This window comes from Macrotis lagotis, chromosome 2, assembly GCF_037893015.1.
Source record: "Macrotis lagotis isolate mMagLag1 chromosome 2, bilby.v1.9.chrom.fasta, whole genome shotgun sequence".
Lineage (NCBI taxonomy): Eukaryota > Metazoa > Chordata > Mammalia > Peramelemorphia > Peramelidae > Macrotis > Macrotis lagotis.
Window position 1 is genome coordinate 147,041,559 of NC_133659.1, and position 144,179 is coordinate 147,185,737.

A 144,179-nucleotide genomic window follows, 5' to 3' on the forward strand; every position below is an offset into this window, starting at 1 on the left:
ATTAAAGATTTTCAAAAAATGATGCAGAACAAAGAACTTGAACAACATTCACACTAACAACAATGATATTTTTGGGCAGGTAGGTGGTGTGGTGGATAGAGCACCAGCCCTGGAGTCAGCAGGACCTGAGTTCAAATTCGGCCTCAGACACTTAATAATTAACTAGCTGTGTGACCAGGGGCAAGTCACTTAACCCCATTGCCTTGCAAAAACAAAGCAAAACAAGACAACAATGATATTTTTTAAGGCAATAAAATCAATCAGCCAATAAGCATTTTTGTTAGGCACTTTCTATGTATCAGACATCTCTAGCTGTTAAGGATTCAGAGAGCTAAGAAAAGATTCATAATTCATAGAGCAGATAGTTGTAGCAAACTGCAAATTCTTTGGAGTTTGTGGTATTATATGAGATTTTATTCCTTTTGTTATTGACCTGTTCATTTTTGTTCAATAGTAAATTTATAACCAAAAAGACATTTAGAGGGGAAAAAAAGAAAAGAACTCCAATTTCATTCATCTTACTGTGGATGCAACAATTGGAGAACAAGCTGCTAAAAATCTTTCTTGTTTGGTAATTGCTAATTTCTTTAGTTCTGAAGTAATCTGGTAATAAATCCTCAGACCTTTTACCTTCATATTTGTTTCTTTCTACTAAACCCAGCTCTCTCAGATCAGTGGTCAGGGTATCTTAAATACAGGTTCCCCCTCACCCCTCCTCCTCCCAGATTTATGTGGAAGCGGAGAGAATTTGACTCATTAGTGACAGTACATCAGAGTTTTATAATATAAGAGGACTTATATAAAGTCCTCTTCAGCTTCAATAATTAAATTTCCTTGAATGTTATCTGAGTAGGACTCATCTCATTAATTATATCAAATGAGATACTGTATTTAAAATGCTTTGCAAACTATATGTATATATATATATGTACATATATATATATAACTATGCTATATAAATGTCAACTATTATTAGCAACAATAGAAATAGCAATTCAGTGTTAAGTACAAATGATATAGTGAATCCTCTGGAGTGGTTGTCATGAGAACTCATGAATTTTTTTAAAAAGAAGAATATCCTACTTATTTCAAATTACTTTTGGCTCTTTTGTACAGGTCACTACAAATGGTATCATTGCCATGAGTCGGCCTCCTCTTGAAGAAGCTAGCCCTGGTCGATTTCCACCTTCTTTTGGAGCTGTTGCACCCTTCCTGGCAGACCTTGACACGACAAATGGTGGGAAGGTTTATTATCGGGAAGATTCTTCCCCAGCTGTTCTTCAACTTGCTGCCGATTGTGTCCAAAAAGGTTTTCCTGAATTCCCTTTCCAACCCAAGAGTGTGGTGGTGGTCACCTGGGAATCCATGGCTCCTTACCAAGGGTCAGAAAGGGACCCTACCCAGGAAGGCAAGGTAAATATATATTCCTAATATACCAGTCGATTAGTCAACAAGTTTTTCTTAAGTGTTATGCTCCTGATATTGTACTAAATACAGAGAATACAAAGAAGTGTGAAAACATGGTTTCATTAGAATCTCATGTTCTAGTGGCAGATAATATGCGAAAGTCTAGGTAAATACATGTATAGTGCATATGAAGGTAATCTGAAAGGGGGAAAGCATTAGCTGCAGTTACCATAACTAAAGAGAATTTAGTGAGGGGAAATAGAAAGTTTTAGAGAAATATTCCTTTCTTTAGTGAAAAGTTTCTTTTCTTTGTATCATTAGCCTTAGCATAGTGTCAGATACAGAGCAAGTACTTAACAACTATCTGTTGATTGATTGATATCAGCTTGTACTTTAGTTATCAGTGGAAAGAGTGAATACATAAAATATATTTGAATATGATTGTCCATGGTATAGTATTATTTCATCTGTAAAATCATGTGTATTTCCATAAATTAACCTCCAAGAATGGAACCCAAGAACAGATCAACCAATTCTGAATTCAGTGATATTCTTCTTAAGAACTAGTGTCTCTGTCTATATTCACTGTTACTTAAAAAATATAACTACAAATTAGCACTGCTCCCAAATTTTAATTAAAAGTGATCTCAATGCATTGACAAAATGTTTAAACACATGTTGGATTGACTAGTGATCATATTTACTGGTCTGAGTTGTTTTTTGTTCGTTAGTTTTTATACATTATCTTCAAGGCTATACAAATTATATTACTTTTATGGTGACTGTATAGCTATAAACATAATTTATCTTTGATGAACGTTTTATTCAAATAGATTTGTGATCTCATTAACTCCTTCCATGAATGCAAATCACTATCCTCATTCATGTTGGATGTTGAACAGTAAAGATGTGAATGCATTAAAAGCCATCTCCAATCATCCTGATCTAGGATGGCTCTGGAGGAGAGGAGTGAGTCTGGCCACCTAGCATGGCACTCCCCTCACTCAAAGTCAGTTCCTGTGCTTGTCATGGCATCATCTCCATTGATGTCATGGTCTTCTGAGAGAATGAAGGACAAAAATTACACTGGATAGAGCACTGACCTTGGAGTAAGAAGACCTGAGTTCTAATGTGACCTCAGGCATATGACACTAACTAGCTGTGTGACCTTGAGCAAAGCACCTCACTCTGATTGCCTTGACTCTAGAACCATCTCTGATCATCTAGTTTCATATCTGGTTACTGGATCCAGATGGTTCTTAAGGAGAAAGTGAGGGGTGACTTACCACAGCACCCCCTCACTCAGATCCAATTCAGGTACTTGTTTCTTTCTTTCTTCTTTTTTTAGCTTTTTTTTGGTAAGGCAAATGGGGTTAAGTGCTTGCCCAAGGCCACACAGTTAGGTAATCACTAAATGTCTTAGGTCTGATTTGAACTCAGGTCCTCCTGACTCCAGGACCAATGCTCTGTCCACTGTGCCACCTAGCTGCCCCCTAATTCAGGTACTTGTCATGGCATCACCTCCATGATGTCAGTCTTCTTCGAAAACAAAGGACAATCATCATCATCATCATCATCAAAAGCTTAAGTAGTAAACTACCTGCTGAACTTGTGTGTGTATATATATATATATATATATATATATATATATATATATATATCATCTTTAGTGGATTTCTATTAGAACATTAGATCAGAAAATAAGGTTTAAAATAATAAAGATTTAAGTAAGGAAAGTCTTCAGTCCCAATCTATCCAATTGCTTACTTATAAAGAGAATAATAATTATTTTTGTTTAATTAGCATTAATAAAGTGCTTTTCTACAAAAAATGTGATTATATATAAATAATAGATCTTCAATTCAATTTAACAAACATTTATTATGTTCTTATTATGTGACAAACACTGTGCTAAGGGCTGGATAGACAAATAAGAAAAAAGAGGCAAACTTTGCCCTCATGCAGCTTGCAATCTAATGGGGAAAGATTATGTACAAAAGGAAGCTAAAAGTAGAGAATGGGAAGAGCTATGGGAAATTCTATGCTATTTCAAAGAGTAAAACCAAGCAGTTCTGCTGAAGGAAAAATGGAGTTTTACCTGGAAAGTTCTGAGCCCTCTATAAAGGAAGACTTCAAGAGTATTTATAACATATTTATATATGCAATAATATACTTATTTAACAGGAATTATTATCCCTGTTTCATAGATAAAGAAACTGATACCCAAGGCAGCTAGGTGGCACAGTGGATAGAGCACTCTCCCTGGGGTCAGGAGTACCTGAGTTCAAATCTGGCCTCAGACACTTAATAATTACCTAACTCTGTGATCTTGGGCAAACCACACCCCCATTGCCTTGAAAAAACAAAAAAGAAAAAGAAAAGAAGAGAAACTGACACCCAAAGAGGCTCATCTCAAATACTTAGTAGGGACCTATAGTATTCAGAGTTTAACAGCCAGGAAGTGTTGGAACCAGAATTTGAACCCAAGTCTCCTGATATCAAGTCCAGTATCCTTTCTGTTTTAGCCTATTAATCAGTCAACAAATATTCATTGATCTTTACTGTGGCCAGCACTGTTAGGTACTGAGGAGATACAAAGATGTATAAGACAAGGACCCAGTTTTCCAGAAGCTTATGGTATAATTATAAAAAACAACACATATACAATTTATATAATACAAAGTAGATAAGTGTTGATTGAAGTAAGTGATGCAGACAAATGCTAACAGTAAGAAGGGAGCAAGAAAAATGGAACTGAAGGGTTAGAGAAAGTTTCTTAGAGTAATTGGGATTTGAATTTTTACATTCAAAGATCTGGCTAATGTCAATACTAGGTCTGTATCCCAAAGAGTTGGAGGAAAAAGGAAAAGAACCTCTATGTAAAAAGTATTTATAGAAGCTCTTTTTGCAGTGGCAAAGAATTGAAAATTGAAAGGATGCCCAACAATTGGAGAATAGCTGAGCAAATTGTAGTATATGTTTGTGATATACTATTTTATTATAAGAAATATTGAGGGAGATAGTTTCAGAAAAACCTGGGGAAGACTTACATGAACTGATGCAAAGTGGAGTGAGCAGCACCATGAAAATACTTCATGTAGGGACATTTCTATTGTGACAAAGATCAACTATGAAAGACTTCGATATTCTGATTGATACAATGGTCCAAGAAAATTCCAAAGGATGTATGAAAAATGCTATCCACTTCCAGATAAAGAGAACTGATGAACTCTTAAGTGCAGACTGAAGCATGTTATTTTTTACTTTACTTTTCTTGATTTTCTTGCAACATGACTCATATTGAAATTTATTTTAGAAGCCTTCACATATAGATTAGGTGTCATATTGCTTGTCTTCTCAATGGGGAAGGGAAGGACTAGAGAAGGAAGAGAATTTGGAACTCAAAATTAAGATCTAGGTTTTATTTTGTTAAAGTGAGATCTGTGTTTTTGTTGATTCAAGTTCTTAGTAAAGAATTTCTCCACCAACACAAATTGGCATCTTCTCTACAACTGATGGTTTTAGAGGGTATCCCAGGGAGCTAAATGAAGAGGTTAAATGACTTGTTCAGTAGGTGTCAGGAAGGAGCTTGAACCCGGGTCATCCTGACTCTGAGGTCAGCTCTCTATCCTTTTGTAATATTTTCTTTCATGTTTATTATAAATAATAAAATAATTCTGGAGATACAGCTCAGTTATTATTTGAGGAAAAATAACAAAATACATTTCCTACTTGTTAATTTTGTTAGATCATAGATTTAAAAATAATCTCATGAAGGAATCTAGTCTGTCTAGGACTTCATTTATATTTAGAGTGACTGAACCCTTCATGTAAGATGAACCCAATATAGTCATGTTCAATTTTACAAACTTGTTAGTTTTTTGTTGTTACAATATGTTGATTGCTTGCTGCTGGAGAACTTAGAGCCAGACAGTCCTTGATAGTACAGTTTTGTGTCACATTTTAGAGATGCAATTATAGGCTAACTTTGTTATCATCAGCTCTGTGTAACTCTCTCTCTCTCTCCTCTTTGACTCTATCTCTCTCTCTCACACACACATGCACACACTCTCATTTAGTCAGAGGAAGCTTAGTGCTGACAGTATACTCTTAGACAAAACTTCAGTTTAGAATATAATAGAAGACTTGTAAATCACTGTCCCATCATTTGGCAAAGATGCTTATGCTGAAGTGAAGTCTCTAAAAAAAGATCTGTGTGCTGTCCTCTCACTGTCTACATGGGGTGTAGCCTGTTGAAGATTACAAGATTAGAGTTGGTCAGTTTAAATATTTTGGGCTATTTTTCCAGATTTTAAACTGAATTTTGAATTTTCTCCACAGAGAAACACATTCCAGGCTGTCTTAGCTTCCTCTGACTCCAGCTCATATGCCATTTTCCTTTACCCAGAAGATGGTTTGCAGTTCTACACCACATACTCCAAGAAGGATGAAAATCGAGTTTCTGCTGTGGTTGCATTTAGTCAAGGCCTAGTGGGTTTCTTATGGCAAAATGATGGTGCCTACAACATATTTGCTAATGACAGAGAATCCATTGAAAATTTGGTCAAGTATGTTTTATTTGTTTTTGAATAGACTTTCCTCTCCCTACTACCCTCTGTCTTCTAATTAATAAATCACCTTGGCTCTTCTTCCCATTTTTCAAAGTGGCAATGTTATATGCAAAAGTGTACCACCTGGACATGTCTGCGTCTACAAATTACTTTTTTTAATACTATGGTTTTAATTTTTTATTGAATTTGTTTATTTTTATATCAGTTTTGTTTCCAGATATATCCCTTTCCTTCCACTATTCAATGACTCATCCCTTGTAAAAAAAGAATAAAAGAAAGTAAAAAGAAGTAAAAAAGGGACAGTTTTAAAAAAAACTGACCAACATATAGGATCTTAGATGTATAGCTGGAAGAAACCACAGAGGCCATCTAATTCATTCCTCTCATTTTACATATAAGAAGCTTAAGTGACTCTAGGATCATACAATTAGAAAGTGTCATAGGCAAGAGTTGAACCTAGTTCCTCTTAACTCAAGGGTGAGTATCGTGCTCTTTGCACTGAACCTAATCAAATCTGCCATATCCCACAATCATAGGCTATGACGTTTTAGATTTTTATAGTATCTTTTGGGGGGAAGAGTTCATTCTGCTCTGAATCAAGTAACCATGTATCTATATTTTGCGGATTGTCCTGGTTACTACCAATTTGTATTTGCATCCCAAAAGGTAGAAGCACCAAAACTGTGCTTCTCTTACTGTGAGCTTAGGCTCTGAGGAAAAAAGTGCTCCAAAACTTTCAACCAGGAATGACTTTCAAGGTAGGAATGAACAGAGGCAGCATATTTCCTTGAAAAGAATACTTTATTTGGCATCAAAGGACCTGGATTCAAATTCTGACTCATAACTTTTGGGATCTGGCAAGTCTCTTAATCTCTTGGGGCCCCAGTTTCCTCATCTTTAAAATAAGGAGATTGGGTTAGATAACTTTATGGTCTCTACTACTCAAAAAAAAAATCTGAGGCGGCTAGGTGGCACAGTGGATAGAGCATCATCCCTGGAGTCAGGAGTACCTGAGTTCAAATCCGACCTCAGACACTTAATAATTACCTAGCTGTGTGGCCTTGGGCAAGCCACTTAACCCCATTGCCTTGCAAAAACCTAAAAAAAAAATCTATGGTCTTTTATTTTGTTGTGCAGAATAGGGCAAAAGGGGAAGATATTTAGACTGCAGTTTACTGAAACCCAAATTGTCTACCTTTGATTCCCTTCTTTATAATGGATTAGCAAGGGGAAACCACATCAACTTTCTTTCCTTTTTTGATTTTTGCAAGGCAATGGGGTTAAGCCCAAGGTCATACTATCATCTTTCTTGTAGCAAGTTCTGACTTATTCTTCACCTGTCCCAAGGTTACATTACTTGAGCCTAAGACATTTGGATTGATCATACATCTATTCAAAATTAAATTCAGTATTAGCTTTATTTTTCCAACTTTTCTCTCTGAGGCTCTAAACTTTCCATATGGCATGTCTCCTTTTTGAATCTATCTGCCTTATATAAAAATAAAAATTTGTGTTGAACATTTTAAAATATCTATGGTATACGTAAACTAGTAAATTTTGAGGTTGGAACAGAAGTTAAAAAGAAAAAGAAAGTAATAAAAAAGGTAAGTTTAAATGGGAGGAAAGATGGAGTATTTTTAGTAGCTTTGGCATTAGTCAATAAGAATCACATATGCTAAGGATTTTCACCTATATGATGGAAATCAATAGCATTTTAAGACAAAATGGCTTCTCTTAAATCTACCTTCTTAATATCTCAAAGATTTGTTTAAATGGGGAAAACCTCTAGTATTTGGAAGCAAAGAGTTTTCTGTGCTCATTAGCACATCACAGTGGCCCTGGAGAGTCTTATTCCTGTGGCAGGTCAGATAACCTTCCATTTGAACCTGTTCTTCCACTCCTTGCCACTTTTGATAAGAATGCTATTTTGGTACACTACAGAAGATTTCAGTAGGGTGAAGGAGGATCTGTTTTATATCCTCTGTTTCATATATATATATCCTCTATTTGCAATTTGTTTACTAATTTTGGATAGGAATGCTTTATGAGAAATGCTGTTCCATTTTGTCCCTAGGAGCAGCAATGCAGGACGTCAAGGTGTCTGGATTTTTGAGATTGGAAGCCCTTCCACTGCCAGTGGTGTGGTGCCAGCTGATGGCAGCCTTGGATCTGATGGTGCAGAATATGAAGATGAGGAAGATGATGACTATGACTTGGTGAACATATCTGAGAGGACTCTGGGCTTGGACGATGTGGGCACTACAATTGATCCCTATGATGTCCCTAGGAGGGGAGATGAAGACACATATGACTTGTTAAATCCCATCTCCCCACGTCATGCCAGTACGGAGAGACCACCTTTAGAAGAACCCATTGTGGTGGAACAGTACCCAGACCTTTCTACTAGGGGAACCAAGTCACTCCTATACCCAGCTGAGGGATTTCCCCAGCAGCATCCACAGGTTATAGATGTGGATGAAGTAGAGGAAACAGGGATTGGTAAGGTCATTTAATTTTCTATTGGTGTATTATTTGGGGATGTCAGTTTGAAAAGGGGAGAATTAGTGTCTGAATTGCCCAGTGGTATAATATGTATATAATTTTTCTAGTTTTGCAATATGGAGCCCATAGAATTTAGTATTTGGAGAGATATGAGAGATCAAAAATTTGTAATCTCATGTCCAAGGATTTCCCAAGGGATTTGTGGTTAGATTTCAAGGGGTCTATGAATGGGGATGTTTAAAGAAAAAGCACATCTTTATATTAATTAACCTCTAATTGAAATTTAGCATTTCCTTCAATTATTTAAAAGGCAATCTTTGAAAAGGGATCCACAGGCTTTACCAGAATACAAGAGTGGGATATAATAAAAAAAATTTAGAATCCATGCTCTAGTCCCTTCATTTGATTGAGAAGGAAATAGCGTTGGGTAGAGCATCAGTGTGCTAGTGAATGTTTACTGGCTCTCCAAAACAAACAAACAAAAAAACTCATGTATATACAACATGCTCTCAAGGTTAATCTGCACCATTAACATTTTCTCCATCACCTTTTTTTAATTTTTAATTAAAGTTTTTATTTATTTTGAGTTTTACAACTGTTCCCCCCAATCTCACTTCCTTCCTTCCACCCCCCCACAGAAAGCAATTTGTCAGTCTTTACATTGTTTCCATGTTGTACATTGATCCAAATTGAGTGATGAGAGAGAAATCATATCCTTAAGGAAGAAACAAAAAGCATAAGAGCTAACAAGATCAGACAATAAGATAGCAGTTTTTTTCCCCTAAATTAAAGGGAAATAGTCCTTGAACTTTGTTCAAACTCCATGGTTCTGTATCTGGATACAGATGGTATTCTCTCCTGCAGGACAGCCCAAAATTGTCCCTGATTGTTGCACTGATGAAATAAGCGTGTCCATCAAGGTTGAACATCACCCCCATGTTGCTGTTAGGGTGTACAGTGTTTTTCTGGTTCTGCTCATTTCACTCAGCATCAGTTCATGCAAATTCCTCCAGGCTTCCCTGAATTTCTGTCCCTGCTGGTTTCTAATAGAACAATAGTGTTCCATGACATACATATACCACAGTTTGCTAAGCCATTCCCCAATTGAAGGACATTTACTTGATTTCCAATTTTTTGCCACTACAAGCAGGGCTGCTATGAATATTTTTGTACAGGTGATGCTTTTACCCTTTTCCATCATCACTTCAGGGTATAGACCCAGTAGTGGTATTGCTGGATCAAAGGGTATGCATATTTTTGTTGCCCTTTGGGTGTAGTTCCAAATTTCTCTCCAGAAAGATTGGATGAGTTCACAGCTCCACCAACAATGTAATAGTGTCCCAGATTTCCCACAACCTTTCCATCCTTTCTTAGTCTAAAGAATTGATGAAACAATAAATCAAGCCCAAATTTGTAGCAATTTGATAAATAAGGTGTAATTGCTCAGACTAAAAATTTAACAATTGATTCTCTTTCATGAGACTATTTGAGGTGGTTCCAGCACACTTTTGTGATGGGACATGGACTTGGAGGAAATGCTGTGTTCTGACAGTTTGTAAAACCTACAGTTAGAGAGAGAGAGTTGTAATGTAGATATCAGGCTATCAGTCAGATTAGACTTTTGGAGTTGGTACTCCAAATAATGTCAAGGTGTTTTCTCATCTCTCCTAAAATCCCAACATACCCATTTAAAGGGATGCTGAGAAAATATGACCTTGAGAATCATATTTTCTTATTCCACTACGCTACCTAGCCGCCCCTTTATTTGTAACTCTTAATATATGAGATAGAACAAAGTCTTGAAAGGGACCTTTGAGTCAATGAAAAAGTTTCTTCCATCTAAGTATTTCTATAGGGGAATAAAAAAGATTGCACACAAAACAGCAAATGTATTGGGTACAACTTGCTATTTTTTTTTAGTTTTTTTTTTTTGCAAGGCAAATGGGGTTAAGTGGCTTGCCCAAGGCCACACAGCTAGGTAATTAGTAAGTGTCTAAGACCGGATTTGAACTCAGGTACTCCTGACTCCAGGGCTGGTGCTTTATCCACTGCACCACCTAGCCGCGCCGCAACTTGCAATTTTTTAAAAAACAAAATAAAGTTACGTAACTTTATTTTTTATTTCCCTCCTCCTTACCTTAGAGATGGCTGCCATTAGACACCAATCTGTCTATAAATAAGTAAAATCATTCAACATATACTTTTGCTTATCAGTTCTTTCTCTGGATTCAGATAATATCTTCCTTCATAGGTCCTTCATATCTAATTGGATTATTTATAATATTTAAAATGACTTAGCCATTCAATTGGTCTTCAAAACAATATTGCTGCTACTGTATACAATGTTCTCTTAGATCTGCTCATTTCTCTTTTCATTATTTCCTGCATTTTCAATCACCTCCAATTGTTAGAATTGTCTTCCTTATACTGATATGGACCCTGTCTGCTATTCCTAGTTCTTAAACATAAGTAATTTTTCTCCCATATTATAACCTTTTAAATATTCTAAGGTAGCTTGATTTCCCTTCTAAGACTTTTTCTTGTCTAACCATAGCATCCTCAGGCCTTATATTTGTCTATCTGTTAACCTGAAATCATTTCTTAAATTCTGTGTGAGGAATTTGGTTGTTTTCCTTTTATAAATTTCAACATCTATTGCTGATGTCATCTCTTTTTTTAATTTATTTTTTATTCTCATTTTGTACAAATGTTTTTTTTACATTAATAAAATATTCTTGTTTACAAGTAAACAAAATACCCCTCCCCCATGAATATAGATAGACTTGCTTGGGCAAAAAAAGTAAAGGGCAGAGAAAAAAATTAAAATAAAAAAATAATAGTAATAATTGTAGGTATGGCCAGATGGCGCAATGGATGAAGCACCAGCCCTGGAGCCATGAGCACCCGAGCCCACATCCAGCCCCATAGACCCAACAGTCACCCAGCAGTGTGACATGCAAGCCACCCGATCCCCACTGCCCTGCAAAAACCAAAAAGAAGAAAAAAAAAGACCCAAAATAAAATAAAATAGTAATAATAGTAGGGGTGGCTGGGTGGCAGACAGAGCATTGGCCCTTGAGCCAGGAGCACCTGGGTCCGAATCCGGCCCCAGACACCCAAAGATCACCCTGCTACATGGCCCCAGGCAGGCCACCCAGCCCCACTTGCCCTGCACCCTCCCCCAAATAATAATAACAAAAAATGTGCTTCAATCTTTGTTCCAACACCAACAACTCTGTCATGGGTGGATCACATTCTTTATGATAAGTCCATCACAAAAGTTACTTCCATATTTTTCCAATGTTGCCATTGCTGATCACAACTCCCTCCTTTCTTATTTCTCCCCTACCATGTACTATATTTTCTCTCTCTTTTCACTCTGACTCTGCTGTAGGGTCGCTGAGTGGTGCAGCAGACAGATCCCTGGTCCTGGGGCCAAGAAGCCCTGAGCCCCCATACCACCCCTTAGGCCCAGAATCCACCTGACCCTATGGTCCTGGGCAGGCCTTCCAATCCCAGCCCCTTGCAAAAAGTAAAAAAGAAAATGTGTTATATCTGACCACTCTCCCCCCATGGTCCATCCTCTCCTCCTTTATTCACATCCCCACCCCTTCCCCCTGCCCCCCCTTCTTACTCCAGATGTCTATACCCCATTGAGTATATTTGCTGTTTCCTCTCCTAGCCATCTCTAATGAGAGCAAAGGTTCCCTCATTCCCCCTTGCCTCCCCCCTTCCATATCATTGCAATAGCTCATTGTAATAAAAAAAATCTTATTATGTGAAATATCTTGGACTATTCCCCCTCTCCTTTTTCTTTCTTCCATTCCATTCCCCTTTTTTTTCCTATTGACTCCATTTTTACACCATATTTTATCTTCGAATTCAGCTTTCTCCTGTGCTTCAACTATAAAAGCTCCCTCTACCTGCTCTATTAATTGAGAAGGTTCATATGAGTATTATCAGTGTCATTTTTCTATGCAGTAATACATGCAGTTGATCCTCATTAAGTCCCTCATATTTCCCCTCTCTCCTCCAATCTCCATGCTTCACCTGAGTCCTGTATCTGAAGATCAAACCTTCTGTTCAGCTCTGGCCATTCCAAAAGGAACCTTTGAAATCCCCCTGGTTCATTGAAAGCCCATCTTTTTCCCTGGAAGAGGACATTCAGCCTTGCTGGGTAGTTCATTCTTGGCTGCATTCTAAGCTCTTTTGCCTTCTGGTATATTGTATTCCAAGCCCTATGAGCTTCCAGTGTAGTTGCTGCTAAGTCCTATGTGATCCTGACTGCAGCTCCATGATATTTGAACTGTGTCCTTCTGGCTGCTTGTAATATTTTCTTTTTGACTTGGGAGTTCTGGAACTTGGCTATAATATTCCTGGGGGTTGGTTTTTTGGGATCTCTTTCTCGGGGGGATCGGTGGATTCTCTCCATTTCTATTTTGCCCTCTGCTTCTAGAATATCAGGGCAATTTTCCTGTAGTAATTCTTTGAAAATGATGTCAAGGCTCTTTTCCTGATCATGACTTTCAGGTATTCCAATAATTTTTAAATTATCTTTCCTAAGTCTGTTTTCCATATCAGTTGTTTTTTCAATGAGATATTTCACATTTTCTTCTAATTTTTCATTTTTTTGGTTTTGAAGTATTGAGTCCTGATTTCTGGTAAATTCATCAATCTCCCTGAATTCTATTCTTTGTCTGAAGGATTTGTTCTCCTCAGAGAGTTTTCTTATCTCTTTTCCCATCTGGCCAATTTTCCTTTTTAAAGCATTCTTCTCCTCAATAACTTTTTGAACTGCTTTATCCGTTTGACCTAAGCTGGTTTTTAGCATGCTATTTTCTTCAGCATTTTTTTTGGATTTCCTTGACTAAGCTGCTGACTTCATTTTCATGTTTTTCCTGCATCTCTCTCCTTTCTTTTCCCAGTTTTTCTTCCAACTCACTCATTTGATTTTCAAAGTCTTTTTTGAGCTCTGTCATAGCCTGAACCCAATTTTTGTTTTTCTTGGAGTCTTCAGATGCAGGAGCTTGTGCTTTCTCATCTTCAGACTGAGTATTTTGATCCTTCTTGGGCTCATTTGCAAAATATTTCTCAATGGTCTTCCTTTTGTTTCTTTGCTTGCTCATTTTCCCAGCCTAAGCCTGTTTTTTGGGGTGCTTCCTGAGCTTTTGGGACACTCCCACAAGGGTCTCAGTGTGTGAGGCTCTGTCCTCCCTCCTGGTCTGTGAATGACCATAAGCGCCCCCCTCTGCCACTGGGCCAAGGTGGGGGGGGCTGTTGTTCTATGGGGGGGCCTAGACTGGGATCAGGATCTGAATGTGGTCAGAGCCCCAGAGTCCTGTTCCAGAGGCAGAGGACAGAGCTGGGCAGTCTCTCTCTCTCTTCACTCCCCCTCCCTCAGCTCAATGGGCTCATGCCCTGGGGGCTCCTGCTTACCAGCTCCGCCTGCTTCTGTTTCCAGGTCTGGGCTGCTGGCTGTGTGCCCAGAGGGCTGGGTTCCATGTGCTCACTCTGGCAGAGGTCCCCCGCTGTTCCCCCACTTTGTGCCCAGTGCTCCCTGGGGTGCAGCTCAGGAGACTCCCCAGCTGTGAGCCGCGGCTCCCGGCGCCCTGGGGCTGCCTCCAGGAGGCTGAAGTTCTTTCACTCTGGTGGCCACCCCTCTGGTAGGCCGCCCCTCTGACCCTGGGGAGCAGAGCCTTTCTGCTCTTTTCTAGGTTACCTTGAGTAGGAGAACTACCTCACTGGGCCCCTTTGTGGGTTCTGTCTCTCGAAAGTTTAGTTAGAGTCCTTAGCTTATGAGTTTTTATCAGAGAGCTCTTAAGACTGGATCCCTTCATGTCGCCATCTTGGCTCCCCCCCCCCATCTCTAAAAACCACAAACATAATATGACAAAATCCTGTCTTTAAGCTAGTCTTGGGGTATAAGATTTAACACCTGTCAGGATAATGACAGGATTTTTAAGAGGTGGAAAGGACCTTTGAGATCTTCCATTTTATGGATCAGGAAACTGAGGCTCTCAAATGTGAAAAGTTTTGCCCAAAATCACCCAGGCAGCAGTGGACAGAACTAGTATTTGAACTCGTTTCCATTAAACTGATCCCATGTACATTTCTGAGACACAAAATCTGACCTGCAGCAATCTGAATCTGTGTTATAACAAAACTCTAATATTTCTATTAAAAATACTGTTTATTAAAAACATTTTTAATGCTAACATGGTATAATTCAGCAAAATAGATTTAAATGGCATGGAGCAGTGTCTGTTTTGTATGATCTCTTTTATATGATGATAATAACTCATGCTTATAAAGTAGCTTAGTAGAGAGAACACTTGACACAGTATCAGAAAGACCTGGGTTCAAATTCTGATTTAGATAAGAGTAATATGACTCTGTACACATCTCTTAATTGCTCAATGCTCCAGTTTCTTCATCTGTGAAATTAGGAGGTTAGGTTTGATGGTCTTTAAGATCTCATTTAGCAAGAAGTCTAGGATCCTCTGATCTAAATGAATTAAAAATGCTTTATTCAAGACAGACTCATGGAAGGTTTTTAGAGATGAATGGCTCACCTGTGATTACAAAGTCAGTTAGTGTCAGGTCCCACTCCCAGACCAAGGCTCTTTCCACAGTTTTACCCTACCATGGACTTATTCCCCATCTATAAAGATAGTAGGTCAAGACTCTTTCCCCAGTCTCACCCTATAATGGTCAATTATTATTCCCCTTCTATAAAATTATTAGACCAAGACTCTCTACAGTCTCACTCTACCATGGTTTTATCTCCTTCTACATGGCTTTGGAGAAGTTTGATTGTTTCATTTTATGTCCTTATTGTGATTTACTAGATGGTCAATAAAGGCAGTCATAACCTCATTTGAAATTTCTGAAGAAAGTGACAGGCAAGATGTGGAGACCTGGTGATACTGTTTTCATGAAGGAGCTGACAACAGGAAAGTGGTGGTTTAATCCAGGTCACATAACAAATCGGTGGCAAGATGAGGAAAAGATTGCTTTATTTTGCCTCCTAACTGAAAGCTCAAGGCCCCAGTGCCCCTCCTTTAAACATTTCATCATTGGTGTCTTACATGATACTAAAAGTTCTTAGGAACATGGCAATCTGCCTCTTAAAACTATGTTTCCAATTAATCCTCCCCAGATGTTTTGGATGCATTTCCCTCAGATGTACTTATTCACTTGCAGATGTCTAACTTGACTTTCATTCTATTTCTGCCATATTTCCACCCTATCTAGGTATGTTTGAATTTCTTGTTTATGAAATGATTTCCACTTCTCCCAACCTATGTGGGATATTTTATGTTTGTTGAAAAAAGATTTTTGTTTGTGAAAGCCTTGAAAATCAAAATCTGGCTTAAAATCAGGTGTTATTCCCTCTCTTACTTCTTCCCAGCTCTTTCACTATTTTCATTAGTAAGTGAAAAATGACTTCACCCTAGCCTTCAATGTATTTGTGATATTATCCATGGAGGCCCCCACTGACATGCAGGCAACTGGGGAACTACTTGAAAGCTTGGGGCACAGTTGGAGATTGGGTAGTCAATAGCCTTACAAGTGTGTGTGTTCAGTTAAAGGCCCCAATTTCCTTTTTTCCCAGCTCCCTCTTTACACATCCCCTAAAAATGTCTGTTATGTGACTCCATTCCTGGAGGATTAATGGAAATTACATGTGATTAATTTTCTATTGCTTTTGACTTCATTCATGTGTTGACTTCTAATTATGTATGGGATTGTTATCACAGTCAGAAACTCCCTCCCTGTTGTGCTTAGATAGACCACATACAAAATTAATTCGCTTTGAATTGTTCAATTAAATGAACTAGTTTATAATTTTGGTAAGAAGGAATCTAAGAGATGAAATTTTTAAATAGGAAGGTCCCCCCCTTTTTTTTCTTTGATCAAAGGATTTTAAAGCCAGATGTGACTATGTATTGTTGTTTATGAAAAACATTGGGAGTAGCTTACCTAGGTGTATGAATGTTGACTTCTGATTACTGATTATAGTTGTTGATCAATGAGATGTTGTGAGTCTCCCCCACATCTGAATCAACTTCAGATTCAAGGATTTACTGTGGCAGACTGGTAAACCTCATGAAACTTTCTCAGAAAAATATTTTTTACTTACATTCATAGTTGAAAGAAAATGTTAAGTTTCAGTTAGAGATTTAGTGAAATTAAAGATGTAATTCTTTTCTCCTATCCAAGTTCAAAGACTCAAAATTCAATGCTTTTCAGAACCTTTGCTCTAATGAATACTATTGTGCTAAAAGAAATGACAAATAGGATGGTTTCAGAAAAACCTGAGAAGATCTACATGAACTGATGCAGAATGAAGTGAGCAGTGAGATCATTGTACACAGTAACAGCACTACCATAGTGAGATTCAGCTATGAAAGATTTACATGTGCTAATCAAGATAAAGAACTAAAATAATTCCAAAGGACTCATGAGGAAAAATGCTATCCACCTCCAGGAAGAAAAAATGATGAATTCTGAGTTCAGAAGGAAACATGTTATTTTTCACTTTCTTTGTCCTTTTTGTTTTTGGTGATATGGCCTAATAAGTAAATACATTATACATGATTTCACATGCATAATTGTTATTATTTTTCTTGCTTTCTTAATGGTCAGAGGAGGGAGAGCATTTGGAACTTAAAGGTTAAAAAAAGGAATGAAAAAACAAATAAATAATACATTTTTCAAAAAGAAGATCACTTCTATATTCTAGAAGTGATGTGAGGAAAGGTATCCCAAAATACAGTTACAGGTAACACTCACAGAGACCCTAACTAGAGTGTTTTTTTCCTTTTTTAAAACAGTTTTCAGATACAACACTGATTCTCGACAGACTTGTGTCCAGAACAGATACCAATGCTCTATTCATGCACAATGCAGAGATTACCCAACAGGTTTTTGTTGTCATTGTGTTGCTGGGTACACTGGGAATGGTAAACAATGTGTTGCAGAAGGTAAGTAACTCACTTCCTTACAATGGATTTGATAAGGTATTGGGGGGGGGGGGATGGTCAGGGCATCTGCCTTCACCCAAGTTCTGTAGACATTTAACACTTTTAGAAGTGAAATGAGGGAATTCTCAATACCAGAAAGACCAGTGGTCACCAAGTGATGGAACTTTTAGTTATGAGGCTTCATGAAGTATATCTCCTAAAGAGTGGAAGAGTTATCATATATACTAGTAGAATGAGTCTCAGGTCACTGAAATCACAAATCCTTAAAGTAAAAAAAAAGTAAAATATGTTAGATGATGAAAGTGATTTTGAATCTCTTATTCCCTGTACTTCCTTTGTACTTTGCTAATAATGATGGGATAGCTTTAAATCTGCTTGTTCTGGTTTGAGGAGTTCTATTCCTTTCCCATACTATTTTTTTTAATCTTAAATGTTTGAGCTTTAGTATAGGTTAGTGTAATGCAAGAATATAGGCAGAAATAGTGAAATTAGTTTGCTGGGGGTTGGAATAATTAATATCTGTTCATTTCCCCTGCTTTCTACTCTTCTTTACCATCCTGCATACTCTGCTAAATTCTATTTGTAGTTGCTAGGAAAACAATATGTTTCACAGATGTAGTTCTGTGAACCTAATAGACTGTTAGATACTGGGCTGTCCTTAATAACATTGTGTATTTAGCAGACTGTTAAAACACACCTCCTCCTCCAGTTCCTTTTGACAGGTGCTCTTGAATCAAATAAGACAAGCTCTAGTATTTTGGAATGCAAGGGGGCAATGGAAAGCATTAGGTCCTGGATCATCCCTGGTGGTCTATGTCCAGTGGCTGAGATCTGTTTTAGCTATATCTTGCCTCAGAAAGATGTGATTTGGTTCTTGATAGACCTGATCATCAGAAAGGTTTCCTATTGGTTGTATTGGTCTCAGTCTCCAGTGATGTCAGTTATCTGAGGTAGCCCTAGGGGGTCTTAGAACCAACTCAGCACACTATGGCAGCCAAAATAGCTTCTGTGAACTGTGAATATTCTGAATTCTGGCAGTAATAGAACCCATCTGTAGAATTTTATCAGTTTTGATAGCAACACTTTAGGAAGGATGTTGAAAAACAAGGACTTTTTCTGCTTGAGGAGGGTTGGAGATCATGCCATGTGAGGATCTGGAAATGTTTAACTGGAGGAGACTAAAGGGGACCAAGCTAGCTGCATTCAGTTATCTGAAGGGTTGTCAAAAAGAAGAGGGATGTAATCAATAATTTCTAAAAGTGGAATGAACTACCTTGGGATGAAATGGATGAAGACTGCATGACTTGTTGGGTTTCTTGTAGAATAGAGATATCTTATAGATTCAGGTTAAACTGGAGAACCTCTGTATGAGGTTCTCATATCATGGAATTCCATGATTTTGCAAGTTTGGCCTAAGGATATCTGAAGGCATTTACCAGGATAAAGAATAATTTTTTTTAAAATTTCTTACTTTTCTTACTTACATTTCTTTCTTTTTTTTTAAAAAAAGTTAATCTGATGCCTTTTGTTTTTATGTTACAGTCATTTCTAAATATAACCTCCCTTTTTAACCTTCCATGAGCTTTCTCTTGTAACAAAGAAAAAAATAGTTAAAACAGATCAATTAACACAACAAAGCTGTGAGAATTACTAATAAATCCTAAGGAAAAAAATTAGCCTTATCAATGTTAGAATGAAGAAGACTTTTTATTTTATAGCAAGGTCAGAAATTAAACCCTTCTGTTAAGGGTTTAAGTTGAGCGCACACACAACATACAAAACACACACACACACACACACACACACACACACACACAGACCAAAAACTGGTTTTGTGGTTTAAGTATTTGTTGGCTTTCATCTTATTTATAAAAAATTAATTTTTCAGTTGAAGATTTGACATTTCATTTCCTCACACTCCCTTTATTAGCTTAGTTTGGCTCAACTCTTTATTGTAATTGTTCCTTGGATACATTTTTTTGATATTAGTCTACAGAATTCATAACATTCTCCAGTGCCATGAAAAATTATGCCAAGTTCAAAAATGCTATACAGTAAATTGTCTAATACTTTAGATTAGCTACTTGTAGATATGTAAAACAGCTAGATATTAATGGAGATATGGGAAATCTACCCAGGTATGAGTTTAATTGTTTTGTGCTCATTCATTCAGTTGTTTCTCTAATAAATTTTCATGGAACACCTAACATATTTAAGAATCTCAAAGTTGGAAGAAAATTCTAAGGTCATTTAATCAATCTCAAGCCTTATAACAAGATGCCTATCAATCTTTCAATTGAAAATCTCTAGCTGTGGAAATCTACTCCCTCTTTGGAAAAAATTGTTATCTGTTGTATTATTTTTATTTCCAAATGTATCCCTCTTCCTCCTTTGGAACAAAGAGTAAAACAAGGAGATAAAACAACAATTCACCAAAACTAATTAACAAGGTATGTGAAAATATGTGATATTCTACTCTCATAGTCTCCAGCTTTTGTAAAGGAGAGAAATAGTGTTTTCTCAATTCTTTTCTGAGACTGACTTTGGTTAATTACACAGATTTCAATTTTATATTTTTTGATACTTTCTATTTACATAATTGTAGTTCCTGAGCATATTGGTTTCTTGGTTCTGGTAATTTCATCTTGTATCAGTTCATATAGATCTCCCCATGTTTCTCTGAATTCTTCACATTTGTCATTTCTCATAGCTTAGCCACCCATTACATTCATGCACTAAAATTTTTTTAACCATTCCTAAATCTGGGCATATGACCAGTATTTCCACAGTGGAAAAGCACTCTGCAAAGTAAATACTACTTAAGTTAAATTTAAATTTCTTTTGCTTGGAGACTTTATTTAAGTCAGGTCACCCCCTTCCCTAAGTGATTAGTTTTTAGTTCTTTTTATAAAATTAAAAATGTTAATAAATTTTTATTTTTGTTTTTTTTTGTTCTAATAGAAGTTCTAATCCATATAGAGTAAAATTCCAGTTTTAGCTGTCACATCTCTAGGAGGTTGGAACATTTATTGGGGAAAATGGAAAGCTTTGGAAGATAAGTCAAACTGTTTAAGGCCATTTAGATATCAGCTTCTTCAGATCTCTATATATATTTCAATCAGGTCTATGCTAGAAAAGTAAACTAGGCATATTCTATTGTATCAGACCACAGGAATTCTTTGAATCTAGGACCAAGCCAGAGCAGCAAATGGAATGGAATGAAGAGAAACACTTTTAAGGACTTACTGTGTTCCAAGAAATGCTTCATGTTAGGAATAGAAATAGAAAATTTATACAGTCCTGATCACAAAGACTTCACACTTTAATTGGGACAGTATTTCCTAGGGTGCAGTCACAGGATTGATGGCAAGGCCCAGAGATCTTTAGGATGTACTATCATAGGGAGAGAGAGGGCAGGATTTGGTCTTTCAAAGGGAAGAAGTCTTATAGTGGTTTCAGTGCCAGGGACCTAGGATTATCTCTGAAAGAGTTTAGACTTGATGCTTTGGATGGGCCATCTTAGAATGAACAGATCCTCTTACATTCTGAAATAATGATGGATTAGATAATATTCTTGTCATAGACTTCCCCTTAATTTTCTGGATGGCAGTGTTATATTTTGTTATTTAGAGGCCTATTTTAGATGTGTTCTAAACTACCCAATGTGATGTACACAGAGGAATTTACCTTCTCTAACAATTAAAGACCCAATTGCATAAAGATATTTCATACCATATTTTTCATTTCATTGTTGACCTTTTCTTAAATTGAGTTTTGAAAAAGGACAAATTTTTTAGCTTATCCTAATATAGTACATCCTGGTTCTGTTCTCATGGATTGGCTTCTCCATGAGCAGGATCCTATGATAAGAAGTGTGGTATAACTTGCTCTCATTCCCGCCTCCCTTTTTGGAAGACAGGCTTGAAATTAGAATCTCTGTGGGCTATGGGCTTGTTTTTTAATCTTCTGTTTTCCAAACAGGTTCTCCCCAACGAGTTAATGGTAAAGTTCGAGGAAGGATCTTTGTAGGGAATAGCCAAACTCCAATTGTCTTTGAGAACACTGACCTCCATTCTTATGTTGTGATGAACCATGGGAGATCCTACACAGCCATCAGCACCATTCCTGAGTCTTTGGGTTATTCTCTGGTACCTCTGGCTCCTGTGGGAGGCATCATTGGATGGATGTTTGCTGTGGAACAGGAAGGATTCAAGAATGGATTCAGTATCACTGGTAATTTCCTTATATCATAATCTATGGATCAATTAGTTTTTTCTTAGAATGCCTGTGGAGCCTGGAGCCATGTATTGGGCATCAGCAAGGAACACTATATCTGGGCATAGCTGGTGTAAACATTTTGAGGGTCATTTTGGTCTCTGAAGGCAGACCATACTATTACTTGCATTCTTTTTAGTAGTATGAAGGCAAAAGCTACTGCCAGTTTTCCATGAGGGATGCCAACTGATGATGCCCAGGGCTACATTTTGACCTTGCAGAGATTTTTTTAGTAATTTGAAATTTTTTGACAATGCAAGTGATTGCCATTACTGCAAATATAACAGCATAGTTCCTATAAACTGCTGTATTCTATAGGCTATTAGGTTTCGGGCTCAAAACTTAAGAAGCACTTGACATTTAGCCCTTTTTTTTGAGATGAAAAGAGGGAAAACAAATGTCTGTCCTTTCTGATTATTTTAAATATCTGGGCTCCAGTTTTCTTATCTTCAAAATGAAATTGGCCTAGATGACCTCTGAAGCTTCTTCTAGCTCTAGATGTTATGTTCAAAGAAGGTAACTTAGCAGTAGCTGATTACTTGGTTAATAATTCCTTGAGAATAAGTTTTTTATAACTGTCATTGTCTTTTAAAATCTCCACTAATTATTCAAAGCATAGAAAAAGCTTGTATATAGATTCTCAGATGAATGTAAATGGGTAAATCCTATTCTTTCTCTGAAATTTATCTTCCTCAAGTCTCCCCATTCAAGTTTCCAATGCCCCCCTGTTATTTTTCCCCTTTTCCTTTCTATCAAAATAATAAAGGATCAGAAATCAATCTTTATATGTATCAATTAGTTAATTGTTAAATAAATTATTTTCACTAGGTTACTTCAACCAGAATTTGCATGATAAATTTTCCAACTCTAATGTAGACTAAAAAGCTTTCCTTCTTGCTTCCTTCCCTGAAAAAAAATAATAAAGTCAGCCTCTTCCCCCTTCTCCCTGCTCCCACTAACTAAACCCCAATGATTATCTTTCCTTTCCCTCCCTTTTATTCTGTCCTCAGATTTGAAGTTGCATATATTATGTTTTCTACCAATTCTGGTATTATTTTATTTAATAATTCTTTCCTACTAGAACCTTCAGGTATGCAGCCTTACACTGCCTGGGTTACACTTCCCCCTAATAACAACCTTTCTTATAAAGAAATGTATCACTGAAACTCATTTTCTTTGTCAATGGAGCAATGCTTATGGGCAGAATTAAAAATTCTTTCTATCTCATCTGTTGGGTCTTCACCTCCCACAAACATTTGTTGATTAATTAGGACAATGTCTTGGATATAGTGTATCTTTCCTTAAATATTTTCCTTAGTTATTGTCATCACAGATGTTCATTTAATAAACATTTATTAAGTGCTTGCTGTGTACATAACACATTTCAGGATACAAATGAAACGGAAGTCAGAATTCTTCCCCATAGCTTGTTTATAGTTTAGGAAGAGAGACTTACCAGAAACAACCAAAGAGTATAAACAAATTAATGATAACATATTTCAATACTTCCCTAACTGTAAGGGGCCACCATGTATTTTTAAAAATACAATCTTTAGGATATTCTGGTTTCTAAATGTTAGCATTTTCTCTTCTTGTCTTAGTCATAGCCCAAAGCTATTTCATTTTCATATTAATAATATAACAATAGGAACTGATATTTTCATAGTTTAAGGTTTATGCAGATTTTTTTAATGTACATTATCTCAAAGGAGTTTCATAACAGCCATGTGAAATAATTACTTCAAATTCTATTATCCCCATTTTTCAGATAAGAAAATTAAGGAATAATAGATATTAGAACTGCAAGGGGGAACTTAAAGGTTATCTAATCTAATTCCCTTATTTTATAGATGAGAACCTGAGGTTCAGAGAGATGAACCCACTTATTCAAAGTTGCCCTGGATAGTAAGTAGCAGTCAGACAGAATTTGAACTCAGATCCTCTAATTTAAAAAACAAAGCTTTTTCTTCTCTACTACCCTAATGAGATTCTTGGCATTTAGTGGCACAGGATGAAAATTTGAATTCTTACCTCTCAAGGAAACTAATTACTTTTCTTGGTGATCAGAGTACACCTTTATTTGTTTTCATCACAGCCAGAGGTATACCTTGTCCACCATGACAACCAATCTATATCCCTTCTCAGATGGCTTGATTGTAATTCTGCAGGGGAAACACAGAAATCTGAAATTAAGTCTTGACTTGTATTTTTCCAGCACCACTTTAGAAAATGGTTTAGTTGCCCTGTTTTAAGCCAATCTCCTAGGCTTCTCAACTGTCTTCTTCCAAATAGTGCAAGCTATCAGGAAGATTAAGAAATCATTTCATCTCATTTTTAGTCTCAGCTCAGGGCTTATTCAGATTTTGCCTCTTATGGATTGAATGATAATCATTTTTTATTGGAAATATGCTACTGATTTTTGTTTTTAGATTACTACTTTTTTCTACTAATTATCCCTCTAATAACTCTCCCTTAAAACAGAAAAATACTGTCAAGCAAAGCAAACTGACATGTTGACCATGCCTGACAATGAACAATTTATTCCATGCCAGTTGCTCAGCCCCTCTCTGTGGAGAGGAGGAAAGTATCCAACATCTTCAGCCCCCTAAAGTCAAGATTTCAATCATCCTGTTTCATCTCATTCCTCTTTCTATGCTGATCCATTTGCCTCAAGAAGTTCTGCATTAAATAATTAAAAGGACTACATTCATATGACTTTAGTTTGCATAAATTGAATAAAATTTGCTTTATCTGATGACCTCTTTGGCTACTTCTACAAATTAGTAGTAGAAAAAAAAGGTTATAGGATGCCACATTCTTCTACCCATACTGCTTCCATGCTTTACAATTCCTTTGGTTTTGAGTCAGTGTACAGACAGAATCTGATCTTTTGTATTATTCTATAGTTAACAAATAAGGCACCAAAAAGTTCCATCTAGTCCTGTATATTTAAATGCTCTTAAAAGATGAATCTGAGGCAGAGTTAAGATATGATAGGCAATAATTTTCCTTGGGCTACACTTAAGAAATCAATAGATTTAAAATATACTCCCATTCATGTACTGTTTTGAACAAGCAAATCTATTGGACCAAGAGATATTTTATACTCAATAACAATATTTGCTCATTCTCTATATTTCTCTTCTCATTACTTTTCATCCTTCTCAGTAGCCCCAGAGACCTCAGCCTTAAAGTTGAGATTGGGGTAACCATATAATGAGAATAGACAAATATAGGAATAGGCAAAAAGTTAGGATTAGAGGAGAAATGCTATTTTATTTTAACCTAATTTTAAATATATTGTTGATGTCTTTACATCACTCTCATTTCTGGGAGGCGACCTTCTTCTCTCCTATCCCATCTCAACCCCAGACTGAATTCTTCTTGAAACAGGGAAGAAACATGGTATACAGCAACCATATCTGTGTTATAATCAGAATTTTAATAGTCCCCCTGCCTCTCTTTTTTCATGAATGGATGTTTCAAACTCCATCAGGAGAATGTGATGTGCTGAACCACTTTCAGAAAGGAGCACGCCTACTTAAAATTGTTCTGGTAGTGGTGGTGGGTTGAACTGAGCTATTATCTTCATTCATCAACTTCTGCTAGTTATGCAATAGCATGCATTTTGTAAGATCACTAGCTGGCAGGCACCCAATGGCCATGTAGCATAAGGTAAATTGGCCCTAAGAGGATTAAATTCAAGATTCCAGTTGTTTTCACATGTGGTTTCTAATGAAATTAAAGCAAGGATCTAACACAGACTCCTTAAAAAAATTCCACCAACATATAGTAATTAAGCATTAAGGAGTAAGAATGGACAAGATGTAATAATGGCTCACATATCTATAAGGATTTAAGGTTTGCAAAGTGATTACATAAATCCTGACAAAAACTTTTGTATGAGGAAAGTTCAAAACTCCCAGAGGCTCAATATAATTTTTTTTGCTTGTTTAAAGTTAAGCATGAAAGTATTTATTTATAACAGTTGGATCCAGTAAGTGAACTATTCTGTGGTTATCATAATGATTTGACTTTACAGGAGGAGAGTTCACCCGTCAAGCTGAAGTGACTTTTGTTGGGTACCCAGACAAGCTCGTTATAAAACAGAAATTCAATGGCATTGATGAGCACGGTCACCTGACCATCACTACAGAGTTGGATGGACGTGTACCTGAAATCCCATTTGGCTCATCAGTCCAGATAGAACCTTACACTGAGCTCTACCATTATGCCAACTCTGGTAAGTCCAAGTTTCTATTTGAGATGATCTTTGAACCCCAGGCTACCTTAGAATCATACTTAGCCTCAATTCAATACAGATTTATTAAGTATCTACTATGGGGATAAGAAGCTCTGATTTATACCCTAGTAAGGGAGATAAAGTTATCATGCCAATTAGAAGTTGAGAACATAAGCAACAGTATGGTCAGATATTGTGGCAGAACTTAAGAGAGAGATGACTAAAGAGGACTCAGAGAAGGCTTCATAGAAAAAAGGGCAAACCTTAAGCTAGACAAAAGAATTTAATAAGTGGAGATAAGAGACACACATTCAAGATGACACAGCGCTAGGAAAGGGCTAAGTTCAAGAGTATTGGCCTGAGGAGGCAATCCTAAAGGATGATAATAATAATGATAATAAAAATAATAATACCTAACATTCACGTAATCACTTATAATGTTCCAGGGACTATGCTAAGTGCTTCAAAATTATCTCATTTGATTCTTCCAACCATCCTGGCACAAAAGTGCTATTATTATGTCTTTTAAAAAGTGAAGAGACTGAGACAGAGACTCAGTGACTTGCTCAGGGTTATCTAGCTAGTCAATGTCTGAAACTGGATTTGAATCCAGATCTTCGTTATTCCAGGTCCAGTACTTTATTCACTGTACTCACCTAGTTGCCTAAATAATTAAGAAACTAAGAGGAGACTCCCTATCATCCTCCAAGCCCCATTCAAATAATTACTAAAAAAAATCAACCCCCTGACTATACAAAATCCTGTACATGAATAATTTAGACAGTGCTACAGGGAGGAGATATATACATACATACATACATGCATACATATATATATATATCATTCTATTTGTGTCATTAATTTCTAATTTTATATTTTGGTGAACTATTATGTAGAAACTACAGCGAATCACAAAAATGTAAAGCTTCTGTCTAAAGGTTTATTTTAAAGCAGGAAGTTGAAGGTAACCAATGCATGAGTGAGCAGAGATTGCTTTTCCTTGTAAAGTTTGCCTCTCATTGCTTTTTCAGGTTTGATTACTGATTTTTTCATAACTTTGCAAAAATTGCCCTCTGACATAGAACTGACTTCTATGTTCTGGGTCAATTTTGAAATTCCATATTTTAAAAAAATCCCTTAATCCTAGAAAGAAACAATGTACTAAAAATAATAGAAGAAAGAAGGAATTTTTAGAGGCAAAAAGATTAGTGCCTAATAAAGAAAAAAATTTCACCCATTCCAGTCTCATTCCATAAACCCCCTCCAAGATTTCCTAACTTCTTGTTGATGACTTATCTCTCTCTCCCTTTTCCAGTTATCACATCCTCTTCCACCCGAGAATATAAAGTGACTGAACCTGATCAAGATGGAATCGCTTCTTCACATACCTACACTTACCAATGGAGACAGACCATTACCTTCCAGGAATGCACACATGAGGACCCTAGACAGCCTCTTCCTCCCACCCAGCAACTTTCTGTGGATAGTGTATTTGTTCTATACAATAAGGATGAGAAGATCTTGAGATATGCTTTGAGCAATTCTATTGGTCCTATTGGGGGTATGTAAAGCAGTAGTTTTGTGGGACTTGAGAGCATGTTTGTGTGTGTGTGTGTGTGTGTGTGTGTGTGTGTGTGTGTTTAAATTCATGCTTTAACTTTCTGTACTTTTTCTTTGACTCTTGGTGTCTAGCATAATTTTTGAAAAGGTGATGTAAGGAGAGGAAGAATATAAAAATATATCCTTTGGCCCAAAGGAAAGAATAAAAGGGTGCTTAATCTAAAATGTGGGTCATATGTTATCTTATTCCAATTCTCCATCTAAGAAATATTGATGTGCCGTCATATGCAGAAATGAGAAGCTTAATGTTGAGTTTATTGCCCATGGTTTTCAAAGTCAAGAAAAAATCCAGAGGTATTCCACTGAGTGCTTAGATACACTTAGAAAATTAATTTCACAATGTCTCCTTTTTCAGATGGCTCCCCTGACTCCCTTCAGAATCCTTGCTACACGGGTACCCATGGTTGTGACACAAATGCAGCATGCCGCCCAGGTCCAGGGAGTCAATTCATTTGTGAGTGCTCCATTGGCTTCCGAGGAGATGGACAGATTTGCTATGGTATGGCTATTAATCCTGATTTGAGAAGAGTTGAGATAGGAAATTAATTTTTTTTAACTACTCACTAATTATGGTTGTGCTTGAGCTCAGGGTCCATTGGCATTTTCCTACCTATTCTTTCCCAAGAAGAGACCACAAGTTACTCAGAAGGATGTCATCAATTTATTCACATCTTCTAGGGAATGCCATCACAGTTCCTATGTGCTAGTATTTATAGGAACTAGGACTCAGGGTCACAGAATCCCTGAAACCAGTTACAGAGGTTTACTCACTTTGGGAACAGAATTATCTTCAAGGGTTCATAGTCACATGTCCTTTCTCCTTCATAATTACTCCTTAATGCTTTACTCCCAAGAATTCACATTTGGACAACTTGCTTCCCTTTCCCCCTCACACTGATTCCTTAAGTCTTTACTATGTAGCAAGGACTTTGTTAATGTTGGGGATACACATATTGTCAAAAAGAAAGATAATCCCTACCCTTACACACCAAAAGTGAAAAATAACATCCAAAAGGTAGCTGAAAAGTATGTAGTGAGGTAAAAGTGAGGATAAAAGTCCCTGGTCAGGCAGGGAATGGTTTTAAAGTTCAGAAAAATCAGGAATATGTCTGACAGGGAAATAAAGACTGGTTGGCTTGAACCCCTCTGCAAGATGGAAACTCCAAGAGGAACTCATCAATGGGGGTCAAGAGCAAGAATATTACAATGAGAAGGCTTCAGGCAATATCCAAGGAAATTAGATATTACAGAGCAAGGATACCCTAAGGGAATCCTTCCTCTTCTCCCTCTCTGTTCTCTCTCTCTCTCTCTCTCTCTCTCTCTCTCTCTCTCTCTCTCTCTCTCTCTCTCTCTCTCTCTTTCCCTCCCTCCCTCCCTCCCTTCCTCCCCCCTCCCTTTCTTTCCCTTTCTCTCCCTTTCTCTCCCTTTCTCTCTCTTCTCTTCTCTCCCCGTTTCTTCTACCCCATCTCTCTCTCTCTCTCTCTCTCTCTCTCTCTCTCTCCTCTCTCTCCTCTCTCTCTCTCTCTCTCTCTCTCTCTCTCTCTCTCTGCCTTGCTGCCCTACCATCCACCAGTGTTCTTAATTTAACATGAGTGGGAAAAATACTTCAAGAATCTCTAAACCTGAGTGGTTCAAAATTTGATAGTTATCTATCATATTGGAACTAGCACAGTATTTGTAGAAAGCAGAAAATGCTTGAAGATGATTGCAGTTGACATTGATAATATAAGTGAATTAATTAACAAAATGTATATGAGAGGGACAAGTTAGGATGCTGTAGCCCAGGGATGTTAATTGATTTGACCCAGGTCACAGAGGGAGTAAATACCAGAGATACATTCAGTTCTTCCCACTCTACCATGCTGTCTCATGTTAGATTTTGTTGGCTAGCGTTCATTAGATGTTAACACCAAGTAGGATGAATAGAAGTTGTTGTGTGGCTGATAGAAAGATAGCCATCCAACATGAATAACTCAAAAAGGTAAAGGAATATGGAAGTTGCTGACCTCTCTTCTAGGGGTACATTTCCTCCAAAAAATCAAGCCCCCATTTATTTTCCCCAAACTAAATTCAGATGTGTTTTGCCTTTCTGCCAGATGATTTCATCTCCAAGAAGTCAAATTATAAGTTAATATCACATGACAAACTCATGCTGCAGTTCCTAGACTACAGTCTTTGGAGTTTCATCTATTTGTGATGCCTTAGCTTATGGATGATTTGATTTTTCAACTCAAAAAGTCTCTGTCCTGTAAAATCAATATGCAGGGGAGGCTAGGTGATGTAGTGGATAAAGCACCGGCCCTGGAGTCAGGAGTACCTGGGTTCAAATCCGGCCTCAGACACTTAATAATTACCTAGCTGTGTGGCCTTGGGCAAGCCACTTAACCCCATTTGCCTTGCAAAAACCTAAAAAAAAATCAATATGCAGGTAACATCCAATTATCGTAATATTTAATTTTTTTTTGTTTTTTAGGTTTTTGCAAGGCAAATGGGGTTAAGTGGCTTGCCCAAGGCCACACAGCTAGGTAATTATTAAGTGTCTGAGGCCGGATTTGAACCCAGGTACTCCTGACTCCAGGGCCGGTGCTTTATCCACTACATCACCTAGCCTCCCCATAATATTTAATTTTTTAAAAAATCTTATTTTCCCCATTTACCATCTTGGAAAAAAATTTTTGAACTTATTATCTAGGAAGGCATGAACAGTTTGCTTTTTGTCCTATCATTTTTTCATCCTGGCTTATTAACATCATGGAATGTTGGCATTTTCTTATTCAAGCTGCTCATTGTTCTAGGCTACTAAATTATGCTTCTAAGTGTCAGTGACCTATGTCAATGCCCTTTAATCTGAAATTGCATTAAGCAGATCACTTCATGTATTATTCCAACGTGGGAAGTATCCGGGGAGAATGAAAGTGAATTAAGCCCTTCCTTTCCAACTGTATGAGCCTGTTGAATTCCATGCCTGTAACTGTGCTCTAATACAATAAAATCTGAGGAGCAAAGTGGGGCTACCTTTGATCAGTCATCAAATAGGCATGGTATGATCTGATTTTTCTAACGATTTTAATTGTGCCAATGGAAGGAGTTTTGCTACTTGATAGAATGCATCCATTTCTTGAGAGGTTAGAAATTTATTAAAATGGATTACTTAGAAAATAAAAAGTGCTCATAGAATGTATGATTTTGAACAAGGCTGTTGGTATGTGTGTTTTATAAGATTGAATCCCAGCACTAAAGCAGTTTATAATTTCTTAGGAGGACAAAAATGGATAAGCATATAATGAATAAAAGATGGAAAAAGCAAACATGCCAAAGTAGAAATAAAAACAGGAATGATAATAAATAAAATTTATTTAGTTAAAGTTTGCAAAATGCTTTACAAATATTATTGCATTTTATTCTCGAAGCAGTTCAAATAACAGACAGTTCAAATAAAAGACAGTTCAAATAACTTGCCCCAAATCAAACAACTAATAACTGTATAAGGTCAGATTTGAATTCAGATCTTCCTAATTCTAGGTTTAGTGCCCTGTCCATTGCACTATTTAGTTACCTATAATAATAAAAGTAAATATATCGATCAAGGAATTTACTCCAGATTGGACAGTGATGACTATGACAAAGAAGTGCTTACTTTTTTATTAAGTGCTTAGTATTGTCAGCCACTGTGCTCAGCACCAAGGATTCAAAGACAAATAAAAAGAAAGACAGTCCATGTCCTCAAAAAACTTTCATTTTAAAAGAGAACAGAAAAGTTGGAGGGAGTGGATATAGACTGGTGGGAAAAGCAAGTACATTTCTTATATGAGGGCATGGTTTTGAAGTCCAGAAAATCAATAACAGGGCTAGGAAGGAATGAAGGCCTCTAACCTGTGTACCTTCACACACACACAAAAATCAACCAATGGGGGAAGGGAGGTGGGTCCTGAAGAGGGACCTTCCAGGTGAGTAGGACTCTGTTAATTGGATGTTACAGGGTGAGGAGGTTTTATGTAGTGAAGTAAGTTCAACAGTGAAACAGTAGTAAAGGGTTAATTTTCAGTTAAAAAAAGAGGGGAATGAAGGCAGGTTGACCTGACCTGGGTTGAAGTGGGGGGATTTTTCCTGGTTTGTAAGTATGTATAATAATATATGAGAAACATTTATTTCTTCTGTCCATTCACTGAGGTAAAAATAAAACATGCTGACTCAAACAGGAAATTCAAATTTTAATTAGTTCTTTTCCCATACCTCATGGTATTGGGCTTCTTAAAGTCTGTACTAAATGGAGCATAAATTCTATAAAGAGACTATGTTTACTTTTCGAAGATCAGTCTAGGAAAGTACTGAGAAGTTCATAGCTGGTAGGCTGACCACTTGATGATGAATTTTTTAGAAAATAAGAAATGATGTTTAGTTCTGTGTGACTTTTTTTCTGTTTCTATAATGTCAGTTGAAGAATGGTAGAAAAGGGAACAAAGGATGCTGACTCACATAGTTTCTGCATCCTCCATAAACATTAACTTGTTAATATGCCAAAAGTAGGATTCTTGTCCCCTGACTAGTGAGTGAACATATTCATGGAAAGAATGGGAACATATCAATCTTCATGTTCTTGCTGTAAATGAAATCAGAAGATAACAGGAAGTTACAGCTAAACAGAAAGATGGTTCAGCTTATACTTGAAGAGGTGAATGAAGAAATAGATAGAACTGGTCTTAACATGCTTCCAAATGCAACAATAGACAACATTTTGTGATATATTTGTTCTAGAATAATAAAGCTCAAGACAAGTATTTTCTTTTTTTTTAAGACAAGTATTTTCAAAAATGATCTTTAAAGTAACAATAGCTTGGGGTGGCTAGGTGGTGCAGTGGATAGAGCACCGGCCCTGGAGTCAGGAGTACCTGAGTTCAAATCCAGTGTCAGACATTTAATAATTACCTAGCTGTGTGGCCTTGGGCAAGCTACTTAACCCCATTGCCTTGCAAAAACCTAAAAACAATAACACTAGCTTATGCATCAATATTTATGGCAAAAGGTAAAATGCTAGAAAATTTTAAGAATAATTCAATAAGTATCTCTATGAAATTAAGATTTGAAGGTAAGAAATGAGAGCAGCCAAAGATTCAAACTATATAGAAGGGGTGACTAGATGATGTAGTGGATAGAGTCAGGAGTCAGGAGGACCTGAGTTCAAATTCAGACTCCAACACTTAATAATTACTTAGTTGTGTGACCTTGGGCAAGTCACTTAACCCCATTTGCCTTGCTAAAAAACAAAAATAAAAAAGTAAACTACACAGAAACCTCATGCCTTTATCATGAATTTTTTTTCTAAGAACAAGCATTAGACATGTTGACTACCAAAAATATTACAAAGAATGAACTTGATTATATTTTAACATAGGAAATAACTAGTTATGCAGATGGAAATGATTTCTGAATGTTAGAACATGTAAAACCATCAATACAAAATTAGAAGAAAGAATACATGGTATGAGACTGAGGCAAATTCAACCTGTCCTATTTGAATACAGTCTTGATGGTAAAAAGTGGGGAAGTGGGCAAAAGAATTTTAAGGATATTAAAACAAACTATCACTAGTTACTAACGGGGCAGCTAGGCAGCTTTATGTGGGGGACAGAACACCAGCCCTGCAGTCTGGAGGACCTGCTAATTGGATGTTACAGGGTGAGGAGATTCACTGTTTCACTGTTGAACCAGTAGTAGAAGTTTATTTTTTGAGTTAAAAAAAGAGGGGAATGAAGGCAGGTTGGGATGAAGGGGGGATTTTTCCTGATTTGTAAACATATATAATATATATATATATATATATATATATATATATATATATATATATATATGAGAAACAGTTACTTCTTCTGTCTATTCACTGAGGTAAAAATAAAACATGCTGACTTAATTACCCAACTGTGTGACTTTGGACAAGGCACTTAATCCCATTGCCTTGAAAAAAAATAAAAAACATAAAAATAAACCCCAAAGAACTAGAAATTACATCAGATAGCAAACCAAAGGTATATATCCAAATTCTATCCATGGTGTGTGTTTGTTCATTTTTAAAAATTCATTGAGCATGGTAGAGAGAAAAATGATGCCTTAAAACAAGAGTTCTTAATATTTCATTAGAGCACCAGACTGAGTAGTACAGAAATCTGAGAGAAAACATAATATATCATTTTTTTTTCTAGCCCAGAAGCAGGAACCAAAGTCAGAAAGCTGCTGTGTCTCTCTGATCCCTGAAACAGACTGTGTATCAAGCATGATCTTTGGAGTAGATTTGTAGCTGAGCACAGGGCTGACCTGTAGTTGTGTTCCAAGGCGAGAAGTAGCTGTGAATACAGCAAAGGAGCAAGAATAAGAGCCAGCTTGCATTTATGTAGTACTAAACCAGTCAGAATTACGAGGAAATCTATGTCTTGGTATGAGGTTGGTCTGCTGTATTTCAGGGTCAGGAGCATTCACTGCTTAGAGGATCTACTTCAGACTGATCTGCCCAGAATCTATGTACTGCTTCAGAAGCAGTGATAGAAATAAATAGTAGTTATGTGGCACTGATCTTGGAGTGAAGTTGCAGATTTAGCCCCAACCCTGATTGAGGACTGCAGCTATATGACTCGGGCAAGGACCAAAGACCAAGGGCTTCTGTCACTCTGAATTTGCAGAGCTTTCTTGCTAGCTGACAGGGACTGGATCCAGTAGTAGTTTACTGGATTTTCTAATGAGGGGCAAACCTATATTACACAGATTTAAAATGGGGGTCAGGAGCTTGAAAAGTTCAGATCAAGAGAATACCAGGTCAGAACATCAAGTACAACCTCCAGCATAAGCTGCTCCTGAGATCTTTGAAAAACATAGCACTAAATATCTAAAAATAGAGTAACAAGATTCCAAAGAATACAAAACAGGACCTAATAAGCCCCTGGTATTCTCTTCAAAATGTCAGAATCTAGATTTAATACAAAGCCCCATTTTAGGAACCAAGGTGAGAGAGAGAGAGAGAGAGAGAGGAGAGAGAGAGAGAGAGAGAGAGAGAGATGAACGAATCCTATGATGAAGAACTATGATGCAGTAATGCTCAAGACTCAAACTCAAAAGAAAGCAAAATACCAATAAGCAGTGCCTCAAAGGAAAAATACAGCCTGACTACAAGGTCAACTAAGATTTATGGAAGAAATGAAGCAAATTTTTAAAATATATGTATTACAAATTAAGTAAAGAACTAGAGGAAGGAATTGAAAAACAAGTGAGAATTATGGAGAAAACTCTTAGAGACTTAACAAATTAATACAGAGGCACAAAACCTTACTCAAACCTCTCTAAAAATTGGAATGAACTAAATAGTAATTAATAACTCCTCAAGACAAAAGAAATATTTTTTTAAAAATCAAAAGCCAAAAAAAAGAAGAAATTGTAAGAAATAATAAATTAAAAACAACCAAGCCAGAAAAGAGATCAGGGAGATAATTTTAAAATCACTGGGTAACCTGAAATTCCTGGAGGGAAAAAAAGAATCTATTTTCCATGGTTTTAGAAATTGCAAGAGAAAATGACTCAGATCCATTAGAATCAGTAGATAGAGTGAAAATAGAAAGAATTCACTCCAAATCAGAATCCCCAGGTCTGTCATAGCCACAATCCAGAGCTTCCAAGATAAAGAAAATATTGTAAACATCCAGTAAGAAAGAATTCAAACATTAAGGAGCCACAGTCAAGAACATACAAGATTTACCAGCTACAACATAAAAGGAATGTAAAGCTTGGAATATGATGTCCCAAAAGACATATAACCAAGAATATTTTACCCAGTAAAACTGAGTATAATTCTACAGAGTAAAAAATAGTGTATGAAATAAAAGAATTCCAAGCATGCTTGCTGAAAAGACCAGAACTGTTTGAAACTTTGAAATACAAACACAAGAGTCAGGAGAAACATAGATAAATGATGTTGTTGTTGGGCATTTTCAATCATGCCTAAATACTTTGTGACCCAATTTAAGATTTTCATCAGAAAAATACTAAAATGATTTGCCATTTCCTTCTCCAGTTCATTTTTACATATAAGGAAACTGAGACAAATAGGATTAAGTGAATCACCCAGGGTCACACTGCTAGTAAGTGTCTGAGACCAGATCTGAACTCATGAAGATGAGTCTTTTTGTTTCCAAGCTCAGTGCTATCCTCTGGACCACCTAGCTGTTGCCAAATAAAATAAATACAAGTGAGCAATCAGCCAGGACTATATAATAATGAATATTTATATTCTAATGGGGAAACTCATATGAGTACTCCCCAAGGTCTAATTTTTATCAGGGGATATAAAGGGATCTAAAATAAACATGTTTTGTTCTGGATATTAAAAGGTAATACAGCACAGCCAGGTGGCACAGTGGATAGAGTGCCAGGCTTGAAATCAGGAACACTAGCCCCCAGCATTTACTAGCTGTGAGACCCTGGGCAAGTCACTTAACCCTTTTTGCTTCAGTTCTTCTAAAAAATAAGCTGGAGAAGAAAATGGCAAACCACTCTTATTATTGCCAAGAAAATTCCAAACAGGGTCATAAAGAATTGGATATGACTGAACAGCAAATTAAACACTGCTTCAGAACACTGAAAACACACTTAATCTCAATATTACATAAACTGTTTATAAAAGTAGGAAAAAAGAGATACTATCAAATTCCTTCTCTGATACATTCTTGAAACCTAAACCAGAAGAATAAATTTTAGACCAATATCCCTAATGAATGTTGATAGAAAAAACCTTTAAATAAAACAATAGCAAAGAAATTATAGCAATGTATCATAAAGAATATATGCTATGACCAAGTTGAATTTATATTAGGAATTCAGGGTTGGTTTAATAATATGAAAATTCTAAGCATAATATGCCATATTAGTAAGAAAAATGTGATTATGTAAATAAATGCAGTTTTTGCCAAAATATACCCATTTCTATTAAATATTAAAAATGTAGAATTAAATGAATCTTTCTTTAACATGATATATTTTATTTAAAACCAAGAGCCAGAAATATATAGAATGGCATTGAATTTAAGGCCTTTTCAAAAAGATCAGAGTAAAACAAGGATGGCTGCACTACAAATTGATCAGCATTAGAAATGCTAGTTATATTAATTAGAAAAAATGAAGCAAAAGAAATAAATATAGGAAAAAAGGATACAAAATTATTATGTTTTGCAAACAGATGGCTTATTTAGAAAACCTTGGAGAGTCAACTAAAATTTAATTTAAAGAATAATTTCATAGGATATAAGGTAAATACACATAAATTATCAGAATTTTTGTTAATTACCAATAGAACTTAGCGGAAAGTTATAGGAAGAAATTCCTTTTAAAATAACTACAGAAGGTAAAGAATATGTTATAATAGTAGGGGTGCCCATCAATTGGAGAATGCTTAAAAAAATCATGTTAGTTGAAAGGAATGAAACTATTATGCCATAAGAAATGAGGAAATGATGGTTTCAGAGAAAGCTGGGAAAATTTGAATAAACTGATTCATAGTGAAGTAAATAGAAGTAGAATAATTTATAAAGTGACAATATTGTAAAGACAAATAACTTTGAAGGATTAAAAACCCTATCAATTTAACTAGTATGAGAATCAATGATGTATCATGCTACTTACTCTTCACAAATAGGATGGACTCAAGATTTAGAATCAGTCATAGTTTTTTTGATGTACCCAATGCAAAGATTTGTTTTGCTTGATTATGTATATTTATTACAAGACTTTTACCTTTCTTTTATATCTGGTGAGGTGGGAGAAAGAAAAAATGCTTGCTAATTAAAAAACAAAATTAAATTTTAAAGAATTATAGTGTAGAAGTTGAAAGGAAATATCCCATTATGCTTGATTGGTATTCATGGACACTCCAGGACTCCTATAGGATAAGGAGAGATTGATAGGTAATGAACTGTAGTAGGGGAAGAAGTACCCATGGAGATGAAATTATGTGGCTGCATAAATACTGAAACATTTGAAGAACTTACAGAATTAGACTACTAAGAGCACTGTACCTTGTTCAGTTTAATTCAACAAATATTGATTAAGTACTGAGTACATGAAAAATATTCTATTAGGTGCACAGGAAAATATAAAGATAAGATATGCAAAATGAATTGGTAAGTGAGGTTCAAGTAAGGATCAGATGAGTTGTAATTTAATAGGCAAACACGAAGAGATAAGACATTTCAGGAATGGGGAGAAGTTTGAGCAAAATGATGAAAATGGGAGAGTATAGGACATGTTCACCTACCCAGTGAAGTAGATAGGACAAATAATGGGTACCATTTGTACAGTGCTTTAAGATTTGCACACACTTTACAAATATTATCTCATTTTGTCCTCACAAGAATCCTGGGAAGTAGAATTATTATTATTCTCCCCGGTTTACAGATGACAAAACTGAGGTAGGCAGCAGTTAAATGACTTGCCTGGGTCCACACAGCTAGTAAGCATCTGAATTTGGATTTGAATTTGGGTGGTTATTGACTACAATTCTCTATCCTTTGTATAACCAACAGTCTCATTTTAATCTCATTTTTTTTAAAAGGAGGGTAAACTAAGACTAGAGATTGAATGATTTATCTAAATTTATATAGTTAGTAGGTGGCAATGCCAGGATTTGAACTCGTTTTTTTTTTTGTTTCTGTATTCTATTCAGAGAAATATCTGGGTCTGGAATTTCCTCCAAGCTTTAGTGGCATAGAAAGTAGAAGTCCAAAATGAATTTCAGTCCTTTTGTCTAGCAACAGAGTCAGCAGCTGGTGTCCTAGACTTGGTTATGAAATCCACATTTGCAGAACATCTTTGTTGGGATACAGCTTGTAATTAGGATTATTATGTTTTTTGGAGCAGCTTTGTTTAGTGACTTCCCAACTATGTACAACACATTCCTTTTGTCTGAGATGGTGTATTTTAAGTATTTCACAGGATTCTGGTTCTCAGTATGTACTTTACAGAGTAAAACAATTTGGCTTGGGCTTTTGCCTCAATGTGAAATACTTTATAGGGCTGATGCTGCAAAACAAAAAACAAAAAAAAAAAAACCCTACTGCAAACAGATTTGTGTGAGTTCTTTTCCTTGGCTTGTGCATCATCTATTAGACCCACCCAACAATATAACACCCACCAGACAATTAATACAACTGATTAAATTAGCTATCTATGTTAGTCAGAGGAGATATTATTTTCCCCAAACACTAAAGCTTACTTTAAGGTATTTCAGAAGACAGAGTTTAGACAGACAGCCAATAAGCAGATTTCAGATTGTTAGAAATATCTGAACCCTAAGAAATTGTCTGACAAAGGAAATTACAGGGGTTCTTTTACTGGATTTGGGGATAGTACTGTTGCATTACTCATATACAGATCTGGGTTATAGACCTGGATTGCAGTCCCAGGATAAGAGGAACATTAATAGACCAGAGCTTATGACCAAAGGGGGAGGGGGCACCAAATTCACAATTCAGGATGGAAAAGAGTGTTTGTGCACTCACAGACCAAAGCACAATCCAGGAGAGATTCTTAGCTCTCACCTTGGACAAACTAAAAACTTCTAACCTCCAAGAGCTAGCTCTAACAGAAGCAGAATGAGAAGCTTGAACCTTGGGACAGTAGCCTACCTACCATAGTGGTAGAACCCTCTTTAGCACAGAGTTAATTGCCTGGAAAAATGAGCAAACAACAAAAAAGAACCTGACGATATGGAAAGGAAGATCAACATAAAAATTCAGATGAAAACAACAAAATCAAAACTCTACTGCATCTGAAGCCTCAAAGGAAAATGTGAATTGGTTTTAGGTCCAAAAAAGAATTTCTGGAAGAGTTCAAAAGGTATTTTTAAAATTAAATGAGAGAGGTAGAGGGAAATTAGAAAAAGATATGAGAGTGATGCAAGAAAATCATGAAAAAAGAAGTCAACAGTTTAGTAAACGAGGCACAAAAAATCATGAAGAAAAACACAATTTGAAAAAATATGCTAAATGGTCAAAAGAGGCACAAAAATCTATTGAAGAAAAGAACTTAAAATATTATTGGACAAATGGAAAGGAAGCACAAAAGCTCACTGAAGAAAATAATTCCTTAAAAATTAGAAGTGAAGTTATTTATTCCATGAGACATGAAGAAACAAACAAAATCGAAAGAATGAAAAAATAGAAGAAAATGTGAAATCTCTCTCTTTTTAAATAAATATCTCACTAGAACAAAAAAAAAACCTGGAAAATAGATCCAGGAGAGATGATTTAAGAATTACTGGGGGCAGCTAGGTGGCGCATGGGGTGGCTAGGTGGTGCAGTGGATAGAGCACCGGCCGTGGAGTCAGGAGTACCTGGGTTCAAATCCAGTCTCAGACACTTAATAATTACCTAGCTGTGTGGCCTTGGGCAAGCCACTTAACCCTGTTTGCCTTGCAAAAACCTAAAAAAAAAAAAAATTACTGGACTGACTATCTGAATAATTAAAAAAAAGTTTAGAAATCATCTTTTAAGAAACTATCAGGGAAAATTGCCCTGATTTTCTAGAACCAGAGAATAAATTAGAACCAGAAAGAATTCACTAATAACCTGCTAAAAGAGATCTCCAAATGAAATTTGGAATAGGAATATTATAACCAAATTCCAAAGATCCCAGGTTAAAGAGAAAATATTGTAAATAGCCAGCAAATAGCCACCAATAAAAAATTCAAATATCATGGAGCCAAAGTCAGTATAATACAAGATTTAGCAGCTTCTATATTTTTTTTAGTTTTTTTGCAAGGCAAATGGGGTTAAATGGCTTGCCCAAGGCCACACAGCTAGGTAATTATTAAGTGTCTGAGACCGGATTTGAACTCAGGTACTTTTGGACTCCAGGACTGGTGCTCTATCCACTGAGCCACCTAGCCACCCCTAGCAGCTTCTATATTAAAGGATCAGAGGGTATGGAATATGATATTTCAGAGGGCAAAGGAGCCAGGATTACATCCAAGAATACCTACCCAGAAAAGCTGAATATAATCAGTTACTTCAGGGGGCAAAATGAAATTCAATGAAGTAGGTAATTTTTAAGCATTCCTAAGAACTGAATAGAACTGAATGGAAAACTTGACTTTCAAATACCAGAATCAAGAGGAGTATAAAAAGGGTAAACATGAAAGAGAAACCATAAGAAATTCATAAACTATTTATATTCCTTCATGGGTAGATGATACTCAACTCCCAGGAACTTTCTCATTATTAGAGCAGTTAGTAGGAGTATACCCAGAGAGATAATATGGGTATGAGTTGAATATGATAGAATTATAACTAAAAAATAAAACTGGGGGGGGGGAATGCAAGGGGAGAAGTAGAATGGGGTAAATTATCTTACATAAAAGAGGCCTGAAAAAGCTTTTACAGTGGAGGGAAAGATGAGCAAGGTAGAGGGAAGGGTAGATTCTTATTCTCTTTGAAATTGGTTCAAAGATGGAATACTGTACACATTCAATTGGGTATAAGAATCTATCTTAACCTGCAAGAAAGTAGAAGGGAGTGAGCTGATAGAAGGGAGGGCAAACTGGGGGAAGCGGTAGTCAAAAGTAAAACACTTTTGAGGAAAGATAGAGTAAAAGGAGAGAAAAGAAGGTTAAAGAGGATAGAGGGAAATATACAGAAATAACTATTACAGTTGAGAAAACTGAGATGGAAGTCAAGTGACTTGCCCAGGGTCACACAGCTAGCAAATTTAGCTAGGCCATATTTAAACTTTGTTCTTCTGACTCTACACCTTGTGCTTTATCCACTGTGTCACCTAGCTGCCATTTGGCATAATTGGGTCTAATTTAGGTGACCCATAAAGTCAGACTGGACTTGATACTTAAAAAAGAATAATAAAATTTTCTACTTTCCATTTACAAATGAAGCTACTTTTCTCCAATTGATAAATTGAAGGCTAAGAAACACTGGTTTCATGGATTTAAGTTTATGCTGGAATTATATAGGAAAAATATTTATAGCAGCTCTTTATTTTGATTTATTTTTTAAAACGTTTTTAAAATGATCACTTACATTTTTAAATAATATCTTATTTTTCCCAATTATAGTATAGTTTTCAACAATCATTTTTATAAGATTTTGAGTTTCATTTTTTCTCCCTCCCTCCTCTCCCCTCCCATCCCCTCAAGATAGCAAGCCATCTGATAAAGATTATATATGTGCAATCATATCAAACATATTTCCACATTAATCACATTGTAAAAGAAGAAATAGATAAAAAGAAACCACATAAAAAAGGCAAAAATAGTATGCTTCAATTTGCATTCAGAGTGCATAGTTCTTTCTTCATTTTCCATCAAGAATGTTTTGGAATATTCTTGGATCATTGTATTGCTGAGTCAATCATAATCGATCATCAAACAATATTGCTGCTACTATGTACAATGTTCTCTTGGTTCAATCACTTCATTCAGCATAAGTTCATGTAAGTTTTTCCAGTTTTTCTGAAATCTTCCTATTCATCATTTCTTATAATAGTATTCTTTTACATTCATATACCACAACTTGTTTAGCCATTCCTCATTTTATAGTCACATTTACTCAATTTTTATTTCTATGGGGGCATCTAGATATCAATGCAGATCAGAACATGACCTGCACACACACCTCAATTGTAAAATGGGGACAATAACAAATGGCACCTACATCAGGATTGTTGTGAGGATATTATACTGAAAACCAGTTAGTATGATGACTGTTATATATAACAGCTTGCCTCCACCTCTTCAAAAAAGATACATTTTCCAAGTGGGTAATTTTAAGACACTTAAGACACTATGCTCTTTTTTTTCAGTTTTACCCATTTATTTATTTATTATTTTTATTTTTATTGAATTTTATAATTTTTCCCCTAATCTGTTCCCCTCCCAGAAGGCAGTCTAATAATCTTTACATTGTTTCCATGCTATTCATTGATCAAAATTGAATGTGTTGAGAGAAAAAACATTCTAAAGGAAAAAATAAAATATAAGAGATAGCAAAATTATATGATAAGATAACTTTTTAAAAATTAAAGCTAATAGTCTTTGGTCTTTGCTTAAACTTCACAATTCTTTCTTTGGATACAGATGGTATTCTCCATCACAGATGGTATTCTTTATCACAGATACCCTAAAATTGTCCCTGATTGTTGCACTGATGAAATGAGCAAATCCATTAAGAGTGATCATCAACCCCATGTTGCTTTTAGGGTATACAGTGTTCTTCTGGTTCTGCTCATCTCACTCAGCATCAGTTCATGTAAATCCTTCCAGGCTTCTCTGAATTCCCATCCTTCCTGTTTTCTAATAGAACAATAATGTACATAATGTACATATACCACAATTTGTTCAGCCATTCCCCAATTGATGGACATTCACTCAATTTCCAATTCTCTGATGCCACAGAACTGCTATAAATATTTTTATTTGAGTGATATTTTTATCCTTTTTCATGATCTCTTCAGAGTATAAACCCAGTGACACTATACTTCTTCTAAGAGTACCTTACACAAAGGTTTGTTGAAATGAATCTGACTGAACTCACTCAAAAAGCTTTGACAATAATACAGGTAAGAAATGATGAGGGTTGCAAAAAAAAGGAAGTGTCTATTTGACTAGAGAGGAGGAGAGAGCTATGGGAGAGTTATAAAAGTAGGAATGTCAAGATTTGGCAACAAATTAGATATATGGGGTAAGTGTGAGTGAGAAGTTGAAAATGGCACTGAGATTCCAATTCACTTATTCTTTTCAATTCTCTTTTCTGTTAAATGAGCATAGTAATATTGTGTTACCTATTTTCCAAGGTTGTTGTGAAGACATGCTATGAATAATAGAAAACTTATAAATGATAAACATGATATGAATATAAACTGATTTTATTAGAAATTAAATGATCGCTCTTTCATCACATTCAGCTTAGATCAATGTATACCATGGAAACAAAGTAAAGACTAACAGACTTTACCCCTGTGGGGGTGGGGGGAGGGAAGCGAGATTAGGGGGGGGGGAATTGTAAAATTCAAAATAAATAAATAAATTTATAAAAAAAGAAATCAAATGATCTTTCACTTTCCCTATTTGGGTAATTCCTCTTCTGTAGGTCACGATCTTTCTGTGCTTAGGACTTGTGGATAAGAAATTCATCAGCTGGTAGCTAAACTTCTGTGAGTTTAGGTGAGAACCTAGCCATACTGGTTTTTGGATAGCATATGAAGTCTGTCACTAGGCCGAGACTTACTGACATGCTCAGACATAGCTTTTCTGCCAAGGCCTTTATAAATGTCCCTCATACCATAAAGTTGCATCAGAGGAGGTCTTTGGTGGAAGAGGAAGTCTGGGGGTCAATGAAGGATTGCTTGGGTTGAAATCTTCCCTTTGCTGCTTACTATCCAAAATGAATTGGACAAATCATTTGCCCTACCTTGGCTTAAGTTTTACATCTATAAAATAAGGGAATGAAGTAAATGTTCATCTAAAGTCATCCCTTCTAGCTCTAATGCTGTGCTGTTTTTATTGTCATTATTGTATAACGAAAAGCAATAATAATAGTAATATAAAAAGAGAAGAAGAAGAATTGGTAGCTAAAGGCCACACTCAAGAAAATCTTGAATTAAGTCTTACCTATGATCCCACTAGTCAAGTAGCCAAGGGTAGTTTTCTTACTTTTTTATGTGAAGATTTTTATATTTCTTTCTAATTACATGTAAAAACAATTCTTTTTTTTTTAATTTTGAATTCCCATTTCTCTCACTCTCTACTTTCCTTACTCTCTCCTTGAGGCAGAAAACAGATATATATTATATATATGCAAAATGTATTTTGATATTAGCCATGTTGCAAAAAAAAAAACACAACACAGATATAGACAAATAAAAAGTATGCTTTGATCTGCATTCAGACTCCATCAGTTCTTTCTCTGGAGGGGGAGAGTATTTTCCAGCATAAGTTCTTCAGAATTGTCTTGAATTATTATACTGCTGAAAATAGCTAAATCATTCACAGTTGACCATTATAGAATATTGATGTTCTGGTTCTGTTTACTTTACTTTGTTTCAGTTCATGTAAGTCTTCCTATGTTTTTCTAAAATCATCCTACTCATCATTTTTTATAACACAGTAGTGTTCCATCACAATCATATACCACAACTTATTCAACTATTCCTCAATTGATGAATATTCTCTCAGTTTCTATTTCTTTCGGAGTGGCCATGTAGTGCAGTAAATAGAGCATTGAATTCTGGAGTCGGGAGGACCCGAGTTCTAATCCGGCCTTGGACACTAACTACCTGTATGACTCTGGGCAAGCCAATTGATTGCTGCCCCCCCCCCCCAATGTAGTTCTTTGCATAGGTAACTTTCTTAACTTCTACCTGACCCAGACAAATCTTTAAGATTAGATTTCAGATGAATTACAGATTTTGATTGGTAGAGAAATTGTACTGGAGAGTTACTTAGTCTGATACAGGTACAGGACTGAATAAAAAAAATGAAATCTTCTACATTCTTGTCTATTCTAGATATTGATGAATGCACAGAGCAGCCAACAGTCTGCGGAAGCAATGCCATCTGCAATAATCATCCAGGAACCTTCCGTTGCGAGTGTATCGAGGGCTACCAGTTTTCTGATGAAGGCGTGTGTGTATGTAAGTTATTAGTGTAAGATTTAAGATTCTCAAGTATCTCTTTGTTTTATGGTTTCTCTCTTGTTTTAAGACTATCAAAGTCTTTATAATGTCACTGAGGGAGGTGAGGTGGGTGCTAGTTATATGTTAGTTGTTTAATTATGTTTTTAGATGGTGATGATGAAGGGGAGAGACATGGAGGAAGGCCCAGATTGGTTCAGGATTTCTACTTTATTCCTATGGGTATACTTTGTCTCACTGGTTCCAAGAATTTTTAGTTCAAAGATTGTTGGAACTCTCCAGGTCTGAAGGGGGAAGGGCACTGGACATGATATCTGAGCTCAGCACTTCTTCCCAAATTTAAAACAGTTCTGCCTTTTATGCTGTCCATGAACTCTCTCTTTGTCCTTTCTCCACTGTTTGGCAAACCCGGATATGCTTGATGTTTGTTCTGTCTTGGAGCCCTGGATGAGGCTTTGCAGAGGTCCAGAGGTGAGATGGTTTCACAGGGGCGGGAAGGAACAGGCAGTTCTCATTTTGAGCAAGACCCAAACATCTGTGCTTTGAGGCCCTTCCCTTTTCTCTTCTCTGGATCCTTTCAGAAAATTGAGATTTTTCAGCTCCGGTGAATTTTATTTTTGTATTTAAATCTTGATTTATTCTTCTTGATTTCCTCCTCCAGAGTTTCATTAAACTTCAACTTAAAAGGGTGAGAAAATTCCCTTTGTCTGGTGATACTCTGTGACCAGAGCCATACCATAGCTATATGCTCTGAGGTTATATGCTATCTGTATATAAGTTACATATTGTGGCCAGGCTTACACTGAATATATAGAAAGAGACCTCAAAGAATTTGTTGATTTCTAGATATGATCCTATCCTTGATTCATTTAAGACACTTGGAACAATACTTGGTTTTCTTGAGTCTAATAATGACAATAATAACTACATCAACAATTTATATACAGCACTTTAAGGTTTGCAAGATGCTTTGTTTTCTTTATCTTATTTGAGCTTCGTAACATCCCTGGGAATTATATGCTATTATTATGTCTATACTATAGATTATAAAGCAGCAGTTCTGAAAGGTTAAAGAACTCTCAGGGTCTTAAGTTAAATGACATTCCTATGGAACTGCAGCTGGTGAATAAATTGAAACCCATGTCTTTCCTGACTGCAAGACTAGCATTCTATCTGCTACATCATGTATCATAAATAAAGATCAGTGTTGAGATGCTGTATGTCATCTTTTTTTTTTTAAGTCCATGAATAAAAGACATACTGAGCAACTCAGTAATCCAATGATTTGGGCACTGATTCTAACTACTCCATTAATTAAAGAAAACTAGCAGAAATAATTATAACCCCCAACCTCTCCTCTTCCAAACTCCTAGCAAATCATCCTTTTTTTTTTAAATCCCTTTTGTGGGTCCATAAGAAAAAAAGTTAACAGCTTAAAGTTCTTTTAAGATAACTAATTTATCAGCAAATTTTACTTCTCCTTCACTTAACTGGTGCAATTGTTCTTGCTAGGTTGCAAACCTAGATAGGAACTCTCTAGCCTGAGATCAGATAAGATATGTTTGAGGAGGGGAAGCTGAAGAGGTGAGCTTGCAAAGCTGAGGAAGTCAGAAATGCTTCCTGTTCATTGCAAAGGGGCCTGGGTTTAACTTGTCAGGATTTGGGATGTGTATGTGTTCTTATGTGGACATATACAATATACACATACAAATACACACATATTTTTTATCTCTATATATTTACATTTATGTATTGTTATTTTGGAAGTAGCTGCTTTTGAGTGTTGTCTTCCTTTGAATTTTCTATCTGTTTTCCTCTTTCTCTTTTCACTGATGGCAAAGCTCAGAACTATTACAGTTTATTTGAAAATATCAGTTGCATAACATGATTGGTGGGAGGGAGGGTAGGAATTAAGCCAACCTTAGCTTCAGTTGTGATGTAGACCAAAGTTTATCTCTTGTGCTTCCCACCCTATTCTCTTGCGACATCATTATCCACATACTCTCACTCTTTGACCCTAAAAAAGTTTCATTAAGTAAAGAGTCATGTTTAAAATAACCACTTTTTCTATCCAAATAAAAGCCTACCTCCCTGCCTAAGTTATATGTGATTTTAATTTCAACATTTTAACTTGTTAGGACATATGGTATATATGCTCTTAATTTTATTTCTACAGTTTAAAAAGTAGGTTTATTTTTCTTGATTCTCCCTTCCCTCTTAGTGATCACCATCCTTCATGTCCCTTCTTTTTTCTTCTGTATTTCCTCTCTTTCTCCTCCCAGTTTTGGTTCCTTCCTTTTTTTCCCTCCCTTTTCACTTCCATCTTCCTGCCTTTTTTAGTGTTCTATTCCACCCTTTCTCTGTCATATCGCTTCCTTTTCTTTCTCAATTTTTTTCCTTTCTCCATATTCCCTTGCCATTTAACTTGAAAGGAAAGAAAGAAGGGAGAAATAGTGAGAATTTGGGACAGCAATAAAAGTTGAGATAGATTTGATAGAATCACTGGGAGAAATAAGTTCATTCATTCAACAACTTTTTTTTAAAGCCCATTGTATTCAGAGCACTACATTATTTATTATGTTTATTTATATATTATATTTATAATATTTATTTATATTTATATATTATATATTTAACCCTGTCCTCATGAAGTTACAGGTTAACAGAACCTGGCTTAGATTTCTCCAAGTCAGAGCATATTCCTTTTTCAAGACTTCTCATAGAAATGCAAAGAAAGAGAAAAGTCAAACCTTCCAAAACATGAGTGTTGTGTTAAGTTCTCAGCTATAAAGTATCCATAGGAGGGAAATTCAAGGTGGGGAATGGTCATCAGTCTATATCAGTGAAGATCAGTTGATAGAACTAGGAATATTTAATTGTGAAAAAGGAATAGCTCTCTTCAGGTATTTGAAGGTCTATTTACTTGTCCTATTTGTCCAAAGAATAGAACCAAGAGCAATCAGCAGTGGTTGCAAAGAGGTTTGATTAATTTAGACTTGATATCAGGAAAATTTAGCTATAAATTAATCCTGACCAAAAGTATAATAGACTGCCTCGAGAGGTGGTAGCTTCCTTTTCTTTGGAGGTCTCTTAACAGAAACTAGATAGGCTTGTTACGTGTTATAGTAGGCATTTTTTTCAATAAAGTGTTGAACTAATTTTCAATAAAGTATTGAACTAATTAGTATTCTGTGAAGATTTTTTTCCAAGCCTTGCTTCTGCCATATCCTGGCTTTCCCCATCTTTGTTTGGCCCATCTACTTTAGATTGCAGAGAAGCTACCATATTTGTCTCCATTCTGTATGTGATGGACTTCTGATGATCATCTCACTGGATAATTCCTTGACTGTAAAAAATGTCTATCTTTCAATGCTCTTAGAATCGATTTACACAATAATCACTGTCTAGGTCTATGTAAAAGAGACCAGATGTCCCTGGAGGCAAGAACTGGGCTCCTAAGTCACTTTTGACCAATAATGACTAACAAATCAGTGTTTTAGGTAGTAAACAGTTAAGACTATCAGTTGCAGAGAAGATGTTGACTTCCATTGCTATGGGTTCTATCTCAGTGAAATCACATCTCTGGTCCTAAATCCCTAAATGTATGTGTTTATTTTATCTAAGCATTCCCCTCCCCAGTTCTTCCAGAGCGTTCCCTTAATTTTGCTGAGCTAACCTAAAAAAGAATGAATGGTAGAGATAAAAGGATAAGAAGGAGGAAGGAGGATATAAAGAAAGGCTCTGCCTTCCCTCTAGAGCCCAGGTTGACTAGGTAAAGTCCTTTTGCCTTGAATGTCACTAGCCAGGTGCTAGGCCTGAAGTCAGAAGGAACTGGGTTCAAATCCCTCATGAGACTCTGACCAAGTCACTTAATTGTTGCTTCCTTCCATTGTTCAACTGTAAAATAGAGAACTTGTGTCAATCAAAAGAAGTAGTATTTGTTAAACACAACACAGAGCCTGCTAAATAGTAAACTTTATATAAATGCTTATTCTGTTCCTCTCCCTGTTCCTTTTCAACAAGATTCATAATCCCTTTGTAGATTCACTATATACATAAAGTTGATTTATTTTCGAGGAAGAGCCTGAACAAAATTCCTGACCATCCCTAGGAATTTTAAAGCCTGTAATTTTGAGGGCCATTGTATTTTTCTAGTTCCTAGTTCTCACTTTGAAGACTCAACATTACAGGTTGGCTCTTGGTTCTCAAATTCTTTGGTAACCCTCTTGTTTGGTAAAGAATTTTGATCTAAGAGTCCATTTGTTTATATACTGTAATGCTCCCAAAGGAAGAGAAGTATATCTAATCTTTGTTTATCTTGTTTCAAGTGAGTTGACCCAATTCATTGAAGAGGAGGATTAAGGGTCCTGCTTTAGGAGTCACAAAAATAGTTTTGGTACTAATCCTAAAGTTTTCTTTTTTCCTTTTTCTTTTTATGCCTGCATTCTCTCTCCTGGCTATTTTCTACCCCACATATACATTGAGAAACCAGGAAGGGAAAAACAAAAATATGTATAGTTAAGGCAAAACAAATTCCCCATTGACTATATTTTTAAAAATTCTTCCAATTTGCACTCTGGCTTCATCACTTTTCTTTCTGGGAGTGAGCAGCATGTTTCATCATGAATCTTCTGGAATTGTCACTGCTCGCTGTATCGAATCAGAGTTCTAAGTCTTTCTAAGTTTTCTTTACAATATTGTACAAATTGTTCTCCTTCTGCTTACTTCATTTTGCGTCGTTCATACAAGTCTTCCCAGATTTCTTTTAAACCATCATATTCATCATTTCTCACTGCACTAAAGTTAGCCCCAAAGTTCCCATACTCTTTTCTTTATTCCACATCTATGTTTCTTGGAATGTAATGGGGATAACAGAGACAAATTTACTTGCAGAATTGGTGACTGGAGCTGCAAGGCATCCCAGAAATCTGAGCTGAGGGACCTTTGCTTTCATCTTTAAATTCCTAGTTTTATGTCAAATCCAAAAGATAACCTATAATTTACACCTCCTTATCACTGGGCAAAAGTTTTAGAGCTGACATAGGTTGGAGGTCATCTAATAGAACATTGTCAGTTTATAAATGAGAAAACCAAGACCTGGAAATTTAGATGACTTATCCAAGTCTTACAAGTGGTAAGTAGCAGAATTGATTGGATTTTCAGCCCAAGTTGAATCCAAATTCTTTTACTTCAGATCCAGTAAGCTCTCTCCTTGATAGCATACTGCTTCTTCTGATCTTCCTCTGTCTTCCTCCATCTTCCCTGGCTTCCAGCAAGGGAAGCAAGCTGGTTAAATGATACAACAGATAGATCTGGACTCAAGAAGATCCAAGTTCAAATCTGATCTCAAACACTTTCTCTGTAATCCTAGGAAAGATATTTACCCTCTTGTCTGTCTCAGTTTCTTCCTAGTTATAAGGATAAAATGAGATCATACCTGGAAAGTGGTTTGAAAACCTCAAAGGTTATATAAATGCTATTACTATTTATTATTATGATATTTCTTTCTCCATGTGAGCATCCCACATAGTTTTCTTTGGTGAATTTTGAATGAATCTTCACAACAGAAGCCCCAAATTCTGTATATGGGCTAGAAAATGTCATTGTAGAAAATGTCATTCTTCTTAAATTCTTTTTTTAAGGCTGCTGAATATAATTTTATTGAATTATATTTAATAAAAAAGGCATTTAACATTTCTGCTTTTCTCCATTTTCCACAAGATTTTCCATACTCTAGTAAATCATTATTTTCTGTGAAAGTGCCATGCACTCATAAGAAATAGATATACTCATTTCCATTCCTCTGCAGTATTCTCAGAGAGTTATCTAGATTTTCTAATTTCTTTTCAGATACTTTAATATTCTTGTTTATTTTTTATTCTATTTTATTTGGGTCTCTTCTTAAATTCTTGACATTGAACAAACATCTTTAGCAAGTGGGTAACCATAGGAAATAGAGTTATTTGTTGTTTAAATGGAAATTTGATTTAGAACCTTCTGTAAATCTGTCTTGTAGCTATTATTGATGATCGCCCTATCAACTATTGTGCAACTGGACTCCACAATTGTGACATACCTCAGAGGGCACAGTGCATATATACTGGAGGTTCCTCTTACCACTGTTCCTGTTTGCCTGGTTTCTTAGGAGATGGGCATGCCTGCCAAGGTACATGAAGCTTCTTTTTCTTTCCTCAATTGGCGCATAAAAATGAATACAAAGCAACGTATCTTAGCCTAGGTTTCTGTGGGAAAGTTCCGTGTTGATAGTAAATTCTTTGCCCACCCCAATAATCCTTTATAGGGTCAAAAACAATTATTATTTTAACTGTATAGGATAAGAAATGTGTTTGTTCTATGTATTTGCCTTCCTTGAATATAACAAACAAGAATCCACCTATCCTCTTGCAATTAATATTAATAAGTGAATAAATAGCAATTGTGTTAACTTTTTTTGGTAGCTGTTGTTTTTATTTTTTTTAAGATTTTGCAAGGCAATGGGGTTAAGTGGCTTGCCCAAGGCCACACAGCTAGGTAATTATTAAGTGTCTGAGACCGGATTTGAACCCAGGTACTCCTGACTCCAAGGCTGGTGCTTTATCCACTATGCCACCTAGTCGCCCCTTAGCTGTTATTTTTAAAGTGGAAGCATAAGATAAATTTTAAAGTTAAATGAATGAAAGCTAGAATTTTCAAGGCTGGCACTCAGATGAATTCAAGGTCCCTTTTAGAACTATGCTTCTGTATTTTGCTCTATCCAAAAACCTTCACAAATTCTTTTAAAAGTTACCTTCAGTAAAATGAGCTATGAGCACAGTGCCCCAAGTCTCTTGATATACAATACAAAGTATTGTATTTCTGGTAAATGAATTTTTAAAAAATTGATCCTGAGATACATTCAGATCTGAACTTTTTGCTACAGAGTCTGTTTATCTGTTTTACTTTGTTTCTCAAAAGATTTAAATTCAAGAAATAAACAGATTCAAGGTGGAAGTATAACAATCAAAGAATTCCTTTTATAAAGTGAAAAATCTTTGAGAGGAAAAAAATCATCTCCTCATTCTCCCTTTATTATTGTGGTTCAGGGAATAGAGCATTGGCCTTGGAGTCGAGAGGATAGGAATTCAAATCCAACCTTAGACACTTGCCACTTAATTGCTGTGTGACCTTGGGCAAGTCACTTAACCCTGATTGCCTCACATCCAGGGTCATCAACAGTTGTCCTGCTCCATTTCTGGCCACTGGACCTAAATGGCTCTGGAAGACAAAGTGAGACTGGTGACTTAGCACAGTACTCCTTTCACTCAAATCCAATTTACTTGTTTGTCATGGCATCACTTCCCTGATATCATGGTCTTCTTCTTCTTCAAGAATGAAGGACAAACTAGGTTTAGAAATTTCCTCAAAGAAAGTCATCCTTGTTTATATATTTGTTAGAAGGAAATCAGAGAGATTTTATATGCTGAGGATTAAGATAGTGAGTACTAGTACTTGTTCAGGAACTACCTCCCCTCTACTGTAATGAATGATTTCACTCAGGCTGCAATGATAAGGGGGTGGACTATGGGGGAAAAGAAAGAAGAGAAGCATTTGTTAAGGCTTCTATGTCAAACACTTTACAAATATTGCTTCATTTGGTCTTTACAACATCCTGAGAGATTGGTGCCATTATTACCTCCATTTTACAGATGAGGAAACTCAGGCAAATAGAGGTTAAGTAATTTACCCCAGGATTTGAATTTGGGTTGCATTTGAACTCAGATCTTCCTGACTCCAGGCTTAGTTCTCTATGCAGCATATCACCTAACTGCATAACTGATGAAGAGAAATCAGATTAACCTATGATCTCATATTTTTTTTTTTGCAGATGTAGATGAATGCCAACAAAATCGTTGTCATCCAGATGCTTTCTGTTACAATTCTCCAGGGTCCTTTGTTTGCCAATGTAAGCCTGGATATCAGGGCAATGGTTTCCAATGCACTCCAGGAGGTAAGACTTAGAGTTGCAATATAAATCTAACTCTTCCTATTTTGATGCTGGGCATTCAGGAAAGGAAATGAAATGAATGGCAGCTTGAATTTTTGCCCCAAAAATATAGAGCATGGGATGCATGATCTTTTCCTCCTCCCCAAAAAAGAGGTATAATATCATCACTTTTTTTTTAGGGTGTTTTTTTTTTGCAAGGCAAATAGAATTAAGTGGCTTGCCCAAGACCACACAGCTAGGTAATTATTAAGTGTCTGAGGCCGGATTTGAACTCAGGTACTCCTGACTCCAGGGCTGGTGCTCTATCCACTGCGTCACCTAGCTACCCCATATCATCACCTTTTAATCAATATTTATCAAATTCCCACTGTGATTGGACACTATTCTAGATACTGCTATTAAGTCATTTTCCTAAAATTAGAGGTTGGCTCTCAAGTCTTGGTATTGGCAAAAAAGTTCCAAGGATATCAGGGAAACAGGAGCTAAGGGATTTCAATTAGCTTCTAAGTGATGGAAATCTTGAACAGCGTTTTTCCAAGTTCCACTGACTATGTTTTGAATACTAGAGTGATTTTAACATGTTAATATCATCCCTTTTCTCTGCTTTTGCCTATGAATTTGCATTATACTCAGTAATAGTAGAGTTGGCTTTATAGAAAGATAGAATTTGATATTAGCTAATTTAGGTAATTCTACTAGGAGAGAGATCTTTTTTGATAATAGTCTTTATATTCTGTTAAAATTCAAAATATCCTTGGTCATGCCACATCTTAAGCTTCATAAATTAATTATATCTTAATATAAGTGAGTTTTTCAGAACTTTTTTCTGTTGATGATTTTACATTTTATTTCAACTTATTAAATTTAATTTAATTCTATGACCATGCATTTATTTTCTCTCCCTCCTATGTCCCTACCTCTATTTGAAAAAAAACACATCAAAACCTTCATAGCAAATATATTTATGAAGGTTTTAGTTTTTTCATAATTGGTTATACATTGATTAGAGTTCTTAAAGTTGTTCATCTTTTAAAGATGTTGCTATTCTCCAAATTATTCTCCCAGATCTGCTTACTTTTTTGCAGCACTTCATACAAGTTGTCTCAGTTTTCTTTGAAATTATTTCATCTTCATTTTTAAAGCACAATAGTACTCTATTACATCAGATGCTACAATTAGATTAATCAATCTCCAATTTACACCAAAAAGAGCTGCTATCTCTATTTTTATACATAAAAATATTTTTTCTCTTTGATTTCTTTTTTTATTGTTTTTTTATTAAAGGTATTATTTGAGTTTTACAATTTTCCCCCCATCTTACTTCCCTCCCTCCACACCCCCCCCCCACGGAAAGCACTCTGTCAGTCTTTACTTTGTTTCCTTGTTGTACATTGATCCAAATTGAGTGTGATGAGAGAGAAATCATAACCTTAAGGAACAGACAAGAAGTCTAAGAGGTAACAAGATCCGGCAATAAGATATCTGTTTTTTTCTAAATTAAAGGGAATAGTCCTTGAACTTTGTTCAAACTCCATGGCTCTTTATCTGGATACAGATGGCACTCTCCTTTGCAGACAGCCCAGAATTGTTCCTGATTGTTGCACTGATGGAATGAGTGAGTCCATCAAGGTTGATCATCACCCCCATGTTGTTGTTAGGGTGTACAGTGTTTTTCTGGTTCTGCTCATCTCACTCAGCATCAGTTCATGCAAATCCCTTCAGGCTTCCCTGAAATCCAATCCCTCCTGGTTTCTAATAGAACAATAGTGTTCCATGACATACATATACCACAGTTTGCTAAGCCATTCCCCATTTGAAGGACATTTACTTGATTTCCAGTTCTTTGCCACCACAAACAGGGCTGCTATAAATATTTTTGTACAAGTAATGTTTTTACCCTTTTTCATCATCTCTTCAGGGTATAGACCCAGTAGTGGTATTGCTGGGTCAAAGGGTATGCACATTTTTGTTGCCCTTTGGGTGTAGTTCCAAATAGCTCTCCAGAAAGGTTGGATGAGTTCATAGCTCCACCAACAATGTAATAGTGTCCCAGATGTCCCACAACCCTTCCAACAATGATCATTATCCTTTCTGGTCATATTGGCCACTCTGAGAGGTGTGAGGTGATACCTCAGTTTCTCTTTGATTTCTTTGGGGTCTAAGTCTAGAAGTGGTATCTATGCACAGTATACTGATTTTGGGGGCAATGGTTCCAAATTACTTTGCAAAATATCTGGTCTAAATTATAGCTTTACTAATAAGGCATTAGAGTGACTGTTTTTACACAACCCTTCCCTCATTTGACATTTTCTTCAAGCTGATCTACATGAGGCAGATGTGCTTTAATTAGCATGTCTCTAACTCTTGGAACTTTTTTTTTCATGGCTATTGTTTGGAGTTCTTCCTTTGAAAGCTGCCTACCCATAATCTTTGACCATTTATCAATAGGGGAATGGATCTTATTCTTACAAATTTTAATTATTTCCATATATCTTGGAAATGTGATTTTTATCAAAATAACTGGCTGCAGGATGATATCCCCAGGTAACTGTTTTGCCTCCCATTTTAACTCTTTTGGTGCTGAAATTTTTTTCTTTTTGTCCCATTGCTGAATATTTTGGGCCATCAATTATAGTTGCAGTTTATGCTAGTTCCTATCTAACTACCCTTTAAATGAACTTAAAACAACTAAATAACAAATAAAACTTGCAGAAAAACATGTATTTTTCAACAAATATGATCCCACATCAAAAGAGTTAAATACTTTCATTTATGCAAAAATTTAATTTTACATAATCAAAATGTTCATTTCATCTTCAATTACTACACTTTTTTTAAATGGGAAAGGAAGCTTTCAGCTTTGTATAGCAGTTTGCTGGCACAGTGGATAAAGTGTCAAGCCATGAGTTAGAAGATTCATCTTCCTGAGTTCAGATCTCGCCTAAATGACAATTACTAGCTATATAACCCTGAGTAAGTCATATAACTCTTTGCCTCAGTTTCCTCATTTGTAAAATGATCTGGAAAAGGAAATGGTGAACCACTCCGAAGAATCAGATGCAATTGAAATGACTAAACAACAACTAAGCTACAGTTTTAAGAAAGTGAAGGGAAAAAGGAAAAAAAGGAAGACAAAGGATCTCAAAGTTGTTTCCTTTACAGTTTTGTACCTTGCAAATTATGGAGGCTAGCTAAATGGTGTAGTTGATAGGAAGTCCCGAGTTTAAAGGTGACCTCAGATATTTAGCTCTGGATAAGTCACTTAATCGCTATCTGCCTCAGTTTCTTTGATTGTAAAATGGGAATAATTAATAGCACAATGTTATTATGAGTATCAAATTTGATAATATTTATAAAGTGCTTAGTATATTGCCTGGTGTACAGAGGGCAATTAATTAATGTTTGCTGTCTAGAGACATTTGTTACATCTTTAGATATCCTGGTACAAGTATAAACCGGATGAGATGCTACAAGTTTCTTATGGAGATTCTATGATTAGTTGACAGGATTTCTCTTTGTTGTTACTGTTGGTCAGATATATCTTTGCCACTTTGAACGACTTAACTGTGAAGAGAAAATCTTCTCAGTCCATGTTCTTATTAAGGTCAATAACCATAACTAACTATTGCATGAAAAACTTAATTGAGGGTTTAACTATGTATTTTTCTTTCTTTCTTTTTTGTTTGGGTCTGTTTTCTTTGGCCCTAAGGAAATTCTAGGTTAATTGAAACCAAATTTATTTCTGATAGACTTTCATGGAAAAATATGCGAGAGGACAAAAAGTGACCTCTAACATCCTTCCTTAGCTCTAGTGCCGAGTTAGTTATCTCCTCATGTTAACTCTTGCCTTCATTCTGATTTTTTTTTAAGTTAACAAAATAGGTGTTGTCTTGGTAGCATTTTTTAAATTTATTTTTATATATTTATAAATTTTTGTTATATTTTAAGTTCCAAACTGCCCCCTTCCTTGTACTAGAGAAAAATCATCATTTGACGGAGATAGAAATATGTAAAATAATACTATGCATACTTCTGTTTACCGATTCTTTGAGATGGATACTTCTTTCTTCATAGGTCCTTTGTAGTTGATTTAAGTATTTACAATACTCAGAATAAGTTAGTTGTTTAGTTATTTTATAGACATTATTATTACTATATACAATGTCCTCTTGATTCTGCTTGTTTCCCTATTCATTATTTCATTCAAATCTTTCCACGTTTTTCTAAAATCAACCAGTTCATAATTTCTTATATCACAGTGGTATTCCATTACAATCCTAATGTACCACAATGTATTAGTTATTACCCTCAATTTCCAGTTCTTTGCCACCAAAAAGTAAGCTAATATAACTATTCTATAACATAAAGGTTTTTTTTTTCCTTTTACCCTAGTCATCTTTGGAAACAGACCTAATTGTGGTATTTCTGGGTCAAACTCTTTGGGTAAAATTACAGATTGTTCTACAAAATGGTTAGTTCAGTTCATAATTCCATCAATGCTGTATTGACAGTCCAAATTTTTCATATCCCCTCCAACATTTGTCATTTTCCCCTTCTATCTATTTTGGTCACATGGTAGCATTTTTAAAAAATTCATTTTATTTTATTTTAGGCAATGGGATTAAGTAATTTGCCCAATTTACCTACAGCTAGGTAATTATTAAGTGTATGAGGCTGGATTTGAACTCAGGTCTTCCCAACTCCAAGGCCGATGCTTTATCCACTGCGCCACCTAGCTGCCCCCACATGGTAGCATTTTTAATAAAATTCCTCCCTGAGGAAATTCTGAGAATTCATGACTCTTAACTCCCCAGTTTTATGTACTAGGTAACTCATCTGTAATTTAATAAATAAATCTTAGAGAGTTATTTGAAGTTCAGCAATTCACCAGTGGTCACATAGGTAGTACATGCCAGATGGATTTTTTTTTTTTTTTTAGGATTTTGCAAGGCAAATAGGGTTAAGTGGCTTGCTGAAGACCACACAGCTAGGTAATTATTAAGTGTCTGAGGTCAGATTTGAACTCAGGTACTCCTGACTACAGGGCCAGTGCTCTATCCACTATGCCACCTAGCTGCCCCATGTCAGATGGATTTGACCCTAAATCCTCCTAACTCAAGGTCCATTACTTCTATTCCAGAGGTTTGTAAACATTTTGGTCTCAGGACCCTTTTACGATATTAAAAACAAAGAACTTTTCTTTTACGTATTTAAAACTTGCATAAATAAATTTTTAAAATATTTAATTCACTTTAATGTAACAATAAGTTAATTATAATTTACATAAATAACATTTTTAATGAAAAGTAACTGTTTATTAAAAATTATTGAAGGAGTGTCATTATTTGATATATTTTTACAAGCCTCTTTAATGTCTGGCTTAATAGAAAACAGCTGGATTCTGTATCTGCCTCTACATTTAATCTGTTATTATATGTTTTGTTTAAAGTATATGAAGGAAATCTGACCTCACTTAGAAATGTAGTTAGTAAAAGGAAGAGTATTTTAGTAGTCAAGTAACATTTTAGTATTATTATGAAAATAGTTTTGACCTCAGGAACCCCCTGAAAAAAAATCTTGGAAACTCCTAAGAGTTCTCAGATTTCTCTTCAAGGATTGCTATGGCTTTAATATAAAAAAAAATCTCACCCTGTCTCTGTCTCTCCCCTCTCCTCTTTCCCTGTCTCACTCTCCTTTCTTTTTTTTCCCTCTATGCCTTTCTGTTCTTGTCTCTCTGTCTTTCACTGTTTTTGTTTCCGCATCTGTTCATCTCTCTCACTTCTTTCATAACTAGACAGTACTGCATTTATTATTGAAAACAATCAGACACTTCTCAGACTAGTAAAAAATAGTCAGTTTGATATAATGTATAGACTTGGGTTCAAATGATGCTCCAGGTGACACAGTGGATAGAGCACCAGCCCTGGAGTCAGGAGGACCTGAGTTCAAATGCAGACTCAGACACCTAATAATTACCTGTGTGACCTTGGGCAAGTCACTTAACCCCATTGCCTTGCAAAAACTAAAAAAAAATGGTAATGCTCTAATATCTACTATTTGACCTAAGCACCTATCAAATATTATCAGAAACTATTTTGGGCCCCAAATTTGACATTATAGGCTTTTAAATTCAGCTGCTTTTTGTGGAAAGAAAAAGTTTCAAAATCAGTTTGTAGGCATTAGTCCCTCAATTTTGATCTCCTCTTCTGTTAAATGAGAGAAAATTATACTTGGAGTACCTATGTTAAAGATTGTTGTAGGGCTCAAATGAAATAATGCAAGCAAAAAACACCTTGTAAAATTTAAAGCACCACATAAATAGTAGTTAATACTACCAGGTCCCATTCTATGTTATGTATTATTCTCTAAACCAGTCATATTACTTAATATCCTTACCCTCAATAGCTCTTATTAATCAAAACAAAATGTTAGATAAGTGCCTATCTAGGAAAATAAGTACTCACAAATTTTACATTTTTATTATCATGACCAGTGCTTTTAAAATAAAAGTTTAAGTTTAAATACTTTCCATTCAGATACAAGCTATCTGAAATCTTTTGGTTTTGCACAGGAGAATTTATCTGGGACAAACTTTTCATTTCCTAAATTGCACTGGAGATTTGCGAGCCTGCTGGTGCATTCTGGAAGTAGTCAGCTTTTTAATAATGTAAAATTTCATCAGAGTTTGAGCCATAATGTTCTAGCAGCTCTTCAGAATGACTGGAGTTCATTATTTCTTTTATGCACGCTTCACTTAAGCAGTTCAAAACAAAACAGATGTTTGATTTTTGCTTCTCTCCTTGCACCCCCTGAAGACTTTGTTTACCAAACAGAAATGAATCCAGGCATATGGGCATGTGAACTATAGTGGGAGAATGAGGAAATGTAGTGACCAATCTACAGAATCATTGGTGGATTTACCCCTTCCCACTTGACAAATTGCATCTCTGTCATCTTGCTTCTCATTTGCCATGCTTCACTGCCCGGTGTTGTCCAGTGTGTGTGTAAACCCATCCATTTCTTCCAGGGGAAATTCTATGGTCAAGAATTTTCCTAGAACCTCAAAGCTAACTATAGTCTTTGAAGTGGGAGTGGGGGTGCAGTGTTTGGGCTGCAGGGGGAAGGATAGACCCTGGGAAACCCTAGGAGGGTTAATCATGAACATTCCTAGCGAATGGATGGTTAGAGAGCTCTGTTGTCAGAAAAGGAATCTTTAAAAAAAAAAGACAGATGTCAGTGACACTGACATCTCATGTGGATTCTCCCCTCAAGGAGAGAACCAGTTTAATTTACACTAGAAGTATATGAAGTAAATCCATGGACTCTCAAATACTGATGACGATCAATGATAAGAAAAAAAAGTTGTTTATATAAATGACTACTTCCTGACCTTCTTTATATTATTTTGCTCCTGAACTACAACCTCCACCTCTGACCTGACCCTCCAAGCTCCCCCTCTAAGTCCTTCTGGCTTCTGATGGCTAAGTAATCATCATAGGTAGCCTGGACCCAGAATTGAGCAAACTACTCCCCTTCCTGCAGAGCTGCTCCACCTCCCCCCCTTTCTTGATCTGAGAACTGAACACAAATCAGTGCTACCAGAGCTTAACTCTGTGGCCATCATTTTTCTATAGACGTTGCTTCTGTTGGAATGTATTATTATATTATAGGGTATGTATTATCTTATGGGGTATATATCCTCCAATGCAAATCTCCAATGTAATTTAGGAAATGAAAAATTTGTCCCAGATAAATTCTCCTGTGCAGAACCAAAACATTTTAGATAGCATGTATCTGAATAGATAGTATTAAAACTTAAATTTTTATTTTTGAAAGCATTGGTAAAATTTGTGAATGATGTGTTACCTAGATAGATAGATACTCATCTAACATTTTGTTTTGGTTAATAAGAGTTAATAAGGGTAAGGATAATAAGTAATAAGACTGGTTAGAGAATAATACCCTATAGATTATAATATACATTATTATATTATAGAGAATATAAATAGCCTTTGAGGGCAAGGTCTCTCTTGCTTACTTATTTCATCTCTATTGCTCAATGCTGAGTATCTGGCATATAGAAAATATTTAATAAATACTTTTCCATTCCATAGAGTAATTTATAATTCTTTCTTTGGGTATACCATGAGGTCAACACTAGTGCATAAAACCCTTGATCATCTTATGAGTAAAGTTGAAAATTGAAGAAAGAACAAAGTACAGGAAGTATTTGCTATCACTTAACACTGAGTATTTTTAGTTCTCAACCCTAAAGCTTAGCGACCTGGAAATTATAAATCTTTAAATTTGGCTTATATACTTGGGTTTGGGAGGTAGGGAGAGAGTCAATGCAAAAACAATGTGTAGGTACTTAGGGGACAAACTAATAGACTACATGAATTTATAAAGAACAAGTTTAATCCTATTAACTTTAGCATCTATGATAGAGTGATTGAGGTTGACTTAAGGGATTCAGTAGTTATCCTGACTCTAGTCATGCTTGATTAGAGTAATCTAGGATGAACTCAACTTCTGGGAGTCATACAACTAGAATGAGGGTTGTGCCTTAGAAGAGATTATCTGTGGTTCAGTGATAGGAAAGATCATGGGATAGCTTACCCTCCTCATTTAAACCCCAGTTTTGGGAATCCAAGTCTACTGATTCTGGCTCTCTCTACAATGCCATCTCCAGAAGGACATTTAAATATCTAATTTTCTACTAAAAATATCCTTGAATATTTTTATTTGAATACTTCTAGGGAACTATAATAATAGCAATCTATATATTCCTTCTTGTAGTTCAAATTGCAATTTATCTCTACTTTTTTTTTTAATACTAATGCCATTCATTTCTATCCCCTATAAATTGTCCACAGGAAGACATGTATACTATGTAACATTTAGACTGTCCATCTCTTATTCCTTATTCTTAATGCATGACCAACTCACTTCCTTTGCTGGTCATATATCTATTTTAATGGTATCTTTCTTACCCTATTTTTTTGTCATTGGTACTATTTTTCAGCCTTATATGTTGTCATTTGGGACTTAGAGTTTTTCTGCATGGGAAGTCTCAGCTTGAATTCATGGTCTTCTTCCAAACCACAAAATTATGGGTCAACAATTTTCCTAAAAATTGTGTTGGTCCCTTTCTGATTTAATGTATTTTGCCATGATGGGAAGCTCCAGTTTGAGAGGTTGTGCCCTTTAATGGTCTTTAATGCTATTCAATGCTCATTAAATCTTAATGGGAAAAGTCTTCCTTGCTATTTCCCAAGCTATTTAATGAAGAAGATACAGTGTACTAGGAGAGCTGAACTGAACTGAAGTAATGCAAAATATTATTTATAATGAAAAGAATAGGAAGAAACTATGTATTCCTACATGGTTATGTAGAAACTTTAAAAAGCCATTGATCATTGCTGATTACCCTAAATATATGTCATTCTCCTGATCAAACTACCTGAAAAGAAAATGAAATTATTCTGCTATAAGCTGTTCTATATGAACCCATACTGACTCTAAATTGATCACTTAACTTTCTAAGATTTCACAAACCATTCCTTCAATAGTATGTTTTAAAATTCTGTTAGAAACAGAAGACAAATATAATGGTCTTATCTTTTTGAAGATTGAGATATTTGTCCCACTTCAACCCTACAACTCCTTTTCTTTCTTTTGAAGTCTCATGACCTTTCTTTGGTTTCAAGACCTAGGTACCATTTTATTGTACCCTTCCTAGTCCCAAAGACTACTCTTTGTTGGAGAAAACAAAAACAAAATCAACACTGAATAGTTCTATCTTTTTTTCATCATTTGTTTATCATTAGTCCAATCATCCATATCATTAGTCCAAAGCTATATCTCTCCTTTGAAGTTTTTTTTGATCTCCAACTTAGTTTTTCTTTAAAAGTCCTATTTGTGGGGTTGCTAGGTGGTGCAGTGGATAAAGCACCAGCCCTGGAGTCAGAAGTACCTGGGTTCAAATCTGGTCTCAGACATTTAATAATTACCTAGCTGTGTGGCTGTGGGCAAACCACTTAACCCTGTTTGCCTTGAAAAAACCTAAAAAAAAATGAACTAAAAAGTCCTATTTGTGACCACAAGTTTATCACACAATTCATTCTGAGTATTGGCATTTCTGACATTCTTATATGACTACATTGTCCTTTAATTTCATTCTAAGTGATCTATTTCTGCCTCAATCTTTCTTCTGTCATTTTAAAAATCCAAGTTGGTTGATGAGTTTCTCATATAATTATATCAGTGGTATTAGATAGTTCAACTACACTACTCCCTTATTCAAATCTATTATGTTCTTTAAAATTTTGTTCTAAAAAATAACTGATTCTATTTGGTTTGATTTCTTTAGCAGCAATTTAGATTATACAATCCTTCCTATTTGTTCCCTGTCGTTTTTTTGAAACTTTCTCCAAAACCGTAGAGCTCATAAGATTATGCTTGCTTTTCCTATCTTATCTATCTTGAACTCAAAAATCATGTAATTATTGCCTCCCTAAGTTCCCATAATTTCAGACTTAATAACCAGTTCCTCCCTTTTAGTCATTATCAAGTTTACAATCATCCTTTCTTATCTCCTTTTGATTAATTCAATTATTAAGATAAGCCAAGAATTTTAGTAGAAAGAAAACATCAGTTAATATTGAGTTAATGTAACTCATCACTATTATACCATATTTCTATTCCAGGTTTATCAGTGTTTTATTTTTTTTAACTCCTTTTACATTACTTCCTTCTGTCCAACTGATCTGCAGTACAATTTCACTATAATATCACTTCTTTTTGTCCCAAAATTATGTCTAACTCAAAAATTGTTTATCATACTTTCTCATTCTAGATTATGGATTTCCTCACTTAATACATATTCTTGTACTTACAATACAGTGATACTTCACTATCCTTTTAATCTATTATTTTTCATCATATATATATATATATATATATATATCCTTTTATCAGATTCTAGTCATGGAATCATGACTTCTCAAGGAAACTTTTGAGATCATATTCAAAGTGAAATATTTAGTTTTTAAATTTTCAGAAAATTGCATAACCTAGAGGTTAGACTTTCCCTGGAGTTATCTTAGGGCCAAGTTAATGCCTTAGGACATCTTTCTTTGAAATTCAAATGCAGCAGTCTCTGCATCAGTTTTTACATGGTCTAATAGCAAAGATCCTTGTTGATGACAATGTAGTTATTGTTCTGATGTTTATTAAAATATTGACTAAATTACTATTTTCCTAAAGTTTCTTAATTTTTAAATAAAATCAAAAGACATTTTCTAGACATAATTAAGTTATTGCTACTGTTACCCTCCAGGGATTTAATATAATGGTCTCACATCTTTATTTAATAGAAATAGAATCTGTGGCCCCAAATCAGATTACACTCTTTTGATGAGTTCACAAATATTCATTCAACAATTAGGAATGAACCCAGAATTTTTAGTAAGCATCCCTAAGAGTTCTTAGACAATTCACTTAACAACTGAGCCTTATCTATAAAATGAGAGTGTTAGACAAAGTCATCTCTGATGTTCCTTCTGGCTATAAATATGATCTTGTGAATGTAATAACAAACATAATTCTAGGAACATAAAGAATCTATGATTTCATCAGCATAGGAACTTTTGATCTGCATGGAAACAGATGCAAATTAAAATCCAACTATGACTCAGAAGGAAAGACCTAGGAAGTTACCTGAGATGCTTAGCATTTAAGTGATTTGTTCAAGGTCCCACACAGAATTGATATTCTCAGTGATCATGTACAAGCAGAACCATACTAATGCTACAACTTTAAGGAAGGCAAAAATTGTTAATAGGGAAGAAAAGAGAGACTATACATACATACATACATACATATATATATATATATATATAAAATGTGTGTGTATATATATATATAATGTGTGTGTATATATATATATATAATGTGTGTGTATATATATATATATATATATATATATATATATATATATATATATATGTATATAAAACATATATTAGTTTGGGGAAGGTGATTTATATCCCATCTACTCAGAGTGACATTAGTAGCCATATTCACTCAATTGCTGAATTAAATTAGGCAATAAGGTCACTCCAAGAACCATCCTATAAGACAATCGCTACAGTGGAACTATGCTTGTTTATTAATTTATTTACTACCATGAAGAACCAATCAATATGTTTCTCATAAGGGTAGCACAGACTAGTGGTTAGAATACAGAAACTGAAATAAGGAAGTTTCATTTTCCTGGGTTTTCAATCCTGCCTCTGACCTTTATTTATTGTGTTTGACCCTGTGTAAGTCACTTAGCTGCAGTCACCTAAGGCAGCTCCCTAAGATTCTAATCAAATTCATTAGAGTATACCTAGAAAGACCAGGCATGTCAACTGATATAAAAATATTAGAATATTATTTTGAAATAAATATTTATATCCTATGATCTCGATTTTATTTACCTTATAGATTAAAAAAATTGCACATCAATTGATGCTGTTTTGCCCATCAAGGCATTCTTAAATTCCAGAGCTTCAATTTCTAAAGAAATAGATGTGCTAAGCAAAGCTGATCATAGATCAGATATCTGCAGATATTCTCTGACTTTTACTATAAAATCACAAATATATTCCCAGAAGTTAAAACAGAACAACAAAAACAACAGATATTGAAAACTTCTGAAAAAGTTTGACTTTTTTTTCCCTATTGATTGTATTTCTCAGAAAATGGGATACTTCTATTTGCAAAAGTTGCAAGTTCTTATTGGGAATTATTTAATCATGTAAATAAAAGCCATTCCCCTTGCCTGGGATTTATGCATTTCAGAAAGAGACTTTGTGTCTGACTGTCTCTATTTTATTCAAACACCACTCTCTTCAAAATGGATACTTTTTGAAAGCTACTTATTGTGGTTTCATGAAACCACTAATTTTATCCATCTGGGACAGTATAAAGGCTAGGGAAACCTAATCTGATGGGATTTCAGAAAGTTTGTTTTTACTGAAGTAAAACATTGCCAGATTGGAAACCAATAAACAGTGATAAGATAATTCCCCAAAATTCTCTGGGAAGGACATTCTCAAGCTGAAAATTTTCCATTTTATGTCTGACTTTCATCAGAGTTTATCTCTTATAACCATCAGCTCATGTTTGACATGCACATTAGTTTATTTATCTATATCTCATTTATGACTTCCTCTTCTGTTTCTTTTACCAGATGGGTAGGTTTCCACTCCTATCATAGGGGGATAACAGGTTTTCTTCTCTACCTATGAAATCACTCTTAAGACAAATGAGAGAACAGATCTAATCAATTTGTTCTTTCGTTCAATAACATTTATTAAGAGCTTACTGAATGCTAGTAGTATGCTCTGAAAGTATTTTGCTCTCTGGAAGTAATTTATTGTTGTGTTTCAGTTGCATCCAACTATTTGCGACATCATTTGGAGTTTTCTTAGAATGGTTTGCCATTTCCTTCTCCAGTTCATTTTACAGATGAATAATTTGAGGCAAACAGGGTTAAGTGATTTGCCCAGGGTCACACAGCTAATAAGTGTGTCTGGTCAGATTTGAACTCTGGTCTTGACTTCAGGCCTGGCATTCTATCCACTGTGCCACCTAGCTTATTTTATTTCTAGTGCCTAGCAGAGAGGTTTGTTTGTAGTAAATAATTAATATTTGTTGATTAATTATGTTAGGTACTGTCCTACAAAGTGAAATGACAAATACAAAAATCTCAAGAAGCTTTACATCTAGGCCCATACCCTTATTTGCCTCAGTTTCCGCATCTGAAAATGGACAGAGTAACAGCACCTGCTCTTCACAGGTTTATTGTGAAGATCAATTGAAATAATAAAATATATATATACATAATAAAATATATATATATATATTACACAGGGTCAAACACAATAAATAAAGGTCAGAGGCAGGATTGAAAACCCAGGAAAATGAAACTTCCTTATTTCAGTTTCTGTATTCTAACCACTAGTCTGTGCTACCCTTATGAGAAACATATTGATTGGTTCTTCATGGTAGTAAATAAATTAATAAACAAGCATAGTTCCACTGTAGCGATTGTCTTATAGGATGGTTCTTGGAGTGACCTTATTGCCTAATTTAATTCAGCAATTGAGTGAATATGGCTACTAATGTCACTCTGAGTAGATGGGATATAAAGAATAAGACACACAGTGCTTGGACCATAGTAAGTGCTGTGTAATTATTAACTATCATTGTTGTTATTAATTTCTCTGGGAGAGAGCTAGAAACTGGAAAGGGTTAGGGTAGGCTTCCAGTAGGATAGAACATAAGCTCAGCTTTGAAGGATACTGTGGAATCTGTGAGGCAAAGTTGAAGAAAGAATAGATTCTAAGCTATAAGACTATAATTCATAGAAATGTTACTAATTTGTACTGAGAAGAGGAATTTCCTCATCAAGGAATTCACTATACAAATGAAATTTTATGTTTCCTTCTTATCTCTAACATACTAGGAGAGTAGAAAAGTAAGCTAGGTTAGTCAGAAAATGATTTAACAGTGTAGAGACATCAGATTTGGGGACAGAAAAGATCTGGTCCAAAACCAGATTAAACTATAATTGGGAAATATTTAACAAAATAAGTAAAACTATAATACAATAAGGGGCGGCTAGGTGGCATAGTGGATAAAGCACCGGCCTTGGAGTCAGGAGTACCTGGGTTCAAATCCGGTCTCAGACACTGAATAATTACCTAGCTGTGTGGCCTTGGGCAAGCCACTTAACCCCGTTTGCCTTGTAAAAACTTATATGTGTGTATGTGTATATATATATATATATATATATATATATATATATATATATATATATATAATGTTATTTTGTGCTTTTCTAAATCAATATATGGACAGTAGATGGTGCAATGGTGAGAGCACAGGACCCGAGTCAGGAAGACTCATTTTTCTGAGTTTAAATGTGGACACAGAGACTTACTAGCTGTGTGACCATGGGCAAGTCACTTAACCCTGTTTACTTCAGTTTCCTCATCTCTATAATGATCTGGGGAAGGAAATGGCAAACTATTCCAATATCTACAAAAATCCCATGTAAAGTCACAAAGAGTTAGAAATAACAATAACAGCAATAACAAAGTTAATATATACCCCAGAATTCATTTCTATTTGAGATTGACATCACTGACGTAAAGAACAATACTGAATTTTGGTCCAGAGGACCTGGATTTATAATCTTAGCTCTGATATTTGGTGTAATCTGTAAGATGTTGGGCAATCTGCATTTCCTCCTTCTAATTTGTATAATGAAGTGGTTTGACTTGACCTGTGAAATAACATAAATATTATCACATAATTTAAGCTAGATTTTGAAGGATCAATGGGGGTTTAGACAGGGAGAGAAGAGATACTGATGGGGAGCATCATATTTATATTTGTAGGACATATATAATGGACAATTGTCTACCAATGTAGAATGAAGAGACACTGTAGTTGGCAAACAAAAATGGCATTGTAAAACTTCTCCTCCCCCTGCTTCCATTCTTTCCAGGCTCTTGATCTTTTTGAGCTAGGATTGACTCATGCATCCCTACCTGTAACCCATCCTGGAAAGTCAGGGGTTCCCCCAGAAGGATGACTAAAACTTCCCCCTGGTATGAGGCAAAATACCTGACTATACTCATAATTATGGCATTTGAACCCTTTCTGGTTTGCTTACCATTCACATAAACTAGTCACAATGACACTATTGTGATATTTTATTTTATTTATCCAATTATATGCATCCATTTGCAAATTCATAAGTTACACATTTTTCTACCATCTTCTCTTCCCTACCATTTTCTCTTGACAGTGAACAGTCTGGTAAAAAATTGTACATGTACATTTGTGTTTAACATATGATCGTGTTAGTCACTTTGTGTAAGAAGAATTAGGACTATGGAAAAAGAAAGAAAACCATGAGATAAGAAGGAAAAACATAAGAGAAGTTTTAAAAGTGAAAATAGTGACATTAAATATTAAATTTGAAAGGTTAAATGAAAGCCCAAAGTGCAGGAATAATCAAAGGAAACAGTCCATCCATTAACCAATACACAAAGGACTTAAAGAAACATAGCTGAAAGGCATATGAATAAGAAATAGTATGCTTATGACTACTACATGTCTGCATTTCAAGACTAGATTTCTGTGGTCTCTTTAGGGATTAATTTGCAGTATCCTTTTTGAACTTTTCTTTTGCAAGATGAAGCTCTCATTCACATAGTACAGGATACTGTTTTCTCCAAACAACTCCCAGCACCAAAGTTTTCTTCAATCAGATCAGCTCCCTGCATCATCTGCAAAGCCCATCTGTCTCTAGTTAATTGTGTGCAACTCACATCAGCTTCTCATCTCTATGGCTTTTGCTGTTCTATAAAAAGTTTCTTTTGTTAGCTTCTCTTATTGGTTACTCTCCCAACTGCAACCAGGACCTCTTCACATGAAGTTATCCACTTTTCAGGTTGGGAAACTCTAGATCTACATTTCTATCAGATAGATCCAATAGGAAATTGTTTTCCAGTTCCACAAATAGTTCATTGACTTAATTTCCTAGCAACAACCTTCAAAAACCCAGAAAATAGTCATATTCATATAGTTGCTATGAAACAATGCACTACAGCTACCTCTTCCATCAGTTAGTACCTTTCCTTCTGAGGAGCACATTTTGCTTCTTACTCAAAATCTTATATATATCTCAAGCACTTTTATCTGGAGGGCAGCTTTTCTCTTAGGTTTCCTCAGTGTTGTTTGTTTCTCCTCCAGATATTTTTCTATATGTTTCAGACAAAATATCCTTTATGTCCCGTTCTTTTGAATAAATAAAATGTCCATGGGAGGAAAACACTAGTCTGGCTCTGGTGTGTACTCAAAGAGATTGTTCATATCTTGCTGCCTTAATGATTAAGCAGGCACAAATGATTTCATGAACTGTGGAGTATTTTATGCTATATGAATCTCTTTTCAATATCCTTATTTTACAGATGAGGAACCCAAATATTTGAGTGATCAGATGATTTGCCTATGGTCCTATAGCTAAAATCTCTGAGATGAGATTCAAACTCCAGTCTCTTACATCCTAATTTCAATATTCTTCTCTTCCTCAAGGCCACGTGAATAAGTCAAATATTATCTTGCCTTTGTTATCATCTTATCACTAAGACCTGAGGGACTCATGTTTCTCCAGTCCTCAGTGGAAAATCCCCCATGGAGTGATGGTGACCCTCAGTTCAAATGAAAGGAAAGCCTCATTTTCATTATCAACCTTCAACTCTTATCTCTATGCTTCTTCCCATGCCCTGTACTCTAGACAAAGAGAGGTTAGCCCAGTAAAACTGATGATATGATGTCCCATAATCACACTTTAAATTCCATTTCTCACAATTGAGAGGAATTTTTTTGTAAGTAAATATAAGACACAACATTTAGCAGCATGGCTCCCTAAATTATAATAATAATTCCAGATTTTATATGGTGGCTGACAGAGACATGCAATGAGGGGAGGCTGAGATGTGCCTCATCTATGCCTCACCTCTGATTGAAAAGGGTTGAGTACCCCTAGCATACTCTTATTGTGTGTGGGTGTATGGGTCAACCCTCCTCAATCAGAAGTGAGACTCAGCTCTGCCCACTCTGTCTCCTCCTCCTCATTGCAGGTCCATGGTGACTGACTATCTCATAAACTCTAAACTTTTTATCAACTTTCAACCATTTAAAAAAATCACATTCCTTTGAAAACTTAGTTCTAATTAACCTATCATATGTAGAAAGTCTCACTTTTTGGTCAGAAGTCTATCTAGTCTAATCCTCTTTTTAAATTTTTTAAATAATATTTTATTGATGTCTTTGTATTTTTAATGTAGTTATTTCATCCCTCCTCTTCCTTCACATTGAACCTTCCCTTGTGACAAAGAAAAACAAACAACACATCAAAATGAACAAATCTGCCGATGTGTAAATTCTCTTTCTGAGTGTAGTAATCCAGTGTTATCATAAACAATACTGATTGAGCTCCCACTATGTTTGAGCATCATGCCAAGCACTCCTAATAGAAAAAGGCTGTAAGACATAGAAATAATAACAATCAGGTTGTGTTCATCAATAATTAACAGTTAAAGAGATTAAGGGGAAGCTCTCTTTTAATTATTTGTTCTCAATGACGATCATGTTTTTTAAGTTACTCAGAATTCACACACACACACACACACACACACACACACACACACACACACACACACACACACCTTATAGTGATATACCCTCTCATTCTATAGAGGTAAAAGTTGAACCTCAAAAAGATGAAATGACTTGCTGGTATTACACAGGTAGCAAGCAGAAGAGTCATAATCTGAACTCGTCTTCTTCCTCAAGTCCCAGGGCTTTTTTCATGAAACTATGTTGTTTCTATGCATTGAGAGTTCTAAAAATGACAGGCAGGAAAATGGGGATGTATAAATGAAGGTGCAAATAAACTGAATATGTAACTGTTACATGGGGTAGATATATGTGTGTATCATCAGTATCATCACCTTATTGCCTTCCTCCTCCATTTAAGTGTTTAAATGCTTCATCATATCATGGTTGGTGACTCTAAAGCTGTGTTACCCTTGATATAATTAGTTTCATGGAGATGATCTCTCTTTGTCTTACAAATCCGGAAAGACTTTTGACATAGAGTCAGTGATGTTCACTGACAACCAGTCAGATTAAATTCAGAGAAATTCATCAGTAAATCACCAACGGGGTGATCCATTTTTCTCCCATAACAACTCTGTAAATACAATTTATAAATCAGAGAAATTGTACTCTATGTCTTGAAAGATTGGTCCATATATATTCCTTTCCCTGATGGGTGAGAGTTGACACCATACCATTGTCATCATCAGCAACCATTGATTGAGCTCCTGCTATGTGTTTGAGCATCATGCCAAGTACATACTTGACAAATTCACCAACAACAGTCATACTAAATAGATCAAGAGCAGAAGTATTTAATCAAACTCAATAGGATCATATTTTTGGAGCTGGAAGGGACCTTAAAGTTCATCAAGAACATCGCCTTTATTTTACAGATGAGGAAACTCCAGGGAGATTAGCAGTTCAGTAATTTTTTCAAATATGACTGACTCTTTATGATCTCATTTGGGGCTTTCCTGGAAAAGACATTGGAGTAGTTTGCCAGTTCCTTCTCTAGGGCAGTGAGGCATAGAGTTAAGTGACTTGCTCAGGGTCACATAGCTAGTAAGTGTTTGAACTTAACAAGATGAATCTTCCTGCCTTTAGATCCACTCCTCCATCCATTGTGCAAGCTAATTGTCCTTCCAAACAGCAGGACCAAGATTCAAAGCCTAATCCTCTGATGTTAAGCCAATGATTTTTATCAAATATGTCAGTTCTCAAATGGATTACAGGATCTGTTAAATCTGGATGTTCATTCCAACTATGTAATTAGTGAATGACTAATAGTAGAATTCACACCCAGATCTTTCTTATTCCAAGTCCAGTACTCCATTACATCAGTTGGCTCTAAAACAAATATGTAGAATAGGATTAACCAGTTATTAATCAACGTTGATTTATATAAAGAAATATATGTATGTGTAATTACATACATATAATTCAGTACTTCAAAGATTTTTTTTTTATTGCCTTGCTATGGGTATTGCCCACATCTATTCAGATCACCCACTATCCCTTTCATAACTTAGTAGATTTTGTGAGAGTTGTTGAGGGTGAAAATTGCAAAACCCTGGTGATTTAACTCTTCAAGCTTTATTACCCTGGTTTGAGGATGAAAACAAACAATTTGTCACTGAGCCCATACTCAAGGACTTTCCAGAGCTTTCATTATCTGATGTAGCCTTCAAGAACTCGGACAACTCATGAAAATCTTATTCCAACACTTCATAATCTCATGAAAGCAACTCCAGCTTCCTAAAAACTGTGCCAACTAAGTCTAAACTGCCAGATACAAACTGGAAAGGACTTGAATAGAAACTTAGTGACTGATTATTATCTGAGGAATTTAATGTTTAAGTCATTCAGTAGATGCATGATCTCATAGATATAAGGGGGAGGTCTTCCCCACCACAGCACTGGTTACTTATCTATGCCTTCTAATTCTGGGGAACTTTTGCTTGTCTTCTCCCCTAAACCCTCTAGAGGATTGACCCAATAGGTTAGGTGCTTTTTTGTCTGGAATTTTTGCTTTTTGTGGGTATCAGTCCTTAGGTTGTTCATCTTTTGTTGCCCCTAATTCTTGTTATGCTAACTTTGAGTGACCCACCTTCTGTTCTAACTCTATGTTTCTATGCAACATCCTTGTGTATAGTCATGACTAGAAATAGACTGCAGTCTATGTGAAGCTGCTAAAAATCTAAATATCCACAGAGGTAAATTTAAAAAAAAAATCACCAGAAGGTTGACAACTAGGTGACATTACCTAACTCTCAAATACTTTTCCCCAAGATATGAAGGGGAGCTGTGCTGGAGAAGTCTTACCCACATGCTGAAAATTATGAAATTTTGAATGATTGAAGCATATAATTTACAATTATTTTCCATCCATTGTATGCTAATACTAAAGCTATATAAAACACAAATTTCAAGTCTTTGTAAAAAGTCTTTCCATTCTTATTCCTATGCTGCACATAGTGAAAATCAACTTGTATATATAAAACAGGAAATTGTTGTTTCTCCATGAATCAATCTGAGAATATTTCATGGAAAAAGACTTAGGGTGCAATTTGAATGACAGAAGTGGGGAACAGCGCAGATAACTAGACCTAGGTTGCCGCTTAGGAGGGAAAAGATCTGATGAAAGAAGTGCAAGTGTAAGTGCGGTTCTTCTGGCTATAGAGGATTTGATACAGATGGTTGAGGACTTTAAGCAGAATTGATGCTTACTTCAAGGAATAACCATCACAGGGACTTGAAAAGAAGCACAATTTATTCAAAATAAAGGTCTGAGAAATCAACTTTGACAGCAAGGATCAGTTGGAAAAAGTAAGAAGGAAGAAGATATAAGTCCAGTTAAGAAATGACCAAAGAATGATCATCCTACTAGGTCTTAAACTCCTATACTAAAACAGCAACAACTTCCTATTATAATAGACACTCCGCAAGGGCAAAGATCATATCCCATCTCGATTTTGCATCTTTTTAAGGGCCTAGCACAGTACTTTGGACACAGTTTCTTGGATTTTGTTGAATTGAATGATCTACAATTTTTAAAGTAGAGAGGAGGATGCTCATCATTTGGGTAGTGGCTGAACAGTATATAAATGTGATAGAATGCTATTGTGAAGTAAAAGTTGTTGAAGGAGATGGTTTCAGAGAAATCTGGAAAGACATGTATGAACTGATGAAGAGTGAGATGAACAGAATTAGAATAATTTATACAATAACAATATTGTAAAAATAAACAAATCTGAAAGACTTGGGAGCTTTGGTCAACATTATGATTTCAGAGGACTCAAGATGAAACATACTGACCACCTCCCAAAAGGGGAGACATTTTTTTGGGCATGTTTGGTCAATATAAGAATTTGTTTAGTCTGACTACATATGTTTATAGGAATTTTCTTTTTCTCGCTTACTCATTGGAGTAAGGAGATAGGAGGGGGAGAAAGCAAAATAAAGTAAAATTTAATTCTAATTATATTCAAATAATAACTATCAGAGAAAAAGGGAGAGCTAAAGAAAATGTATGAAAGAAGCATTGCAATGGAATAACAAAAAAGAATATTTGACAGAAAGTCTTAGATTCACATCCTATCTCTAATATTTGCTAGACATTTAACACAGGGCAACATTTAACACAGCTCTTAGTCTCAGTTTTTTTCATCTGTAATTTGAGTATAATACTATATGTAGCTTCTACCATACAGTTTGTTGTGAGGGTCAAATACATAAGAAAATTTTTTTAATTATAAACACATATAAATTTCAACCTCTGTGTACTTTTTAAACCTTGAAATGACATGTAAGTGTGAGTTGCCTATTATTGTTTTGTTTTCAGCAGCAGCAGCAGCAACAGCAGCAAAATAAAATTGCCTTTTTCAAGGTGGTAGGGGAGAATTTGGAACTTGGAATTTTAAACAATTTTTATTACATGTAATTAGGAAATAGCCAATGAATAAAAATAATCTTTAAAAAAAATCCATTATATGTGCTTTAATAAAAGAGTTAACTCTAATATCAGAGAGGAAACCCAGTCAGATAGGGTAGTTAGGAGCTAGGACCAGGTGAATTGCTTTTTCTGTATCCGTTTTAGCTTTAATGTGTAAAAGTCAGGTCAAGATATCTTGTGAACTTAAGGCATAGAATATGCATCTCTCTCTCTCTCTTGTATTTCCCTTGACTGTCAAGCGGTAGGGTTTGTATATGTACATGTTTACATCTGTTTTAATTATCAACCCTATTTCATAATTAATCATTTCTGCCAGATGTTACAACCCTACAGTGGCCAAGTCCAATCTTTCCACCACTTTATCTTTCCTTTATAGATTTAGTAAGCATGTTGACATGAAAATCATTACTTAATAATCAGGAAAATACTTGAGAGTTCACTAGCACCACAGCCGATGTCATTTAAAACACAGTGTGAGGCACAGATGCTTAGCCACAGGGCTCTGACCATCAGACTTAACATAGTAAGAATGCCAGTCAAATTTTTTTTTGCAAGGGTTAAGTAACTTGCCCAAGGTCACACAACTAAGTAATTATTAAGTGTCTGAGTCTGAATTTGAGCTCAGGTCCTCCTGACTCCAGGGCCAGTGCTCTATCCCCTGTGCCACCTAGCTGCCCCCCAGCCAACTTTTAGTAATTTTATGTCGCACAAAGATACAAAGAAAAAAATGAAATCATCTTTTCCCTCAAGGAAAAAGATATATCCATATAATTATTGTGGAAAGAAAACATTTACAAAGTAAATACAAAGTTATAGGAAGGGAGGCTAGCATTACTAGCAAGTGGTGATGTGAAAAAAAAAATCTTATCTCTTCTTCCAGAAAATTAAAGTATGCAATTCTCTATTTTGGTATCTTAGTCATGCCATAAATTCTCTATCCAGTTTTCTAAATTGGTATCCCAGTCATGTAACTGAGGAGTACCTTGGATAAAATGTCAGGTACCTTGATTCGATAAAGGAAGAATATACAAATGTCAGTAAAAATCATTTCACATTTTGTCACTAATATGTTCAATTTTGGGTTAAGGCAATAAATTCTTGTTGAATTAAATTGATTTATACAATCAAGAGCTTGTGATAATACAAGGCAAAAGTTAAAAGAAAATTTTTGAACCTTTTATATATATAATCAATCTATAATCAATAATATTGGCAATAATCAAGCTATAACTATAATGCTATAATGGTTCAATTTGGAAGTAAGGGAAACTTTTTTTCTGTGTGCAATAACAATAGATTGGTTATTACTAACTGCCACTTTTTCTTTTTAACTCTTCAACAGAAGTAGAGAAAACCAGATGTCAGCGTCAAAGAGAACATATTCTTGGATCAGTGGGTGCCACTGACTCACAATGGCCCAGACCTGTGGGCCAGTTTGTTCCTGAATGTGATGAACATGGGCACTATGTACCAATGCAGTGCCATCACTCCAGTGGGTACTGTTGGTGTGTGGATCGAGATGGCAATGAGATTGATGGCACTAGGACTGGACCTGGAATGAGACCACCATGTAAGTTGTTCACTTCAATCTCAGGGTTACTTTTCAATGAAAGATTTTATTTATTTAGAGTTTTACAAATTTACCCCTATTCTTGCTTCCCTCCCCCCACCCCCCACAGAAGGCAATCTGGCAATCTTTACATTGTTTCCATGGTATACATTCATCTAAGTTGAATGTGATGATAGAGAAATCATATCCTTAAGGAAGAAAAATAAAGTATAAGAGATAGCAAAATTACATAATAAGATAATGGTTTGTTTTTTTTCCCTAAATTGGAGGTAATAGTCTTTGGTCTTTGTTTAAACTCTACAATTCTTTCTCTGGATACAGATGGTATTCTAAATTACAGATAGCCCAAAATTATCCCTGATTGTTGCACTGATGGAATGAGCAAGTCCATCAAGGATGATGATCACCCCCCTGTTGCTGTTAGGGTGTATAATGTTTTTCTGGTTCTGCTCATCTCGCTCACCATCAGTTCATGCAAATCCTTCCATGCTTCCCTGAATTCCCATCCCTGGTGGTTTCTTTTTTTGTGTGGTTAATATGACTTTATTTATACTTTGCTAAAATATTCTTGTTTAAGAGTAAACATAATACCCCCTCCCCCACAAAAAATATAGAACCTCATGAAAAATAAAGTACAAGAAAGAGGAAAAAAATGTGTTTCAGTCTGTGTTCTGATACCATCAGCTCTGTCTCGGGTGGATCACATTCTTTATCATAAGTCCAACACAGAAGTTCCTTCCATATTTTGCTGATTGTAATTCTCTCTATCCATTCCTCCCTGCTACCATATATTATATTTTCTCTCTTCTTTCACTCTGTCCCTCTTCTAAAATGTGCTGTAGGGTAGCTGAGTGCTGCAGCAGACAGAGCACCAGCCCTGGGGCCAAGAAGCCCCAAGCCTACATACCACCCCAGAGATTTAGCAACTACCTGGCGCCGTGGTCCCAGACAGGCCATCCAATCCCAGCACCTTGCAAAAAGTAAAAAAAGAAAATGTATTATATCTGACTATTCTCTCCTATGATCTACCCTCTCCTCTATCACCTCCACCCCCCCTCTCCTTTATACTCTAGATGTCTATACCCTATTGAGTGTGTATGCTGTTTCCTCTCTAAGCCATTTCTGATGAGAGTGAAGGTTCCCTCATTTCCCCTTGCCTTCCCCCCTTCCATATTATGATGGAATGCTATTCTGCTATAAAAAATGATAAACAGGATGTTCTCAGAAAAACCTGGAAGGACTTACATGAGCTGAAGTAAAGTGAAATGTACTGTGTGCATAGTAACAGCAAGATTGTAGGATGATCAGCTGTTGAGTGACTTAATTTTTCTCCGCAATGCAATGATCCAAGACAACTCTGAAGGACTTTTGATGAAGAATGCTATCCACCCCCAGAAAAAAGAGCAAATTGGTTTTCAAAAGATTGAACCATAATTTTCTTTATTTTTTTGAGATTTCTTTTTTGGAAGGGAAGGAGAACTGTGTTTTTTCTCACAACATGACTATTATGGAAATGTTTTGCATGACTACACATTTATTACCTATATCAAATTGCTTGCATTCTCAGTGGGGGAGGGGCAATGGGCAAGGAGGAAGGGAAAGAATTTGGAATTCAAAGTTTTAAAAATGAACATTAAAAATTGTTTTTACATATATCTGGGGAAAAATAAAAAGCTAAATAAATAATTTTTTAAAAAAGAATTACTGCTCTACATAAATATATCAATCCTCATTCTGTCTCAAAAAAAATTTCAAACATAAAATGATCTAAAATTTTAAGTGTTCCTGTCCTCAGTATGCCATTTAGCTAATGGATTAAAGGATTTTAGTCCCTGTTTTTAGTTGTTCAACTCTCTGACCCTTTTTCTTCATTGTAATAGGGATTAGTGACTGTATTCATGCTAGGGGCTCCCTGGTGTGAACTTTCAGAAACTAAAGGCTCTTGGTTTTCAAATTTTCTTCTACTACTGGCTTATCAACAACTCTGATCTCAGTAAACTCTGATCAGAATTTGTGGATCTTTAGAGCCTGGTTGAGACCTTCACCTGATGCCTTGCTTGCTCAGATGAATGAGAATTAGCAGTTGTAGAATCTTAGGAGGTGATTTGGGGTCATTTGTTTCGTTTTTATTTGTGTCCTAAGACCTTTAAGAAGCTAGGTCGATTTTCCAAGGATAAAGTAAAGATATAAAAGTTCCCAATGAGCTTGAATTCATAATACAATGGTGAAGTGTCATTAAGTACCTGTGATCATGAGACCTGCATTGAGTCCCACCTGTGCCACTGTGATGTTGAACTGAAGTCTAGACTCTTAAACTTAAGACAGACTTTTTTTACTTTCTAAGTTAAGGGAAATGGAAATTTAGAGCCATTTTAGCTCTCAGCTACCTTGATTCTGTCATAAATGAAATTCCAATTACTGAAAGCCAGTAAAGTTGATCTTTAGTTATCTGTAATAACATAAAAAAATACATAGTATGTCCTGACAATCCAGAACTTCTCATGAAGTACTATTCTCATCCTTGGTCCCACACCAAACACTTTACCAAAAGTCTTAAGTAATAAACACCAATTTAATTTTTCTTTTTCTTTGTTAAATGCTTTCATGACATTACCAAGATGAGTAGTAGTTGGAAAGAGTAAAAAACCTTGGAGACCTAGCTATCTTGAAAACTGGATGATCAGCTCCTGACTATATAGTTTACTTGTTCTTGCTTGGAGTTGAATCTTTTAATGCAGAAAAAAGTTATTCTGATGTTGCCAGCCCTAGTACTATAACTTCCATAAATCATACTTTTCATGGAAATCATAGGATCATAGGTCTAAAACTATAAGTGATCCTAGATTCAGCCCCTTCTTTTTACAGTTGGGAAACAAACAGCTAGGTAGGTTAAGTGAGTTGTCTAAGGTCACCCTTATTATCAGAGTCAAGATTTGAATCCAGATCCTCTAAATCCAATTCTCATTGATCCCACTGATATTCTTTATCGATTCATATTCCTTTATAACTCAACCAGAAGCAAACCAGGTCATCTTTTCCAATTTTCCTTTTATGTTCAGCTCATACATTGCTATATCTTTTTTTTTTTTAGGTTTGTTGTTTGTTTTTTTTTTTGTAAGGCAAATGGGGTTAAGTGGCTTGCCCAAGGCCACACAGCTAGGTAATTATTAAGTGTCTGAGACCGGATTTGAACCCAGGTACTCCTGACTCCAGGGCTGGTGCTTTATCCACTGTGCCACCTAGCCACCCCTATATCTTCTTAATAAATAAATTTCTACTGTTAACTGTAGACTTTTTTCTTTTTTTGCTATCTTCTGCCTTTGTCATTCTTCTAAGATGGTCTATTTGCTTGAACTCTCTAATTGGAACTAATTATTACCTTCTTTCACCTAGGTTTGAGCACAGTTGCTCCTCCAGTTCACCCTGGACCTTCGGTTCCTCCAGCTGTAATTCCTCTTCCCCCTGGGACTCACTTACTCTTTGCCCAGACTGGGAAAATAGAGCGTCTCCCACTAGAAGGAAATAATATGAAGAAATCTGAGGCCAAGGCTTTACTTCATGTCCCTGTAAGTACATAACTGTTGCATCTGATCATAACATCTGCTTTGGAATAGACTTGGAGAAACAGTGTGGTCTAGTTAGATAAAGACCAGAATTCTTTCCAAGGCTCTAATGCAATTTTCACTGCATGCGATCTTTAGGAAGTTGCTCTGATTCAGTTTCCTGTTGCTAGAATGAGGATAAGTAGTATGTGGCCTTTACCCAACTTTTAAGGCTGGTTATAAGGCTCCCCTCTGAGACAGTTTTGGGCTTCTTCTATTGTCCATTTGAAAAAAATAATTATTTTTAATTTATGGAATAAAACAAAAATAATATAATACAATAAAAAAGATGATTACATATGAACTTCTAAATCTGCTATGCACAACTTGCTAATCCTTTCAAATATACAACAAAATTATCATGTAAATTTTTTTCTTCCCTACTTCCCCCTCCTCTCTTCCCCCACCATAGAGATGGCTACTACTAGAAACAAGTAAGTTGATAGAATAATATGAACCAGATCCTGAAAAAAATATCCTTTTATAGTACATTCAGCTTGGGCCCTGAGTTTATGTGACCTTATTTCCATGTTTCTATTGCATTTGCTTTTTTCCTTCCCAAATATTAAGTGATTCATTTTATAATATCAACTTGACTTTGTATGCTCACACTTTTCAGAGGCATAAAAACTAATTTTTTTGTTTTAGATTTTTTTTATGTTTCAGGAATAAATACTGGTTATTAACTTTCTTTTTTTTAGAAAGAATCAAATATTGAGTGATATCTAGAAGACCAAATTTTCTGTCTTCCTTCCCAATATACTAGCCAAAAAACCTGACATAATATCTATGGATTATTCATATGTCTAAGTTAGAAAAGTATGCTTCACCTAAAAGTAGAGGATATTCCCTGCTTCTTCTTCCTCATTACTCCTCAACCTTTGGGCAGCTGATTTTTGTTTCCATTATTCTGCTCAAATTATTCACATGAAGTTTAACTATTAACAAATAATTTTTTTCAATATGAACCCACCTTGTCCACAAGGAGAGACTTTGTCAGTACTTTGCTAAAATGCCAGTATATTATTATAGCATCAACCCAATCTAATCTATTTAGTAACCCTGTTAAAAAAAAAAAACAATGAGATGCCTACTATAAAGATCTTGAAGAAGGTATTATTGATGGTAATGAAATATTAAAGGGTGATGGTAATTGGGAGCAAAGAGAAAGGGACAAGGTGAGATATGTAGCATAGAATTGAGATACTTGGTCACTCATTGAATATGAAAGATGAGGAGAAGAAAAAACAAAACAAAGATAATATGTTGCCCAGCACATTAGTAAGTGATTAATAAATGCTGATTGGTGTGATTCATTATTTTTTGAATAAAGGAGACCAAGTGTGTGGTGGTGTTAGATTAATGGGGTCTGAATATGGAATATTTCTCAGGGGAAAGACAATAAGGAAGATAGAGATGTGTCAATTTTGTAAATGTTGAGTTTTAGGATGCTGGAGATATGTCCTGTAAATGATGTCCTATAGATAGTCATTGATGTATGACTTCATAGCAGGTACTAAATCAATGCTTTTGGACTGTTTGATGTGATGTTGGAATAGAGAAAAGAGATCAAATCTTGTGACTTGACTCTTATCTACATAGGTGTCTCCATAATCTCTAAAATAAGGAAGTTGGGATCACAGATCATCTGAGATGGTTTTTTAGCTCTAGATCATTATGTACGATCAACAAAAAAAAAAGGTAGCTGAAAACATTGAAGGAATGAGCTTATCATGGGAGAGAATGTGAGGCATAGAGCTCTGGGAAACACCCAATATGAGTGTTTAGAAAGAGAACACAAAGTCATGAAGGAGACAGAGAAGGAAGTATCAGGAGTTATCAGAGAATATTGTCTCTGAAGCAAAGGGAAGAAAAGTATATGTAGTGGGAAGTAGTGATCACCAGGGAAGGATGGGAGAGAGGATAGAAGGGGAGTAGGCAAGCAAACATTTTGGTTGTATTTAGCTCAGAAAAACATGAACAGTTAACTTTCATTAGAATACTTCTTTTGCTTGTTTATAACTAATCCATTTATTTCACATGAATATAATCATATTCTTCTTGTTTCCCCCTCATTCTTTCTTCTTTTCTTCTCTTTTACTGATCTTATGTAGCTACACAGTTACTTCTCTTTACTATAATTATTCTTCCATTCTTTCTTTCTTATTGCAAAAGAAAAATGAGAGAGAATCCAAAAATAGCTGCAATTTTTTTTACAATTTTACAATTAATAGTTAGATATGAGTTTCTATTTATATTTGTTGTCTTTTTTAAAATATAAATTCCTCAAAAGAAGGTACTCTCTTCCTCTTCATTGTTTTGTTTGTTTTGGCAAGGCAATGGAGGTAAGTGACTTGCCCAAGTTCACATAGCTAGGTAATTATTAAGTATCTGAGACAGGATTTGAACTCAGGTTCTCCTGATTACAGGGCCATTGCTGTATTCACTGTGCCATCTATATTCCCCCTCATTTTTTTTATCGTCTGTCATACAAGAAGTAGTTGATATCAGAACATGACAATTTGGAAAATTCCCTTTGATGAATAAAAAGTTCTTCCAGCTAGAGTCATGGAGGCAGAAACTGGAAAGAGGTCACAAGGGGCAGAGATTGAAATGAAGGTATATGAGTGAGGAACCCAAGCCCCATTAAATTCTATGTGGCCATTTTTGGGGTTAACTTACTCCTCCTACCACCCCAGTGCTTCCTTACAGAATATAAATGCTCAGCAGCTTCTGTGTGTATGTGTGTGTGTGTGTGTGTGTTATGTATTCGGCAAAGCTGACCTTTTCATATGCCTACGTTTCTAAATGAGTTAAGCCTTTCACTGACTTACCAGAAATAGCATCAGGTGTCTAATGAAACAATATTAGATTTTCTTCTGAGTCATTGACACAAGTATCTCTAAAGAGATTAACATTCCTTAATGTCTGGTCAAGTAGAAAATTGATAACTACAGAACTCAAAGGGGTTTGTTTAGTTGGGACTTCATGTAGAATAGACAAACCTGATCAAGAGTAGAGTTCTTTTATATGAGGAGGGATGTTTGTTTTAGGATAATATGAAGAAAATTCTTTTCCATGGCAATTAATGGAATCTTGCCCCTTACCAGATGATAAAACTCTCTTGATGGAAAGGACCATGTCATTCATTTTTCATTCCCCTACAACCTTAAACAGACTATAATATTATCCCCAATTTATAGAGATGACTGAGACTCAGAAAAGTTAAATGACTTGCTCCAAGAGGTTCTTACTAGCAGAGCTGACATTTGAATTCAGGACTTCTAACTCTAAGATCAAATAAAGAATTCCTCTACAAAATGTTGCCTAATGTTGCATAGAAAATTTATGGTGAATTAAATGGGAGTAAATATTTGTATTTTCTTACTATGGAGAAATGATAAGGAAATTATGAAATGGATACATCTGAGTGGGACCAATAAAAATTTGACTGGTGGGGAGGATTTTTTAAAAAACATCAGCATTACTGGTATGATGAACATGAGCTGTACCACAGAAGACTACAAATGAAGGAAGTATTTGAGATCCTTCCAAAGGCTGCCTAGTAATTGACTGACTGTGTTAAGTGTCACATTAGGGATTTCATCATAGCTTCTTGTGGGGTTAGACTCCATTATTTTTTTTTTTAGGTTTTTGCAAGGCAATGGGGTTAGGTGGCTTGTCCAAGGCCACACAGCTAGGTAATTATTAAGTGTCTGAGGCCAGATTTGAACTCAGGTACTCCTGACTCCAGGGCCGGTGCTCTATCCACTGCGCCACCTAGCTGCCCCTACTTCATTATTTTTTGGTGTAAACTTTACCCTTCAAGAAAATGTGCTTATAGCTCTATAACAGCTTGTGTTCACTTACAGGATAAAGTTATTATTGCACTTGCTTTTGACTGTGTGGATAAGGTGGTTTATTGGACAGATATAAGTGAGCCTGCTATTGGGAAAGCCAGCCTTTATGGTGGGGAGCCAACAACCATCATCAAACAAGGTGAGAAATGCTTTCTTTTATTCATTCGTTTTGTTTCTATGGTTTCTAGGAAACAGGACAGATCTGTCTCTACCTCCATGGTGTGGTATAAGTGGAGATAGCTTCTCACAATCAAATGCATTAGGTCCATGGTCTCAACTATCATTCTATAGCCAATTTGCTTCAGGAGTTCCCTTTGAAAATGCACCTGATCCTAGGCAGTTCATAGGAACATAGAGTTGGAACTGGATGGCATTTCAGAGACCATGGAGGATAATTTCTTTATTGGGCTGGTTAATTAACTTTATTAACTGGTTCAGTTTCCATATCACATATCACACCATGCAAAAATCTACTATTCTATAGTGTCTTTGAAGTCTCCCTTCCTCTTCCTAATCTTCCACTTCACAGATGAGAAAACCAAGGTGCAAAGAGAAAGGTTAAGTAACTTGCCCAAGGTCACACAGGTCAGGTAGCTGATCGAGACAGATTTGAAACACAAGCCTTCCCACTCTATATCCAATATACTTTTCACTGAACCAGGACAGATTCTATCACAGTGCAATCTATAGGTCTGTGTAAATCTTGTCATTGCTAACAAGTTTTCATGTCTAGACTATTGCATGAAATAAATGGGACATTAGCTGGACTTAGAGGCATTTTCATCCAAAAGAGAAGAATTGAAATGGAATTGGTTTTGAGATTTGATCTATAATCTGAAGTATAATATGATAGAAAATCATTTTGCTTCCAACATGAACTCCTAAATTACAATAGCATGCCTTAAAAAATGGGCTCCTGGTTATTGTTTCTCCTATCATGATATAGAGCATAGCTCTCCAGTTTCCAATTTGACATTTTGCTGACCATTCCTATTATGAAAAGGTCCCAGCACTTTTTAAGTAGACCCCTGGGCTTTTTCCCTTTGGTTGACTTTGCCAGAGGTTAATGTGGCCGGAATTAAAGTTGAATTAAATGAGTTTGGCTGTGGATATAGTCACTGAGTTCTTTTCTATAAAACTCTGTTGTCAAAAAGACTATTGCTGTTCCCCCCACCACCACCATGATTAGGTTGATGAGTAGAAGCTTTCCAGATGCCATTTTGCATTTATCCAGTCGTTCTTTTTCCCAAAGTGCTGTGACTATTATCTTCATTTTGAGATCAAAACTCAGTGAGTTAGGCTAGGCTAGGCTAGGCTAGTAGGTCAGTGTCAGCTATTTCCTGTTGCTCTTGGATCTGATAATCATCCAAGACAATTCTGCACAGTCAGAAACATTCCCAGCAAAAGCCTACTTACTGCCAAAACACTGAATGAAAGAAACCCAATTCCATCTGATTTTTGGAGAAGAAAAATCACTAAGTAAGCTATTATTCAAAAGTAAAGAAACTTCAACATTTACAGGTTGATGCTTGATATAGGTTGAAGGCTTTTTTTGCCTTTTCCCTTTGCCTAATTATTATACTCTGATTTTCTTCAAGTCCCAGATAAAATTCCACTTTCTACAAGAAGCTTTTTTTTTCCTGTCCCTCTAATTCTTGTGCCCTCCCTCTATTGATTATTTCCAATTTATCCTGTAGAAACCTTGTTTGTACTTAGTTGTTTATGTGGTGATTCCCCCATTAACCTGTAAACTACTCCTGAGCAAGGACTGTCTTTTGTTTTTCTTTGTATCTCCAGGACCTGGCATCTAGTAGGTACTTAAATATTGCTGTTTTTGTTGTTGGGTTCACTCATATTCAGCATTCTTTATTTAAAGTTCCAACCAGATCATTCTAAACATCATTATTGCTATTATTTTTTTTTAATTTAAACATGCACAAGTAATACAAAATTTGCAGCCTTGCTGCCATTCTATCCAACTTGCATGCTGGTTGACATTTTCCAGATCTCAGCACCATAGTGCTTTTCCCTAGGGGGCCTGAATTTTCTTGGAGTTTGAATTAGGACCAAGATTTTCACTGATGAGATAATGAGATGTGAAGCTCCCTCTGGGACTTCATCAAGCAGCCTATAAAAATATTAAGCTCTTAAGAGTCCCTCCTCTCCCCACCCCAACAATGTGAGCATATATATACTCTGAGTATCTCACATAGCCCACGCAGGATGGACTCATTCCAAATTTACCCCACAGTGATTTATTCTGATCCTGTCTCATGGAATCAAAGGGTGGGACATGACCTCAAAAGGTCAGCCTCCCCTTCGCTTTGCCTCCAGGGACATGTGAAATATTTTAATACTTTACAAATCCGTACTTTCCTTTGAATTAAAAAGACTTTGCCCCCACTGAAGTTTTTCATTCCTAATGAACTTCCTCTGGGAGGGGGTCTGAGGTGGCTTTGATGTCTCCCAACATGTAATGGCATGATTCCCATCAGAAATCTGAGGGGAGAAAGGCTGGGGGCAGCAGCCTTAATGTTTGGATTCTTTAAAATTTAATGAAAGTTAATACTTACTGAATTAAGCATTGTGCTGACTACTTCACTTCCCCAGATCACCCAGGTAGGAGACCTGAATAAAAGGAAAAAACACCATAGGGGACATTAGAGAACAAATTCTTATTATGGTAGTGGGGGGTTTTCCCCCCTCAGCTATACTTTCTTTTTTAAATTATTTTTGTAAGGTAGTGGGGTTAAGTGATTTGGCCAGGTCACACAGCTAGGTAATTGTACTTTTTTTTTTTTAAAGATTGTGTTACTGACTTGTTCCCTACATAACTGTTATTTCACAATATACTCCTGATTGAACCCTACCTTATAACAAACAAAAACAGTGAAGCAAAGTCAACTTAAAAGGCATTTGTTAGTTTAATTCTCTCTTTTGGTATCTGAAGACTCTGATTTTCCAAATGATTAAATGACTTAATAGCTAGTAAATCAGAAAGATAGACTTTGAACCCAGATCTTCCTGACCCTAAACTTGGCAGTCTATACTGTCATACCCTCTAGGAAAATAGCTATCATTTGTATATTGCTTAAATGTTTGCAAAGAATATTATTTCATTTGATATCTATAAAAATCCAGGGATGTAGAGCCTATTATTATCCTCATTTTACAGATAAGGAGAATGAGACAAGTAGAAGCTAAGTGACTTGCCTAGGGTCATACAGTTAGTAAATATCTGAGACCAGATTGGAATTCAGATCTTTCAGAATTTAGTTCAGCTCTTATCTGCTATGTTACCTACCTGCCTCTTAATCTGCAATCAATTTAAATAGAGCTGCCTCTTGGCACTTTTATCATTTATATTATTGCAGTCATTGTTTATTGTTTTCATCTTATAGATTCTTCTCCCTGAGTAAGTTCATGAATGTTTTCCCATGTTTCTCTTAATTCCTCATATTCATTGAATTCAAATCATCAAATGAAAAGAAAGGATGATAGCCTCAATTTCAAGTGGAGTGTTTCTATATAGCATTGAAATATCATAACATAAGATTTGGCGATTGGCTTAGCATCAAAAATGAATTTGAAAATAGACAAGCTAGAGGTTGGTAAAGACCAATGGGCTTAACATATGCATTTCTCTTAATAAATATGGACTGGTATATACAATTATAAATGCTGAAGATACTGCTTACATCAAATTTTGCTTCTTTGTGTTAATTTAAAGTGTTTTCCAGGGATAAATGAATGAACTCTAGATATGATGTTATAGATTAGAACTGGTCTTAGAGTCAGACAGATTACCTCTGATACAACTGACTGTATTCCTGGGAAACTCACTTAACATCTCAGTGTGTCCTCCTAAATTATAAGCAAATTGCTGATCTGTAGAGTTTCCACATTGGGAGTTTTATTTTTACCAATAAAATCACTGGTCGAGATTTGCTTCCCTTTGCTCCCCTCTCACAGTCTAAAATAAATGAACTTGTTATTTGGGGTTTTCTGAAAGACTGTATGAGTCCCCCCTTGTACTGTTAGGCGAGAGACAATTGTTAAATTTTCAGTGTGCTCATTTAAACCTCAGAAATAGGCAAACACTATAAATCAGAGCTTTATTATTTTATTGGTTGTCTAAACTTAGATTAAACTTAAAAGAATATCATGTATATATTTAAAAGTTTATCAACATACTTCTCATAAGCAACCAAGATTTTACTTTCAAACTGTGAGCTTATGGAAGTGGTAAAATTGTTAACTGCATGTGTTATTATTAAGTGGACATAATCTTACCTATTTTGTCCAATAAATCTATTTTATGAAGGTCATATGTGATTTCTCTATGTTTGATTCTAGATCTTGGAAGTCCAGAAGGACTTGCTCTTGATCATCTAGGTCGCAATATTTTTTGGACTGATTCTCAACTGGATCGAATAGAAGTAGCAAAAATTGATGGCAGCCAACGCCGAGTTCTCTTTGAGACAGATCTCGTGAACCCCAGAGGCATCATAACAGATTCTGTTAGAGGGTATTTTTTGTTTGTATAAATGTGTATGTCTCTCTCGGATATTTTCAGATAGCAAACTCTTATTTCCCTTCCTAAATATAAGACTCATGGAAATACTTGATACTCTTAAGAAAATTTGTTTTTCTCCTAGAATTTTCCATTTTTGCAGAAACTCTATTTAGTAGACTAAACCCTAGTAAGTAGAAACCCTATGTATCATGACTCAGATGTAATATGTCCACAATGCATATAGTTCTGCTGAAATCCCATGCACTAGCTATCTTTATAAGTTTACAAGTTGGAAGTATCATATTCCTCACTTGTATTGAATATGAATAATATTAGAAGAGAGATTAAGATGGACAGCTCCAGAACTTTTACATGGGGTTCCCATTCATCACTAGTGATGGTCATTGTTGTTGTTATCGTTATTGCTCTTTTGAATATTAAACAGTACAACATTCTCAAACAGTATTTTATCTTCATTTATTGTATAATTTGGACTTTATGGATCTCACTAGAGTCAGTTTTCTTTCCCCTAAAATATAGTGGACCTCTTTGTAAGTATCATTGCCCCCTAGCCCTGTTTGAGCCCATATTTATACCTTCATTTTCTCACTGCCTTTCCCAAAAAAACTTGCATTGCGTTCTGGGTTATTGTACTATATATTGATTATATGTAATGAATGATTTTGAAATTAGCTCTACTGGTAATATATCAGCTCATATTATGGAATAAGTTTGTTCTTAAATTAACTGGTCCAAATAGCATGAGGGAGAAAATATAAACTTTGAAAAGTTGAAGTTATCCCTTCCCCATTTTCTTATTCCCAACCTGTTCATTTTATCCCATGATTTATTTAATATCTACTGATATTTTTTTAACCTTAGTCTCCTTTTAAAAAATTCTTTCATTATTACTTCAATATTCCTTTGTTTTCTTCTTTCCTCTTTCCCATTGACTTCTTTCCTTTTCTAGAAACCTTTATTGGACAGATTGGAACAGAGAAAGTCCTAAGATAGAAACTTCCTACATGGATGGAACCAATAGAAGGATCCTTGTGAAAGATGACCTGGGATTGCCCAATGGATTGACTTTTGATACTTACAGTTCACTATTATGCTGGGTAGATGCAGGTAACTTGAATCCCTTTAGAAACACAGTCCAGTGCTGGTCCTTGGTTTGGATGGTGTACTTCAGGAGAATCTACAAACAAAGAGAGGGACTAGGAACTTCAAACATGCAATCATTCAAGAACCTTTACAAACACATCACCAGAAGAGACTAAACTTTTTTAAACAGGCATTTCTAAAGCATTTTAAGGTTTGCAAAATTATAGGCATATCTATATCACACATATATACATATTATCTTATTTGATCCTCACAACAAGGTTGTTATGTCTGAATCTAGTAAGTGTCTGAATTGAGATTCAAACTCAGATCTTCCTGACTACAAGTCCAGTTCTCTATCCACTGTACTATCTAGTTTCCTGACCAAGAATATGTCAGAGTTTATTATTCTTTTTAAAAGATTCCTAGCAGCAACCTAATTCTCAAACTACTATAAACAGAGACAGGTAAGGATCTCATCACCAATTAAGTTGAGTTTTTTTTTTGCTTGGTTTTTATTCTCAGTCATGTTCTAGAGAACAAATTAGCCAGGAAGGGGAGAAGGAGTCCATCACTCCCATTCCTCAAATAGGAGGTAGATCTGAGTCCACCAAGAAAATCCAAGGCTGGATCTCCTCTGATTTAAAAAAAAAAAAAAAAAAAAAGATGTCTTTATAAATGGTACCAGTTTTACACATTGATCTAGGAGATCACTTTTTCAAAATCCTATTAGTTGGTAGTTATCAACTGCTATTGACTTTTACACCACCTGTTGCATAGGATTATAGTACCTGATAAACAGCAAATTGCTACAAAAATATGAATTGCTGCTGTGATTGCTAGCAATTACTGGAAATTAAAATGGCCTACTCCAGAAAAGGCATGTGTATATGAAAGAAAAAGAAAACTGTGTCAGAGAAAGCTGAGAAAAATACATTTTTTTAAAAGTTGAATTTAATCACCAAGTCATGTCATTTATAACACTGACTCTTTCTCACCCATGCTCTGTTTTTGACACAAAAGGGCCATTTTTCATGTACAAAGAACAAATTGTTTTCTTTCTACACAGGCACCAATCGGGTGGAATGCATGAACCCTAGTCATCCCAGCCAGCGCAAGATCCTTGAAGGGCCCCAGTATCCTTTTGCCGTTACAAGCTATGGGAAGAATTTGTATTACACAGACTGGAAGACGTACGTCAGCTGTTACAGTCTTGAAGCCCTTGCTGTGTTTGCAGCCAAAGACCTTCCCATCTGTCCATTTGGCCCAGAGTTGGGTCTTCTGAGAAACTTTTCCCCTACTCTCTGGGTTGTCAGTGACTAAGGCAGGAGGAGGGGGAAGGATAGGAAGAGAGAGAAAGGAGGAAATGCCTTGAGGGTGAAAATGAAGCAACTTTTTTCATCAAAATACTTTTAGTTAGCAGAATTTCCCCATATTTTCAAAAATAGGCTTCCTTAGGCTATTGATCTACTCTATGGGGGTCCTGCACCATTTGGAATGAATGATGTCACTTTTCTTTACCATAGTACTTTAATTAGCTGTATTTCCTCAAGCCCCTTGCTAAACTTACTAACCCCATCTCCCAAAGGTAGTGCAGGGAGATGGCTGCCCAAAGAATTTAGAGAACCTTTATTTTAAGCCAGAGAGGAATGGTGAGAATTGTAGTTTGAACCTTTCTTACCTCCAAGAAGTTGTCACCAGGCTTGAAACTCCAGGCCCTCACCCCCCCCCCACCTGGAGGAATATGTGCTCGCCTCAGAAGAGAGCCCATAACCTTTAGTTACTAATATCCTTCTGACAACTAACATATCTGCAAAAAAGGTTTCCCTGCAGAACAAACACAATATTTTGTTTTGTTTCCTTTCTGGTAGGAATTCTGTAGTGGCAGTGGATCTCGCTATTTCCAAAGAGACAGACAGCTTCCATCCTCACAAACAGACACGGCTGTATGGCATAACAACAGCGTTTTCTCAATGTCCCCAAGGTAACTACCACCGACACTGTTGGAATCTAGGTTTGTCAAATCTTTTGAAGCTGAAGGTAAAACTGAAGCAGGAATGAGGGAGAAAGTGGGATTGGATGGGTACATGGCAGGGTTGATGTGCCCATGATGTGCCCTTCCTCAGTGATGAGGAAGAGCTTTTCAGATCTTTGGGAGGTCCATGATTTTGAGCAACCTAATCAATCACTACAAATATAGTGCTCAGTTTGTATCCTGCCTCAGAAAAAACAATGCTCAGTTCAAATCCTATCTTAGACATTTAATAGCTGTGTGTTCTTGGGCAAGGCACTTACCCCTGTTTGCCTTAGTTTTTCATGAGTTGAAGAAAATTTGTAAAGAAAATCAGTATTTCTGTCAAGAAAACTGCAACTGGGGTCATGAAGAGTTGGACACAACAAGGAGTAGCCTTCCAGCCGAGTTCCGAAGACTTGGGGGAGATGAGCTTTGTTCATCTGAACAGCTTGCAAACCAGATCATTATATTTTGTTTTCTGGCTTGGGATTTGGTTTATATGCAAGAAAGAAATGAGGAAGGAGAGTTCCAATGAAAAGACTTAGGCAGTTCTGAACATCCTGAACAGCTTCATGTCTTAATATCCTTTTTCTAAAAATCAGAACCTGTGATTTAATTAATGGAGTGAGCTCCCTGGTATGGAATCTCTCTTTTACTGAAGTGAGTTAGGAACGCAGATGTATCTTCTTTGAGAGTTTCCTGAAACATTGAACAGTTTAGTGACTTAAACCAGCTCACATAGATTTAGAGCTGGAAGAAGCCATAAAATCCATTTTTCTGATGACAAAACAGAAGTTAAGTGATTTTCCCAGGGTCACACAGCTTTTGTCTTGAGGTATGATTTGAACCGAGTTCTCTCTCTTAGGCGACTGCTCAGTCCACACTAAGATGAGGACTGTAAAGTTGAAAGAGAGGGATCCCTCTGCACTAGTGCTCTATCTATGCCACTTATAGCTGCGTCAATGAGCAGGATTTGAACCCAATTTTTCATAACTTCAATGTTAGCCTTCTGTCTACTTTACTCATTGCATCATGAAGTTCATAGAGGCCAAAAAAAATGACTCAATAGAGAGGCTATCTTGTTAAAATCATAGCTAACATTTTTCTTTGTCAACTCAGGTGACTTCCCTTGATACTAAAATGAATATATTTTTGTCTTACAACAGGCCACAACTATTGCACGGTGAATAATGGAGGCTGCACTCATCTTTGCTTGGCAACCCCAGGAAGCAGGTCCTGTCGGTGTCCTGACAACACCCTGGGGGTTGACTGCATAGAGAGGAAATAATGCACTGGAAACCAAAAAAGAAAGGAATGCCACTGACACCACATTTTCAACTGCAGCACCCTACCTTGATGTGGGCCAGATTGAAACCCATTTTTCAGAGTCAAGTTGTAATTGACCCTGCGACCAACACAACCTGGGGACCCTCAGTGTTCCCTTTACCACTTAAATATATATATATATCGTGTGCCCTCTATAATAGGAAAGCCTTAATCCATATACTAGAACCTTAAGGACACTCTTGGTGGAGGCTTGGAGAAATGTGAGTAGCCTCACAGCTGTGTTGTCTGGATTCTTGAGTCTCACTTAGCCCCTTGAAACACAACCAGCCTGAGCCAATTTGGGAAGAATTGTGAGGTAGGCTAGGTTTCTCTGCCGTGGCCTCCCACCTCCCTTTCAGGTGCTCTCTTTCCCTGTTTCATTGACCTCCCCCTCTAATATACCTCTTCCAACATATTCAGTTCTCTCATGCTGCCAAAGGCTTCCCACTATAATGTCTTATCTAGGCCTCTTTGGTCTACTCTTTAATCCTGGAAAAAGAAAACATTGGCTATGCTCCTTCCCATTTCCTTGGGAAATGTCTGCAGAGAAATTTATGTCACCCATGCCAGTAAAATATTAGCATTTTAACAGTGACATGCAGACCTTAACCCAAATGACTGAATCTAAAAGTAGATATTTTAGGCCAATAGCAGAGCTATTTAGGTGTTAAGAGGAGTCTTTGGAATCCCTCAAGCTGCACCAACCACCTCCTCTAATGCACCCACCCACATGTACCTTTGCCATTAATAATCCAATATGCCAAGACCATGGAATGTTAGAGCTGGAAAGATTAACTTGGGTCCAACTTTCTCACTTTTCAGATTAGGAAACTGTATCCTAGAGAGACTACATAGGCATCAATTCATCCCTTGTCTCAACATTTTATATAATTCTCTATTCCTGTGTTCCAAGGCCAGGAAATGAATTCTATGGAGATAATTTTCTTCTCCTATACCTTATCCATTTAGCAAACTAACATTCCTCATAATTAAAAAAATTCTCCTTAGATCTGCTTCTCCTCCTTATTTGATTACTATGATTTCAAGTGCCTTATACAGTATCCTCACTCACCATGTGAATAATCCTTATTGGCCTTCCATCTTCTAAGTGGAGAAAAACTGTAGAGTTGATGATGCCTCAGAGGGAGGGAGATTTGAATGATCTCTCTCTCTCTCTCTCTCTCTCTCTCTCTCTCTCTCTCTCTCTCTCTCTCTCTCCTTTAGCATATGATGGTAGGTACATTGCAGTGGTTTAGATATTCCAGGAAATATATAGTCATAATACTTCAATTCAACATTTATTTAGCACCTACTATATGCAAATCTCTGTTATCATTGTGCAATGCAGATAGTAGGTACTTTGTAAATATAAACTAAATTAAGGAAACTAATTCTTTTTTTTAAAATTTTTTTATTGTTTTTTTAATCTTACAATTTTTTCCCCCAATCTTGCTTCCCCCCCCCCCCAGAAGGCACATCTGATAGTTTTTATATTCTAGGGACCTAATTCTTAACTGGTTGTTATTGGAAGACTTATTAAACAGGCCCTTGCCTCTTTTTTTATCCCTAGAACTTAGCACAGTGCTCAACAGTTCTTAATAAATGTTTATTGATTGATTTGCCCCATTTATTTTTCTAGGTATTTTCTGTGATTGATTAAAAGATGCTTTTTTTTAGGTATTTGAGTAGTTTGAATGGGTTTCTTATATCATCTACTTTTAAGAAGCTGTGGTTAATAAAGAATCACAATAGAAATATGGATCCAAAGCTAAATTTCTAAAGTTGAGGGATTTGATGGCATAAAGACAAGGGATTGCTTATGTAGTAATTGATTAAATAGCTTTAGACAAAGAAACTGGAGAGGGGAAAAAGAATGTGTTAACATAACCAACAGATAAAACTCACTAAGTTCTGAGGTCAAGGCACCCATGTGCCAAAGAATGAGCTCTCTGTTTCCCTCTGTTTCTCTCTGTCTCTCTCTCTCTGTCTCTCTCTCTGTCTCTCTCTCTCTGTCTCTCTCTGTCTCTCTCTCTCTCTCTCTCTCTCTCTGTCTGTCTCTCTCTCTCTCTCTCTGTCTATCTCTCTCTCTCTCTCTCTCTCTCTCTCTCTCTCTCTCTCTCTCTCTCTCTCTCTCTCTCTCTCTCTCTCTCTCTCTCTCTCTCTCTCTCTCTCTCTCTTACATTTTCCCTGGCCATGCCGTGGAAGAAAATCAGTTAAGTGCCAAATGAATAGTATAGTAAGTTCTGCAGGAATCCAAAGAAGACAGTGGGCTAGATTGTCAAGGAAAAACATTTATGGAGAAAGTGAAACTTTCTGTGGATCATGAAGGATGACCAGTACTTGAAAAGGGGAAAAAGAATGGAGTTGGAAATACAAAAAGTTAGGGACAATGCATTTGAAAAACATGCCCTAGATCAGTGTGTGTAAAACAGATTATGTATAAGAAAGTAATGGGAAGTAACATTATAATGGAAGCTTGGCATTAGGTTGTGGAGCACCTTGAATGGCAAGGAAAGGAATTTGGACTTTATTCTGAAGGAAAAGAAGAGTCTTCAAATTGTTAGGTGGGAGGGAGTTCTTCCTCTGAACAGGATAGTGAAAGAAATTAATGATATTTGAAGAAGATTAATCTGGTAGTAGCACGTAGAGTGAACTTGGAGGTAGAGGGGAACAAGTGAAAGTACAAGATTGGGGAAGCTTTTGGTCCCTCCAGCAGTGTTGGGGTTGATTTGAGACCTATCCTACAGTTGAGATTCCTTTTGATTTATATTTATCAAAACATATCCAGCTCTATTATAAAGTGTTCTTGATGATTTTGTATAACTTTTGTAACTTCATTTTATTCATATTTTATCAGATACATTTTCCAAAAAATTTTAAAAACTTTCAATTCTAAAAAATGTGCAGAACATTGAAGGTGCTTAATAACTATGTTCCCCCAAAGTTATGCAATTATCAGGTGATTCCCTAAAGTTTACATCTGTACCACTTATAATGCAGAAAATAATAAAGTGGATTTTTTTTGTAAAAAATAAGATCTTCTTGTCTTCAATGGTGTCAGCTTTTCTGAATAGTGAATTTTCTTTTTTAGGTTTTTGCAAGGCAGATGGGGTTAAGCAGCTTGCCCAAGGCCACACGGCTAGGTAATTATTAAGTGTCTGAGGCTGGATTTGAACTCAGGTACTCCTGACTCCAGGGCCGGTGCTCTTTCCACTGCGCCACCTAGCCACCCCTGAATAGTGAATTTTAGGATATTCAGTTTTCTTATCACTTAATAACTATTTTAATCTCAGCAGGAAACCTAACTTTCCTAATCAGTAGAAAATCTGACTGAAAATATCTGGGGGCAGCTAGGTGGCACAGTGGATAAAGCACCAGCCCTGGAGTCAGGAGTACCTGGGTTCAAATCCAGCCTCAGACACTTAATAATTACCTAGCCGTGTGGCCTTGGGCAAGCCGCTTAACCCCATTGCCTTGCAAAACCTTAAAAAAAGAGAGAGAGATCTGCCCACCTTTTTTTTTTAAAGAAACTGTAAGAAACAATTCTGTTTCAATAAACTTGTTCTACACAATTTCAATTCAACACATTTGATAAGTCCTCACTTAAGAAATGGTTCTGTATTGTTTTGTTTTGCCTTTCTTTGTATTCCCATATAGGTACTCAATAAATACTGATTGACTATTGTGCACAGTGCTCTACACTAAAACACAGGATATATTCTTATGCAGAATCTTCCAAAGATTGTAGTTTTGTGACCATTGGGGTTTTCTTGATGAGGTTCTCTATGATAACAGGCATCTTTTGGAGCTGACTAATTCTAAAAAAAGGAGGAAGAGGGGCAGCTCGATGGTACAGTGGATAGAGCACCTGCCCTGGAGTCAGGAAGACCTGAGTTCAAATTTGATATTAGACACTTAATAATTACCTAACTGTGAGACCTTTGGCAAGTCACTTAACCCAAATGCTTGAAAAACAGAAAAAAAAACGAAAAATAAATAAATGAAAAAGAAGGGGGGGGGGAGAGCAAAGATAATCGGGTAGGTGGTGCAAAAAAAAATGACTGGAGAAGGTTAACTAAACAATATTCAGTTACCACCCTTCTAATCAATTAACCAACCAATAAGCACAAGAGCCAGTATTCAGACCCAAGTAATCTGACTCTTAACCCAATACTCTCTGTCCTTAAAGAGCTTGAATGGGAGGGAAGTCAGAAGAGGAAGCTGAAGAAGTTATTCACTTTGCTGGTGTGACAGAAGACATTGGAGAATTACTTTTCCAATAGTTGATTGACTTGGGTGTTAAGATCAACTCTAGATGTACATTGCTGAGATTTCCAGTGGACAATTCCACAAACCAGCATTATTTAAGAAATACTGAATTAGCAATCAAGAAACTGAGATTCTACTCCCAACTCAGTCACTAAACATTTATTCAACCTTGGTTTCCAATTTCCTAATCTATATAATTGGGGCTTGGATAAAATAATCATTTTTCTAGCCAAGTCAAGTCAGCAAGTATTTATTGTCATCTATGTGTGAGACACTGCTAATAGATGGGAATATGAAATACAAGCAAAAAGGAAGATCCTGCCTGCATAGAGCTTACATTTTACTGAAAAAAGACAACAATGTAAAAGAGAGCTTAAAAGAGCAACTAAAAAAGGAAGTTGTTTGGTGGAGGCATGGTGGGAAATTCGAGTGTCAGGAATGACAGAAAATTGAAGCATGGGAAAGCTTGGGCACTTTCTCAAAATAGAGGTTCTGGGAGAAACTCAGTTTAGGAGAGAGCTACAGAGGTTGTATTATTTTCTAGGAATCAATTTAAAAATGTGAAAGAAGATGGTCTGGTCATGCCAGAGCTTAAACTGTATTAAAATAATCTGGAACTAAGAAACAGAATGGGGAATCATAGATTAAGTTCAAATTACATTAAAGTAAGTGACCATAATAATCTAGCATATGATAAACTCAAAGATCCAAGATGTTAGAAAAAAAAACTTATTTGACAAAACTACTGGGAAAACTAGAAAACAGCATGATAGAAGGTATAGAATAAAATTTTATACCATTGAAGAAGATAGGATCAAAAGAGGTACATGCTTTACACATAAAGGGTAAGCAAATTAAGAGAGCATGAAATAATCTGTCAGATTTATGGGTAATGGAAGAATTTAAAGACAAATAAAAAATAGAGCATTACAAAATAAAAAATCATTTTGATTACATTAAATTTACATAAGCAACAGATTAGAAGGAAAGCTAGGAAACAATTTTTTTTATGGCCAGTGTTTCTGATAAAGGCTTCATTTATCAAATATGTAAAGAACTGAGTCAAATTTATAAGAATTGCAAGCCATTCCCCAGTTGATAAATAGTTAAAGCATATGAATGAGCAGTTTTCAGATGAAATTAAAGCTAAAATCATATTAAAAATGCTGTAAACCACCATTATTTAAAGAAATGAATATTAAAAGAATTCTAGGTACCTCCTCACACTTATCAAATTGGCTAATAAATCAAAAGGGGAAAATGTTGGAGGTTAGAGGGAATAGGGGAAAACTAGGACATTAATACACTGTTGGTCAAGTTGTGAAATGATCCAGTCATTCTGGAGAGCAGTTTAGAACTACACCCAAAGACTATAAAACTAAATATTCTTTGATCCAGCAATAACACTGCTAGGGTTACATCCCAAAGACAACTAAAAAGAGGGGAAAAGTCTTATTTTTACAAAAATAGTTATAGCAGCTCTTATTGTGATGACTAAGAATTGGAAATCAGAAGGATGCCCATCAATTGGGGAATGGCTAAAAAGACTTTGGTATATGATTGTGATGGAATATTATTGTGCTATAAGAAATAACAGAGAGGATGATTTCATAAAAACCTGGAAAGATTTACACAAACTGATGCATAGTAAAGTGAAAGAACCAGGAGATTGTTGTACACAATAATAGCAATATAGCTCAATGAAGAACTGTGAATGACTTAGCTATTCTCAGCAGTACAATGATCCAAAACAATCACAAAGAATTAATGATGAAGCATACTATGCACCTCCAAAGAAAGAATTGATATTTATTGAATATATATTGAAGCATGACATTTTCACTTTTTTCTTTCATTTTTTCTTTTATTCAGGTCTTCTTGTACAAAATAACAAATATGAAAATGTTTTACATAATTGCATATGCATAACTTATAATTGGTTGCTTACTGTCTCAGGGAGGGAGGAGGGAAGAGAGGGAGGGAGGAATAGAATTTCAAACTCAAAACTTTAAATAGAAATGTTAAAGAAACTAAAAAAAATATTTTCCAAGGTAAGAAGCCAGCTGGGACCTGGAGGAATTTATAGTGATACATTTTATGGAACTGAGAACTTAATTTTGTCATGTTGACTATAAGTGCTATAGGAGTTGAGAAGAGGAAAGTCAATTAAAGTTGAAGTAAATGGGAAAGTTTTTAAAAAGCTAGAAATGCCTTGCCCCAAAATCTAATAATAAACTCAGTCAATTACTAAAACCTTCTCAAAATTTCTAGGTTAGGAATTAAATAACTTGGGTATGAAGGTGGTCAAAGATTGCATCTCATCAAAAAGTAGCTACTTCTTCTGGCCCAAGGAGACAAAGTTTCATGCCTTTGCCCAGAGCCTTGATTTAAAGAGTTTCTTTTACCATAACATTACCATAACATATGGAAGCATATGAGAGAAAGTATGTAAATTGAAAATGGAAAAATCATTAATTGCAGAATTATTCAGTATAAATAACAGAAGAAAATAAGACCAACCTGCCTGTTTAGGAAACTAAAGCACAGAGAAATTGAGTAATTTTTTTTATGGTTACATAGCTAAGAAAAGTAATGCAGATTTCTTTACTCCAACTCCATAGATCTTTACATTCTGGCATTACAGTTAAGGTTCTTTTATAGATGAGAAATAATGAAGAGAAAAATCCTTTTGCAGCAAAGGTATGAATAAGAGAAAATATTAGACAAACTTCAATTCAGCTACTATGGATACAAATACAAAAGCAAGATATTGCCTAACCTCAAAGAATTTTATGTTCTACGCCAGTGCTGTTAAACCTTAACCTTTGAGTGTAGAGTTTTTGGGGAGAGGTGAGAATGGGTTGATTATTGTACCCAGTCTCACAGATTTGGAAATAAAAGGGACTTTAGAAATTACTGCAACCTTCTCATTTTATAGCTGAGGAATCTGAGATCCAGAAAGGTTAAACAACCTGACCATAGTTACAAAACTAGTCATAATAAAAGTTAGAATTTATATAATGCTCTAAGATTTGCAATGCTTTAAAATAGTCTTTTATTTTATTTTCATAGTAACCCTAAAAGGTAAATGCTCTTATTGTCGCCATTTTACAGTTGGGGAAGTGGAGGCAAAGAGAGCTGGTTTTTTTAAAAAAGAATTTGCCCAGAATCACATAGCTATAGCCTCAGTTTGGATTTGAATATCCTGACTATAAACAAAGCCCTTTTTCCACTGGGGTAAATAGCAGTACCAAATCCAGATCCTTTGATCCATAGATGGATATGTGACCCATTTGATTTGGAGATGTGAGTCACACAGCCCATAATCTATCCCTGCCAACACAAAAGATTCATCTAATATGGATTCCCTTGTCATTTTCTCCTAGTCTTACAAGGATGCCTATGGAACACTTTAGTTGTCTTCTTTTACTTCTTTACCTTCAACTTGTGAATACCACATCTTCTCTATCATTTATTTCACTTAGCTTTGTTTCCTTAGTTTCCTCATCTGTAAAATGAGTGGGAGATGGATATAGCAAAACCACTATAGTATTTTGCCAAGAAAATCCCAAATGGGGTCATAAAGAGTTGGACACTATTGAAATAACTGAACAACAAAACCTTTTCGATTTTGAAGATTGCCTGATTCTTTAATCTGAGAAATGAACTATTTCAAAGCCAAAGGAATTATGTATAATATATGCTATATAATATAATATCATAATTATATTTATATTATATACAATTATATATAATAATAATAATATATAATAACAGTTTAGACATATTTTAAAGTTAATCTTATGGCCATACTTCTAATGTACTTTGGAGAGGTTACTTCATTCCCTCATTGTCCAATGAGGGAAGAGCAACATAGATCACGATATGACTTTCTGGTTTCCAATTATCCATTGCCCTTTGCTAAACTTTTCTTTTTTTTTTAATAGCACTAAGGCAGCATCCACTGAACTTTACCTTTTCAGAAAGAATGATGGAAAGAATGATAGGTGTTCATTAAAATAAGAGTAAAAGTTCCTTAGAACAGAACTAAAAGAAAACATTTGTGTATACTATACCATCTGCCAGAGGTTTTGTTGTACATATTTTATGTGATTATTATTTGTAGTACATATTTTATCATGTGATTATTATATGATTATCATAAAATGAATACATAAATATGATGGAGAATAATATTTTTGGCATCAAAATATATGCATTTGAATAGTCATATTCAAAAACACCCCTTTTGCTTTCCTGATAGTTACAATCTTAGGAGAGGCCCACCTTGAGGCCCGAGGCCCAGAAATCAAGTCAAAATGTAGTCCATATTTTGTGGACTTAAGTAGTATCTAGAAGGTAATCAATGACAATCTGAGAAATGGGCCATGCCTCACTAGTTCAGGGAGGGTGATGAAATGGATTATGTGAGGAGAAGAAAATGTGGCTCTTTAAACTAAAGAATTTCTACCTATTCAAGGCTGATGTTTCAGAAAATATGAATCTCTAGACTTATACAAATCATTGTCAAGGCCCAAGGGCTTCAATCTGACAACCTGGATGAACTTTTGGATATTGCGGCTCACAATGGGGGGGGGGAACCCTCTCCCCTTTACCTTTCACAAATAAGAAAAAATGTAGGCAAGTCAATGTGAGTGATTTAACCAATAGGGGCTTATTGTATGCTTACTATGTGTACCATTTATTGTGACAAACAAAAGCATGATCTTTCTTCTAAATAGGAAGACAAGCTCATTTAATGAATACAAAAAAAATATAGAATTACTCCACTGTGTGACACAGACTGTTAGTTCCACAGGAAATTCAGAGAAAAGATAAGATCACAGACCTGGAAGTAACTTTAGAGATCACCTCTTCATTTTACAGATGAGGAAACTGAGGTCCAGAAAAGATTTAATTTGCCCAAGGTCACCGAGTCAGTTTAAGAGATAACATTTGAATCTAGACCTTCTCTTTTTGAGCTCCATTCATTACAATAAACCTTGAAGTTTCTGGGGATGAATATATTATCTCTGAACACTATTGCCAATGTACCTAATGGAGGTCCTCCTGCGATTTTGACTTCCCTTCTTTTCAAAAGACTTAGTCTTTAGTTCCCCTCATTTGTCGACCAAACATCCCCTGAGTTTGTGTCACTTGGGCCCCAAAGGGATTCCTAAAGAACTTTCTGCTATCACTCTATATGTTCCCATGGGACAAGTGAGGAGGCATTACTTCTAGAGGCATCTTGGAAGTAGGGGAAAGTAGCAGAAAGTTTTTTGACTTCGGAGTTTGTGTGTCAGTGACATGATGCAGGTGTTTGTCATAGTTCACAAAATCACAAATCAAACACTCTCCCATGTCTTGGAGATTCTTTTCTCTCTCTTCCTTTTGTTCTCATTGTCTTTCTTGTTCTTTATTTCTTTTTTTTCTTCTCACTTTCTCCCCACCAGTATTACAGATGGTATTATTTAGCCTTCCTGGGAAAATTCAAACCTGAAATAACTGAGATCTAGTCTAGAGTCCTCAAAATCAAGAAATTAATTCCATGTTCTCTGTGGTCTATTGCCCCAACTCCCAAAAGCCACTAAGCTCATGAAAGTGCAAACTTATACAAGTTGCTGTTTGGCTCCTTTTTATTTCTGTTTAAAAAGACACATACCTCTTCTCCACTTAGACCAGTGTTCTCACCATCCCACGGAAATGTCACACCCATTGGTGCCTCTGAGTCTTTGCCGTTGTTTCCATCACCTAGAATGACCTCCCTTTTATTCTCCACCCATCCAAATCCAAAGATTTTCAGGGGGTCATTGCAATTCTCATTTCCTCCATTAAATCTCCCCTGGCCATTCCAGCAGTCCCTAGCTTCGGATTTTCTCTGAATCTCAACAGTTCTTATGGGGTGTGCAAAAGCTAGCCTATACTTACTTAAGAGAACTGATTGTTTAAATTTACAGTTTGAGCATGTACACCTCAGAAATCAATAAATGCTACAAATTAAGGCTTAATGTTATTTTGATGATTTTCTACACTTAAAAAAGTGCCTACACTTAAGAAAATGTTAGTAAAAAATTTAAAAGTTCTTGGGACATATATGTATACATATATATGTATGTGGCTATGTGTATATTGATATAGGTATGTAGATTTTTCCATAGATGCATTTTGGGGGCCAGGAAATAGTATTTTATTTATTTATTTTTCCAACTACATGCAACTGTAGTTTTCAGCAATCATTTTTTGCTGGATTTTGATTTTTACATTTTTCTCCCTCCCTCTTCCCCTGACAGAAAACAATATAATATAGACTATACATGAACAACAGTACTAGAACATAGATCCATATTAATCATGTTGTGAAAGAAAATTCAAATCGAAAAAGAAAAAAATAACATTAGAGAGGGAAAAAACAAAACTAAGAAAATTTTCAAAAATTGAACTTAAACTTTGGTCTCCATTTAAACTCAGTTCTCTGAATATGGATGGATTTTTTTTTCATCACAAGTGTTTTAGAATACTCTTTGACTATTGTGCTGCTGTAATGAATAAGTTTATCATAGTTGGTTGGTGCTATCAGTGTGTACAATGTTGTTCTGATTCTGTTCACTTCACTCAGACTCAGTTCATGCAAGTCTTTCCAAGGTTATTCTGAAGTCTCATGATTTCTTATAGAACAATAGTGTCCCATCACAATTTGTTCAATCATTCCCCAATTGATGGACATCTCTTTCATTTCCTATTCTTTGCCACTATGAAAAAAGCTGCTATAAATATTTTTGCACATGTGGGTTTTTTACCTTCTCTCTTTGGATACAGATCCAGTACAGGGTATGCACAGTTTTATTGCCCTTTGGACATAATTCTAAATTGTTCTTCAGAAAGGTTGGATAAGGTCACAACTGCATCAACAATGCAATAGTGCAGAGACACTTTTTTTTCTTTAACATTCAATAGGAGACTCCTGATGGTCCCTTACAATTAGGCATGTCCTCACATAATCTCAATAGTATTCACTATTATTTCATACTGGAAGCAATCTGGTTTCCTAGTGCATTTCTGGCCTTATGTTATATTACTTACTGTCCATCACACATGTATTCTGCATTCCAGACAAACTGAACTAGTAGCTATTTTCTAGCTCAAACCATTATCCTCTGCCTGCCATGTACTCCTCCCTTAGCTTCCTTTAAGGCTTAGCCTTCTTGGAAGCTTGGTCTCCTCCCTTAACTTTTTTACTCAAAGTACCTTCTACCCAAGGTGCCTGTTCTATTCCCACTCCCAGCCCCATGTCCACCAGTTGAATGTAGGCTCCTTGAGGAAGATATGGTTTCATTTTTGTCCTTGGTTCCTCAGAATCTAATATGGTGGTGTTTTTTAATTAGTCTTCCTATCATTTGTTTTTCTATCACAGGCATTTCTTCTTACTCCTTTCCCACACCAAACCCTTGCTTCCTTGTAACAAACAAAAGCATATTAAGGAGTCAACAAAAATGCTTGCATAGGAGTTCAAAATTTTTTTAAAAATTTTTTTAAAAGTCTAGACAAGGGATTCTTCACTGTTTTACGATCATATGCTCCTTGCATAGGATTACAGGAAAAACCAAAATTATTGATTAAAGTTGTGTTTTTTCTCCACCCAAGTTGTTCATGGAGGCCCTGAAATCTACTACCCATGGAGCTCTCGGGGGGGGGGGGGGGGGGGGGGGGGGGGGGCGGTGTCTGTGTACCTGAAGTAAGAACTTCTGGTCCGGGCCTGTGATTTCCTCAGCATAGGAAATTTCCAGGAAAACTGCTTCTATCGATGCAGAACAACAAATTCCTTTTAATTTAGAGATTTAGGCAATTGTTCAGAGCACCAAGAGCTTAAGTAATTTGTTTAATCACATAGTCTTTGTCATTGTTGTTATCCCTTGTTCTAGATGAGGACCAATAATGTCAGGAGGATGATGTCTAGACTAGCATATGAACTGGGTTTGAGACAGAGCTAGGCAAACTCACCATCTCCTTCAGAGTTGTAGAAGTCCAGTGGCAAGACAAGAATCAAAATCACTGGGAATGGGATGCTGTGGATGACCCTGAGTCAATATGTTATCAGAGGAAAGACTTGAACCCAGGTTTTCTTAATTCTGGGGGCCAGCTCTCTTTACTATCCCAAACTGCCTCTCATTTTGCATGTAGTAGGTACTTTATAAAAGATTGCTGAATTAAACTAAATATGTGCACAGATTACTTATAAGGTGTAAAGTTGCATAGCACTTAGCAAAGTTGGTAAGCATTCTACATTGTTGATTGATTAAATAGTTATCATTAAGTTTAATTCCAAAACATATAAAATGGTATGGGGAGGGCATTATTGATGGTGCAACAAAATTATTTGGAGGATTATTAAGCCTAATAATCTTCTACCTACCTGAGAGATTTGTTCACTGCTCTCCTGACTTGCGTTTCTCACTGAAAAATAGGAATAATCTTCATAAAAACATTATTTGTTCTGTTTCATAAGACTTCGGGACCAGGGTGAGATGGGACTCAACAATAATAACCCTATGAGACAGTATGGTATGGTGTAGTGAACAGTGATGTCAAACTCAAATAGAAATTGGGAAGTCACTAAACTGTACATAACGATCCTAAGACTGTAGATTGATTTAGAAAACCACATAATATATATAATATAGATATATACATATATTATATTATATATATTTAATTAATAGATCAACACATTAAAATCAGTTAGAATTTTAATTTTAATCAGGATTGGGCAGAACTGGGGAATGATGTGGGTTGAGGGAATGATGTGGGTTACCTTCTTGAGTGTTTGACACTTTGAACTTGATCAAAATCTGCTTTTTATTAGCACTGTCTTTGTGACCCTGGGCAAGATACTTTACCTCTTAGGACCCCCGAGCAATTCTAATGGAATACATTGCCAAGAAAATGTAGATCTGCATTGGTAGGGGAAGTTCTTCATAGGGAGCTCTCTAAGAGTTTTGCCATAAAGTAAAAGGAAAATGAGGCTGTGTAAGGCATCCACTGGGAAGAGGGAAGAAGGTTCAAGAAAATTTCTTTCTGAGAAATACAAAAGGGGAACTAGGAGGCCCAGGAAAGGTCTCTGTGGCTCTGTGCCTAGCAAAGGCAAGATGAGTCATTTGATAATGAGACACATTTGTTTTTCCTATGACTGCCTTTCTCTCTCAAGGTCCCAGCAACTGGTCAATATAAATTAACCCATGTCAGGAACAGTCTGTTACACAGGAACAGTCTGTTTCTTGCGTGGGTTCTGTCTTTTCCCAGCGTGCTCGGAGAAAAGAAGAGTTTTCCGAAAGAGAAAAAGAAGTTGCTGCCCTGATTAATAATCATTAATAAACATTTTTAAAGTGCCTAATATGTGTCAGACACATAATAAGTGCCTCAGGGATACAAAGGTAGAAAGCAAAACAATCCTGCCCTTGAAGAACTCAGACTCTGGGGCGGGGGGAGATAACATTTAAAAAGATGCAGAAATGGGGGTGGCTGGAGTAGAGGAGTGATGAAGTCCTGTAGCTCAGTGAGAAATTATGAGATTTCTGCCCTAAGCACCCTCCTTACAAAGAGGACCTAAGAAGAGTTCTCTTATGTCTATCCTCTCCCCTCTCCAATCAGAGGACAGAGGAACCCCAAGGATAAAGCTTACAGGATTGGTGTGTCTCTGCTAGGTCTTTCTCTTGACAATGCCAAATTTTGATATTCCCAAATTATAGGTCAATTATTACCCCAGTAGCCTCCTCACCATGCTAAACAAAGAAGTCCTAGAAAAGCATAGAAACCCCGAATCACTCTATCAGAGTAATAATGCCAGTGGTAATGGCCCAAGTTCTTTTTCCAGGCTGGCAAATGAGGGGTTTGAATATCAATTGACCTCCAATTTCCCAGAAGTCTTCCCTCCCCCAACTAGCACAAATCAACACCAGTCCCCAGGTCCAGGTTCCCATCTCTTAACCCAATGTCTAATCCTACTGGACCCACATACGGATCTTAGTTTTTTAAAAAACTATGAGATTGGGGCAGCTAGGTGGCATAGTGGATAGAGCACCAGCCCTGGAGTCAGGAATACTCGAGTTCAAATCCGGCCTCAGGCACTTAATAATTACCTGGCTGTGTGGCCTTGGACAAACCACTTAACCCCATTGCCTTACAACCCCCCCCCAAAAAAACAAAAAAAACCCTAATAAAAAAACCATGAGATTTAATTGGGTTTGGGTGCCCCAATTCTACTCTGGACCCCAGAGTCTCAGGACCCCTGACTTATTTCTCTCCTACCTACTTTATTTTCTATCTATCTATCTATCTATCTATTTATTTATTTTTTTGGTTTTTACAAGGCAAATGGAGTTAAGTGGCTTGCCCAGGGCCACACAGCTAGGTCATTATTAAGTGTCTGAGATCAGATTTGACCCCAGGTCCTCCTGACTCCAGGGCTGGCGCTTTATCTACTGCGCCACCTAGCCGCCCCCCTATATTATCTTAATAAAGCTGACTTGATGGGGCGGCTAGGTGTCACAATGGATAGAGCACTGCTCCTGGAGTCAGGAGGACCTGAGTTTAAATCTGACCTCAGACACTTAATAATGACCTAGCTGTGTGGCCCTGGGCAAGCCACTTAACTCCATTGCCTTGTTAAAAAAACCCCTAAAAAATAAAAATAAAAAATGCTCCATGATTTTTTTTGTAATGGATTATTGGTATTGTAAACCCTCCTAAACCTTATCAAGATAGTGAGATCACATTATGCTCTCACTGGGAAAATCTTCAATAGCTTCCTTTTGCCTTTAGGATTAAAATACAAAATCAAAATCCACAGACTGGGGTTTTGAGTCCTGAACAATTAGGTTTTCAGAATTTTTGATTATTCCCCTTAATGACTTTTCTGTTTCAGTCAATCTGTTCCAACAGCTGTTCATTATACACAACATTTTATACCTCAGTACCTTTGTATAGGTGATTCACCAAATCGGAAATATATTCCCCTCTCAGCTCTACTTAGAATCCCTAGCTTATCAGATCACAGCTTCTGGTGCTACCTATTATCATGAAGCTTTTCCCAAGTCTCTCCTCTTTTTTGTCAGTGTTCTCTCCCTCCTGGAATTACTTCATATTTACAAAATAATCACGAAGCATTTTTTAAGCTCCTAATTGTATCATCTAGCAGATAGATGGTACAGTGGATGGAGTGCCAGGCCTGAAGTCAGGAAGGCTACTCTACCTGAGTCCAAATCTGACCTCAGACACTTTCTAGTTGTATGACCTTAAGCAAGTCACTTAGTTCTATTTGCCTCAGTTTCCTCATCTGTAAAATAAGTTAGAGAAGGAAAGGGAAAACCACTCCAGTATCTTTGTCAAGATCACACCAAAAGGGGGGTAAAAAAGAGTTAAATATTAAACCATAACAATGCCATCCTATCCTCTAGGAAAATGTAAGCTCCTAGAAGTCAGAAAATACCCAATGCTTGTCACAATATCTTGTGCACAGCATATGTGCATAGTTAAAATGATTAACTATATTATAATAAATATATAAATAAAATTATTAAAATAACAAAGACTAGTCAGCATTCACTGATGCTGACTGGAATAAAAGAATGAAGTAAGACATGGAAGTCAAGGAAGTAAGGCATAGGAATAAGAAGAGAAAAAGCACAAGAGATCATAGCACTTCATATTCTCTAATGGCCTCTTCTGGAAGGTCAACCTATCCCTATCTCTTCTCTATATCTCCACTTTCCACAGCCATCCACTGTCTGGGTTTTTCAGTCTTTCTGAAGTCCCTTTTGCCCTTTCCCCTTTGCTGTTTTCCATTCCATACTCTGCTATATCATCAGTTTCTCCTTGGTCACTTGTGACTTTTTTTTTTAGGTTTTTGCAAGGCAAATGGGGTTAAGTGACTTGCCCAAGGCCACACAGCTAGGTAGTGTCTGAGGTCAGATTTAAACTCAGGTCCTCCTGACTCCAGGATCAGTGCTCTATCCATTGTGACACCTAGCCACCCCATCCTGTGACTCTTTTTGATCCTAGTATTGTTTGTGAGGAAGTTTTAGAAAATCACTAGGCCAAGACATCAAAGATGGTGAGTAATTGTTCTATGACATCTTAGACTTAAACAGAGAAAATGCATAGAAGTAATGCCCAAAGAATTTGATTAAGACACCTCAGAATAATTTTCCACTACTGAGGGAAGTTAAGAAGTTTAGACGATGTAAAGAGGGGGAAGGAGAGTGACAGTGTGGGAAAGGGATTTTGGTAAAGTTTCCTCTTTCATGGAGCCTTAAAAAAATCCGTGAGAAAGACAGAGAAATTTGGTGAGATTAGCAGTGGACTGAGAATCGAAAGATTTAAGTCTTGACTGCTAGGTGAGTCATCCTGGGCAAGTCACAATGGGTTTTTTTTTTTTTAAGTGGGTTGACCTAGGAAATTTTTAAACTCTAATTTTCCTATACATTTTTTTGATTCTAGACGTTTTGGATCAATTCTCAGCTGGTTCTGCCTGAAGGCCGGTGATTGGCTAAATGAAACATTGAGCTTCCTCCACCATGGCCTCTAGATTCTGGGGTGTCCCCTACTCTCTGTTCCCTAACAATGAAGGGAATCTCAACAAATCAAAGGCAGTTTAGTTAAGTTCCACTTGAGGGCAGCAAAGACTATCAAAGTATTTCAGATCTTTCAAAGACCTTGCTGGTGAATCTCTTGGTATCAGAATATTTTCTTTCCATTCAACATCATTAATCATTCCTGAATAAAGTCTCTACCCTACAGGGTTGGAGGCCTGGGGTTGTTTGGTTGTTTTTTTTTTTTTGCTTGCTGCCAAATTTTATGAAAGCCTTTTGCAATCACATCACATTGATTTCTGAATATCATTACCTCCCAACCTAATCTTGTTCTTATCTTGTTCTAGAGAGAAAAAACAGAAACGAAAACAATCCAACAACCACCCACCTGCCAACTACCTACCAACACACCCACTGTATTTTGTGTTGTGTGAAGTATTCCACACCCAATATAAAATTCTCTGTTTGGTATCTAAAAATCTTCATAACCTGGCCTCATTTTTCTGTCCAATCCTTCATGATCCTCTGTGTTGTTTTCTTGGCAAAGATAGTAGAATGATTTGTGATTTCTTTCTCCAGTGAATTAAGGCAAACAGAGATTAAGTGACTTGCCCACAATTACACAGTGTCTGGGAGTGGATTAGAACTCAGGTTTTCTGGGCTCCAAACCTAACACTCTACCACTAAGCCTTCTAGCTGCCCATTCTTATACCTTACTCTCCTCTCCATTCTGGTTTCATTCATCTTGCAGTTCCTTGAACAGGACTTTCCATATCCCAACTCCATACATTAGTATTGGTTGTACCCATTCCATTTCCAAATGCCTGGAAACCTCTTGGTTTTTCTGGTTTCCTTCAAAATTCACCTCAAATTCAAGCTTTTGTAAGAGTCCTTTTCTAGTTCTTCCTCCCCACCCCACCCCTGCTAATTGTACCTTCCTCTTTGAGATTAACTGACATTACTCTGTATATATATCTTGGATGCACCTAATTATCTACATATTGTCTTCCTTATTAGAATTTATACTACTTGAAGGTAGGGATCCTGATATTGAATTTCTTTCCATCCAAAGGCCAACTAGCACAGTACCTAGAATACACCAAATTCTTAATAAGTATTTGTTAACTACTATTCCCCCCCATCTTTGCAAAAAATGGGAAGGAGGTACATAGATTTCTTCATCTAATGGGGCCAAGCCTAGTCTTTATAATTACACAACATTCAGTTTTATTTTTGTGGCTTCTCTTTAAAATAAGTTATGATGTGTGTTGTTTGCCTGGTTCTGATTACTACATTCAGTTCATGAAGTCTTATTACATTATCCTGAATTTCTCATATCCCTTATCTCTTATAGGCAATGGAGACTAGACCTGGACTTTAATACAAGAAACTTCCCATGTGAGGAAACTCCCTCTACTAAGGCAAGTGACCAACCCCTCTGAAACTCATAGAGCTATTTGATAACTTGCCTAGTCAATATGTTAGCTCTATCCACTCACTGTCCATTCCATTAAAATCATGGGAGACATATAAAAGGAAATAGCAATCACGACTTAGCAAACCTGGGTTTATTAACAATGGGGAAGATTAGGAAAGGCTATTAATAGGAAATAGATCCTTAAATGAGCCTTGAGAAGCTCAAGGTTTTAAAATTTAAAGAAAATGAATTTAAGACAGAGAACAATCTATGCAGAAACTTGAAGATTGGGCTTGGAATAGGTAATGGACCAATTCAGTTGAAAAATAGCACATGGGTGCAGGATAATAACATAAATAAATCTGAAGAGGCAGATTGGAGTTAACTTATGATTCTTAAGACACTGTTGCTGTAAGGTTTCTTTTTATGTAAATATTTTATGTTTTCCAATTATATAAAATAGCAGTTTCCATCAATCATTTTTTCCCAAGGTTTTGAATTTTACATTTTTTCCACTTTCCTTCCCTTTCTCCCCCCTCCCCCAACAGAAGGCAGTCTGATAGTTTTTACATTTATTTCCATGATATGCAAATATCAAAATTGAATGTGTTAAGAGAAAAAACATGTCCTTAAGGATGCAGTAAGGTTTCTGCTAAGATTTTTTTCTCAGATCCTTATATATGATTTCTATTTGTCTCTTGCTTTGCTATTCTCTGAACTTGCAGCAAATTGAGAGAAAACAAAGTCGATTGGAGCAGGATTGTGGGAAGTCTTGATTTATAGCCTAAAGAGTTTGGGCTTTATCTTCTAGGCAATGGGGAACCATTTAAAGTTTTTGGAGAGAGAATAACAGTCATGGCAGAAGTTAGGAAGCTCTATCTGGGAGTGGGGTGAGAAGGGTGAAGAAATTATCTCTTCTTTCCCTACTATAGCTTACCATAGTGCTTATTCTTCTTGAGGAAAGAAACTATTTATTTTTGTATTTTTATTACCAACACCTAGCATAGTCTCTTGCAAACAGCATACCTTTAATAGATAGTTTTAGTTGTCAGTGTATTGTTGGTGCTGCACTTGAGGAGTAGATGTTGAAGGTGTGCAGAGCTCACTTAGCAGGGTTGTTGTGAGGATTAAAATAAATCACAAAATCTCAGAGTAGGGAAAGACCTCAAGAGTCATTTAACTAAGCTTATCTGAGGCAGCTAGGTGGCACAGTGGATAAAGCACCGGCCTTGGAGTCAGGAGTACCTGGGTTCAAATCCGGTCTCATACACTTAATAATTACCTAGCCGTGTGGCCTTGGGCAAGCCACTTAACCCCATTTGCCTTGCCAAAAAAATAATTAAGCTTATCCCCCAAAAAGAAATCTGCTCCATGATATCCCTGGCAAGATGCCCTGAACCTAGTACTTAAAGAGTTCTTCATAAATATTGTTGATTTATTGATGTAACCTCCACTTTAAGACCTTCAGTAATGGGGAACTCATTCCTTCCTGAACATATTTTACTTTAACTTAGCTCTAATTGTTCAAAATATTTTTAATGTAAGGTATTATTCCTTTTACACGCTTTTTAAGTTTAATTTTTGTTCTGAGTTTAACAAACACTAAATAAAATGGGCATTTTCCAATACATAGAATAAAGAAAAAGAACCAAACATGAAACTGTAGGTCTCTATTATGTTTGGCTTCCTTTTCATAACATTCAAACCTTTCCCACTTCTCTGTGTTTCTTTCTGGTGTTCCTTTTTTTCCCTCTCAGTATTTAAAATTTTTTTCCTTCAAATGACCTTTTTTTTCCTGTCCTATTCTTACTACTCACCCTCTGACTTTGATCTTTCCCTCTATCGACCTCCCACTGGAAAAAAAGAAAACAAATAATTTCTAAAAAGCAACAGCTGTTCCCCCCCCCCCCCCCCCACTTGAGGAACAACTTTGGCCCCAGCCACTCAACAGGAAAAACTAGAAGAATGAGGCATGTCATTGCTTGGTGGCTACTCAGGCATGGAAGACATTTCAGCCAGTCATCAGATAGTAAACTGATTTCTGCACTGATTCACTAAACTATTGGGAAATGACCTGATTAAAACAACATGTTGGTACAATTGAGAGGAGAATGGACTCTCAAAAAGAAAACTAATTTGAGAAGTTAAGAATGAATTTATGGGGTGTGGTTAAAATAAATATCAGTTTAAGGAGGCTAACACAATGGGGGTTTTTTTTGGGGGGGGTTTAGATTTTTGCAAGGCAAATGGGGTTAAGTGGCTTGCCCAAGGCCACACAGTTAGGTAATTATTAAGTGTCTGAGACTGGATTTGAACCCAGGTACTCCTGACTCCAGGGCTGGTGCTTTATCCACTATGCCATCTAACCATCCCCACGATGTTTTTTAATTTGTAAGTCTATCAGCATGGTATAGTTTCCTCTCCTACTATAGAACCTGGAGCTACTGCCTAAGGAAACAAAGAAAAAAGTGAAAAGAAAAATCTCAGATTCCTATTCTCAAAGGGTCATCCAGATCTCCTCTGGATGGCAATAGGACTACAATGGGTTTTCATGGTGAGTATTAGCTCCGAATGCTGTCCTCTCTCACTTGCTCTCGCTCTGGCTCTCTCTCTCTTACTCGTGAGCATCATCCCATTAATGATTGGCAAGGAGGCTCCATTATTCTAATTCCAACCTTGACTGATTTGCCCCAGATGGCCCTCAACTTTAGGGGCTCCCCCTATTGATTCTGGGCTTAGTTCAGACATTCCATTGGTTTTAACCCTATTGTCCCCTTAAAACTCCCAAACCCAATCAATTTACCACCCTCGGCAGGGACTACTACCATCATGCTGGGCTCCCTGACTACTCTTATGAGGTAGTTAAGGGGACAGAATGACAGGGGGAAGAAATAAAATCAATTACCATTCCATTATTAAATGTCCCCATGATTCTTTTTTTTCTTTTTTCTTTTAGGTTTTTGCAAGGCAAACAGGGTTAAGTGGCTTGCCCATGGCTGGCCACACAGCTAGGTAATTATTAAGTGTATGAGACTGGATTTGAACCCAGGTACTCCTGACTCCAGGGCTGGTGCTTTATCCACTGCACCACCTAGCTGTGCCCCACCCCCCATGATTCTTAATGTATTCAGAGTCCTCACAGTCACTAGAGAATCCCCCAGTGGGGAGCATAGCTGTAAAACCTCAGCACCCTGGGAAAATGGATGATGATGATCAAAGACCAGGAGCACTAGTGATTTACATCTCTGAACTTAATGGTTCAAGCTGATTCTTGGGTGACAAAACTCAAACCCATTTGGCAGATCTAATACTCATATCCTTTCCAGCTTGAAAGAGTCTGCCAGGATGTGTGGTCCACTTAAGTTTCAGATCCATTTAAAAGACCACAGCTAAGCAGTGGTAGAGCCTGAGCCCCAGTGGAGAGGAGCAAGGAAACACCAAAACCAGGATCCCCTCCCTACACACACACACACACACACACACACATCTCAGCATAGCCAGGATTACCAGCTCATATTATTTTAGAATCAAAAATGACCTTAGAGATCATTTTGATCAACTCTTAATTTTATACATGAGTAATTTCTGCTCCCCCTTGTTTCCTACATGAACAAGCTTGTCAAAAGGGGAAATTGGGCAATGATGTATATAATTGGATCATTGGAGATAGATGATGCAAGCTATGGCAATATGACAAATCTTAGAATGTTATTTGAAGACATTTTCCCTATTTCCCCAATAAGGATATTACTTGTTGGTGCCTTTTCTTTAGGATTTGTAGAAGGGAAATTCCTGGATAAAGATTCTATAGTTGTGAAATCTTAGAATATATGAATTGGATTCCATTCATTTCTTCAAATAAGTCATTTATCTTATCTCTTCTCAGTTTTCTCAGCCATAAAATTGGGATAGTTTTACTTGCTTTGGGTAGGATAGTAGTCAAGATGATTGGAAGTGCTTTGAAAAGTCAGATGTAGTGTTATTTAGTTGTTTTTTGATTTTGACTCTTCATGACCTCTTTGAGGTTTTCTTGGCAAAAGTGGTGTGTCATTTCCTTCTCCAGCTCATCTTTACAAATGAGGAAATTGAGGTTAAGTGACTTGCTCAGGGTCGAACAACTAGTAAGTGTCTGAGGCCACATTTGAACTCAAAAAGATGTATCTTCCTGATTCAAGGCTCAGCACTCTATCAACTATACCACATAGCTTCTGGGTCATGAAAGCTTGAGGCATTATTATTGTTCAGTGCTATTCAAAGGAAATAAAGCACAAGACAGAATACTGGGCTTGAAATCAGGAAGATCTGCAAACAAATCTTGCCTCTGACACTTGCTGGGTGATAGTAGGTAAAGCATATAACCTCTGTGCACTCCAAGGAAATCCCTAGAATGTAGCTACTCAGTAATAAATCAGGGAGGATTCACTTTGAAAGAGGAAGTATCCACACTGGCAATTTCCCCATGCTGGTGAGAACATAGGTCCTTTGTGTATTACTTGTACAGAAAAAAAAGGAAAAACAGAAAAGGTAAATATGGCCCAGAGTGGGAGTAGCAGAATACCCTCAGAAGAAAAGGGTGGAAGGCACAAAGAAGCCTTGGGCTTGATGGAAAGAAAAATGTCCTATCTATTAGAGCTGTCCAAAAAGTGAAATGGCTGCACCAAGATGTGGTGAGTTTCTCCTCCTTGGGTGTCTTCAAATAGGGGCTGGATGATGGCCATCATTTATATTATACATGATATGTATTCTTTATAATTTTTAAGTTTCCCATAAAAAACAAAAGCAAAAACAAAAATCTTGTGAGGTGGTTGGTGAAAGTTAATTTATCCCTGCTATACAGATGAAGAAACTGAGGGTAGAATGTCTCAGAGACTTGAATAGGGACACTGTTAGCAGCAGTAGTAACACTATTAGTAGGTAACATTTATCTAGCATTTTATGGTTTTTAAAGACCTTAGCATATATTCTCTCTTGTTTTGAGCTCCACAACAACGCTATGAGAGTAGATGTTACTATTTTCCCCATTTTAAAAAATGAAGAAAATGAGGAATAAATTCAGAAACAAACAGCAGCACAGTGATTCTAACCCCAGGAACAGAGCAAGATTTGGGTTCTAGCTTTTAGCACAGTCAGAATACCAGGGTAACTCCAGAGGCCAAGATAGTAGTGTAAGTAGTAAATTTCTGTAATTCTCCCATATCCAACTTCAACCAACCATAAAATAGTACCCCCAAACAAATCCTAGAACAACAGAACCAGCAAAAGGATGGGAGGAAACATTCTTTGAAACCAAGAAATTTGGAAGGAAAGGTCTTATGTAAAAGGGATGTGCTGTCTAGGACAGTAAGGGTTCTAGAAAACCAGTAGCAAGCCCTACCCCAGCTAAGCAGTGGTAGAGCCCCAGTAGAGAGGAGACAGGAAACACCAAAACCAGGCTCCTCCTCCCTACACACGCAGATACATAGACACATGCACACACACACACACACACACACACACACACACACACACACACACACACACACACACACACACACACACACACACCTCAGCATAGCCAGGGGGACCAGATAAACTCTCTGAGAGCTGCCACCTGTTTCAGACAACCTCCTGGCAAACAGACAACCTCCAGCAGCCAGACTTGCATGTGCTTCAGTGTAACCCTGGGCAAACAGGTAGATGCCAACCAACCCTGGGTACCTTAGCAAACAAGGTAGTGCTATTGACCAGATCTCCATGCTTCAGCATAGCTCCAGGCAAATATGCAGCCAACAGTGGCCAGACCTCATGTTTCAGAGTGTTTTCCCTAGGGAAATGAAGAAATACCCCACTGGCCTCAGCACCAGGTGAGCTGCCAGGCCTCTAACTTCACCAACCACTCCCACACCCCACCTCCTCGGTGTAGCACCAGACATGAGGTTCCTCTGTGGACCTCAGGGCAATATCAATGCAGTTCAGATAAATAGTCACGTGAAGTCTGTAACAGTACCCCTTCCAACCTAGGAGCAGAGATCAAATTTAAAAGAAAGGAAAAAGGCCAAAGAAAGATAAGCAAAAAGAAACAAAAAAAACCTGACCATAGAAAGTTATTATAGTGACAGGGAAGATTGAAACCCTCCCTCAGAAGAGAACAACAATGTCAAAACACCTATGGGCAAAATTCCAAAGAAAAATGGGAGGTATTCTCAAGCTCAGAAAGAACTTAGGAAAGACTCAAAAAGGTGCTTAAAATCATATAAGAGAGATAGAAAAAAATGAGAAAAGAAATGAGACTGATGCAAGAGAATTATGGGGAAAAAAAGAATCAACAGCTTGGAAAAAGAAAATAACCTCTTAAAAAGAAGTAGAATTGGCCAAATGGAAAAGGAGATACAAAAATCCACTAAAGAAAACAACTCCTTAAAAAATACCGTTTGCCAAATAGAAAGTATAAAGTAAAAAAGAAAGTACAAAAGTTAATTGGGCTTTTAGAATTGGGCAAGTGGAAGCTAATGATTATGAGATATCAAGAATCAATCGAACAAATTCAAAAGAATGAAAAAAATAGAAGAAAATGTAAAATACCTCATAGGAAAAACAACTTCCCTGGAAAATAGAGCTAGGAGAGACAATATCAGAATCATTGGATCACTTGAAAGCCATAATCAAAAGCATGACTTGAACAACACCTTTCTTGAAATTATCAAGAAAAACTGTCCTAATATCCTGGAACCACACAGCAAAAATAGGTATTTAAAGAATCCACCAGTCACCTCAGGAAGGAGATCCCACAATAAAAGCTCCAAGAAATATTACAGCCACATTTCAGAGCATGGTGTAATCTCATTGAATAACTTCCCCCCCCCCCTTTCCTGTTTAGTTTGTTTTTTAAAATGAATCTCTTCAGTCTCTTTATCAGGAAAGTTTGAAAATCTCATATTTCATTGAATGTCCATCTTTTTCCCCGAAAGACTAGGCTAAATTTTACTGAGTAGTTGAATTGTGATTGTAATCCAAACTCTTTTCTGATTATCATATTCCAGTCCCTTCAGTCCTCTAATATTGAAGCTGCAAAATCCTATGCAATCCTGACTATAGCTCCTTAGTATTTGAATTGTTTCTTTCTGGTTACCTGCAGAATCCTTGATAATTCTGGATAATTCTGATAATTTTCCTGATAATTCTGGAATTTGACTATAATATTCCTTGGAGTTTTCATTTTGGGATCATTTTTCAGGAGGTGACCAGTGAATTCTTTCAACGACAATTTTACACTCTTGTTCTAGGATAGTAAAGCAGTTTTCCTTGATAATTTTCTGAAAAATATTTTTGAAGCTCTTTTTTATCAAGGCTTTCAGATAGTCCAATAATTCTTATATTATCTCTCTTGGATCTATTTTCCAGGTTAGTGGCTTTTCCTTTGAGGTATTTTACATTGTCTTCTATTTTTCCAATTTTTGATTTTGTTTGATAGATTCTTGATGTCCTATAGAATTATTAGTTTCCACTTGCCCAATTCTAATTTTTAAAGATTTATTTTTTCAGTTAGCATTTTAATCTCCTTTTTCATCTGGCCAATTCTACTTTTATAGGTATTGTTTTCTTTGGTAGATTTTTTCCCCCTCATTTGGTCAGTTCTATTTTTTTAAATTTATTTTTATTAAAGATATTATTTGAGCTTTACAATTTTCCCCCAATCTAGCCAGTTCTATTTTTTAAAAGAGTTGTTTTCTTCAGTCAATTTTTTGTGCTTCCTTTTCCAAGCTGTTGACTCTTTTATATAATTTTCCTGCATAATTCTCAATTCTTTCTCCCCTTTTCTTCTACCTCTTTTACTTGATTTTTAAAGTCTTTTTATAACTCTTCCAAGAGAACTTTTTGGACTTTAGACCAACTCACAATCCCCTTTGAGGCTTCACATATGGGCATTTTGTCACATGTAGGCATTTTCCTCTTTTTGAGATGGCATTTTGATCTTCCATGTTGCCATGGTAGCTTTCTAAGGTTAGGGCTCTTTTTGTTTTTTTGCTCATCTTTTAAAGTTGAGCTTGGGGCACAGGGGGGGACAGTCCCCTCGTTTTTGTGCTGGGGTCCAAGGATCTGGACACTAGGGGTTTCTGCACTGGGGTTCAGGTACTGATGGTTTGCTCCCTGCACTAGGGACCTAGGTGTGTTTATTGTGCATGCATTGCAAAGTTCAAATATATTTTCTTTTCTTGCTAAACTCTTGGCCTGCTGAAATGGAACCCAGGGGTCCTCAGTTACTGATCTACAGATCTACAGGGGATATATTGTATCTTTAAATGCTTACATGTGGGTCAGGGCCTCCCTCTGGCATGCTCCCATTTCACCTGTCCTGAACTACACTCCCCCATTACCCAAGTGTAACAGAACTCAAGATATCCTAAACTAGAAAATTGTTTTACTCTTTTTTTTGGTGGGTTCTGTCACTTCAGAGTCTGCCTAGAGGTTTCATTTAAAATATGTTTAAATTTAAATTTCAAATATGTTTCAGAAGACTCTGAGAAAAGTTCAGGGAACTTCTTGGTTTCTCTCCTCCAAACCTTCTTATTGAATCCAGGATAAAATATAAACTAGATTCCACCTATGTTCCCAGCCCTATTGGGCTTTACTTCTCTTTCTATGCTCAGTGATCCAGTCAAATTGATCTTGTTTTTCCCACATGGCAGTCCATCTCCCATCTCCCATCTCCTCCCATCTCCATCTCCATTTCCCCAATGCCTTTGTGCTGGCCATCTCCCATGAATGGAATGTATTCTCTTCTTACTGCCAACTTATGGGGTTCTCTTCCTTTAAGATGCAGCTCAAGCTTCATCTTCAGCAAAGCAAGTGTGCAACCTTTTAGCTCTCTGGACTGCATTGCCCAACAAAATCTTGTCAAAGTCTACATATAGAATTCAAAATTTATTTACGACCACAATATAAACCATATTACCAATGAGTATAAGGCTAACTGTAATAATGCCACATGAATGAACTTTGAGAGCCATATTTGGCCCATGGGCTATGGGTTAGACACACCTGTACTACATGAAGCCTTTCCTGATCACAACTGCTAGTGTTCTCTCTCCTCAACTAACTTAAATTTAACTACTTCGTATGTTTTTGTATTTATCAGCTTTTTATTTGTGCTGTACATATTTCTACATGTATCTATCTCTCGCCTCTATTGGAATGTAAGGTCATTGCGAGTATGGATTGCTTCAGTCTTTGAATTTATCTCCCCAATGCTTAGGGCAGGATCTGGCACATTATTATTGAGTTGTTTCAGTTATGGTCAACTCTTCGTGACCCCATTTGGGATTTTTTCCTTGGCAGATGCTGGAATGGTTTGTCATTTCCTCTCCAGTTCAGTTTGCAGATGAGGGAATTAAGGCAAACAGAGTTAAATGACTTTCCCAGGGTCTCACAGCTAGTCTGAGACCAGATTTGAATTCAAGAAGTTATCTTCTGACTCCAGGCCATGGGCTCTATCCACTGCTCCACCCAGTTGCCCACAGTAGGTACTTAATCCTTGTTGACCAGTTCAATGATATCACTTAAGATTTTCTCCATTTGCCAAGAATTTAGCAAGAAAAGACAAATTTCATTCTCTCTGTTAAGGTATCTTGAAAAATTGATCCCCCAGTTTCTTTCAAGTTTCATTGCCTCTAGCTTGGATTTCTTCTGCAATTGTTCAGGTCCTGTGATAAGACTGTGTTAGCATTTTCACATAGCATGGGTTATGCTCACAATTCTTCCTTCCCTCCTATGACACAAAATAGCTTTCCCTAAAGGAGATAGACTTGTTTCTGCCCTAGCTTCTCATCCCAGTTGTGTGGAGTTTAGGCCTCTCAGGACTTGGTGGGTCCCTGAGATCTTGCAAGTTGCTATTTATATAAGTCCTGCTGAATTACTGATGAGTCTAGGGAGTCTGTGTCTACCAAAGTTGGGAATAAATGTCATTGAATCCTAGTCACATATCTTTGCTGTGTTAAAATAATGAGTAAATTCCTTTTTTGTTAACAATTTAGTAAATTTTTTTTTGCAAGGCAAATGGAGTTAAGTGGCTTGCCCAAGGCCACACAGCTAGGGAATTATTAAGTGAGTCTGAGACTGCATTTGAACCCAGGTACTCCTGACTCCAAGGCCGGTGCTTTATCCACTACGCCACCTAGCCATCCCCAATTTAGTAACCTTTAAGTGCCTCTTTTCATTCCAAAATTGAAATCATACTAAGAGAATGTTGGTGTTAAACCCATCTCTTAACTCCTACCAACTTCATGTTCTTAATTTTCTTTTTTTTAGACTTAATTTAATTTTAATTTAATTTTTTCAAATATATGCAAAGATAATTTTCAACATTCATATATTTGCATTTTTCTACCACCCATTCTTCCCTCCCCCCTCCCCATGGTGGTGAACAATCTGGTAAAATTGTGTTTAACATAATTCCATATTAGTTACCCTATGAGGTTCTTAATTTTCATTACCACTTCCTCACATCACATGTTAGGATAAGAAGTGATAGAATACAAGTATAGACATTGTCATTGGTGATGAGGTCATTGTAATAGCACTGGCAAACCTGCTCTATTTATTGTCTTTCTCCTTCCAAGTTTATCTCGAAATGTTTTTAGGATGATCTGGTTTGGCTAGTGTTCTTCACTGCTTTTCACTGTTTGAGGAGGTGTTATTGTTTCTATCATCCTCAGAAATATTTTGCTTATAATTTAACTTTAAAGTCCTTTTTTTATTTATTTAAGGCAATGGGGTTAAGTGACTTGCCTAAGGTCACACGGCTGGGTAATTATCATTAAGTGTCTGAGGTTGGATTTGAGCCCAAGTCCTCCTGACTCCAGGGCTGGTACTCTAGCCACTGCACCACCTAGCTGCCCCTATAATTTAACTTTAAATTGGTTTTCTCCTGAAATGCTATAGTTCTTCATTTTTAAGTAAATATATAGTGTTAACTAAATGAGGTTATTTTGGGCATTTTTAGCCTTCTCATAATGGTGCCTATTTTACATTATCTAAAATCTAATAAGAAAGTGATAATCAGAGTCAATCAGTGTCTTCTTTACTTTCATCTGTAACCAATATTATGTTTCCCTTATTAGTTCTGATTCTACCTTAGGACTCAACTTGATGATGTGTGTGTGTGTGTGTGTGTGTGTGTGTGTGTGTGTGGTCATGTAAATGGGTGGGGAACTGGGAAAGTATTTGATAATCACTTTATTTTTTTATGTCCTCTTTTGAATTCAAATTATATTTATTAAGATATTTTCTAAATTAGTGTCCTGTTATGTTTTTCATAGAATTTATCTTCTTTTTTTTTTACTTTTTGCTGCCCAAACCAGGTTTATTTTCAAGGTGGTATGCTTAACCAGGTTTATGTTCTCTATACTAAGATTTAAAAAAAAAAAACCAACCTGTCAGCAAGATTATACTTCAACCCTCTTCAATTTTGTAGAATTTTATGGAGACAAAATTCTACTGACATAACCTTTAAGAACCTAAGAGACTCAAGGAAGGGAAAGAAGATGGAGTGGGGGAGGGGTTTTGGAATTCAAAAACTTTAAAAAAGTTTAAAATTGTTTTAACATGTGATTTGACAATATAATTGGCAGAAAATAAAATGTCATATTGAAAAAAGCCTTAGAAAGGGGAAAGAAAGGGGTGGGGGTGGATATAGGAGGGCAAACACACTGAAGGGGGCAGTATTTGGAAACAAAATACTGGGGAATACCCATAAAGGGACAAAAGGGGAAAAATACAGAGGAAAGATAGCATGGAGGGCAATAAAGAGTCAGTAATTATAACTTTGAATGTGAATGGGATGAACTCTCCCTTAAAACATAAGCAAATAGCAGAGTGCATTAAAAACTAGTATCCTACAATATGCTGCTTACAAGAAACTCATTTGAAGCAGAGAGATACATATAGAGTAAAGGTAAAAGGTTGGAGCAAAATATATTTTGCTTCAGCTGAAGTGAAAAAAGCAGGGGTAGCAATCCTTATCTCAGACAAAACAGCTGCAAAAATAGATAGCGTTAAAAGAGATAAGGAAGGAAACTATATATCCTCCTAAAGGGTACCATAGACAATAGTTATTTCAATACTGAATATATATGCACCCAATGGGATAGCTTCCAAATTCTTAAAGGAGAAGCTGAAAGAACTACAGGAAGACATAGACAGCAAAACTCTACTAGTGGACTGGGCCTATACCCTGAAGAGATGATGAAAAAAGGTAAAAACAACACTTGTACAAAAGTATTCATAGCAGCCTTGTTTATGGTTGGAAGAATTGGAAATCAAGTAAATGTCCTTCATTTGGGGAATGGCTTAGCAAACTGTAGTATATGTATGTCATGGAACACTATTGTTCTATTAGAAACCAGGAGGATGGGAATTCAGGGAAGCCTAGAGGGATTTGCATGAACTGATGCTGAGTGAGATGAGCAGAATCAGAAAAACACTGTACACCCCAACAGCAACATGGGGGTGATGATCAACCTTGATGGACTCGCTCATTTCATCAGTGCAACAATCAGGGACAATTTTGGGCTTTCTGCAATGGAGAATACTATTTGTATCCAGATAAAGAACCATGAAGTTTGAACAAAGATCAAGGACTATTTCCTTTAATTTAGGGGGGAAAAACTGATATCTTATTGTCTGATCTTGTTATCTCTTATACTTTATGTTTCTTCCTAAAGGATATGATTTCTCTCTCATCACACTCAATTTGTATCAATGTACAACATGGAAACAATGTAAAGACTGACAAATTGCTTTCTGTGGGGGTGGGGGGAGGGAAGTAAGATTAGAGGAAAAACTGTAAAACTCAAAATAAATAATAAATAAATACTAAGGAGAGAGAGAGAGAGAGAGAGAGAGAGAGAGAGAGAGAGAGAGAGAAACTCTACTAGTGGGAGACCTCAATCTCCCGTCTCAGATTTAGATAAATCAAATCATTAAAAAAAAAAACAAGGAAGAAGTTAAGGAGGTAAATAGATTGTTAGAAAACCTAGATATGATAGACTTATGGAGAAAACTGAATGGAAATAGAAAGGAATATACCTTTTCCTCTGCAGTACATGGCACTTATACAAAAATTGACCATGTACTAGGGCATAAAAACTTAATAATAAATTGCAGAAAGGCAGAAATAGTGAATACATCTTTCTCAGAACCTAATACAATAAAAATCATGTGTAATATTGGGCCAGGGAGATAAAGACCCAGAACTAATTGGAAACTCAATAACCTCATTTTAAAGAATGAGTGGATCAAACAACACATTATAGAATGAATTAATTATTTTATCCTAGATAATGACAATAATGAAACAACATACCAAAACCTATGGGATTCACTCAAAGTGGCTCTCAGGGGATATATTGTATCTTTAAATGCTTACATGAATAAATTAGAGAAAGAGGAAATCAATGAACTAAATATGCAACTAAAAAATTAGAGAAAGAACAAATTAAAACCTCCCAATTAAATACCAAATTAGAAATTCTAAAAATTAAAGGAGAAATTAATAAAATTAAAAGCAAAAATGCTAGTGAATTAATAAATAAAACCAAGAGTTGGTTTTATGAAAAAAAAATAAAATTGATAAACCTCTGGTCAATTTGATTAAACAAAAGAAAGAAGAAAACCAAATTGCTAGTATCATAAATGAAAAAGGTGAACTCACCACCAATGAGGAGGAAATTAAAGTAATAATTCAAAATTATTATGCCTAACTCTATGCCAATAAATTTGACAATCTAAGTGAAATGGATGAATATTTACAAAAATATGTTGCCCAGATTAAATGAAGAGGAAATTAAATACCTAAACAACCCTATCTCAGAAAAAGAAATTCAACAAGCCATTATTGAGCTCCCTAAGAAAAAATATCTAGGGCCTGATGGATTCACAAGTGAATTCTACCAAACATTTAAGGAACAATTGTTCCAATTCTATATTAACTCTTTGGAAAAATAGGAGAAGACAGAACTCTGCCTCTTTCTATAATACCAATATGGTGCTGATACCTAAACCAGGAAGAGTTAAAACAGAGAAAGAAAATTATAGACCTATCTCCCTGATGAATATAGATACAAAAATTTTAAATAAAATCTTAGCAAAACAATTACAAGTTATCACTAGAATAATACATTATGAACAAGTAGGATTTATCCCAGGAATGCAGGGTTGGTTCAATATGAGGAAAACTGTTAGTTTAATTAATTATATCAACAATAAACCTATCAGAAATTATTTGATTATATTGATAGATGCTGAAAAAGCTTTTGACAAAAGACAGCACCCATTCCTACTAAAAATATTAGAGAGTGTAGGAATAAATGGACTGTTCCTTAGAATAATAAGCAGTATCTATCTGAAACCATCAACAAGCATTATATTCAATGGGGAGAGGCTAGAGGAATTCCCAATAAGATCAGGGGTGAAACAAGGATGCCCATTATCACCACTACTATTCAATAATTTATTAGAAATGTTAGCTTCATGGGGCGGCTAAGTGGTGCAGTGGATAAAGCACCGGCCCTGGAGTCAGGAGTACCTGGGTTCAAATCTGCTCTCAGACACTTAATAATTACCTAGCCATGTGGCCTTGGGCAAGCCACTTAACCCCATTTGCCTTGCAAAAACCTAAAAAAAGTTAGCTTCAACAATAACAGAAGAAAAAGAAATTGAAGGAATTAGAACTGGGAAGGAAGAGACAATACCTACAGAATCCCAAGAAATCATCTAACAATTAGCAATTTTAGCAAAGTTGCAGGATATAAAATAAACCCTCATAAATCCTCAACTTTTCTATATGGATATATGACTGGCAAGATACAGCAGGAAGAGCTAGAAAGAGAAATCCTATTCAAAGTAACCTCAGACAATATAAAATACCTGGGAGTCTATTTGCCAAGGCAGACTCAGGAACTTTTTGAAAATAATTACAAAACACTTCTCACACAAATAAAATCAGATTTAAATAACTTGGCAAACATCAACCGTGCATGGATAGGTCGAGCTAACATAATAAAAATGACAATTCTACCAAAACTAAACTACCTGTTCAGTGCTTTACCAATCAAAATTCCAAAAAATTACTTTATTGAGTTAGAAAAAGTTGTAAGTAAATTCATATGGAGAAATAACAAGTCAAGAATTTCCAGGGATTCAATGAAAAAGAGTGCAAAAGAAGGTGGCTTAGACCTATCTGATCTAAAATTATATTATAAAGCATCAGTTATCAAAACTGTCTGGTATTGGCTAATAAATAGAGTGGTGGAGCAGTGGAATTGACTAGGTTCAATAGCAGGAAATGATTATAGTAATCTGCTGTTTGATAAACCCAAAGAGTCCAGCTATTGGGATAAAAACTCTCTCTTCAATAAAAACTGTTGGGAAAATTGGAAGTTAGCATGGAAGAAACTTAGATTAGACCAACACCTCACACCCTATACCAAGATAAGATCCAAATGGATGCAGGATTTAGACATAAAAACAATATTATAAGCAAACTAAAAGATCAAGGAATAGTTTACCTGTCAGATCTATGGAAAGGGGAGCAGTTTATGACCAAGGAAGAGATGGAGAACATCACTAAAAACAAACTAGATGATTTTGATTACATTGAATTAAAAAGCTTTTGCACAGACAAAGCCACTGTAATCAAGATCAAAAGAAATGTAGTAAATTGGGAAACAATCTTTACAACTAGTATTTCTAACAAAGGACTCTTTTTTTTTTTTAGGTTTTTGCAAGGCAATGGGGTTAAGTGGCTTGCCCAAGGCCACATGGCTAGGTAATTATTAAGTGTCTGAGACTGGATTTGAACCCAGGTACTCCTGACTCCAGGGCTGGTGCTTTATCCACTGTGCCACCTGCGCCACAAAGAACTCATTTCTAAAATATACAGAGAGCTGAGTCAAATTTTTAAAAAAATAAGCCATTCCCCAGTAGACAAATGGTCAAAGGATATGCAAAGACAATTTACAGATGAGATCAAAGTGATCCATAGTCATAGGAAAAATTGCTCTAAATCATTATTTATTAGAGAAATGCAAATTAAAGCTTCTCTGAGGTACCACCTCACACCTCTCAGACTGGCCAATCTGACCAGAAAGGACAATGATCATTGTTGGAAGGGTTGTGGGAAATCTGGGACATTAATACATTATTGATGGAGCTATGAACTCTTCCAACCTTTCCGGAGAGAATTTGGAACTATGCCCAAAGGGCAACAAAAATGTGCATACCCTTTGATCCAGCAATACTACTACTGGGTCTATACCCTGAAGAGATGATGAAAAAGGGTAAAAACATCACTTGAACAAAAATATTTATAGCAGCCCTATTTGTGTTGGCAAAGAAATGGAAATCAAGTTAATATCCTTCAGTTGGGGAATGGCTTAGCAAACTGTGGTATATATATATATACATACATATATATATATATATGTATATATATATATATATATACATATATATATATATATGTCATTGAACACTATTGTTCTATTAGAAACCAGGAGGGATGGGAATTCAGGGAAGCCTGGAGAGATTTGCATGAACTGATGCTGAGTGAGATGAGCAGAACCAGGAAAAACATTGTACACTCTAACAGTAACATGGGGGTGTTGATCAACCTTGATGAACTCACTCATTCCATCAGTGCAACAATCAGGGACAATTTGGGGCTGTCTGCAATGGAGAATACCATCTGTATCCAGAGAAAGAACTGTGGAGTTTGAACAAAGACAGAGGACTATTACCTTTAATTTAGAAAAAAAACTGATCTTATTTTATTTTCTGATCTTGCTATCTGTTATACTTTATGTTTCTTCCTTAAGGATATGATTTCTCTCTCATCACATTCAATTTGGATCAATGTATACCATGGAAACAATGTAAAGATCGGCAAATTGCCTTCTTGGGGCAGGGGGAGTAAGATTAGGGGGAAAAATTGTAAAAAACTGAAAATAAATAAAAAAAGCTTTATAATTAAAAAAAGCCTTAGATTTCCTGCTATACTATAATAATGTACCATAAAAGGTGGTACAAATTTCATATTACACAACAAATTTGAGTGTTTGGTCAAACATTTAAGTATCCACTGTTTTTCTCACCTAATGATAGTTGCATGAGGCATTACAGATGAGAGAAAAGATGGCCTCTACTCCAAAGGAAATTACAGTTTCTTTTGGCAGCATGAAATAACTGGAGAACTAAAGGCACACAGTAATATAGTAAAAACAATAATTATGACTAAAGCATCCCCCCTGAATCCAATCTGCCAACTTGTACCGAACTGTCAGATTAAGTTCCCACAATAGAGAATATTCCATACACATAAATCCAAATCTCAGCAAAGGAATGGGTAAGGGTGTCTTCTTGTATCTTTTCTTTGGGGCTAAGCCGGTTCTTCATAATTTCACAACACTCAGTTTCAGTTGTTTTGTTTTTGCTGTTCTTCCCATTTTAATAGTTATAATTATCTTGTATGCTATTTTTCAGGCTCTGCTTTCTTCATGTTTCCTTAGTTCATATAAGCCATTCATTTCTTCTAATTTTAAAAACTGTCTATTTTTTTTAATTTAAGGCAATGGAGTTAAATGACGCCCAAGATCACACAGTTAGGCAATTATTAAATGTCTGAGGTCAGATTTGAATTCACGTCCTCCTGACTCCAAGGCCAGTGTGCTATCCACTTCACCACTTAGCTGTCCCCAAACTGCCCATTTATTTAAGTCAAATTTTATGCCTCCTTCACAGATGTTCATGTGTTGTGAAGACTTTGAATAAACTTTACTCTCTGGTTTTCAAAACTTCCAAAATTAAAAATTTAAATATTAAGTATTAAAATGAAATATTAAAAATCTGGCCTCACAGTTAAGGATATCTGACTTCAAGGCTGATATGTGACCCTGGATAAATCCCTTAACCTCTCTCAGCACTCCAGTCACCTCTCTGCAATTAAATTTTTTTTTTTTTTTTTTTAGTTTTTGCAAGGCAATGGGGTTAAGTGGCTTGCCCAAGACCACACAGCTAGGTAATTATTGAGTGTCTGAGGCCGGATTTGAACTGGTACTCCTGACTCCAAGGCCAGTGCTCTATCCACTGCAATTAAATTTCAAAGCAAGTCCTATTTTTCATATGATAGAGGCAGCTACCTACCCAGAGTTTCCTATGTTTAAGTCCAATCCAAATGTATTGTAAGACAAATACAAATCCTGTAAATCCTTATCTAATCAAGGGGAGCAGGATATTTCAAACAAATCCCATCCTCCTTGCTGAGTTCTTTACACACACACATGCATATAAAAGTATATATCTTTTATTGTACAGCCTTGGCAGCAGGAGGCTGCAGGATCAAATCCACATATAAATGTACCTGCATAACCCAAGGTTGCTTATCAGTTCCCCAAATTCCTAGTCTGCTTCTTGCCCTTGTTTGCCATTGCTCCCTGAGCAATGTCTGGTCACTTCACATTGCTTTATCACACTGCCTCACCACATGGTTTGCCCCCTAGCTTGGACAGTTCTAGGGGCAGAGGACAAAACTGGCCATCATGCCAAGTTTAAGACCTATATAACTATCATCAGCTATAAACAAAGTGTGTAACTGGCTGCTTGGATTCCATGTCCAATTAAGGATTGAATGGCCTAATTATATACCATAATCTTCTAATATGAGCTTTTTCCTGTCAGCCTGGACCACTGGATTTAAGGGAGATTCTTAATCCAATTCTGACCAAATGGTTTGCCCTACATTATGCCAATAAAATCATATGTCTGGTTAAAAAAAATGTCATCCCCATTTTAAAGATAAGGAAAATAAATACCTAAGAGTCTAAAATGGCTTGCTTGTAGTCACATTGCTCATGAAATTCAGGCAAGGTATCCTTTTGATGTCTATAAATCTAATTTCTTTTTGAAATATAAAAAAGATAATTGTGAATTTTCTTATTATTCTTTACCCTACTCATTGCTGTGGTATATAGCCCTGACTTAGCATATACTAATGAAAGCAAGTAAAGTGGTATTCTGTATGAGATTAATCAGGGGAATCTTGGAGGATCTGAAACCTCTATAGTTGAGTTACAGTTCATGCTGATTACTCTCCAGGGATGTGTTCCAAGTACTTTCACTCAATTCTTTGTTGCGAGTGTTCTTATGAATAAAGATATTTCTCTATTTCAGAAACTTCTCTAGATACAGATAGGTAGAATGATGTAGGAAACAATAATGCTCCTGACAGTCAGATTGTGAGATGTGCAACCTTATTCAGGCAGCAATGCATCTTTCCTACATTCCAGGGTGTTTAAAGAATGAGGTGGAGGACTGAGTTTTTAATCTGTGGAAATCTGGGAGGAGTGCAGTAGTACATCTATTGACCAGGACCATTCCTTATCAGTTGGGAGCAAGAAAAAATCAGCTGTGTGCAATCAGCATACTTGTGGTGGTTGCTTAGCAACTGTTTTCAAATTTAACTGACACAACAATGTGACACTGATGTAGGCGACTTGCTTTAAGTACAGACCTGCAAATAGAGAAGAGCCCAGATTCTCAAAGACTTCTAGAAAGAAGAGATTAAAAAAAAAAGAAACCTGGCAGCCTTGAGAAGCTTTCTCTACGACTTGAAAAAGGCTGAAAGTTGAAGAGCTCCTTTTGTACACTTAGAAAATTTGTTCGAGAGTGCTTGCTGGAGACAAGGCAGCCCATGTTTATCAGGCATCTACATTATGTACAGTAAGCCAGAACTGAGAAGTATTGAGCACAATTCTGCGTTGCCAGGCTTGAAGATTCAGGATCCAAGGAAGCTGGATGAATAAGAGCAGGGGAAAACCAGCTTTCATCCATGAAGAGAGGACTATGGGACCTTTTTTAAGTATTCAGCATTAAGAATTCAGAGCAACAATGAAAGATGTTGGAGAAAGCAGCAGCTACAGTGGATTGATCTATGGTGCTGGTTTAGCTGGTTTAGCTGTGCAGCAGTCAGAAAAGGCAATGACCAAGAGAAACACTGATGCTTTCACTCTAAGTTCTACATTTAGACAAAAAAAACCCTTAACCCTGGAGACACGAGGTAGAATCACAACTTACCTCCAACCCCAAACCACAGGGAACTGCTGAAACCTCTGATACCAATCTTACAGAAACTTTGCTCTATATTTCATACTTGTTCAGAAAACAACATTGATTACTCAACTTCACACAGAGCACTCTAGGTGTTATGGTGGGATACAAAGAGTATAGAAATAGTCCAGATTGTTTTCAAGCTAACTTAGGAGACACATAATACACACACACACACACACACACACACACACACACACACACACCACAAAGATTATTCTTTCAAAGGAATACTTCAACAAATGTACATTTTACACACTGTACAGAAAAATAACACCAAGAAGACAGATTCTATTTCTTCTTTTTTTGATACAAATTTTATTTTAATGTAGTAGGAAGCTACCCCTACCCTTGCCTTTCTTTCTATACAGTCTCATTGCTTTACTTTAATCAACATTCCCATGGACAGGCTGTAATTCTTTTTTGTTTGTTTGTTTTTGTTTTTTTGCAAGGCAATGGGGTTAAGTGACTTGCCCAAGCTCACACATCTAGGTAATTATTAGGTGTCCGAGATCATATTTGAACTCAGGTCCTCCTGACTCCAGGGCTGGTGCTCTATCCACTGCACCTAGCCAACCCCATACTGTAATTCTTAAATGGATTAGCTGCCCCAATTGCACTGAGGATTGTAAGTGACCCTGGTGGGTGGCTACTTTCCTAATATTGTAGTTTCTGAATCTCTACCAGAGTGTTTTCTTGTTAGCAAATCAGCAGCTGACTCAACTCTTAAAGAGTTTTATTTAAAAGGCAAAGCAAGAACAATAATTATGCAATATCCCACCCATAAACCTGGAGCACAATCTCCCACCAATGCCCATAGTGTCCACTGGTGAGAGTAGTCACCCACTTAAAGGACTATCTTAGTGAGGCAATGTGTAGGGAACACATTTGGTCAAGGTATTCACATTTTTGGAACTTCAGGCCTCAATGACTTTTCTCTTTTATGGAGATTGTCCTCATAAAGTTCTGTGAAAGGTGTGGCATCTGTGTTGGACAGGTGACTGCTGCTAAACTGGAATGTTCTACAGCTGGGTTGGGCTGTTCTACTACAAGGCTGTTTTGCCACTAGTATTAGGTGGCTCTGATACTGAGTCAGTTTTTTTCACTGCTCTGGTAGTGCTGAACTTTTTCAGAAAGATTCCTTAAATTGGGATCTGCAGAAGCGTCTCAGTTCTGCTCTATTAACTGGGTCTGAGGAGGTTCCATGTTCCAGCAGCAGGTCTCTCTTTTGCCAAATAATGCTTACAAGCAGCAGGTGATTATAAGATGGGAATTAATTCTCTTTCATCCAGCTCTGAGGTATTTTCTTAGATCAACCCTTCCTGAGTGAAGGTTGGATATTCACAAGAAGAAACTTTATTTTAATTTATGGATAACCTTATCCTGATTTCTGCTAGCTAAGCCATTACTAAGTAATGTACATTTGATCAATAATCACAAAACAACTATAGGATTTAGTGTTTCCTAATGTTTCCTAGTTATGACTTTACAAATGAGCAGCTGGAAGACAGGCATCTAAGGCAGCTTTTATCCTGGGGAAGTATATTATCCTTCTTGACTGCCTTCTTAGTATTTTCTGTATTAAGGATTCACATTTATTTTTATTTTTGTCCCTTTTGATCATCGAAGTTGACAAAGGGGCATAGTCTTACCTTAACTACCATTGAAAAGGTCAAATATTCAAACATGTAAATGAAAGCACAAAAAAAAAAAAAAGAGAGAGAATAGGGGGTGGCTAGGTGGCGCAGTGGATAAAGCACCAGCCCTGGAGTCAGGAGTACCTGGGTTCAAATCTGGTCTCAGACACTTAATAATTACCTAGCTGTGCGGCCTTGGGCAAGCCACTTAACCCCATTTGCCTTGCAAAAACCTAAAAAAAGAGAATAGAAAAACACTTACATGAAGCAAAAACGAAGAGTGCACATATCTGTAAACATCTATTACTTACCTATTGTTACTCTCAAAAAAAACTGGATATACTGACCTTTAACACCTAAGCCTGTTTATTTTTGATATCTTTTAAAAAATTTATGTATACTTTACATAGATTTATTGTTGTTATTGTCTATAATTATATATCAGGAGTCAGTATGTCATTAATTTTTGTTTCCTCCTCTATGTATCACTTAATATATATTTCCATATTTCTTTGAATTCCTCATTTGTATTGTTTCTTATGTTCAAAAAAACACATTACATTTATTATACAATACTTTGTTCAGGCATTCCTTAGTCAATGGATACCTGATTTGTTTCCTGGTTTTCTAATATAAACAGAAATATTTTACATTATATATTACTATGACTATTTTTAATAGAATTCTGTCAAACAGATTACAGTGATTCACCCAAGAAGTCATCTATCATGACAAAGTTTGAGTTAAACCAAGGATGAAAAGATAATTCAACATTCAAAAAGCAGTCCATATAACTAACAAATTAAAGGCAAAAGCATTCAAAACCATGATTATCTCAATCAATACAAAAAAAGCCTTTGACTAAGTAAAATATTCATTTTGTAAAAAAAAAAGCAGAGACAAAGAAAGACCTATTTTTATATTATAAAGATAGTTAAAAAAAAAGAAAGCATCATCTATAATGACAATACACTAGAATCTTTCCCAATAAATATAGAAGTGAGGTTTCCCATTCTTTCTGCTATCAGAAGTATTAATGATAAGAGAAATATATTTATGACATAAAATAGGCAAAGATGAAATAAAATTATACCTATCCTCTGATGACCTGATGGTTTACTTTAAAAGTCCTGTTGTTGTTTGTCCTTTATTCTGAAAGCAGACCATATCAGTGAGATGATTCCAGGGCATGAATTATATCTAAGTAATGGGGGGAGCTCCCCTGTTGTGCAAAGTCACCAGCCTTACTTTCTTCTCCAGAGCCATCTGGGTCCAGGGGCCAGATGTGGATCAGGAAGATTGGAGATGGCCTTGGATGCAATGGGAGACCTTGGCATTTTTAAGTTAAGGCCTTTCCCAGGTTCCGTCCAAAGCTCATTATTTTCAATTTTTTTAAATGTATCATGGGTTTTCCCCCCCCTTCATGTTTTTTTTCTTTTTCATTATTCTTTCACAACATGATTAGTATGGATATGTGTTTAAGTTAGTTATGCATGAATAACCCATATTAGATTGCTTTCTTTGTGAGTGGGGAGAGGAGGGAAGAGAGCTAGAAAGAAAAATGTGAAACTCAAAACCTAACAAAAATGATTGTTGAAAATGATCTTTCCATATAATTGAAAAATAAAGAAATAATAAATAAAAAAGAATATATCTATGATTCATAGCTATGAAAGATATATAAAAAGATATCTCTTCTAATTTTCTTTATAATATGATTTTTAATATTAAAGTCATTTACCAATTATGAAATTATTGTGGAATATGTTATAAAATGTTGGTTTAAGCCTAATTTCTACCAGACTGCTTACTAATTTTCCTAGCGGCTTTTATCAAAGAAGGAATCCCTTCCTAAGAAATTAATGTTTTCTGAACACTGGATTATTTGGTCCCATTGTTTCTGATTCTCCTTTGTCAAGTCTGATCTATTGTCTATGTCTTTATGTTATTTTTTAACCAAGACAAAATGGTTTTGAAGACTGATGTTTTATAATATAATTTGAGACCTGGAATGCTGGTTCCCCCTCATCACTACCTTCTTTTATTTTTTCTCATGATCTACCTTATTTGTTTCTCTAAATGAATTTTATTATTTTTTCAAGTTCTATAAAATATTTCTTTGATAGTTTGATTGATTTTAGTATTAAAATGATATATCAACTTTGGTACTATTGTCATTTTTATTATATTGACCTGACCAGTCTCAAGGACTGAATATTCTCCAGCTAAGTTATTTTGTTTCTTTAAAGAGTACCTTCTAATTGAATCCATGCACATATTTTGTGTGCTTTGGAAGTTAGATTTCCTAGATATTTTATGCATTCTGCAATTATTTGGAATGGAATTTTTATTTATATTTTTATTGGTTTTTAGATTTTGTTATTATTACATAAAAATACCTTTGATTTTTTTTGTGGGTTTATTTTATAACCTACAATTTTACTCAAGCTATTAATTGTCTCAATTAGTATCTTTGCTGGTTGCCTAGGATTTTCAGAGTCAAATATCTGGCCATTGGACCCAGATAGCTCCCAAAGAGAAAATAAAATTGGTGACTTTAAACAGCTCCCCCCACAACTTTAATACAATTCACTTACACATCACCACCTCTCTCTCTCTGTCTCTCTGTCTCTCTGTCTCTCTGTCTCTCTGTCTCTGTCTCTGTCTCTCTGTCTCTCTGTCTCTCTCTCTCTGTCTCTCTGTCTCTGTCTCTGTCTCTGTCTCTGTCTCTCTCTCTCTCTCTCTCTCTCTCTCTCTCTCTCTGTCTCTCTCTCTCTCTCTCTCTCTCTCTCTCTCTCTCTCTCTCTCTCTCTCTCTCTCTCTCCTTTTCCTTACTTTCTGATACTCTGCTCATGTCCTGATCAGGTATCTTGGGGGTTACTGGTTAGTGCCTCAGTCAATAAGACTCCATAGCTTCTTCTCTGGTTGTGGATTGTATTTTTCATAAGTCCTTTAGAATTGTCTTTGAGCGATAAAGGAGAGAGATAAAAATTAAAATTAAAAAAATTGTAGTAATAATTGTAGGTATGGCTTATTTGGGGGGGAGGGGTATTTTGTTTACTCTTATACAAGAATATTTTGTAATGTATAAAAACATTATTTGGACAAAATGAGAATAAATAAATATTAAATTAAAAATTGGCTTTTATTATCTGATTATTATACTGCTGAGATGAAAAAGACCATCATAATTGCTCATCATACATTGTGACTTTTAGTGTGTACAATGTTTTTTATGGATCTGTTCACTTCCCAGCATCAATTTATGCAAGTTTTTCCAGGTTTTTCTGATATCTTGTCTCTCATGATTTCTTACAAAACAATTATACTCCATCACATTCACATACCACAATTTGTTCAGCCATTCCTCAATTGATGAGCATCCCCTCAATTTCTAATTCTTTGTTCCTATGAATAGAACTATTATGAATATTTTTGTATATGTAGATTTTTACCTTTTATGTGATTTAGTCCATATATTCTTTACAAAGGATAGAGACAATTATGAAGATAAAATAGATAACTTTAATTCCATGAAACTGAAAAGCTGCTTTACAAATAGAATTAATACAAGTGGGATAAGAAGGGAAGCCACCAAATATGAGTTGGAAACTATTTTGTATCAAATTGCTCAAATAAGGTTTTGGTATCCAAGATATATATATATATATATATGTATATATTAATATATATATATATATATACATATATATATATATATACTCTTTAATGTTCTTTTCCTTCTCTCCAGGAATAGAATCAGATAATCATAGGATAAGAACATTGGAAAAAATTTCTGAAAACATTTAATTCAGCTGTCCTCCTTTTACAGATAAGAAAGATTCAGAGAGCTTAAAGTCATTATAAACTGTGTTGTATGGATCTCAACCTTTGTTGTTTCCTTTGCATCATGGATGCCACTGACAGAGGGATAACATAGAAGGGAAAGGGAAAAATAAAAGAGGAATGGAGAAAGAAAAGAAATGGCATATTTTGCCTGGAGAAGATGAAGATGGGACATGACAGCTGTCTTGCATTATTTGAAGAACACTCAGGGGCAGCTAGGTGGTGCAGTGGATAAAGCACCAGCCCTGGAGTCAGGAGTACCTGGGTTCAAATCCGGTCTCAGACACTTAATAATTACCTAGCTGTGTGGCCTTGGGCAAGCCACTTAACCCCATTTGCCTTGCAAAAAAAAAACAACCTAAAACAAAAAAAAAGAACAATCCTATGGAAGGATTACTTCTTAAATTAAGAATGTAAAGTCAGAAACAATGAATAAAAGTTGCCAAAATCCAGATTCAGGCCTAATGTCAACAAAAACTTCTTAATAATTAGAATTGTACCAAAGTGGAATACATTGCCTTAGAAGCTAATGGGATGTATGCCATTAGAGGTCTTCAGGGAGAGGCTAGATGACTATTTATTGGGTATGTAACAAATGTGAATTCCAATTTCAGGTATGGGTTGAACTAGTGGCTGAACTAGTCCTTCTAATTCTTAAATTCTGTGATTTGCAAATAGATGTCTGGGGGTGGAGGTGGGGGAGGGGGTGCAGGTAAGAATTGTCTTTATTTATAGTACTGAAGCAACCCATAGCTTGGATTTAAAATTTACCCAATTAGGATCTCAAAGCACTTCATACTTCAGATACTTGTCCAAGTACCATGAATGAAAACCAATTTTTCCCCCAATCTTACTTCCCTCCCTCCCCCCACCCCACCCCCAGAAAGCAATTTGTCAGCCTTTACATTGATCCAAATTGAGTGTGATGAAAGAGAAATCATATCCTTAAGGAAGAAACATAAAGTATAAGAGATAACAAAATCAGACAATAAGATCTAAGTTGGTTTTTTTTTGTTTTTTTGTTTTTAGGTTTTTGCAAGGCAAATGGGGTTAAGTAGCTTGTCCAAGGCCACACAGCTAGGTAATTATTAAGTGTCTGAGACCGGATTTGAACCCAGGTACTCCTGACTCCAGGGCCGGTGCTTTATCCACTACGTCACCTAGCTGCCCCAAGTTTTTTTTTTTTCTAAATTAAAGGGAATAGCCCAGAATTGTCCCTGATTGTTGCACTGATGGAATGAGTGAGTCCATCAAGGTTGATCATCGCCCCCATGTTGCTGTTAGGGTGTACAGTGTTTTTCTGGTTCTGTTCATCTCGCTCAGCATCAGTTCATCTTGTAATTGGTTCATTTAGTGAAATAGGCTGAATGAAATTGGTTTTCATTAAAATTTTTAATTAAAAAAAAGAATTACATGCAAGAAAAGCAGATACACATTATAAATTGCAGAATCAAACAGAAAGGAAATTTCCCAGTTCCCTTTCACAACGGTAATATTTGCAAAGTTATTTCATTATTTCCAGTAGTCTTTGGGAGTAATTCCATCCCCTTTGCAGGAAAGGGGAAGTGGGCTCTTTTGCTTAACTCTCTCCAAAAGAATATATAGCCAATTTCCAGCCTTTATTGGTTGGGTTAGTTAGGAACCTAAACATAGTCTCAACTCTATAGTCTCCACAGTGAGAATTAGCTACTTTTTTTTAATATTAAGGAAAGCATTATGTTTTAGAACTATTTCATAAACTGGTTTTAGAAGGCTTTTAACACACACAAGTTGATAGCTTAGCCCAAGTTTATTATATTAAAGGAACAAGTAAATAAAATATCAACAATAAAAATTTGATTTTTAGAGAGAAATGGTTTGTGAAAGAGCTTACATGGGACAAGAACATATTTCTCAGCCCCAATCCCTACATTGTACTGAGCAGAAAAGATCTGGTATAATCACATGAAGTTTAAACAGTTCACTTATCGCTTCCCTTTGAGGGAGTAGGAAGTCAGTTTTACTAAGTATATAAGTTCTTTAGAAGTTACCTTCATAGATGATGAAAAAGGGTAAAAACATCACTTGTACAAAAATATTTATAGCAGCTCTGTTTGTGGTGGCAAAAAATTGGAAATTAAGTGAATGTCCTTCATTTGGGGAATGGCTTAACAAACTGTGGTATATGTATGTCATGGAACACTATTGTTCTATTAGAAACCAGGAGGGATGGGAATTCAGGGAAACCTGGAGGAATTTGCATGACCTGATGCTGAGTGAATTGAGCAGAACCAGAAAAACACTGTACACCCTAACAGCAACATGGGGGTGATGATCAACCTTGATGGACTTGCTCATTCCAATGCAACAATCAGGGACAATTTTGGGCTGTCTGCAATAGGGAATATCATCTGTATCCAGAGAAAGAATTATGGACTTTGAACAAAGACCAAAGACTATTACCATCAAATTAGGGGGGGAAAGCGTTATATTATTATATTATTTTACTATCTCATACTTTATTTTTCTTCCTTAAGGATATGATTTCTCTGTCATCACATTCAACTGAGATCAATGTATAACATGGAACCAGTATAAAGATTAACAGAATGCCTTCTGTGGGGGGTGGGGGGAGTGAAGCAAGAATGGGGGGAAAATTGTAAAACGCAAAATAAATAAAATCTTTCTTAAAAAAAAAAAAGAAGTTGCCTTCATACCTATAGCTTTAACATGGATAGCAGGAGAGCCTTATAGGAATAGTTGTTTAGATTTTCTCAGTGTTACTATTTGAAAATGTTAATGGTTCATAGCAAAAGCTTATAATTACATCCTCGGCACTAAGAAGTCAGAGCATGAAATTAAATAGGTAAAGCATTTTCTTACTGTATTTTTAATCCCTTAAAACCCCAAATACTTACCTAGTATTTCTATTTCATGTGCAAGCTTTTAAAACTTTACATTTCTCATTTATTTATTTATTTAAGGCAATGGGCTCAAGTGACTTGCCCAAGGTCACACAGCTTGGCAATCATTAAGTACTTGAGGTCACATTTGAACTCAGGTCCTCCTGACTCCAGGGCTGGTGCTCCATCTACTACTCCACCTAGCTGCCCCTATACATTTCTTAATATATGTAACAAGGGTTTGGCCAATGATAGCCCAGACATTGAGCATTTTGTGCCGTGATTAGTCAAGATGTAATCTTTCAAATGGATAATAGAGTATACATAATTATTCTTATGAAAATTGAAGGGAGTGTTCAGGGAAGACTGAACCTCTGGTGTGAGCCCTTTTCAGGGCTAGTTATCACTTGTAGTGTCCACCTTTACCCAACTCTCTCCTGTGACTCCAAGAAACTCAAACATGTACAATGGTCACATCCTAGTAAAACCTGCTTGTCAGATGAACTAAACTAATTTGAGGGTGACAGACAAGCCTCATATCCATCAGTGAGTTAGGGGAATATCTAATGCAAATATATAAAACTTGCCCTGGCAGAATGGGTGGATGAGAACAATTTATTCTAATAGCAGGTGCTGTGAAACACTTAGAACCTGGTTATCCACTACATCCCAGGCCATCATCAGTTGTCCTGACTGTCTTGCCACTGAACTTCAATAACTCTGGAAAGGAGAGTCTGACAACTTTGTACAACTCTGCTTCCTTTAAATCTAGTTCATGAGCAAGTTAAGACATCACCCCATAATCTTATTAGCCTCTTCAAAGACAAAAGATGAACAACAAGTTATTCTATGATTATTTTCTGTTCATTTATGGTGAGGTATTAGCTTCTTCAATTAGCTACTGATCTAGAACTGTGTGTGCATATAAATGATTCCTATGCATTTAACTGAAGCTTCTCCTATACCTGACTTCATTTGAGCAGGAAGGCAATAAATAAATAAATGTCTCTGGATTGGTAGGATAAGATCGGTTTATTCTCTCCACTTGAGTTTGACATGAAAACGTAGTTCTAATGTTTCAACTATTGAGGTGACTGTGATTTGAACTTCAAATGATCAGGAGAGCGAGCCATTAGAATAGAACCAGAGGGGGTGGCTAGGTGGAGTAGTGGATAAAGCACTGGCCCTGGAGTCAGGAGTACCTGGGTTCAAATCCGGTATCAGACACTTAATAATTACCTAGCTGTGTGGCCTTGGGCAAGCCATTTAACCCCATTTGCCTTGCAAAAACCTTAAAAAAAAAAAAAAGAATAGAACCAGAGTATATGCTAGAGTTTGCTGGCAAGTGAGCCCAGTTAGAAGCAAACTGGCTCAGTAGCAGAAATGCTGGTTTCTTCAAAGTGGCAATTATTTAAAAGCTAATAGGAAGTGAACTTCATGGAGATTTTGCTTTATAGTAACCTCATTTAAGTTTAAGCCACTCTCCCCAAGGACTGAGGTGGTATATTGGAGGTGTGCTTCAAGGCGAATGAGTTTTTACTTTCTCTCTATATCTTCTCAGTGCAGGGCCATCTCCAGTCATCTTGACCAGTGTTTTACCATTGAACTCTGATAACTCTGGAGAAGAAAATGGAGCTAATGACTTTGCACAGCTCTGCCTCATTTGAATCCAACTCACTTGCAAATCAAGGCATCATCCTCCTGGTGTCATTTGTCCTCTTTGAGAATGAGGATGAACAATATTATCTACTCAGTACATATATATATATATATATATATATATATATATATATATATACATATATACACACACACATCAATTAATCAATTAATCACATAGTAAATTTACTAACTGGCATTGGTTAATTGACATTGAGAAGAAAATTCATTATTATTAGAAGATACCCCTAAACCTCTGGACTACTTCTAGAACTCTGTGGGGAAGATATAGTCACTCATTTTTTTAAGTGGCAATTGGGATAAGAATCCCCAGAGTTCTTATTATGTGTATATGTGTGTGTGTGTGTGTGTGTGTGTGTGTGTGTGTGTGTGTGTGAGAGAGAGAGAGAGTATATGTATTTGTGTATGTGTGTACGTGTGTATGTATGTGTATTCTTTTTTTTTACTTCAAAGGAACATCTAAAAGGATCAATTTTTTTCTAAAGTTGGTTAAATTGAAACTTTATACTACAATTATTCTAATTATTTCTCTTGATTTGTATGGTCCTATTTCAAGAGTACCCAGACCACTATCAAGCATGCTGCTTAAGGAAAGAGAGTAAAGGAGCAGAGCCAAGATGGCAACATGAAGACAGGAATTCCCAGAAATTTGTTCCCCAAAAACTCTGAAAGCCATCAAATTATGACTCTAGCCAAATTTTAGAGGAGTAGAACCCACAGCAAGACTAATTGATTAAATTTCCCAGTGCAAGACAACTTAGAAGTTCTGCAGGAAAGATCTGTTTCACTGGGACTGGGGGTTTGGAAAGAGCCCCAGTGCAACCAGGCAGAGTCCCTGGGTCCCTGAGGGCACCTGAGTCTATGGAAGAGCAGGTAGTTTCCAGACCTCTTGGCCCAGGGATCACTGGGGACAGCTTGGAGGGGTGGTGAGAGAACTCTGCTGCACCAAAGTGATCAGGGAGCAGAGCACCAGACTCAAAGCAGCTTTGCAGCAAGAACCTGCAGCAGAAATCGGAAAAGCCACCCAGCACTTCCAGAGTACAGTCTACAGACAGGAAGAGGGTTGTGGGAGACTGTAGAGGTCTTTCTGTTCTTCCTGGGGCAGGACTCAGCTATTTGACCATATTCATATCCAGGTTGCAGTCTGGGTCCTCACACCACCATAGCCAAGCAGGGACTATCTTCACAGCTCCAGAGTAGAAGGGAGGGCCTGTGGTCATCCACATATCAGAGCACAGGCAAGAGGAATTAAAATCCTGGTGGGACTCCCCAAAACCCCCCAAAGCCTTGGAAGTGTGGTAAATCAGTCATAGGCTGAGGAAATGAGCAAACAACAGAAAAGGAAAACTCTGACCATAAAAATTACTTTGATCCCATAGAGGATCAAAATACATACTCAGAAGATGACAAAATCAATGTTTCTGTATCTAAAAACCTCCAAGAGAAATAGAAAATGGGCTCAGGTTATGGATGAGCTCAAAAAAAGACTTTGAAAAGCAATTAAGGGAGGTAGAAGAAAAACTGGAAGGAGAAATGAGAGCAATGCAGATGAATCATGAAAAACAAGTCAGCAGCTTGGTGAAAGAAATACAAAAAATACTGAAGAAAATAATTTGTTAAAAACCAGGTTAGGCCAAATGGAAAAAAGCCAAACAAAAGGCAAATGAAGAGAAGAATGCCTTAAAAAGCAAAACTGGCGAGCTAGAAAAGGAGATAAAAAAGGTCTCTGAAGAAAATAACTCCTTCAAATGCAGAATGGAACTAAAGGAAACTGATGACTTAGTGAGAAATCAGGAAGAAATAAAACAATACCAACCTCCCCCCCCCCCCCCAAATTAGAAGAAAATGTGAAACATCTCATTGGAAAAATAAGTGACCTTGAAAAACAGATCCAAGAGAGATAATTTAAAAATTATTGGGCTACCTGAAAGTCACAACCAGGAAAAGAGCCTAGACTTCATTTTTCAAGAAATAATAGGAATGGCTAGGTGGTGTAATGGGGCAGCTAGGTGGCGTAGTGGATAAAGCACCGGCCCTGGAGTCAGGAGCACCTGGGTTCAAATCCAGTCTCAGACACTTAATAATTACCTAGCTGTGTGGCCTTGGGCAAGCCACTTAACCCCATCTGCCTTGCAAAAACCTAAAAAAAAAAAAAAAAAGAAGAAAGAAAGAAATAATACAGGGGGGAGGGGCGGCTAGGTGGCGTAGTGGATAAAGCACCGGCCCTGGAGTCAGGAGTACTTGGGTTCAAATCTGACCTCAAACACTTAATAATTACCTGGCTGTGTGGCCTT

At 36.2% G+C, this 144,179-nt stretch overlaps 1 protein-coding gene across 1 annotated transcript; it reads left to right on the forward strand.

Annotated features, from left to right (window-relative positions):
- The first annotated feature begins 1,077 nt into the window (after positions 1–1,077).
- On the forward strand, positions 1,078–96,469 carry LOC141513277 (nidogen-1-like). Its single transcript, XM_074222962.1, has 19 exons — positions 1,078–1,413; positions 5,749–5,975; positions 8,053–8,477; positions 17,318–17,467; positions 21,449–21,700; positions 25,785–25,985; positions 27,301–27,546; positions 27,961–28,104; positions 45,150–45,275; positions 51,292–51,441; positions 53,140–53,262; positions 76,785–77,012; positions 80,406–80,578; positions 84,487–84,613; positions 88,831–89,002; positions 89,961–90,118; positions 91,164–91,287; positions 91,966–92,078; positions 93,275–96,469. The coding sequence occupies exons 1-19, from the start codon at positions 1,141–1,143 to the stop codon at positions 93,394–93,396; spliced, it is 3,534 nt and encodes a 1,177-aa protein (XP_074079063.1). The 5' UTR covers positions 1,078–1,140; the 3' UTR covers positions 93,397–96,469.
- Positions 96,470–144,179: the final 47,710 nt, after the last annotated feature.

Coding starts and splice junctions, on each gene's coding strand:
- LOC141513277 (XM_074222962.1), top strand. CDS start 1,141: ATGAGTCGGCCTCCTCTTGAAGAAGCTAGCCCTGGTCGATTTCCACCT. Junction 1,414..5,748: donor ACCCTACCCAGGAAGGCAAG/GTAAATATATAT, acceptor TTTTCTCCACAG/AGAAACACATTCCAGGCTGT. Junction 27,547..27,960: donor TTCTATTGGTCCTATTGGGG/GTATGTAAAGCA, acceptor CTCCTTTTTCAG/ATGGCTCCCCTGACTCCCTT.